The sequence below is a fragment of the Schistocerca nitens genome, chromosome 5 (genome assembly GCF_023898315.1).
Source record: "Schistocerca nitens isolate TAMUIC-IGC-003100 chromosome 5, iqSchNite1.1, whole genome shotgun sequence".
NCBI classification, from domain to species: domain Eukaryota; kingdom Metazoa; phylum Arthropoda; class Insecta; order Orthoptera; family Acrididae; genus Schistocerca; species Schistocerca nitens.
This window is the reverse complement of record NC_064618.1, coordinates 756,481,153-756,623,006: the sequence shown is the minus strand read 5'-3', so window position 1 is coordinate 756,623,006 and position 141,854 is coordinate 756,481,153. Positions and strand designations below refer to the sequence as shown.

The 141,854-nt window shown below is 42.6% G+C and overlaps 1 protein-coding gene across 1 annotated transcript; it reads right to left on the bottom strand.

The window, feature by feature from the left end:
* Positions 1–36,032: 36,032 nt before the first annotated feature.
* On the bottom strand, positions 36,033–100,309 carry LOC126260700 (uncharacterized). Its single transcript, XM_049958035.1, has 9 exons — positions 100,289–100,309; positions 94,791–95,168; positions 82,465–82,698; positions 71,771–71,941; positions 65,886–66,136; positions 62,633–62,735; positions 47,928–48,029; positions 44,938–45,093; positions 36,033–36,089 (listed from the first exon to the last, which is right to left on the bottom strand). Exons 1-9 carry the CDS (start codon positions 100,307–100,309, stop codon positions 36,033–36,035), a joined length of 1,473 nt encoding a protein of 490 aa, XP_049813992.1.
* Positions 100,310–141,854: the final 41,545 nt, after the last annotated feature.

Sequence of the window (141,854 nt, the reverse complement as noted above, 5' to 3'; positions counted from 1 at the left end):
AATTTTTAATTCTTTAAGCGCTTCTTGGCTAATTAGAAACTCCGCAATACAAACTGAAGACTTAATTTCAGCCGTCTGTAAAAGAAGAAAGCAGAGTTTCTTGGCAATACGACCTTGCGAGCAGGCGTTTAAAATCTCAAAGTACCGCCAGGGAAAGAATCTGTAAGAATATTCATTTGGTGGCCTGACAGGAAAAAGAAACCTAACGACACAAATTTAAGTAAAGGTTTTTAACTGACCAGTCAGTAACGAAGAATAATATTTGCTATGATGTACTTAGAGGAAAATTATTGTTTATTACAAGCCGACGTGGTAGCTTTCACCACAGTATTTCATAGTATTAGCTTTAAAATAATGTTGACTATGGTATATTATGGCACAAGATCCTGTTGGTGCTATATGAGAGGAGTAGGCTATGTACCGACAGCGGAAGTCATCTTCTCTCACCTTCTCCATCATCAACAACACGAAGAAAACACTGCATTACACTCGCACATATCATTTATACGAGTCCATTACAGTTATGACAATGGCACGCAAGATGCCCCTGTGTTGTCAGCTACCAAGGCTTCAACCATTACGTGAGACACATAGGTAAATAAGCATTGTTAAGAAGTACAGCTCTGTCATATAGGATGCCACAGTCCTTAAAGCGCTGGACTTGTTTTGCAGAGAAAATGCCTTGCCATTCACATTTCGATTTCTGACGATTTATGTCGCCTCAATTGAATGCCGTTATGTTCCCACAGAAAGCGATACTCTCGACGGAATATGTTCTTTAATTTTATTATGGGATCTCCAATACTGTAATAAATCTTCTAAATTTAGATTTCAGCAATATGTTGTATATGATGGACTATTAATGTAAATTTTTGTGTACATGCTGGTGGTCAAAATGTAAGACTCCAGATAAAACAGAGTTCACTACACTGTTGAGTGATTGTACGTTATAAGATACAGAAGACTACATTCCAGTGCCAACAAAAATGAATCAGAACATGTTAACATTGGTTATAAACTAGTGTCACTTTTCTGAAAGTATTTATTTAGTGTGCAGCCTTTTATGGAATTTAAAAGTGGACGAGAAACATTGCACATAAGACGAGAATGTTGTTCTATAGAAAGATGCAGAAGAAGGATCGAGTAACTAATAAAGAGATACTCAACAAATCTCAGGATAAAATAGCTTTATGGCACAACTTGACTAAAGGAAGGCATAGGATTTGTGACATAATCGAGATGTCAAAGAGTAGCTCATTTTGTAATAGGTGGAAGTTTCGGGAGGGGGTCGTAGAGAGCGTGTAGGGTTTGAATACAGTAAGCAGGTTCAAATGAATGTAGGGACCAGTAGTAGTTACTTTCAGAACATATACTGTTGAGGAGAGATACATGACACCAGTATTATTGCTGATCACAACAATAACAACAATACATTCCCGTGACAAAAATAATGTTTCCTCAATCTAAGTGTTGTTTCATTTACCTAAACTATTCCCCGGCGGTTTATTCCATCCCATGTAAAACTCAGGTTTGATCTCCCTTACGCGAATTCGTGTCGTGTAAGGACCTACCACCACGTAAAAACTGAACCACTTATAGAACTCAGTAACCTCCAAACTCAAGCACTGGCAGAAGTTGTTTCAGGAAAACCTAGGAAGCTCTGGTTTTATACAAACAAATATAACCTTTTATCCACGTCATGGAACAGCATAACAATGGTGTTGAAAAACAAAACAAAGCTAAGTATTCGCAGAGTCGTATTAGCCTGTTTCCTACATTTTCTCGATCTATATGCAAGGCTTTACGTGTTAATGGGATAAATTTGGGGCATTGACGTTCCACTGATGTCTTGTGATGCACATAATTTCACAATTGATTATCGACTCACAGTCGATCACGACACCTAGTAACGTGTTCTTTAACCATACCCCAAATTTGTATCAAGTGACTTAATTTTGTTCCCCATACATAACACAATTTAAAACAACAGCAAAACATTGCTGATTGCCTGCTGATTCAATGGATGTCGTACCATACAATTCTTCTGAAGCTGTATTACAGGATTCCTGCAAGAAATCTAAATTTCAAATGTTGAAGTCAGTTTAATCCTCCACCGCGCATTTTGCTACCATGGATTAAGGATCATAACTAACGACTATAATAGGTTTCATTCGGTACCTACTAATTTGGCTAATGCCAAAATGACATGTATAAATAAAGGAAGCTATTGTGCAATACTGAAATTCAATGAAACGATTGTTTGCAAAAGTAACATTTGTTCAGCAGCTCGTAGAGTACGAAAGATCATGTTTTACACATTCAATTGAAACCCAAACACATCAGCTTAATTAATACTGCAAAAAGGAAAATATATTACATTTCCGTTACTTCAAAAATATGCATATTTGAAAAATCTATGTCGAGTTTTGGAATCTACACAAAATTTGTTTCCAACTTTATACCAGGTGTCTCTGTTATGGGTTCTCAAGAGCATTTGCTCTGGTGTTTCGGCAGATATTTGCAATTCCGTTTCTGCAAACGTGTAGCTGGAGTAAACTCAAGCAAGTTCTGCTGATCAAGTCTTGCGTACGATGCCCAACATCGACGGAAAGCTTTGACTTCTGAAGCTGAATTTTACGTGCCCATTCGACAGAGGTGTCCAAAATTAGTCTAGTGCGTTATTCGTTTTGTTGATATGAATTAACGGCAACAGTAAAATAAAATAATAATCAGTACACAAGAAGCGCTCCTGCATGGCGGTAGCAGTCAGCAAAGGCCAGGGCGCTCTGTCGCTGCCGGAATATTGGTTATTCTTCGTGTTTCACTGTCCCTGTTGTCCGCTCCCGGTAGTTGAGCGGTCAGCGCGACAGAATGTCAATCCTAAGGGCTCGGGTTCGATTCACGGCTGGGTCGGAGATTTTCTCCGCCCAGGGACTGGGTGTTGTGTTGTCCTAATCATCATGATTTCATCCCCATCGACGCGTAAGTCGCCGAAGTGCCATCAAATCGAAAGACTACACGACGGGAGGCCCTAGTCACACGACTGTCCCTGTTAATACAGCCGATAAAAAAAATTCGAACTAGACTAATTTGGGACTACTCTGTCTAATGGGCACGTAAAATTCTGCTTGTAGTTTGTAATGGGAAACAAACCGATGCTTTCCTTCGATGCTGAGCGTCGTATGAAAGACGTGATAAACAGGATTTGTTTGAGCTGACTCTAGCTACATTTGCGAAAACGAAACTGCATATATCTGCTGAAACACTGGAGGGAATGCGCCCGACGACTCTCAGGAGAGACAACCTGCATACCGATTCTCAGTCGTTTTAAATTTCGTAATTACTACTTTTGTCCGCCCCTCGTGGTCTCGCGGTAGCGTTCTCGCTTCCCGAGCACGGGGTCCCGGGTTCGATTCCCGGCGGGGTCAGGGATTATTCCTGCCTCGAGATGACTGGGTGTTGTTGTGTCGTCTTCATCATCATCATTCATCCCCATTACGGTCGGAGGAAGGCAACGGCAAACCACCTCCATTAGGACCTTGCTTAGTAAGGCGGTGCGGGTCTCCCGCATCGTTCCCCTACGCTCTGTAAAGAAGCATGGGACTTCATTTCCATTTCAAATACTACTTTTATTTTATTTTGCTAAGATGGGAGACAGAGTTTTGGGAATAACAGTGGACTCCAGTAATTTTCGTACAACATACACTAAAAACTTAATATACTACACAAAATCTCTTTTCAGTTGTGTTGAGGATATCCAACCCACTTTTCAATCGTGTGGTTATTGCCACAACATGTTTCAGGACAATATTTCCCAATTTTAAGGAGGGGGCATACGGGACTGGGTTTTAATAATTGATATAGGGAGCATAATAATAGAGAGAACGGCTCGTCACTTGTAGCAAAGCATCTCAAGAATAAGCAGCATTCGTTGGGGGATATAAAGGAAAGCATGAGGGTGGTTGCTATCATATTTAGAATAGGTAGAGATTTATTGTGTCTTGAAAGAGGAGTGCGTCGGCGTTTTAAATGAGAGGACGAAAGAGTCTAAAGAGCATTTCTGGGCACAATTTAGCGATATCCTCTTTAAGAAGCAGCCACCAACATATTTTACCTAGTGACGTAGGATTTACGCATGCTAATTCCGTTCAGATTGCTGCTGAGATGTAGTTTTAAGTTAGAATGGGCTAGGACCAGACAAAAGTCATTTCTCAAACATTTTATGACAGACAGTAGTATCGTTGGTACTGAGCATGAGGCTTCAAGTAAATATCGTAGTTGGTAGGTGATGGCAGCGGCTCTCAGTTTGCAACTGTACCTCGAGAACGGTGGATGCACAGGCGTTTGATGTTTTATGGTTTTAGTTGACAATTCACGTGTGCAGCTTCTTTTTTGTGACGAGGCCTAATGCCATAAAACATTTTAAGGTAGTTTGTAACTAAGGACATCTGTAATCCTTACATTTCTATCGCTATAAGGAGGATTGTTTTATCTGGTTTTCTTGTTTTTGACACTTGAAAATCGGATGATGTTGGCCCGAAACATGCTGTGTCAATAATCACATGATTTAAAATTGGGCTGAATATCCTCAATATTGATTGAATAAAAGTTGTATGATGGCTTCACATAAATTATCTTTTAAGTTAATATTAATGTAAATTAAAATTGAACTAGCCTTCAGGCAGCCTAAATCTGGTGTTAAATAAACGTTTATACTTTGTTTCGTGACCTCACATCCGTTAAACATGTTGAGAGACATACGTCCTTAAATAATGCAGAGAGTCGCCAACGCCACTTCAGAGTGAATTGATTTGTGGTAGGTTGTGTAAACCTGCCATACTTTTTATTTCCCAGAATACTATCCAAGAAAATATTGGCAACAGTATACACACAAACGTCCGATATTCGCTGTTACTGTCCGTACCTGTTGCAAGTTTTTATAAAAAAAAATATTTTGCTATGACGAAATTTTTTGGCTTACAATTATTTAGTCTTGAAACCCGAGGTTCTTAACATGGCACTGAAGACTTCCACAGGTTGAATTTTTAGCGTGTTTGAACGGAGGCTCAGGTTTTATTTTCATCGAACCCAAGCACAGTTAACGCCACAGTCTCTAATGTGGCAAAAGTAAAAGAAATAAATAGAATAAAAGTGATATATAGGAGTTTGGCAAGCTATGTAGTGTTATCAGTACTAAGTAATCAGTATGCCTGAAATGACTTTACAAGTTTACAATCAGTTTGTATTGCCAAGTATGGCTTACGGCAGTGCAACGTGGACATTTAAAATGGAAACTATTCGAAAACAGTTTTGATCAGAGACCAGTGTACAGATGTATGCTGATAACATCTACGGGAGAGAGGAAAATAAACAGATGGACCGCGGACCAGACAGAGTGTGACTGTAATGAAGGTCTGCTAGACGTATAGCGAGGCGAATCGATGACAGATACATCGAGGAAGTCCTTCGTTGAATTATAAAAGCTAAGGGGACACCAAACCACGACTGCTGGAAGGCGCGTTGATGAAATAAGAAAACAAGCAGAAGTAATATGGATTTATTCCGTAAGGTGGGGAAAGGCCTTGGAGATACCTTCATTTGGAAGTGTGTGTCAAGTCCCTGATAATGGTTATCATGGTTTTACGGAAGGCATAGCCCGAGAGTGTTGAATAATAGTCCCTCCACCAAGTACAGTACGACGGCTTGCAATGAATGTACATAGACTTAACATTAAAACTGTTCCGATTTTAGAAGCCCTTCATTGCACTGATAAATAAAATTTTAGGTTTTTAATACTAAAAGAAGTATAATTGTGATTTTTACTGAGTATTTTGTCCTGAAAGTCTAACAGAACTTTTGCATCACACACAGTGAATAATCGTACGTTTCAGTAGATGTAAACTCTTAGAATAATTTTTAACTACCTAAAATGTACAATATATGAAATGTAGTTTCGACTGTCGTTTGGTTAAGGAACAGCTCTCTTGAGTATCCAGCAGCAGTCTGCCAACTTACTTGGAGTCTATTTTCCCGGGTAGCGTTTTTCCATTTCAGCGATGTCGTTGTGGAAGAGTTCGCCATGTTCGTCGCTGACAGCACGGAGGACCTCACGGAAGAAATGAATGTTGGAGGTCTACATGCGTATTTTCAACGATATTTTACAGCCCATGACCTTGTAGTTCTCAGTCCATTCGCTGAGTCGTTCTCTTTAATGCTCAGATCTGTAGTTTCCTAGAACGTTTATGACAACTTTTTGAAAGGGAACCATATTTAACATATATTAACATATTTAACAGGCTTTCAGATTGTGAATCTTTTATAATTTTCCTAATTTGTGGTTCAACAAATACTCCCTCTTTTAGTTTCGCTTAGCTAAATTTTGGGAACGTGGTTTTTAGGAAGAGAAATACACTCCTGTTACGATCCATTAATTTCACAACAATTTTAGTCAAACATAGAATGAACGCAGTAAGACTTTTTCAGGACTTACAAATGATCGATGAACAATATTTGTCTTTCTGGATTGAACGAGTCCCTCTTTGGCCAGCTTTTCGTACTTGCTTCTATCTCTGCTATCCCACATGCACAAGAGGCAGCAAAATTTTGTATAGTCATGCTGTAATCGAAGCAGAAGAGCTATCACTTTAAAATCCGCACATATCTACCATGAATAGCCTATACATCGAATAGTGGCTAGCAAGAGATGCGTGTTCGTGTAGCTCTCCTTCGTGTCTACATCGTGAGCTACAGGAATGAATAAAACTTATTTCCATCATGTTGCAACACACCTTTCAAGCTGGTTTTCAACGAGTCAATGAAAAAATGCCGATCTTGGTCCTATTTAGAAAATAAATGCTTGAATTCCTTTTGGCTTTGATGGGACGAACTTAGTTTGGTCCCATCCTATGAATGTGCCAGCCTGTCAATGTTGAAGCAAGTAATCCTGCTTTACTTTTAGGTAAACCAAGATCACGAACCAAGTCGTTTAGATCCTTCTATGCTGCAAATTGAGGCTTCGTTTGTGGTAACTCATTGCAAAAAACTGGGGCCACTCTGCTGCGGGAATTCACTAATGTCATCAACGGTTTCAAAATCTGCAGTCATATTTTTGCCGTCTGGTGGAGATGGTAGGGGAAGACCTCATCCATGAGGAAACGGTCGAATTGATAATTCTAAACACGGATATTTAACAGAATAAATGAGCTTAAAACGAATTCCAGATTTATTTGTCAAGCAGAAGCAGCATTCAGATTTTCGTCAGGCTCCCGCCATATTATAGGAACTGTAAAAGACACATGACAGACTCCTTTTAAGCAGCCAGTTAATTATGTTACACGTTTCAAATATATTTTTAGATGACAATCAACAGCACAAATATACTGCAGGCCATGCATGACAGTAGTCAAATTTTGCCTTTTCTCTTTTAAAGTGAATTCGCCACAAACGTAACTAAAATTATTTTTATCGTTTGAACGTTTGCAAGACACGTTCCTCTCCTAAAAAAACGCCTGAGAAAATATACTATTAGCCGACATTATACTTGTCAGTTCACAGTTGAAGAATACACAGGATTAGCTTCTTTCATTAAACAAAGCTTCTACTCCTCTGGCAGCTATGCACGACACTATCTGCAACAGATCTTTCACTTTATCCGTTATTGGAGCAAACCTTTGTAATAGGGAGAAAGCCATTACCAAGACGAAAAGTTCATTGTTCAACTGTGTTGTGATTCCTGAAGTCATAAACAACAAACGTTTGAAGCAAATATATCAACTGTTGACCCATTCAAATAAAATTATATTCTTTTAATCACATTAAGAAATAAGAAAGTAGATTTTTTTATATTACAAAAAAAATTGTGGTTATTGGAACACGTGTGACTTCATTTTTGGATTTGGCCGATACAAACGCATGGGAAACAGCTGAAATTATTTATTTAACATTGTAATTGTTGACCAGTGTTGTCAGCTGTGTACGAGATAACCTTCTTGATATTTAGTGACACATGTTTCATTTATATTCCGAGTCTATTCTCTGATGCCAGGGATTTTCAAGGGGTCGACAAAATAAGCAGTCTTCAGGTTTCGTTAACAGATTTCCGACGTTCTGAGGAACTGAAAATGCTGCGATGAGCATCTGTATTTTCAACTTTAAACTTATTTTTTCCATTGCTTTACATCAAACGAATGAGATTACACCAATTTCCCCTTCACCATTCGACTTCCCTCCTTTAGGCTATAGCTTTGGTTTAAGCCTATACTATAATTAAGTGGTAAATAATAGTGATACTTTTATTATAACGATGTTGTTGTTGACGCAAAGGTGACAGCGGACTACCTTTGGACTCTGTCAGGACACACCTTCTACCATGACGTACTCCTGAAATATTCTAGTTTGCATAGAGCGATTTTCGGCGCAGGTAGTTTCAAATGATATAAGATATTTTTGTTTAAGTTTCAAGTTAAAATATTATTCAGAATACAACACTGCTCCACATTATTAGCATACAAAATATTACGTTGACGTCATGTTAGCCAGCTACCAGTACATTCAGTGTGGTTAATTGCCACAAAACAAGAAATTACTAAGACTCGTTTACCGATTTTGTTTCCATAATGATGCACAGTTAAATAATTTTTTAGGAGACCAACCATGATATCTCTTGCATGACACGAAATTTTTAAGGAAGTACTGGTTAGGAGTACGTCATTACCGGAAGATGAAATGTTTTACCTTGTTTTCGTGATGCTGCTGAACGAAAATCGCAGAAGTGGAGCAAATAACTGCAAATAAAGGTGCAAAAAGTTACATAACGAATGAATTACATGAACAGGATAACCAGGAGTAGCGTTCTCAGATCCCTTCTAATACTCAGGTCACGAACGCACTTCAGGAAGATGGCTACACAATACAAATGCTCTTACCCTGATCGTGAAGTTATACATCATAGCAAACTCATGGCGATTAGGATTACTGGACTCCCGGGAAAGGTTCCAACACAGACTGTTTGAAGCGTTACTCCCCCTAGACAGAAGTCGACATTGTGCCTTTTACTATTCAGTCCCGATGCAATTCCTGTGTTTAATCGTCAATGTGGAGGTCCAAGGGTTACAGTAAACCTGCAGTGGTGCAACGGAATCTACTACTGGTCTCCCAGGAAAGGTTCAAAGCACAGACTGTTTGAAGCGTTACTCCACCTGGACAGAAGTCGGCATTGTGCCTTTTGTATTCAGTCCCGATGCAATTTCTGTGTTTCATCGTCAATGTGAAGGTCCAAGTGTTGCAGTAAACCTGCAGTGGTGCATCGGAATCTACTACTGGACTCCCAGGAAAGGTTGGTTGGCCTTTGTATGCAACAGCCAATATGTAATCAGATTAAACTGGTTGAAAATACGAAGATCACATCATTATTCATATAAATAATAACTGGGTCGAAATAATTGTAAATAACCCAATAAAAACATGCGATTAGTCAAATCTTTGTTCATTTATTGATTCCTTGTTCATCTGCTCGCATCATCTTATTATAACATCAGAGAAGCACTATTAATTTCATCGAGTTTAACATGTTTCTGATAACAGCTTATAAAATAAATAAAATAAAATATTAATTTATTGTATAATGTATGATAGTGATTGGATGTAATTAATATTTGCTTATCTGGAACGTGGACGTTTAATTATTCGGTATCAGACGCTTGACAATGGCTTTTTCGTAAATGTAATGTTATTCGTAGTTGACCGTGAAATAAGACTCAAATAATCGGACTTCGTATTTAAATCGTTTCCAAAGACTGCTGCGGTAGGTGCGGACTCAAATCTAAATCTCAATATTAGAATAATTTGCCAGCCATGTCAATACGTCGTACAGAGGTGACTGTCTACTAAACATAAAAAGTTTACACAGTTAGTTAAATCAGATATATTCAACGAATAAGCCTACAGTTAAATAATTTTACTTACTTTCATAAATATAAATTCTTTACAGAATCGAGTGCCTAGTAAGATTGCAACTCGCAGTGTCCTTATATAACATCAAATATGGCGGTGTGCCAGTTAATAAAATATACGTGCTTCCAGCCTCAGCTGTTGTCCTCGACCTCTCTTTCTTAATGAAACATAAGAGTGTCGTAATTGTGTTTTGTTTTATCAGCGACACAGCGCTGCAGTTCTGTGCCATAGGCTTTATTTATTTGTCACAGATTAATTATTTAATTAAGATTTAGCGTTTCCGAGGAAACTCACGCACGGCATGCAAATGTGCCTTTATAAGCTCATTGTGTTCTTTGTCAGAATGCACACTAATATTTACAACTGCAATTGCAAAGAAACTGAGGTTAATCTTTGCGGGCAGAATCGACTTTCAGCACCGTTTCCAGTGACCATGACAGCATACTAATCTGTCTTTCATTTCCAACTGTTGCCCATCAAGCCTTCAAGTGGACTGAAAGCCACTGAGTCTTCATGAGCGACGAATCCTCTAAGTGTCTGCGGGAAATGAACACTGCTACACGTCCACAAAAAATGGGATGATCGTAGGGAGAGGATAACTTACCTGGTAGATAAGCACTTGGTGAGAAACGCCGACCCATCACCGTCTGGCAATATCCGTTAACATTTGATATTACATTCCATTTGTTTCTCACAGTTAATTCCTTTTATATCAGTCAGTCTGGTTTAGACCTTAGCTGCTACATCTCTCTTACAAAACATAAATTCTAATGGTCTATGTATAAGTAATCATTCCCGTTTCCTGTCTTTGTGGGACAGTATGTACGCAGCGAACAGTATCAGCAAGTTGCCTTCTGGCGCACCTTTAGATGACTTTGGCCGGTAATTTCCCACTGGCCTCAAGAGGTGGGTTCTGTAAGACCATGTGAGGATGAGTACTATTAAATTCCCTCTTGGGTTGATCTGCTCATGTCTCGAGCATCACCCAACCCACAGAAAATACAGACTACGTAAGACATAAATACCACTTATTTTAATCGAAGGCGTCAGCGGATGGAAGTGCTAACTCATGAGAACATACTTTTGAATTAATGCATGTTATTTGTTTGGCTAAATCTGTAAATCGTAAATCATAATGGAGTTATGAGTAAATTTTTCTACGAACTGTCACACTATTTTTTTTGCTACGTAATCTGTCGTATTGGTAAAACTATTATTAGTAATCATTAGTAACAAAAACTGCGACATAGCCGCGAATCGAACAGTGATCCGGAGAAATCAGAGCAAACTTCTTTATTCCTGTCTATGCCAAGTTTCACAGCTAAACGTTTGGCCGAAAACGACATATGTAAAGAATTCACCATTTTAAAGCAAACTGCCATAGATATTGCTTTTTCTGTAAATGTCGTAACGCACCCTTACAATAGGCTAAAGAAAGTATAATAAACAGCAGACAGACGAACCTTACACAGAGAACAGAACCAATAAAGAACGAATTAAAATCATTCCAATGAAATTTCACGCCAAATGGCCCAGAAAATAGAGAAATGTTGCAGAAAATCTAATGTTAGATGCGGTTTTCAAGTTAACAACAACCTAAAATTGCGAGCAAAGCGTAAACTGGAAAGGGTGTAAGACAAATTTGATGGCTCTGGAGTATAAGGATTGATTGTAATAACTGTGATAAATATTATATCGTCTGCTCTGGGATTGCATTTATCAAAAAATGGTCATTGTATAGGGAGCATTGTTAGTATTCATCCATTTTCTCCACAGGATGGAAAAAGGTCATGTGGTCACCTTGTTTGAAGAGTTTGAAATTTATGATGCGGAAAAACGAGATTCAGCAAAAGAGCTGAGTGGCAGAACGATTTTGTACCCAAGTCTCCTTTGCTTTGTTTTCCAGTGTTCTGCTATAATCACTGAACGCCTCTGTTATGTGTACATCTTGTCTTTGTCTTTACCTATCATAGAGTGCTTTACATATTTATTTCGTTTACTTACGTTGAGCGTATTACTATCTTGTTTTGTTGTTCTTTCTTTGCTTATATATTTCATTAACTAGACAATCTTGTTAAATAACTGGTACTGTGTTTTATCTTTCTTTTTTAGGAACGCCAGTCGCAGGGTAGGAGGGGTCCTCTGCCTTTTACGTTTCTCTGACCACTTCTCGTATATGCGGCATTCTGGCGCTCACGCCAACAGAGGGTACTGAGTACCTGCAACTGTCTGTTTTCATTTATTTGGCTTCTTTCCCTACTTGTTTTATCATTTCCGTATTATTCTGTGAACTACGTAAGATTGTTCTTATGTATTTAATTATACTTTATATAAAATTCGCCACAGGTGCGTATCAGAGTTATTGTCATTTATCTATTTTTTTAACCAACTAACTTCGGTAGCGTTTTAAGTTATTGCATTTAATTACTGATATGACTTATTCACCTCCTAAGCTTACTACAGACTTTATCGATTGAAATTTTCTTTTTATTCTATATCATCTGAGCTGATTTCATTTTTATCCTTTGACGATTATTTTTGGACATTCTTTTAATATATGCTCCGCCATATTTAAACCTCATAATTTTCACATGTACGTCAGTAATATTTTTCTTTGTGGCCTATTTTATTGTTTTAAGTTGTAGACAATCCATTAGTTGTACTTGCGTTTTTCACATGTCTTGCTGCAGAGCTGAAGATGGTCATGGATGACCGAAACCTGAAGTCTGAGGACCTAACAAGTTTGTGATCTTAGACGGAAATAAAGAAATTTATTCTATTATTAGTAAGTCCTATAAAATAGTTTAAAATATTATTAGTAAGTCCTAGAAAACTGTTTACTTGTAAGAACGCCCCTGCTACGGTGAGTTAGTACAGTCTTCATTAAAGAATACCTGGTAACGTTTTCAGAGCAATTATATGAGTTTTACTGTCTTACATCGGAGAGTAGTTTACCAGAGGTGCTAAACATTAAAAAGAAAGAAACTGTTATAGTAGCATTCACAGAGTAATATTAGGGAAATAAAAAGAAGGTCCACAGGAAGGTTTTGGTGTGAGTAACGTTTGATGCTGGTCGATAAAACTGTGTGTATGTTTTTGGGATTTTCCTTAGGTGCAGTAATCAATTTTGGAAATTCCGTCCTCTGTGTATAAGCGTTTCTCAAGTACAGCCCTTTTGCTTCAAGGGCCTTGTTACTCTCGTCACCAATACTTCTTGAATTGCTGAACATAACATACAGCGTATTACAAGTTCTGTAAGTATTTGCTTCTGGTAGTTGAAATCTAATATTATACAACTGACAACTTAGCAGCGGTATAGAAACAGTTATATTCAAATTATTATTAAATATTCTAGGTGGGTTTGTCGTTCAGCTATAATGTACTCGTATCTCATATAGGAATATTCTTTCGATACGTTCATGGACTCTTTCTTCAGGTACACGATTTGGATGGTTTTCGTGTCTTCGTTCATTTCTGGGAGCTGTTACCATCGACTACCACGAAGGACTTTCTGCACATTCACTGGAATTGCCCATCTACATTGATTATAGAGTGATAGGACTTATGCTTGTAAGAAGACTGTGGTGAGGACTGACCTTTCCTCCTTTTATTAAGACGTGTTCCTATAAGACCAAACAAATACACTCCTGGAAATGGAAAAAAGAACACATTGACACCGGTGTGTCAGACCCACCATACTTGCTCCGGACACTGCGAGAGGGCTGTACAAGCAATGATCACACGCACGGCACAGCGGACACACCAGGAACCGCGGTGTTGGCCGTCGAATGGCGCTAGCTGCGCAGCATTTGTGCACCGCCGCCGTCAGTGTCAGCCAGTTTGCCGTGGCATACGGAGCTCCATCGCAGTCTTTAACACTGGTAGCATGCCGCGACAGCGTGGACGTGAACCGTATGTGCAGTTGACGGACTTTGAGCGAGGGCGTATAGTGGGCATGCGGGAGGCCGGGTGGACGTACCGCCGAATTGCTCAACACGTGGGGCGTGAGGTCTCCACAGTACATCGATGTTGTCGCCAGTGGTCGGCGGAAGGTGCACGTGCCCGTCGACCTGGGACCGGACCGCAGCGACGCACGGATGCACGCCAAGACCGTAGGATCCTACGCAGTGCCGTAGGGGACCGCACCGCCACTTCCCAGCAAATTAGGGACACTGTTGCTCCTGGGGTATCGGCGAGGACCATTCGCAACCGTCTCCATGAAGCTGGGCTACGGTCCCGCACACCGTTAGGCCGTCTTCCGCTCACGCCCCAACATCGTGCAGCCCGCCTCCAGTGGTGTCGCGACAGGCGTGAAAGGAGGGACAAATGGAGACGTGTCGTCTTCAGCGATGAGAGTCGCTTCTGCCTTGGTGCCAATGATGGTCGTATGCGTGTTTGGCGCCGTGCAGGTGAGCGCCACAATCAGGACTGCATACAGGGCCAACACCCTGCACACAGGGCCAACACCCGGCATCATGGTGTGGGGAGCGATCTCCTACACTGGCCGTACACCACTGGTGATCGTCGAGGGGACACTGAATAGTGCACGGTACATCCAAACCGTCATCGAACCCATCGTTCTACCATTCCTAGACCGGCAAGGGAACTTGCTGTTCCAACAGGACAATGCACGTCCGCATGTATCCCGTGCCACCCAACGTGCTCTAGAAGGTGTAAGTCAACTACCCTGGCCAGCAAGATCTCCGGATCTGTCCCCCATTGAGCATGTTTGGGACCGGATGAAGCGTTGTCTCACGCGGTCTGCACGTCCAGCACGAACGCTGGTCCAACTGAGGCGCCAGGTGGAAATGGCATGGCAAGCCGTTCCACAGGACTACATCCAGCATCTCTACGATCGTCTCCATGGGAGAATAGCAGCCTGCATTGCTGCGAAAGGTGGATATACAGTGTACTAGTGCCGACATTGTGCATGCTCTGTTGCCTGTGTCTATGTGCCTGGGTTCTGTCAGTGTGATCATGTGATGTATCTGACCCCAGGAATGTGTCAATAAAGTTTCCCCTTCCTGGGACAATGAATTCACGGTGTTCTTATTTCAATTTCCAGGAGTGTAAATACGAATTTTAGTTGTCTGATTCCAGAGGCCATCAAAATATCGTTCTACAAATATGAAACTCTTCCGACTACAATGCATTACCCTTTTTCTTGACTGTGTCTCTATGACCCACATTTCCATTATTGCATTCATATGGTATGTCTCCATATCTACTATGCTTGTTTACTGCCTTCTTAAAGATATTTATTTTCCTGTTTCAGAAGTTTTGTGGTCTTAGTAGTGTAGTAGATACTTACCCGCATCCTGCTTTTATTTCATAGTGTGTACATTCTGCTTCTTCCTAAAAGTAATTATATACAGATGTTTCCAGATAAATAAAACGGGACACGAAATAGTGCTAAAACGCAGTGTTTAACATTCGTTTCAAAACAACCAGAACCCTCAAACACGTTCACTATAGAATTTTCTGTTGCTACAAGGTAAAACGAAAGAATTATTGTAACAACAACTCAGGTCTTAATTGACTATATTATATGAAATCTATATACTGCCAACATCAAATAATTCCTCGAAACATTAACAAATCCTATGTCTAAACATTTTAACGTTAGACTCTTTCAGTATAATATTAAACCCCACTTGTATTTCTTGGTGCGTTACCAGGAGCTGCATAACTGCTAGCAACCAATCGATCGCTGTCGCCAGTAACATCTTCGCCAAATATATACCTCTTTACACGATTAAAAGATTTCGACGTCAGTCTCATGTTGATACTGTGGCATAGTACTGTTTTCATCCAAAAACACGTACTAATAAACCGAAGAGCCAAAGAAACTGGTACACCTGCCTAATATCGTGTAGGACCCCGCGAGCACGCTGAAGCGCCGTTACAAGACGTGTCATGGATTCGAATAATGTCTAACGTAGTGCTGGAGGGAAGTGACACCGTGAATACTGCAGGGCTGTCATAAATCCTTAAGACCATGAGGGGGTGGAGATCTCTTTTAAACAGCACGTTGCAAGGCATCCTAGATATGCTCAATATTGTTCATGACTGGGGAGTTCGGTGGCCAGCAGACGTGTTTAAACTCATAATCGTATTCCTGGAACCATTCTGTAGCAATTCTAGACGTGTGGGGTGTCGCATTGTCCTTCTGGAATTGTCCAAGTCTGTCGGAATTCACAATGGACATCAAAGGATGCAAGTGATCCAGACAGGATGCTTACATACGTATCATCTGTCAAACTTGTATCTTGACTTATCATGGGTCCCATATCATTCCAATTTCACGCGCTCCGCACCATTACAGAGCTTCCACCAGGTTGAACAGTCCCCCGCTGACACGCAGGGTCCATAGATTCGTGATGTTGTCTCTTTACCCGTACACGTCCACCCGCTCGATGCAATTTGAAACGAGACTGGTCTGAGCAGGCAATATGTTTCCAGTCATCAACAGTCAAATGTTTACAGGCTCAGGTGAGGCGTAAAGCTTTGTGTTGTGTAGTCATCAAGGATATACGAGTGGGTCTCCGGCTCGGAAAGCTCATATCTGTGTTGTTCGGTTGAATGGTTCGCGTTCTGACACTTGTTGATGGCCCAGCATTGAAATCTGCAGCAATTTTCGGAAGGTTTACACTTTCGTTACGCTGAACGATTCTTTTCAGTCGTCGTTGGTCCCGCTCTTGCAGGATCTTTTTCGGGCCGCAGCGATGTCGCAGATTTGATGTTTTAAGAATTCCTGATATTCACGGTACACTCATGAAATGGACGTACAGGAAAATCCCCACTTCATCGCTACCTTGGGGATGCTGTGTCCCATAGCCGATCTAACAAATGCCCCAGAGACCTGCTGTCTTAGATAGCCATTGCCGACCTCAGCGCCTGATTCTGCCTGTTTACAAATCTCTGTATTTGAAACCCATGCCTACACCAGCTTCTTTGTCGCTTCATTGTATGTTAAGGCGAAAATATATAGCCATCTTGCCAGCATGTAGTCCAGATGAAACCACAGACAAATTCCCACTGCGCTGAGGGTTACGAATTTTTCTGCCCACCCCTTCAGTCATACATATTACGTAATACGAGGGAAAGAGACTTCTACCATTACAGTATGTATACCTTCTGTACGGCGGATGTCGCCAAGCTACTAAATTGCTGGTTATACTGTAGGGCTATTCATGAGAGCATTATTTGCGAAATTTTCCCCACCTCAGATTTCTTTTTTGTAAAATGAAGAAATCGCACAACAGTTGCTTCATCTACAATTTCTTATTCTATACACGACCTGTTTTGGAATACTTAAAGTTTCATCATCTTGTGTAAAATACAATAGTCAAAATATTGTGTGATACGACAATGAGAGGTGATTTTAAAGTCTGAAACGTCAGATTAGAAACTACGCGTCTAAAATTTCTAGAATGGATTAAATAAAATAAAAGAGAGAACGGGACGTTACTTATAAATAAAATCACTTAACCACCTGAGGCCATCCTCAGTCCATAGTTGTCATGGAACCAAAGGTTCCGTGCCGAGTAGAAAAATCCGAAGAAACGGACATCATGACCAGACACCAAAACTCACCAAACTCTAAAAACATATCAAATTTAATAAAAATGGGGGGAGGGGGCGAAGAGAAATCACATATTGCGTGGAATTGGTAATATAAATTCCATAAAAACCGTTCCCCCTAGATGCACGACCAGGTATACAAACATGAGAACTGTGTAATGTATCTGTTCGCGGTCGCTCCAGTCGAAATCACTGTGTGTCGATCAGTGAGTCAGTCCGTGATATTTTGTAATTTGTGTAAACCTGACGTTATTGTGCTCAACATTAATTTGTACCAAAACATTTACAATGCATATGATAAGCGACATGCCGATAAGTTGAAACTCAAGTGCGAGCAAGAAGTTAATCGTTTCTGAAAGTAAACTAAAGTGAAGTTCACAGACAAGAATTCTCTTAGTTACCATATCCAGCGAGAGATTGATAAGCAATATAATCATGTGGTTCAAAGGAAAGTACGAATATTGTAGTCTTTCATCTGCAAACTAAGTAGAGATTCAATGAAATTTTAAGTATATAATGTACTAACGTAAGGCTCACTTTTTGGGGATCCGTCAAAACGGTTAATACTCTCTCCGTGCAGCCTTTGGGTCCATCTATCTCAGTGTGTCTGTTCGTCCGCAAACTATTAAGTTTTGGCATGATTGAAATGTTTTTAATCATGTATTAAGAATACTATTAAATATGTTTTATAAATAAAACATGGTTTAAGCAATGTTTAAAACAAACAAAAAAGAATTCGTTTTTAACCGACTACGGACTAAGCCTTACGCGAGGCGGACATGGGAGCGGGGGTGGGGAGGGGGTGGAAGGTCTCACCACATCTCTCCAAATGTCAAAATGTCATCAAGGTTGGGGGGGGGGGGGGGTGGATATAAATTTTGAAGAAAATCCCTTACGTAATGAATAGACGTACCCTAACTGTTTCTCGCAGCCCGCACAGGGCGCAATTTCGTGACTGGTCGGTTAAGTCCACCGATCTTTCGTAACAATACAGTAGTTCTTCTGTTAATCTCTCCATGTCAGTTTCTAATACGCGAAATTGTAATTATATAGAATGAGACTGGGCAGAGTCCTCAGCATTTTGAGACTGAAATTGTAACGAGTCAAATACTAAATATTAATACTAGAAATTGTGCATCTTGGCGCCAAATCTTATACGGTATGTACCGCTATCTGTGATCGCTCAAGGCCTTTGCTTTCCCATGTTCTCGATCCATATGACGTGACGATCTATCACTTGTGGAGTGGGTAACAAATATTTCCTGCCAGCACGCAGAGGCACTCCAGCGTATACTGTTAGACACGATATAGTAAACCACGCCCTATAACGTGCCACAAGCGCCACACATGACATTAGCCAACTATATCAAATTTCCGTTAACATGAGGTGGGATGTTTAACATTCTCAGAGACTAAGGGACTTCCACATCTTTTGATGAGTATGCTGTGGTCACTCCCGTCTTTCATGATAAGAACAGCCACGTTTACACGGCTTCACACAAAGAAAGGCAATTTGAAATACCGGTAGAAACGTAATAATCAACTCTTGGGGGAAATGTAGTAATCAAGTGTCCTTCATTTCGAAGCTCTATGGGATCTATTCAACAATTAGTGGCTTCAGCTGAAAATGGTATATCTAAAGTAACTTGTGGACTCTCTTGCTCGCAGAAATGAAGCTGTTATCAGAGCTAGAGGTGATTTCACACAGTATTAGTGTGACGTCTTGGGTATATAATTTTTCTGTGCTAAATTAAGGAAGTTGTGGAGTATCAAAAAACCTGTCTCGCAAAGAAAAAGAATGGTTCCCAATATCTTTTGTCAAATATGTATGATATGCCGAATTCAAGACTAAATTATCAGTCACGCTCTGGGATATCGTAGCGAAGTAAAAAATGTGGATATTCGGCAAGTATTCGACAAATTCCTGTACTATCGATGGTGGTGTATACCGAAAATTTGGCTGTCTTGGCTTCATATCAGGACGGAAAAATGAACAAGACACTAAGATGTAGCAACTTTCTGACATATTTTCCTTTGCAAGTGCAAAGAATCATCGGTCGTAAAATAACAAGTGGAGTTTATTGAGACTCTCCATTCTCTTGATGTAATTGAATGCATGAGGAAGTTACTTACAGGCGACGTAGACGCGCTTCGTAATCGAGTTGACGGACCAACGTGATTTATGACTGGAGTCGCGAGAGAACAGGATGTTCGAAGTGGCGCAATAATCAGCCGCGAAGATGATTGCAAGATTCAGCAATGTCAAATTGGTACTGAAGCAGTAAGCATTTCTCTCACTTTAGCCGGGGCAGTGTGTATTCCACAATTGCTTCTCTCTGAACTGCACCATAGCTAGTCAGAAAGATGCTCATTGTCTGAGTTAATAGAGTGGATTATGCGAGTGTGGAGCCTGAGGCCAAGATATGTACACGATGAGTGTAGTCACGTTAAAGGCTTTAAAGTGGATATCATACAGTTAATACGAGAACGAGAAAATTCTGTCACGAGTTATTTATGTACAACATATTTTACATCGAATATTACAGATAAATGGAGAAATTATTGCTTATAATGGACATCCGCGTATGAAAGGTAAAACTGTGATTACAACAGTGAATGCGTAAGAGCTATAAATCATAATAACTGATATTTGTTAACATATTCCGAGAGTGTTGATTAACTTCACTTGAACTGTTGTTAGTCATTGTATGAATATATTATTAACATGTTCATATTGGTCAGGGTGCTGGTTCGCAACCTGGGGCTAATTACCCACTGAGGGGTAAAATGAAATTTTCTGATGGTAAAAACCTAAAGGATTCGATTGTGTTCAGTCATAAATATAAATTACTTTCAAAATATTATTACTATTATCACAATTTTGTAAGGGCCTACGGTCGTCTACCGTTGTCCGCTGCCTTATTGCCGCCTGCTGTACCCGACGCAAGCCATATCGAACGCCCAATTAAAAGTTAAGTGAGATTGTACTTAGGGCATGTATGTGAAGGTGTTGAGGGCTGCTACCTCACTTCCGGTAACTGTAAGAGCATGGGTGTTACCATGGAAGTAAAGCTGTGCCTATGAAGAGTTCATGGTGTTTAAGACAGATGTTAAATATTAATATAATGCACGAGCGTGCCTCTTCCAACTCGTGGGAAATTGTTTTTTGATGCAATACGTAACCAGCTGCAAGGCCGTAATCTGTTCATCAAATATACTGCATTCGATTGTTGGTAGCCTTAGCGCTGTGATCCCCAGTAAAGCTAATAATGGAATTTTCAGAATAGTGCTCGTTACGGTTTTCACTGAATAGTGGGGCATAATAGTTCACGTAATTTAACTGTGACTAAGATTGGAGTGCCCGCTGGCCTTGCTAGTAATTGTAAGTTTTTTTATATCTTAATAGCAGGCAATTTCCCTTAAAGTTAAGATTTGCGCTGTTGGCTTACCTTGTCTGTGTAGCTCAGTCGTGGTGGGGCAAAGGCAGTGTGCCGTTTTATTAGTGAATAATTTAACCTGTTATTTAATATCTTTTGGTGGTTGTTTACATTGTCCCTGCGGAACTGTTCTGTGCGCTTGTTAAATGTTACAGCTGGCTGGTTGGTGTTTCAGGGTAAGCGCTACTTTTCCACCTATGGGTACTGGGGCTGTGAAATCCTGGGTAGCGGGAGGTGACTCCGGGTCGAAGCTCTAGAAGTGGTTTTTGTACCAACTGCTGCCTTCCGCCTTTCGCCTTGGCTTCTCCAAGTTAAGTTTTAGTTCTGCCTTCGAGCGACCTGGTGTCACTCCTCGCTAATTAATTCTGGCGCTAATTATATTTTCTCTTGGGTAGACTTTGTTTCATAAAAAAGACATTGGTAGCAGATTCACCTAATTCTTGTGACTTACTATTTTTATTATCTAAAGTAATTATGATTAAGATATTGTTGTTTTAGAGGAATTTGTTGATATAATTGTTAAATAAAACAAGTGATAATAAAAGGGGTCCAGTCCTTTCTATTGTTTTCCTATTCCCTATTAGAAGAACGTTTCAGATTTCTCACATAGTCCAACCACTAATAATGTATGTTGTGATTTGTTCCACACATCACCGATGATAAAAATGAGACATACACAAAACAAATGCTAAATGTCGTAAGAAAATGTCTTCTCCTAGTTGTAGATAGTACCTGCAGTCATCTAGAAATTGCTTTCTCGCGAAGTGTAGGTTACGGAGTAAAGAAGGAGTGTTGTCACTTAATAAAATTACAACAGCGGATGCTTCCTCAAAGCAACAAATTTTAAATGCCATGAAGTCAGACAAAACAGTGAAGCGGACGTCATAAGATAAAGAAAGCAGCGAACGCCGCAAGCAGTAGCAAGCCCAGAAAAAGGAATGAAATCCTGTGGAATAAGAAAGACAAAAGGAGAAGGCCAGTTCCTTTTCAGGAACGTCAAAAACGTTGCCATAAGAGAAGTAACATGTACTGTACTTTACGGACTGAAAATAAATGGTAGGTAGAGGAAAAAGGAAGACCAATTAACAAATCCAGCACCACAATTGAACAATTAAAGTAAAGCGTGTGAAGGAAATATGAGGATGCCGAGTTTCCAATGTTGATTTCCAATGTTGACAACTTAGGCATGCAGCAATGTCAATTTAGTTTTGCAAAAATAGACAAATATCGAAAGTTGTCTCTGTGAAGTGAAATACACTCCTGGAAATGGAAAAAAGAACACATTGACACCGGTGTGTCAGACCCACCATACTTGCTCCGGACACTGCGAGAGGGCTGTACAAGCAATGATTACACGCACGGCACAGCGGACACACCAGGAACCGCGGTGTTGGCCGTCGAATGGCGCTAGCTGCGCAGCATTTGTGCACCGCCGCTGTCAGTGTCAGCCAGTTTGCCGTGGCATACGGAGCTCCATCGCAGTCTTTAACACTGGTAGCATGCCGTGACAGCGTGGACGTGAACCGTATGTGCAGTTGACGGACTTTGAGCGAGGGCGTATAGTGGGCATGCGGGAGGCCGGGTGGACGTACCGCCGAATTGCTCAACACGTGGGGCGTGAGGTCTCCACAGTACATCGATGTTGTCGCCAGTGGTCGGCGGAAGGTGCACGTGCCCGTCGACCTGGGACCGGACCGCAGCGACGCACGGATGCATGCCAAGACCGTAGGATCCTACGCAGTGCCGTAGGGGACCGCACCGCCACTTCCCAGCAAATTAGGGACACTGTTGCTCCTGGGGTATCGGCGAGGACCATTCGCAACCGTCTCCATGAAGCTGGGCTACGGTCCCGCACACCGTTAGGCCGTCTTCCGCTCACGCCCCAACATCGTGCAGCCCGCCTCCAGTGGTGCCGCGACAGGCGTGAATGGAGGGACGAATGGAGACGTGTCGTCTTCAGCGATGAGAGTCGCTTCTGCCTTGGTGCCAATGATGGTCGTATGCGTGTTTGGCGCCGTGCAGGTGAGCGCCACAATCAGGACTGCATACGACCGAGGCACACAGGGCCAACACCCGGCATCATGGTGTGGGGAGCGATCTCCTACACTGGCCGTACACCACTGGTGATCGTCGAGGGGACACTGAATAGTGCACGGTACATCCAAACCGTCATCGAACCCATCGTTCTACCATTCCTAGACCGGCAAGGGAACTTGCTGTTCCAACAGGACAATGCACGTCCGCATGTATCCCGTGCCACCCAACGTGCTCTAGAAGGTGTAAGTCAACTACCCTGGCCAGCAAGATCTCCGGATCTGTCCCCCATTGAGCATGTTTGGGACTGGATGAAGCGTCGTCTCACGCGGTCTGCACGTCCAGCACGAACGCTGGTCCAACTGAGGCGCCAGGTGGAAATGGCATGGCAAGCCGTTCCACAGGACTACATCCAGCATCTCTACGATCGTCTCCATGGGAGAATAGCAGCCTGCATTGCTGCGAAAGGTGGATATACACTGTATTAGTGCCGACATTGTGCATGCTCTGTTGCCTGTGTCTATGTGCCTGTGGTTCTGTCAGTGTGATCATGTGATGTATCTGACCCCATGAATGTGTCAATAAAGTTTCCCCTTCCTGGGACAATGAATTCACGGTGTTCTTATTTCAATTTCCAGGAGTGTAGAAAGTGTTGTGCTACACAATATATTTATATGATTGATGAGTGGAGTGCTAGGTTTTTGTGACAGAGTTTGCTGTGATGAAACAGTGTTTTTTTATTCAGTTCTTCAATTTCAAATTTCATAAGCACGAAAGCTGTTGGGATTTTCGACTATTCATCTCTTCAGATGACGTTGTCGGTGCCTGCAGCAAGAATCAAACATTAAACTACAGCTGGCAGAGTATGGCCAATGCTAGATGGTGCTTTCGTAGTTCGTATGTGAGTTACCAAGCCGTCGGATAACTGAGAGAAATGACTGAAAAACACTTCCACTTCCAGGAGAATACTGAGCCGTCTGGGACACCGCTCTCCTGCATATGACGGCCCGAAGGGAATCTATCAGATCAACATCTACGTACGACACCTCTCAGGCCGGCCGTTGTGGCCGAGCGGTTCTAGGCGCTTCAGTCCGGAACCACGCTGCTGCTACGGTCGCAGGTTCGACTCCTGCCTCGGGTATCGATGTGTGTGATGTCCTTAGGTTAGTTAGGTTTAAGTAGTTCTAAGTCTTCTATTTAGAGAGTAAAATAGCTGATGATGGTCGAAGTAGAGAGGATATAAAATGTAGACTGGCAATGGCAAGGAAAGCGTTTCTCAAGAAGAGAAATTTGTTAACATCGAGTATAGATTTAAGTGTCAGGAAGTCGTTTCTGAAAGTATTTGTATGGAGTGTAGCCATGTATGGAAGTGAAACATGGACGATAACCAGTTTGGACAAGAAGAGAATAGAAGCTTTCGAAATGTGGTGCTACAGAAGAATGCTGAAGATAAGGTGGGTAGATCACGTAACTAATGAGGAGGTATTGAATAGGATTGGGGAGAAGAGACGTTTGTGGCACAACTTGACTAGAAGAAGGGATCGGTTGGTAGGACATGTCCTGAGACATCAACGGATCACAAATTTAGCATTGGAGGGCAGCGTGGAGGGTAAAAATCGTAGAAGGAGACCAAGAGATGAATACACTAAGCAGATTCAGAACGATGTAGGTTGCAGTAGGTACTGGGAGATAAAGAAGCTTGCACAGGATAGAGTAGCATGGAGAGCTGCATCATACCAGTCTCAGGACTGAAGACCACAACAACAACAACAAGTCTTGGGGACTGATGACCTCAAATGTTAAGTCCCATAGTGCTTAGAGCCATTTGAACCATTTGAACACTTCTCACATCAGCGATTCAAGCAGGAAAACATCTGACGAGTTTCGCTCCACTGCATGCCACGAGAGGGAAGACCACGTCTCCGGCCGCTGCAAGTATCATGTGGCGGAAGCGGCCGCCAGGCAGTGACACTTCGAAAGAGTGGGATGCGCACTGTAGGCGGCATAAATGTGAATCCTCAAATCTAGAACCAGGTGGTTCAGTGCTAAGAGCCAAGACTAACTTGGTGAAATGCTGCTGTGAGGAGGACAAGGAATATCAACGAAACTTGTAAAATAACTGTAATCTGTGTAAAATATGAAGCACATTAACAAAAGGGAGGGATCTTGGAAGCGATGCGAGTGTGTAAAAGGTGCACAGATGCTACCTGATAGTGCCTACATTCCAGGTGTAAAGAGCTTTTTCCTGCAAAGAAGGTAAAATTAACACATCACTAAAATTTAAATTAACTTTAGGTTCAGTCCCGACCATGGAAGGTATTGACTTCTTTCGGGTTCATGGCCGAGTAGGAACGACATGCTACTAGATATGTGCCCAGGTAGGGGGAGCAATAGAACTTAAGTCAATGAACAGAACAACAACAGTCTTTAGGAACGCAACATAGCGCAAATTCAAAGTCCTTCACAATACACTTGAAAGTCCTAGTAATGGTTGTAGGTGGCCAGAGGGTGGACGGCTTGGAGACACTGATTGAGGGGATGTCCCACGAATCAGCGCGAATGAAACACCCACTTTGGCTCATAATTTGACGTCACGGCCTGCGACATGTCCTCAGTCTTCCGTTGTGTGTGAAGTCCGTACCGGGTGGTGTCTCACGAGATGACAGCTCGCAGATGATGTTGGAGGTGACGTCCCGCTAAGCGATGCAGAGTAGGCAGTCGAAGTGACCCTCGATCTTCAGTGGAGGACTCCCACTGGAGGGACAGCGAATTGCCGTCGGCGTTGATCCCGTGAGACTGGTTCGCTTAGTGGGCGGAGCTCAATATTGAGCGACAGCAGAAGGTTGGCGTTAAACCACGAAGTGATTGCTGGACGGCCGTAGATCGGACGAGTGGCAGCCTATATAGCCGTGTTGCGGATGGTTACAGGGACCAGCGCTTGGAGGCACATGATTGGCGACATAGTACCAGCACTAGCAGCACCACTTGTGGCGAGGCTTGCACACCAGGAACCGTGGCGACTGCCTGAGACTCAAAGGGAAAACAATCCAGCATGTTTATGTGTACGGCGGATTCTTTCCCTGTGGTTTCCAGAGCCCATATAGCGAGGGGACGAAAATGGCGGCCACCCGCGATACACCGCTGTATGAGTGGTGGTTGGAGCGCAGGCGCTAGTCGTAGGATTGAGTAACTTCATTGTTAGCTATATATATGGTTAGTTATAGATGGTCCCTGAGTATTTAGGAGACATAGGAATGTGGACGGACGTTCCAACTCTAATTTAAAAAGCTTAAAGATCCTAGAAGAGATATATTTTCATAAGAGAAAGTCACAATCCTGAGCACGCCAGAAACATCCTACACTGGCGACTGCACAATGCAATGAAGCAGAGGTTAAAGGTAGAAAGAAATGTTAACCAGTAGTTAATACAGCAACGTAAATGGCTGCAAAAATTTAAGCAAGACCACTAATGTGCTAGGAGAGAGTGCATGAGGAAATGTTATCATCTTAGATAGAGAGAGAGTACTGAACCCATGAGATAGCGATAGAGGTAACAAACAGAGTGGTTGCGGTGATTGCTGGCGATTAATTTTCGGCCGAAGCATTACGCAGTCATGAACACAGAGCAAAAATGGGGGCACACGTACATGAACAATATTACGAAGCTCTGCTGAAAGTAATGAATAAGTAAACTGTGGCTAGCATTCAGGCAGCAAGTGCCTAGAGCAGAGTGCATTCGCGTCGTCATCTGTTGGGAGTCGTTTGTTCGTATAAAGCGAACAGACTGGGGCTGTGGTGACTGAGCTCCGAACTTCTTGTGCCTCTGATTGACTTCTCTCTAGTGAGCTTCCGATTGCAAGAAATAGAAGCGTTGCAGGCACCAACGGCTGTCTGCTGTGACTTAAGGAACTGATTGTACCTTTTTGCGACAGAGGATTCACATCTTGCCTCAGTTCCAACCATTGGAAGGCGGTCGTCACTTTATCCCTGTGCTTCCACGAAGAAGAGAAAGGAACCATTTTCATGTTTGACCATTTTTAGCGGTTACCACAGTCTTGGTCATTGACTCTTCTCAAAAGAGCCTCAACCAAAATTGGATTCCGAATTTCTGTTCCTCAATACTTTAGGAATTTTTCTACAAGGTGCGTCTGAAAAGTTTGATTAATAGATCTGTACGTTAAAAATCGCCCTTGTTAGGATGAGATAATCACGCATATGGATTTGGTGACGTGTCAAAGAGCGCCCCTTATCGAGAAATCGCAAAGTTTCCGTTCTCTCTCACTTTTCTATCAACTTTCTGCACCAAATTGTCAGTAATGACTGAAGATCGCCCACTTCGTTCCCCATCATCCACGTTCGCAGGGCTATTTTTAAAAGCTCTCAGCCATTTCCGAGCCACCCCGTCAAGAGTCAAGATGTGTGCTTCATGGAATTTTTACAGAACGTCTAAGTTATCGAAAATTATGCTCAGGCGGCAGATGTCTATGAGGCCGGCATTCAAAGCTGCAGACTATTAACGAAGGTACAAACAAATGGAATACGTTTCCAGATACGTGAGTGGCTCGAGGACTTCTTAAGTAACAGAACCCAGAGCGTTGTCCTCGATGGCGAGACTTCATCAGACAAGGGGCTATCGTCAGGAGCGCCACAGGAAAACGTGACAGTACCGCTATTATTTTCTATATACATAAATGATTTGGGAGACAGGGTGCACAGCAATCTTCGGTTTTTTCCTGATAATGCTGTGGTGTACGGGAAGATGTCGAAGATGAGTGACTGTATAATGATACAAGAAAATGTAGACAAAATTTGTAAATCTAGAAAAATGTAAGTTAATATGGATGAATAGGAAAACCCAACCCGTAATGTTCGGATACAGCATCCGTGGTGTCCTGCTTGATACAATCACGTCGTTTAAATATCTGGGTGTAACGTTGCAAAGTGACAATAAATAGAACGAACATGTGAGTATTGTGGTAGCGAAGGTGGATGTTTGGCTTCTGTTTCTTGGGAAAATTTTAAGAAAGCGTGGTTCAACTGCAAAGGAGACCGCATATACGACACAAGTGCAAAGTATCGCTCTAGTGTTTCGGATTCGCACCCGGTCTGACTGAAGGAAGACACCGAAGCAGTTCAGAGGCGGGCTGCTGGATTTGTTGTCGGTACCGAACAACATTCAAGTGTTACGGAAATGCTTCGGGAACTCAAATGGGAATTCCCAGAGGGAAAGCGACTTCCTTTCCGAGGAACGCAATTGAGAAAATTTACAGAACCGGCATTTGAAGCTGATTGCAGAACTATCCGACTCCCAGCAACATACATTTCGCGAAAGGACCACGAAGGTAACATACGAGAGATTAGCGCTCACGCGGAGGCATGTAAAGAGTCATTTTTCCCTCGCTTTATCTGCGAGTGGAAGAGGAAAGGAACAACGAAGAGTGGTACAGGGTATCCTCCGCCACGAACCATACGGTACCTTGAAGAGTATGAATGTGGATGCAGACATAGATGTAGAGCAGAAAATTATTTTCTCTTAAATACTAGCATTAGAAGTACATACACATCGCAAGAACTTAAGCAAAACATTCAGCGTGGCGCAGTTTAAAGTATCCCGCCTCCCCTTCAAATGCGAATGCAATATTTAGACTTCTGAAATAAAGTAAACAACTAGACCAAGGGACAGTTTTATGCAGTAATCGATTATTATCATTTTTCTGTCAGCATTTCAATTTATTTCACCTGTGAAGTTAGACGTTTCTCCTTGCGGTCTGCAAAATGACTTTCTCGGTAGGAGAAAGTATTGAAATTATGGAAGCATATGTGTAAACAGGTTCGATTTAGGAAACTCTCAATGCTTTCGGGGTCAAGTATCCCGATAGAGAACTACCAGCAAAGAGAGCATTGAAGAGTCTGTATGAATATTGGCGCACCTACGGATCTGCGCAAAATGTAAAGCGACAAAGAATTCATTCAGTTCACAAACAAGTAGTTATTGCAGACATTCGCCGAAGAATTATTCAGAGCCTAAACAAGGCTACACGTTAAATGGCTCAACAGGCGCTTGTGTGGTGGAGGAGTTGCCAGCGGATATTGAAAAGTCTTAATCTGAAGCCATGTAGTGTGACGATTATGTAGCAATTACGGGAGCATGACAGTCAGAAAAGTGTAGATCACTGCATGTGGCTTTTGAATAACATCAACGATGGTTTGTCAGACCTTTTCCATTAAATCATGATTGATGAATCATTGTTTCATCTTTCCAATCATGTGAATTTACAGAACACAAGGTAATGGGCAACGGAAAACCCTAACAGTGTGTGTCAGCAACCATTCCATGATGAAAAAATCGGCGTTTGGTGCTGTGTAACAGGAACGCACTTCATTGGACAGATATTTTTTGACACAACCCTCAACCCTCAACACGGTTGTTTGTATGGAAATTTTGTGGTCAACTCACTGATTATGAAAGACAATATTCCTTCTTCCAGCGAGATGGAGCAACATGCCACAGTCTGGAGCGGGTCCATGATTTCTTTACTGAGGAACGAACTGTTAGCAAAATTTTTCCCACCACATTATCCGTATCTGACAAAATGTGATTTTTTTCGTGTGGAAATACTTGAAGAGTAAGGTCTATGAAACAAATCCACACAACCGAACTTTACGCTGGGTGTATCTGAATATGCTTAGACGTGCAGAGTTGTGGGCTGATGTAGCAGGGGGCCAGTTTCATCATGTGCTGTAAATATATTTTTCACTGTATTTTTCATAGTAAATAAATGATAATTCCAGTTCAGCTCTTCGTTTCTGTAATTTCATTGCATTTCCTTTACGCTTGTATGGGCTAGTTTTATCTGCGTCACGCTGTACAGGTGGGCTTTGCATCCCTTTCTGCACTGGCTATAGCCCCCAGTAGGTGCCTTCCTCTTCCTGCAAAGATCGTTTGACGTTTCCGTTCCGTTAATAGGCTGGTCTCATCCGTATATAAAATTTTCCAAATCTTCAAACCATGTTTGTCCATTAAATCACTTTCGATGAACCCAAACACTTAAGCTGTCGTTGCAGCTACTGGTTGGCGCAGAGATAATTCAGGATGGTGAGACATGAAGCTATAATACCATTATTTACTTGCCATCCCATTTTTAAATCTATTTGTTTTCACATTTTCATCTGCCACATCAAAGGTCAGGTCATCAAAACACGTGGTATTCAAGTAGCAGAGTGTGACCCACCAGTTCGTCCGTAAGATACACAGGTAGTTCTGTACCATGTCCAAATTTCCTCAACACATACAGAAGTTCAATTATTAGACCATTTGTTAGATCAAAACAACTGTCAAAACGTGTACAGTTAACAATATTTTAAGATGAATAGGTATAATACACAAGAAAACAGAAGGTTCAGCTTACAAGATACCGCCATACTTTTGAACTTACATTTTACTGCACACAGGGTAGAGCGATTTTAAATGTTTATACGTTACGTTATCACTGAATGAGTATGTTTATATGATGTACAAATTATAAGTAGACTTACAATACCTGTAAGAGCACTGATGCGTAGCTTCACAAATATTTACTTCCTCGGAATACAAAATAAATTTGAATCACTCCATGCGAGAATTCTCAACGGCTGTCGAACTGGTCAAGTACAACAGTATAGATGCAACCTAATACACATTCCTCCAACAGGTAGCATCATCAAGCAAATGGTTTTCTAAATATGTTATTGGCACAATTTCAAAGGGGGTACAATTTGTAAAACTTTCTCCTGTACCTTAGGGATTCACGAACAAATAATGGAAGTGTGGAGAAAAATGTTGTGCAAAGCTCACTGCGGTGCAAAAATAAGGTTTCTCTTTAATTTTATCATCATGATGGTGACTGTAAATTTTTATTACATTGTGTGATGTTTCTTTCAGATTATTCTGTTTACTTTACAGCACATTCTGAATAGTTTTGATTTAGTGTGTCATACCATACTAAACGACTATTCTGACAAATAACACACATGCCTCCATATGAAGAATATGTTTCAGACAGCCATATATGAGTTATTACAATCCTTTCGACAACATTATTTACAAACACATACTAACGATAGGCACACTTGTGGTACCACTACATGATTTTACATTCTGGGTGGCTTGTTCACTTGACATATCAAAACTTGTTTTCGTACTTCCTCTTTTCTTAATTCAGACTGGAACATAAATGGTATTTCTCTACTATATAAGTATTATCAATTAATATTTGTTTCTTTTATGTATTTTAAGCGTAATTACTTTTGTACTCTATTCTTGTGAGATTGATTATGTTATCATGCTACATTCAAATGTTCTGTTTATATATTTCTTATTCTGCTGTTCCATGTTACCTTGTTTGTCAAAATGTGTTAAGGCCTTCTTAGAAAAAACAACTGTTGATGTGTTGTAAACGAGCCTCTGTTAATTTAACACCACGGAAGGATGGATACGGAATAAAGTGTCTCTTTCATTTCATTAGTTGTCAGCTAAATTTGTGCGACGGGTTGTCCATTACCAGAGATTTTAGCTTTTGGGCGTTATTTTTTTGTTCTGGATATTTCTTTGTATTTTAGACATTTTCTCTGAATTATTTCGTAAACAAGTAGTGTGGGATTCGCTTCAGCCAGGGTGGTTTTCTCCGTCCCTCCGCCGGTGGTTCCATTTCAACCGCAGCACGGCTAGTGAGAACGACAGGCACTGATTTAATAGGGTGGGGTCTGTCGATTGTGGTGTCAGAGTACGTACGAGAGGCACGTGGTCGCGTTGAATCCATGAAAGTGGATATAACAATGTTAGTTGGCAGGGGAGATACGAAATGATTTCGTGAGTTTTTTACTCGTAGCGCATGTTACGTTAGTTGTTATAAATAACTCGATGAATTATCACTTAGTTGTATGAAAGGTAAAATTGTAATTTGCACAGTTTGCTTGTAAGAGCTATGAATCAAAGCGACTGATTTGTTAATAAATTCCGGTAGTGTAATGAAAGTTTATTCAATTTTTTCCCAGTTTCAACACTACGTAATTAAAATACAGACTTTAACTGTGCTTGTATTGGTCAGGATGCGTGGTAATTTTTAAAATCGAATACTGTCAAAGGATACGAGGTCTGTTATTAATTAGTCAGACTGCCAAGTATTAAGTAAATTATTATAATAAATTACCGGCAAATAGCTTAAAAGGCGAAGACATGTGTTGATACCGTGTCTCAACTGATGGCGCTATACTATACTACGAATTTTACGATAAACTGACTCCTGGCAAGCAAAGTGAAAGCAATTCCAGTTGAGGGAATAGGTCCCTACAACTGGCGCAAACAGAAAAAATATAGACAGACTGGATCTCTTTCAAGTAATTAATAGAAGAAAAAACACTTCTCGTCAATTGGATGAGTATGGTTCCCATAATGTCACTTTAATTTGTGCGTCACGCTTTCATTATCCACCGCAACATTTTGGGATAGCCGAAACGGAGGGAAGTCGAGTCACTTTGGAACAAACTAAATATATTCAACACCACGAAATTCGTAGTTCACAATGAGTTCAACTTAATGTAACATGTTGGTACATAATATTGAATCACCAGCCGGAACGCTCCACGGCTGATTCAATACTACTACCACAGAGCCTGAGGATCTTTCAAAATTTCACGGTCGAATAATTCTCGACTCCGTTGGACACAACACCACACATCGTATTAACCACCTTAATTTCTTCCAGTCTTTAGATAGGATGGGATGCTCAATTCCGCATCAAGTGCAGTTCTCTGGTTTTCGCCATTTCTAAAAGCTTTTCAGTGAGAAAAGAAGACCCAAAAGCTGCTGATAAAGCGGGAACATGAACGTGCTGTAGTGAAGTTAGCTGTCAGAAAGCTCGCCAAACGAATGTCCATCGGTGGTGAATGTGCTGAAAAGTAACAGATCTCGTGTTTTAAAACCGCCTCATATTGTATTAATAAACTCTGTGCTGTGCCTTCGTTTTTCGGATCACCTACATAGTCCTTGATTCTTTTCCTCAATATCTCTTTTGGTCATCAGTCTACTGACTGGTTTGATGCGGCCCGCCACGAATTCCTTTCCTGTGCTAACCTCTTCATCTCAGAGTAGCACTTGCAACCTACGTCCTCAATTATTTGCTTGCCGTATTCCAATCTCTGTCTTCTACAGTTTTTGCCCTCTACAGCTCCCTCTAGTACCATGGAAGTCATTCCCTCATGTCTTAGCAGATGTCCTATTATCCTGTCCCTTCTCCTTATCAGTGTTTTCCACATATTCCTTTCCTCTCCGATTGTGCGTAGAACCACCTCATTCCTTACCCTATCAGTCCACCTAATTTTCTACATTCGTCTATAGCACCACATCTCAAATGCTTCGATTCTCTTCTGTTCCGGTTTTCCCACAGTCCATGTTTCACTACCATACAATGCTGTACTCCAGACGTACAGTCTCAGAAATTTCTTCCTCAAATTAAGGCCGGTATTTGATACTAGTAGACTTCTCTTGGCCAGAAATGCCCTTTTTGCCATAGCGAGTCTGTTTTTGATGTCCTCCTTGCTCCGTCCGTCATTGGTTATTTTACTGCCTAGGTAGCAGAATTCCCTAACTTCACTGACTTCGTGACCATCAATCCTGATGTTAAGTTTCTCGCTGTTCTCCTTTCTACTACTTCTCATTACCTTCGTCTTTCTCCGATTTACTCTCAAACCATACTGTGTACTCATTAGACTGTTCATTCCGTTCAGCAGATCATTTAATTCTTCTTCACTTTCACTCAGGATAGCAATGTCATCAGCGAACCGTATCATTGATATCCTTTCACCTTGTATTTTAATTCCACTCCTGAACCTTTCTTTTATTTCCATCATTGCTTCCTCGATGTACAGATTGAAGAGTAGGGGCGAAAGGCTACAGCCTTGTCTTACACCCTTCTTAATACGAGCACTTCGTTCTTGATCGTCCACTCTTATTATTCCCTCTTGGTTGTTGTACACATTGTATATGACCCGCCTCTCCCTATAGCTTACCCTAACTTTTTTCAGAATCTCGAACAGCTTGCATCATTTTACATTGTCGAACGCTTTTTCCAGGTCGACGAATCCTATGAAAGTGTCTTGATTTTTCTTTAGCCTTGCTTCCATTGTTAGCCGTAACGTCAGAATTGCCTCTCTCGTCCCTTTACTTTTCCTAAAGCCAAACTGATCGTCAACTAGCGCATTCTCAATTTTCTTTTCCATTCTTCTGTATATTATTCTTGTAAGCAGCTTCGATGCGTGAGCTGTTAAGCTGATTGTGCGATAATTTTCGCACTTGTCAGCTCTTGCCGTCTTCGGAATTGTGTGGATGATACTTTTCCGAAAGTCAGATGGTATATCGCCAGACTCACATATTCTACACACCAACGTGAATAGTCGTTTTGTTGCCACTTCCCCAATGATTTTAGAAATTCTGATGGAATGTTATCTATCCCTTCCGCCTTATTTGACCGTAAGTCCTCCGAAGCTCTTTTAAATTCCGATTCTAATACTGGATCCCCTATCTCTTCTAAATCGACTCCCGTTTCTTCTTCTATCACATCAGACAAATCTTCACCCTCATAGAGGCTTTCAATGTATTCTTTCCACCTATCTGCTCTCTCCTCTGCATTTAACAGTGGAATTCCCGTTGCACTCTTAATGTTACCACCGTTGCTTTTTTTAATGTCACCAAAGGTTGTTTTGACTTTCATGTATGCTGAGTCTGTCCTTCCGACAATCATATCTTTTTCGATGTCTTCACATTTTTCCTGCGGCCATTTCGTCTTAGCTTCCCTGCACTTCCTTTTTATTTCATTCCTCAGCGACTTGTATTTCTGTATTCCTGATTTTCCCGGAACATGTTTGTACTTCCTCCTTTCATCAATCAACTGAAGTATTTCTTCTGTTACCCGTGGTTTCTTCGCAGCTACATTCTTTGTACCAATGTTTTCCATCCCAACTTCTGTAATGGCCCTTTTTAGAGAGGTCCATTCCTCTTCAACTGTACTGCCTACTGCGCTATTCCTTATTGCTGTATCTATAGCGTTAGAGAACTTCAAACGTATCTCGTCATTCCTTAGTACTTCCGTATCCCATTTCTTTGCGTATTGATTCTTCCTGACTAATGTCTTGAACTTCAGCCTACTCTTCATCACTACCATATTGTGATCTGAGACTATATCTGCTCCTGGGTACGCCTTACAATCCAGTATCTGATTTCGGAATCTCTGTCTGCCCATGATGTAATCTAATTGAAATCTTCCCGTATCTCCCGGCCTTTTCCAAGTATACCTCCTCCTCTTGTGATTCTTGAACAGGGTAGTCGCTATTACTAGCTGAAACTTGTTACAGAATTCAATTAGTCTTTCTCCTCTTTCATTCCTTGTCCCAAGCCCATATTCTCCTGTAACCTTTTCTTCTACTCCTTCCCCTACAACTGTATTCCAGTCGGCCATGACTATTAGATTTTCGTCCCCCTTTACATACTGCATTACCCTTTCAATATCCTCATACACTTTCTCTATCTGTTCATCTTCAGCTTGCGACGTCGGCATGTATACCTGAACTATCGTTGTCGGTGTTGGTCTGCTGTCGATTCTGATTAGAACAACCCCGGTTCCTCAATATATCGGGCTTAAAAGTAATTTTTATTCTGTCCCGTATGACTGTAATTGATACGACAGAGTTTTATTTCAGATTCAAAAAGCATATTTTTTCGGAGATTAATATTCTGCCCTGTGCACCTTTTTGCTGTGAGGAGATGCAGGAAAGACACTTGATGCCATCATATCTGACAGGATTTATGATTATCATATTTGTGGGTTTCGTTCGAAAGCTCTTATCATAGTAATAGGGCAGGTTAGTAAAGACAGATGTTCATTGTAGTTGTTCTGATTCATATTTTTATTGCGTAACTACAACAGCTAACAGTGGGTTATAGTGCATTATAGGCACGGCTGGCACCGTAGATTCTGCGTCAGCTGCGACTGGTCAATCGGAGTTCAGTTGCCTCAGCACTGCATAATAGGAGAAAGAGGCATTCATCAGCTGAAACAGACAACCATACTGTTAATCAAAATACGCTGGAGACGATGTAATACGCAACAGGCAGCATTAACTTCTCAAAACGTTTACGACGCTACAGGAATACCGTTAAATAGTTAGGCTGTAAAAACAACATGACGAAATTAAGATGATGATGATGATATGGTAGTGTGAGCACAAACAAAATTATGAAATTAGGAAACAACATAAAGCTAAATTTCGTCGATTAACCGTCGGGACCTGTCGTCTTGCATCTTCCTCTGATGGAGAACTTCAGAGGGATTCGTACGAAGCTGCAGAAAGAAAGACCTAAACAATATATACGGCCCGTTCATATTAACGTGACGATCGCCTACGTTACACATCAATGTGCAGACGGCAGGCAGCACTAGCAATGGCGGGTGTATAAAGCATGTCGAGGGTCAAGTAGAAAACAGTGCAGCGATTGTCGTAATGCGGGAAGTGAGCGATTTATCTGAAGTCTAAAATGGCGTTATCATTGGTTTTGAGGCCAAAGGTGGAAGCATTTCGTTTGCCGCCATAGTTAAACTATACTATGCATGGTAAAATGGCGCTATCCAAAACCGGTGGCGAAACAACTGCAATGCACCACAGGCCATGGACGACAGGGGTGAACAACGGTTGCGGGGTTATGTACGGGCGAATAGACGTACAAATGTTGAACAGCTAATCGCCCAGATGAACCAAGGGCCTACCAACTGTATTTCCTGAAAGAACGATGAGTGAATGTTCCAGCGTGTGGATCTCCACATCAGGCACCTGGTACATGCTCCCACGTTGACTGCTGTTCATCGCATCTGGACGTCCACTGCGGCAGGTGGTCTTTCCAGACGAATCACTTTTTATACTCTTTGGGACAGACGGTGGTTGCATTATACGGCGTGAAACGTTTGAAAGCAAACACCTTGCAACAATCGTCGGGAGAGCTGAAGCCGGAAGAGGGAGCTTTATGGTCTGGGGAATGTTTTCGTGGCATTTTCCGGGTGATATTTTCATTCTGAAGGGCGCAGTGGATCAAAACAAGTATGTATCCATCGTCGGGGAGCATTTCAACCCATACATAGTGTTTGTTTTCGTCGCCATTATGGTATCTACCAACGGGACATTGCAACGTATCATTCATCTCGTAGTGTGCGTGCTTGGTTCGAAAAGCTCCACACTTCTTGTAAGTAGGCTGTTTAGGTTTTTTTATTGGTAACGTCACCTCTGTATGAAAATCACTGGCTGTGCTGTGTGCAGTCTGTGGCTGCTTTGCATTGTTGTAATACTCGCCATTGTAGTGTTAGGCAGCTGGCTGTGAACAGCGCGTAGCGTTGCGCAGTTGGAGGTGAGCCGCCAGCAGTGGTGGATGTGGGGAGAGAGATGGCGGAGTTTTGAAATTTGTCATGAACTGCTATATTTATAAATGATGATATCAAGGTAAATACAATGTTTGTTCTCTATTAATATCTTTCATTTGCTAACTATCCCTATCAGTAGTTAGTGCCTTCCATAGTTTGAATCTTTTATTTAGCTGGCAGTAGTGGCGCTTGCTGTATTGCAGTAGTGGGAGAAACGAAGATTATTGTGAGGTAAGTGATTTAGTGATTTGTGAAAGGTATAGTTTAATGTTAGCCAGGGCTATTCTTTTGTAGAGATTTTTGAAAGTCAGATTGCGTTGCGCTAAAAAAAAAAATATTGTGTGTCAGTTTAAGCACAGTCGTGTATAAATTTTTCTAAAGGGGAAGTTTCATTCTTTGTCCGTCAAGTCCCCCGGATTTAAAATCAGTCGAGAGTCTGTGGGACCATCACGACGGAGCTGTCCGGACCAAGGATCCTGAACCGAGAAACTACGCGCAGCTGACAACGGCACTGGCGTAAGCATGGATCTAAATCCCTGTCCGTGCTTTCCAACACCCCACTGACTGTCTTCCTTCTCGTTCAGGCTTTTGACAGGTGGTTACATTAACGTGAGTGGACAGTGTAATAGTACTATTAGTGGTAGTAGTAGTAGTAGTAGTAATCAATTCACAGATTATGCCAGTGTTATATACAAATGTAACATTATTCGTATCACACAGTTCTACACTGCTGATCATCTCAACACTATGCTGGGAGCATGCAGCAAACATCAAACGGACATTTCAGTGCAATCGCACGGAGTACGTAGGAGTAATGCCGTCTATGTTCTGTACACCAGGAAACCTTCCGCGCCGGCCGCTGTGGCCGAGCGGTTCTAGGCGCTTCAGTCTGGAACCGCGCTGCCTCTACGGTCGCAGGTTCGAATCCTGCCTCGGGCATGGATGTACGTGATATCCTTAGGTTAGTTAGGTTTAAGTAGTTCTAAGTTCTAGAGGACTGATGACCTCAGAAGTTAAGTCCCATAGTGCTCAAAGCCATTTGAACCATTTGGAAACTTACGCATTATGTTTATCATTCAAAAATGGCATTTTAGTGTTGGTTGCTTCGTTTCGGAATTCGTCAGCACGCAGTAGCGTGGCCTTCCGAATCTTTGTTTTATTGTGCCGTGAATTTGCTGATCGCATTTTGGTTGCGAATATAGAATCAGTGGGTCAAGGGTGGCCACACAGTATCTCAGTAGCCACGCACGACTAGGACCGTGATGTCGGACATACTGCTAGCTCGGCAGGCAGGACCGTACAGCCACGTCACGTACCTCGTGTCACAACGTGGTATCGTTTATAACAAGGTAATTATCACTGATTAGGCTTCCGCGACCAGAGTCTGTAGACATAAAAGTTTTCTGTGTATCGTACAGCGTCATAATGTAAAAAACTGTGCTGGAGAAACCAAAGTTTCACCCACGGTTACAGTACGCCAGAAGACCCAGAAGAAGGCCACTTCAAACGTGATCGAAGTGTTCATTTTTCCCAGTATAGTCTTTTACCTCGTGACGCGTACGATTCTCAGAAAACTCTTATGTCCAGTATACACGCGAGGAACATCACAGACTGTCAAGACGGTGACCATTCTTTTGGCTTCCCTTGGCGCGGCAGCAGAGAGAGGAGCTCCCGACAGTGGTGTGCCTAGCGACAGCTGACACCTGAATGCCACCACGGCGTCCTTCTGAACGAGCCCAAGCATTCACATGGGAGTGTCCTTGTGTGGAGGCTGCGAGGTGGACAGTCGTTGCCAGTCTGCATTCGCCATTGTCCTACAGAGCCAGCATCCGGCGAGAAGGTATGGGTTGCCATCGGGTTCACATCATCACCTCTGGTTCGCTTAGCCTGTAATTTAGACAACAGCCGTTTAATTTCTTTTAATTTTAAAACTACGGCAGCCACAGCAAATTATACATAATCGATTGGCATTTCATATAGTATAACACGGGTGTTTGCATACGGGTCTTAAAACTGTTAAAATATAAAACTGAATGCAAAGTGCAATTGTCCGCAACAGCTGTTATTTATTTCGATTTCCTAAACCATGAGTGGACAGCAGCCACTGCAGATCCTCAGGCAACACGCAGGACACCTTGTACCTTCTATTGTCAGCCCCTACGATTTCTATTGCGATGATACAAACACACATAAGCGTGTCAGCTACTGGATAGCTATCTGGATAGCATTTATGAGGGGCGTGCTTGACACAGGTCTATTATGAGGGGCGTGCTCGACACACGTCCACAGTAAAAATATTTTAATCGGTCAGGTGACGAACAGTTCATCGTGATCCTAGCGTACACTGGACATTCATCATAGATGATGGTTTTACCAGTAGAAGAAGGCTGCGGACTTCGCCTAGCCACGCCAACTGTTACTGTACAACACTCTGTTATAGCTCCCTATACCACACGACAATGCATTATATACACCAGAAGAGGCAACTTAAAACTTGCGAAGATGGTTTTGTGAGTCTCTAATCGACTTAAATAAATACAGAAATAGTAGACTATTGGACTTTTCATTCAGTTTTCTATTCAAAAAGTGTTAACACCTACACATAAACAACTGCATTATCCGGTACGAATGGTCAGTCAGTTATATTTGATTTCTAACATGTGAAGGCCGGCAGCTGTCCGCTATATTTGTTACCTCCTTGAGGTTATGTTTCAAAAAGATAACACATTTTGGCTGGTGCTGTCCTGATGTACTCAATATAGTGTGTGCTCGACCTTAGTCCTGGTCGGCCCATTTCCCCAGAGCTCGACTCATCGAAACGTCTCGTAATGTGTTGGTGAGAGACTGGTATGACACCGCTCACCAGCCACTCTTCCTGGTGGTCTCTGGAATGTAACTGAAGCAACGTGGGGTGAGGTATCCGCAGCTGCCGTCCAGGTTCAGTTCGATTCAATGGCCAGAGCTAGAGCAATGGGTTAGAGTTATACACTACTGGCCATTAAAATTGCTACACCACGAAGATGACGTGCAACAAACGCGAAATTTAACCACATGAAGAAGATGCTGTGATATGCAAATGATTAACTTTTCAGAGCATTCACTTGCGGACATGAGGCAAGTTTCCAACCGATTTCTCATACACAAACAGCAGTTGACCGGCGTTGCCTGGTGAAAGGTTGTTGTGATACCTCGTGTAAGGAGGAGATATGCGTACCATCACGTTTCCGACTTTGATAAAGGTCGGATTGTAGCCTATCGCGATTGCGGTTTATCGTATCGCGACAATGCTGCTCGCGTTGGTCGAGATCCACTGACTGTTAACAGAATATGCAATCGGTGGGTTCAGGAGGGTAATACGGAACGCCGTGCTGGATCCCAACGGCCTCGTATCACTAGCAGTCGAGATGGCAGGCATCTTATCCTTGTGGCTGTAACGGACCGTGCAGCCACGTCTCGATCCCTCAGTCAACAGATTGGGACGTTTGCAACACAACAACCATTTGCACGAACAGTTAGACGTTTGCAGCAGCATGGACTATCAGCTCGGAGACCGTGGCTACGGTTACCCTTGACGCTGCATCACAGACAGGAGCGCCTGCGACGGTGTACTCAACGACGAACCTGGGTGCACGAATGGCAAAACGTCATTTTTTCGAGGAATCCATGTTCTGTTTACAGCATCATGATGGTCACATCCGTGTTTGGCGACATAGCGGTGAACACACATTGGAAGTGAGTATTCGGCATCGTTATACTGGCGTATCACCCGGCGTGATGGTATGGGGTGCCATTGGTTACAGGTCTCGGTCACCCCTTGTTCGCATTGACGGCACTTTGGACAGTGGACGTTACATTTCAGATGTGTTACGACCCGTGGCTCTACCCTTCATTCTATCCCTGCGAAACCCTACATTTCAGCAGGATAATGCACGACCGCATGTTGCAGGTCCTGTACGGGCCATTCTGCATACAGAAAATGTTCGACTTCTGCCCTGGCCACCAGATTCTCCAGATCTCTCAGCAATCGAAAAGATATAGTCAATGGTGGCCGAGCAACTGGCTCGTCACATTACCCCATCACTACTCCTGATGAACTGTGGTATCGTGTTGAAGCTGCATGGACAGGTGTACCTGTACACGCCATCCAAGCTCTGTTTGACTCAATGCCCAGGCGTATCAAGGCCGTTATTACGGCCAGGGATGGTTGTTCTGGGTACTGATTTCTCAGGATCTACGCACCCAAATTGCTCGAAAATGTAATCACATGTCAGTTCTAGTATAATATATTTGTCCAATGAATACCCGTTTATCATCTGCATTTCTTCTTGGTGTAGCAATTTTAATGGCCAGTAGTGTAGTTAATGTCGGAATTGGAAACTTCTTGTAGTAAAATTCGCACTCTCTGTATTCCCAAATCCCAAAAAAAATTAACAATATTTTAGTTCTCCTATACTGTAAACGCACTATCCTACCAAGCTGCCTGTGTCGATGATATTTTATGTCAAGCGCTCACGGCGCGCCGCCCAAGTCTTAACAGAGGACACAGCTGACACCAAAGCGAGTCACCCTAGCTTCCCCATACGAGAACACCTAGACCACCAAAATAAACATGCTCAACAGTGGTTTAGATGCATTACGTGGTCCCACCGCTCGACACATGAAGGCACTAGCTAACTCGTCTTATTCCTACGGGTGAGGTTACGGACACCTTCGGTTTCACTCGCTGCGTTCCAGTGTATCCGTCCGCGTGTATTCTGAAGACGCCGCTCCCCGGGTTCCGCCACTCAGATCCCAGTAGACTCACAATGAAACACAGCGAACAGTTCGCGACGCTACTGATCTTCAGACTATGTTCAAATCCACCATTCACTGATGTACGACTGATGGACATTACTGGATTTGACTCAGAACTTGTATATTTTATTTTTTGTACATATTGTAAATAAAAGTGATAATATTTTATTGATTTATGTACTAAACATTTGCAGTGTTCGTAGTTAGCCAGGACATGCCGTACCAACTACGGACACAGCACCGGTGATGTAGTTTTAATGTCCAGAAGTATACGTATCTCGAAATGCCACTGATATACAGAATGACCATAATTAAAGTTCCAGTTTAAAAACGCTGTATAAAGAGAACCGCCGCTCAGAGTGACGTCAAATTTGAACAATATTATTAACACAGGGGGGAAAAGTCATGAAAAAAAATAACGGACATTTTACCAATAGACGCAAATATAATCGTCTTAACGTAAATGAATTTGGCTACAAATGACAGACGAATTGCAATACGGCGGCTATTGTTTGCGTTAAACATTACACCGTCCATACCGTTAAACGTACTTGGCTGCAAAAGTTTGACAGTCAATAGTTGCGGCACCGTTACTTAGGTCATTCACCACGGCAAGGTCGTACCACAACGAATGGGAATTTGTAAGCCACCTCCTTTGTTGATGGACTATACTTTCTAAGGACTCTCCCAATGAATCTCAACCTGGCACCCGCCTTACCAACAATTAGTTTTATATGATCATTCCACTTCAAATCGTTCCGTACGCATACTCCAGATATTTTACAGAAGTAACTGCTACCAGTGTTTGTTCCGCTATCATATAATCATACAATAAAAGATCCTTCTTTCTATGTATTCGCAATACATTACATTTGTCTATGTTAAGGGTCAGTTGCCACTCCCTGCACCAAGTGCCTATCCGCAGCAGATCTTCCTGCATTTCGCTGCAATTTTTTAATGCTGCAACTTCTCTGTGTACTACAGCATCATCCGCGAAAAGTCGCGTGGAACTTCCGACACTATCTACTAGGTCATTTATATATATTGTGGAAAGAAGTGGTTCCATAACACTCTCCTGTGTCACGCCAGAGGTTACTTTAACGTCTGTAGACGTCTCCCCATTGAGAACAACATGCTGTGTTCTGTTTGTTAAAAACTCTTCAATCCAGCCACACAGCTGGTCTGATATTCTGTAGGCTCTTACTTTGTTTATCGGGCGACAGTGCGGAACTGTATCGAACGCCTTCCGGAAGTCAGGAAAGTAGCATCTACCTGGGAGCCTGTATCAAATATTTTCTGGGTCTTTCCGGAATCCATGTTGATTCCTACAGAGTAGATTCGTAGATTCTGGCTTTACGGAAATGACATGATACGCGAGAAAAAAAACATGTCCTAAAATTCTACAACAGATCGATGTCAGAGATATAGGCCTATAGTTTTGCGCATCTGCTCGACGACCCTTCTTGAAACCTGGAACTACCTGTGCTCTTTTCCAATGATTTGGAACCTTCCGTTCCTCTAGAGACTTGCGGTACACGGCTGTTAGAATGGGGGCAAGTTCTCTCGCGTACCTGTGGTACCGTACTAAGTGGTACGGTAGCCCGTATTCAGTTCTCCGTATGGCATATCCTTGGTGGTGGAAATAGTTTCGTCTGTCCACAGAATGTTCTATGGCCATTTATTGTCCACTTCCATGCGACGAAGAAATTCCAAAGAGAACGTTCATCTTGCTAATAGGTCGCCGGAAGAAACTCCTGAGCATGGGGGACTCTAAAAGAATAACAATGCAGGATGTTTCGCAGAATTTTATGCACCGTGCTCGCAGGCTTGTTCAGCGCTCAAGCAATTCACAGTGATCGCAAGTTTGCACACTACTGCTCGACTTCTCCTGAAATGCTCCGGCCACATCTTCGCCAGATGTCCGATCAACTGCTTTCCCCGTGTGCATGACTCATGCGTTTTGGTTTTTCTATTTTGAGAACTTTTGTAAACATCATTGTCTTTATATGTTGCAGACAAGTTAGATTCTGCACCATTTAATGAATGGAGTGAAATTCACCTGTAATTTAGCTGAGCTTGAAATACTATACAGCGTGGCGGTGTATACGTTAAATTGCTTGCCTGTACTTGCCTTTTACTGGCGAGAAATTTTTTTTATAATAATTTAATAATTTAAAAGTCCTTTCCTATCGTAAATTGTGACTTGTGTGTTAAATGATTGTTGTTTTTTTTTTAAATATCGTAAAGTCTTGCACCAAATTTTAATAAAGAGTGTTACTCAAAGTTGTGTGTAATTTCGCCAGTTATTCCTTGGCACCTACTTCCACTTAACATTTTGTGTACTGATTGAGATTAATAACCCTTGGTGAACCAGTAGTAATTTTACGGTTTAACGTCAATAAAACGTTGTTCAAATTTGACGTCATTCTGAGTAGCGACTCTCTTTCTACAGCATTTTGAAACTGGAACCTTTATTATGGACACTCCATATATCAGGAGCTCAATAATATGGACCCAACTGTTTTGTTTAACGTGCGAAGCGCGATGTCGACAAAATTAATAGAAAGTTAATAGAAGTCTGAAGGTAATGACATCATGCTTCGTGGGTGTTTCGCCAGTTCAGCAATGTGAGTGACGGAGGGGATGGGATGTGAGGATCTGGAGGTGCAACAATCAAGCAATGCATCCCGACCTACCAGTAGGAAGGTCTCCCTGGAGATGGTGTAGAACTTGCTGGCCGTCAGTCGCAGCGGGCTGTGGGCGCGGCACAGGAAGAGGCGCAGCTCCTTGCGGCAGCGAGGCGAGGCCCCCACCCACTGGCTGCTGTAGGCCGACAGCTGCAGGCGCTCGCTCTGCGCAGCGCGTCAGCAACCAATGTGAACGGCGAGAAAAGCCACAAGGGCGAGTGATAGCTTGAAATATTTGTAAGATATGTAGCCTAAACTCTATAATCGCAATATAGCATAGAACAGTGTATTCATTTTCATCAATAAGGACGGAGGTAACCGCTGCTGTGTCAATGCAGGTGTGAAAGCATGGCCACAGATGCTGGGCACCATCGTCAATTCCTTCTCGTGATTTTCCGCCGACTGATCGCCTGGCACAATCTTCCTTTAACGTTAGAGTATTCTTTGTAACGTGCTCCTTGTAAATATTCCTAATAATATTGCTCTGCTCATAAGAAGTAAGTTTAGTAGCACGTAATATGAAATTATGGGACGAAAGAATAGTAATTAAAATACAGTACTGGCCATTAAAATTGCTACACCAAGAAGAAATGTAGATGATAAACGGGTATTCATTGGACAAATATATTATACTAGAACTGACATGTGATTACATTTTCACGCAATTTTGGTGCATAGATCCTAAGAAATCAGTACCCAGAACAACCACCACTGGCCGTAATAACGACCTTGATACTCCTGGGCATTGAGTCAAACAGATCTTGGATGGCGTGTACAGGTACAGCTGCCCATGCAGCTTCAACACGATACCACTATTCGTCAAGAGTAGTGACTGGCGTATTGTGATGAGCCAGTTGCTCGGCCACCATTGACCAGAAGTTTTCAATCGGTGAAAGATCTGAAGAATATGCAGGCCAGGGCAGCAGTCGAACATTTTCTGTATCCAGAAAGGCCCGTACAGGACCTGCAACATGCGGTCGTGCATCATCCTGCTGAAACGTAGGGTTGAGCAGGGATCGAATGCAGGGTAGAGCCATGGGTCGTAACGCATCCGAATTTTAGCGTCCACTGTTCAAAGTGCCGTCAATGCGATCAAGAGGTGACCAGTGACCGAGGCGTGTAACTAATGGCACCCCATACCATCACGCCGGGTGATACGCCAGTATGATGATGACGAATACACGCTTCCAATGTGCGTTCACCGCGATGTCGCCAAACACGGATGCGACCATCATGATGCTGTAAACAGAACCTGTGTTCATCCGAAATATGACGTTTTGCCATTCGTGCACCCAGGTTCGCCGTTGAGTACACCATCGCAGGCGCTCCTGTCTGTGATGCAGCGTCAGGGGTAACCGCAGCCATGGTCTCCGACCTGATAGTCCATGCTGCTGCAAACGTCGTCGAACTGTTCGTGCAGATGGTTTTTGTCTTGCAAACGTCCCCATCTGTTGGCTCAGGGATCGAGACGTGGCTGCACGATCCGTTACAGCCTTGCGGATAAGATGCCTGTTATCTCTACTGATAGTGATACGAGGCCGTTGGGATCCAGCACGGCGTTCCGTATCACCCTCCTGAACCCACCGATTCCATATTCTGCTAACAGTCATTTGATCTCGACCAACGCGAGCAGCAATGTCGCGATACGATAAACCGCAATCGCGATATGCTACAATTCGTCCCTTATCCGACGTGATGGTACGCATTTCTCCTCCTTACACAAGTCATCAAAATAACGTTTCATCAGGCAATGCCGGTCAACTGCTGTTTGTGTATGAGAAATCGGTTCCTTATGTCATCACGTTCTAGGTGTCGCCACCGGCGCCAACCTTGTGTGAATGCTCTGAAAAGCTAATAATTTGCATATCACAGCATCTTCTTCCTGTCGGCTAAATTTCGCGCCTGTAGCACATCATCTTCGTAGTGTAGCAATTTAATGGCCAGTAGTGTAGTTGACTCACGGTGCTTCTGTTGTTAATCAGCCAACAGGTGCGCGGAATTCAAGTGATACTACAAATTATCGCGCAGTCGCGCCTTCTGAATATGGTTTACGTATTTGGAAGGACAGGGGTGGGGGGATGGTGTTACATACGCTAGATAGTTGTTATCCTTAAGCAAATGTTGTAAACATTCAATAATAATTTATCTTTAAAAAAGTGTTGTACTGCAGAAAGTGCGACTGTAGATGACGATGCAAACAAAGTTTGAGGGAGACTGAATTTCTAACCTAGACGCGTATTGTTCGTGACAATGTACTGCCAATTGATCTGTATGAATTATCTCCGATTCTGATGCAAAGATTCTCTTCCATTCCACCTATACTTCAAGTCTTTACAACGATATTGTTCTGACATAAGTGTGTTTAAGTGGCATGATTGGTAAAACAGTCACCATGGAAAATAGATGTCCCATTTGGAGTTAGTCCGTCTGTTGCAACTTCTAGTCTACAAAATAAGGGAAAAACAGTTCCAATCAACATAAATTGTATTTAATATAAACTGTACCTCGATGAGAGTATATTATAAAACAAAAGTTTGTAACTGGTCTGTAATACCTCGTGACAGACGCTAGACTCTTTAATGGCCCGAAGAACTATTTACTTTTACTATGTGGGGAATACAGAGGCACGTGATGGAAAACATCTTATGTTCCTGATACTACTTATAAATTCTATAAGAATATTCTGCACGCTCCCTTTATCAGCTTATACGATTAACCAACATGTTTACAGTTCAGTGTGAGTCAGTGACCAGCATGTCCACAGACAAAAAGTAGGGGAGAAAATGATACCGGTACACCACGTACCTTCACCCATAAATCGTAAGGTGCAGATGACACACCTAGAAGCAGTGAGACGGATATTAGTGATATTCTACGTGTAATAACATTTCTTAAGTGACGTAACGTCTTGAATTGTACAGATATCTTTTTTCTCAGGGCGTTAGGGAAGTAACGCCAGTAACTTGTCCTCGACACTGGATATACGTTGGAGAACTTACCTCTGTCAGGACATCGTTCCCAAACCAGCAGTAGAGCAGTAGCTGCTCTGCTATGGCTGCCAGGTATGAGCCGTACTTGAAGACCCAGCCAGAGTCTGTCTTCTGTATGTACATGGAACGACACAAGTTACACACGCTTGTGTTAATTCTGATTCAATATGCACATGCAATTACTATAAATTGATCTTCAAGATGCTATGATAGTTCTACAGATACATACAAATGTGTTATAAATGTACAAGTAATGACCATCGAAATTTATTTTCAAATATATAAGTATATGGTATGAATAACGATAAAACTGCATTCGTAGTCAGTTTGCGGTAAACAGTTTCGCTGGCATACGCTGAATTCGAGACTTCAAACTGCTGTCTTGCATCATGTAACGATTATTGCAATAAATGTATTGATTATGTGACGTTGTAGTCTAGAAATTAGTCTGTGCTAGTGAAACTGTTCAGAAGCAAATGGGTATGCCTAATTTACGTCAAATTAAAATTAATTTTCTTAGCGAGGTGGTGCGTTTAAATACACTTTTGTTGAAACAAACTTACTCCATTGGTATGAAATTATCTTAATTAATGTCTATTTTCCCGGATATCCCTTAAAAATGATTTTTGAAGATAAAAAACCTTCTATAATGACAACTGTTGAGTCATCTGATAGAGTACAAACTCAAAGATGTAGCCTGAGTGAAAAGGACGAACTGATTTGCATAAATAGAATCATAAATTAAAATGACAGATTAAATTAGAACTATGGAACTTGCTGTATTAGACTCTTTCCATTCTTCCCATCCATAATAGACAAAAATTTGTTTCAGTTCCCGTCTGGAATCCATTTACGCTACTCACATCGACCGAACATTTTATAGCTCATATTTTTTCAAGTATTGTTTACTTATGCGCAAATGAAACAAGTCTATATTTCATTTTTTCCTTAATCGTGAGAGGGTCTTTTCATATTCCTGCTAAGTAACATGCCTTTGACCATTTTGAGGTCTGTTTCTTCTGAAATGTGAAAATTGCCTTAACCATTGGTAATGGGAAGTTCATCCACAAAATCGGTGAAAGTTTAATTGTTGACACGACTGGAATGTGGAAACAATGCGCGGCTTCTATGAATTATGTTATTAATGTTGAACTACCTGCTAAGTATGTAAAAATTTAATATTAGCACTGGTTCCTCTCATCTCAACTGTTTCTACTGTTCGATGTTCTTGTAGTAATATAACTTGCATCAGAACTGGTGGTAAGTTTAAATATATCTGCTACACGTGAAACTTACGCAGCAGCTGTTACTTGTTGAGTAAGGAACAGGAATCAGGCTGACATAGCGTCCACGTCGAGGTCACTAGGGCCGTGTGTTGATAACGACTGCCGCAGGGAGAGGCGGTAATGGACACACGACTTAATGCGGAACGAAGAACTGCTCTCGCTCGCTGTTAAAATTTTGCTTGTGCAACTGTTTGTTCTAGCTGAGAGCGCTCTCACGGTAGCCTTCAGGTGAGCTGAGTAGTTCTTATATTCTGGAAAATGACGTCATTTGAGTGGAAAAGTTGTCTTCACACTAGCCGAGGTTTCGAAATGTGTCTAATTCTTCGTTTACAGTCATATCACACGTATATGCCTTGGCACTATTTTCTTGTGATTTCTTGGGATACACGCCACTAATACAGTAAGTTTCGAGTATTAATAAAGCAAACTACCTCAATTATTTGAAATAGTCATCTTTCTTGATAGATGCTACATTGCTAAAGCAACTATTAAACTTTGCCTTCAGTCCGTTAATTACTAAATGAGGTCATTTCATAACAAACGTGGTTTCAGCCAGAAGAGCAAGCGATAATACATATTATCACTGGTATGACTTTAGATTCGAAGATCGTAACTTCACCAGTTCCTCACTATTTCGTTCAATCTGTTCCACCTTCAGGCAAAGTTTGACTCCAGACTCATCATTCCTTGTCATTTCCTTTAAAAAATGAAGCACCTGAATAATCCTGATAAAATAGGAAGTCATTTAAAGACATTAAATTCCTAGGAAGAGTAGGAACCATATTGCTTTGCGATGCATTGAAATAAATGTTATTGATTTATAACTCAATTAAATTCATTGAAATGAGGTGATTGACACCGATGACGATGAAATTAGTCTAATGCAAAACCCATTTCCCAGTATCGTAAAACATATCTCACGAACATAGACATTCTTTGGCAACGCAATTTACATAGACTTGTTCAGTAGAATTTTTTTTTTTTTCAGCATGAGATTTTCACTCTGCAGCGGAGTGTGCGCTGATATGAAACTTCCTGGCAGATTAAAACTGTGTGCCCGACCGAGACTCGAACTCGGGACCTTTGCCTTTCGCGGGCACCAAAGGTCCCGAGTTCGAGTCTCGGTCGGGCACACAGTTTTAATCTGCCAGGAAGTTTCATTTTTTTTTTTTTTCCTGTAGGGAAAAGTAATGTACCTTGGAAAACTTTTCAGACTTCCGCCTCTATCCAGCACTACAAAAGAAGTTTGTTACATTTTCTTATTCCGTTTTGAAATGGTAGCATTCACTTTATGTGTGCAGCAGTCACTTTATTAAATTAAGAAAAAGTATGCTCTGGTAAAGTAAGGTTTCCCACTTCCTAGGATAAAATGTCCACTTCAAATTTAAAAGTGTCGCAGTCGAGGAAATCTTGTCAACACTGCATTTAATAGTCTATGTGATACACTATTGCTCTAGTACAATTATAGAAGTATAGTTGGTGGTGCCTTTAATTTACACCCCATATGTTGGCGAAAATACATGTTTAAATTAGGAGGTATGCGTAAAACATCGTCCGAAATTGTGATGAACGTATTCTCTGAAAATTATTTCGAGCAGTTAGTTCAAGAGCTCATTCGAATAGTAAACGATTGTGGGAACACACTTGACCTCTTAGGAACAAATAATTCTGAGCTTATAACGAGTATCAAACGGATTCAAGGATTAGTGAACACAGGGCTGTTGTATCGAGACTGAAAACCGTAATTCCCAAATGCTCCAAAAAGTAACGAAAAATATGCCGATTCTACGAAGTTGATAGAAAGTAACTTGATTCCTTACTGAAAGTCCCCTTCCAAATTAACAATGTATCGGTATGTGTAGGCCTGATGTGGCTTGAATTCAGAAAAATAGTATCGATAGCAATTGAGAGATTTATACCAAATACATTAACAAACGACGGAGCTGATACCCCTTGGTACACAAAACGGGTCGGAACACGGTTGCAGAAACAACGAAAAAAGTATGCCACATTTAAACGGACGCAAAATCTCCAAGATTGGAGACCTTTTACTGAAGCTCGTAATTTAGCGTGGACTTCAACGAGAGATGCTTACAACAGTTTACAAAAGAAAACTTTGTCTAGAAACCTGGCAGAAAATCCAGAGAGATTCTCATCGTATGTAAAGTATGCAACTGGCAAGACACAATCAATGCCTTCTCTCAAAGACAGCGATGGAAATCGTGTCGATGACAATGGTGCTAAAGCAGAGTTACTAAACACAGTCTTCCGAAATTACTTCACCAAAGAAGACGAAGTAAATATTACAGAATTCGAATCAAGAACAGCTGCCAACATAACTTAGAAGCATACCCTTGTAGAAGTGAGCAACTGACGTCACTAACAAAAGCTAGTCTTCCTGTCCAGACTGTATACCAATTAGGTTCCTTTTAGGGTATGCTGATGCATAGCTCCATAAGTAACAATCATCTCATCAATATTGAAGAAAGGCAGTAGGAGTTAACCACTAAATTACCGGCCTATATCATTACTGTCGATATGTAACAGTGTTTCGGAACATGTATTGTGTTCGAATATTATGAATTGACTCGAAGGGAACGGTCTGTTGACGCAGTCAACAGTGATTTTGAAAACATCGTTCTTGTGAAACACACTCACACAAAGTGCTGAGTGCTATTGACAAGGGATTTCAAATTGAGTCCATATTTCACAAGAGTTTGTAGTCAAATTGCGTGCTTATGGAATATCGTCTCAGTTAGGTTGTAACTCGATTCGTAATTTCCTGTCGCGAGATCACAATTCGTAGAAATTCTTGGAAAGTCATCCATTAAAAGAGAAGTTCCCCAAGGTAGTGTTATAGGCACTCTGCTGTTATTTATCTATACAAACGATTTAGGAGAATCTGAGCTGACGTCTTAGATTGTTTGGAGACGATACTGTCGTTTATCGTCTAGTAAAGTCATCACGAGATCGAAAAAACTTGCAAAATTATTAGAAAAGATATCTGTGTGGTGCGAAAATTGCCAATTGACCCTAAATAATGAAACGTGTGAGCTCATGCACATGTGCCATAAATCAGTCAAATCTCAAGGCCTTAAATTCAACTAAATACCTAATAATTACAATTGGAACAACTTAAATTGGAAGGATCATATAGAAAATGTTGTGGGGAAAGAGAATCAAATACTGCGTTTATTGAGAGAACACTTAGAATATGCATCAGATCTAGTGAAGAGACTGCCTACACTACCCTTGTCCGTCCTCTTTTGGAGTATTGCTACGTGGTATGAGATTCTTCTCATACATGATTAACGTAGTACATCGAGAAACTTCAAAGAAGAGCAGCACGTTTTGTATTATCGACAAGTAGGGGAGAGAGTGTCATGGACATGATACAGGATTTGGGGTGGACATCATTAAAATAAAAGAGTTTCTCCTTGCGGAGGCATCTTATCACGAAATATCAATCACCAACTTTCTCCTCCAAATGCGAAAATGTTTTGTTGACGCCGACATACCTAGGGAGAAACGATCATCATAATAAAATAGGGGAAGTCAGAGCGCTGTTCGAGGTTTGAAAAATAGAGAATTATTGTAAAGGTGGTTCGATGTACCCCCTGGCAGGCACTAAAGTGTGATTTGCAGAGTATCCACGTAGATGAAGACGTAAATGTAGATATACACTCTTATTCAGTAGGCGATATCAAATTAAGAGGAAGTACATCAAAAACTAATTACTACACTGCGGAACACGATTATTTTTTTATACACTACTGGCCATTAAAATTGCTACGCGAAGAAGAAATGCAGGTGATAAACGGGTATTCACTGGACAAATATATTGTACTAGAACTGATATGTGATTACATTTTCACGCAATTTGTGTGGATAGATCCTGAGAAATCAGTACCCAGAACAACCGCCTCTGGCCGTAATAACGGCCTTGATACGCCTGGGCATTGAGTCAAACAGATCTTGGATGGCGTGTACAGGTACAGCTGCCCATGCAGCTTCAACACGACACCACAGTTCATCAAGAGTAGTGACTGGCGTATTGTGATGAGCCAGTTGCTCGGCCATCATTAACCAGACGTTTTCAGTTGGTGAGAGATCTGGAAAATGTGCTGGCCAGAGAAGCAGTCGAACATTTTCTGTATCCAGAAAGGTCCGTACAGGGCCTCAAACATGCGGTCGTGCATGAAATGCTGAAATGTACGGTTTCGCAGGGATCGAAAGAAGCGTAGAGCCACGGGTCGTAACACATCTGGAATGTAACGTCCACTGTTCAAAGTGTCGTCAATGCGAACAAGAGGTGACCGAGACGTGTAACTAATGGCACCCCGTACCATCACGCCCGGTGATACGCCGGTATGGCGATGACGAATACACGATTCCAATGTGCGTTCACCGCGATGTCACCAAACACAGATGCGACCATCATGATGCTGTAAACAGAACCTGGATTCATCCGCAAAACTGACGTTTTGCCATTCGTGCACCCAGGTTCGTCATTGAGTACACCATCGCAGGCGCTCCTGTCTGTGATGCAGCGTCAAGGGTAACCGCAGCCATGGTCTCCGACCTGATAGTCCATGCTGCTGCAAACGTCGTCGAAATGTTCGTACAGATGGTTGTTGTCTTGCAAACGTCCCCATCTGTTGACTCCGGGCAACTCCCTCGTGGCAACCTGCTCACTATTTTTGAGCACTTGAAAAACGTACAGAGAGCTCGACATCCATTGACCCGAGTGGCACTCCGTTGTTGCTCTAGCTGAGGGAAGGCAGCCCCTTCGTCTGTTTTTCGAAAGGGGTATCGAAGGGGTGTTGAAGGGCTGCCTGTCCGCAGGCATGAGAGCAGCAGGTGAACGGATGTCGAAGTCTCTGCCCAAGAACGTTTTTAAAGTACATAAGTGTGGAGGTGGTACCGAGGGTGTTGCCGATCTGGGTGGTCTTAGACGAACACTTTGCGTGTTACACACCCAGGTGTCAATTTTGCGCCCCGCCATGATCGTGCCCACTGGAGGGTGTGAAACAGAAGGGCTCTAAATAGATAAACACCTTTTGCTGCTTCATATCACGTTCAAATTTCGCGGAATCTCTCTATACCAGAGCAAAATCTGTAATCGCCCTGCACTCCAAACTGCTGCGATCATGTTTAATGGGCTGCAGCCCAACGGTGTCCCCTTACAGAGGTTGTAATAGTCCAGAGAGTGTCGTATATGTCAAACGTTGTCAAGAATGTCGTCCTGTTGCCAATCTAAAGGCGAACTGTAGTCTTCTACAGCAAAAAGTATGGGAATCAACGCCCCAATGAAATACGTGTCTTCATTGACGTCCTTTATGCCACCTCTTCGGCCTTTTAGTGTTGGTTCTGGGTAGCGGTGTGTCTCAAATTTGCCGGCCGAAGTGGCCGTGCGGTTAAAGGCGCTGCAGTCTGGAACCGCAAGACCGCTACGGTCGCAGGTTCGAATCCTGCCTCGGGCATGGATGTTTGTGATGTCCTTAGGTTAGGTTTAAGTAGTTCTAAGTTCTAGGGGACTAATGACCTCAGCAGTTGAGTCCCATAGTGCTCAGAGCCATTTGAACCATTTTTTGTCTCAAATTTTTTCATGTGCGACCCATAAGAAACCAGGATGATTTCAACACTTGATGTCGCGGTTCTGACTTTAATCTCAGAGAAGTGAAAAGCATTGGGTGACATGAGGGAAAGAGTAGGTGCGACGACACGTTCACGGTGGCATTGGGCATAATTATGGTGAAATGTAGTGCCTATGTAACATCACCCACCATACACTTCACGTGAACTTCTGAGCTTTGAACATTTTTCGCATGTGTCGACACCTTCGCAAGGCACTATAAATTTGCACCACCACAGAGGAAGATTTTAGGCATCTTTGAGAGAAATTTCAAATTTATGTGTCGCAATGATAGACAATTAAGGGGTTTCGAAAAAGTGATTCTCTGGTAGTGTCGCTCAGTATAGTTAAAAACACTTTGCAGCAGAAGCTATTGTAAGGCAGATGTTCCTTTTGGAGAGAGGGAAGAAAGTTAAGACATTCAAGAAATTCTTTTCCTTAGAAAATATCGCATGTTACTAAGATAAAAGACCTTCTTCTGTTTCAAGGTAGAAAATGTGCAAGGTGTATTCCTTAATCGTTCACACGTTATGTAAGTAGTTTTAAACACGTACAGAATTTTGCTCACAATAAAATTCTGTAACTAAAGAAATAAAAGATCTTTCAAATAACTTTAATGTACTGTATTACACAGCTCTTAAATACGTAGGAACCGTAATTTGCTGACGCCGCTCAAAACACAACCTCTTGTCTCACAAGAACAAAAAAAAAAGTAAAAAACTCCGAAATTTCTTATGTCGATTTCTAGTGTGCACTCCTTTATGCTGGAACGCCAACCAGGAAGCCGGTCGGGTTGGCCGAGCGGTTCTAGGCGCTACAGTCTGGAACCGCGCGACCGCTACGGTCGCAGGTTCGAATCCTGCCTCGGGCATGGATGTGTGTGATGTCCTTAGGTTAGTTAGGTTTAAGTAGTTCTAAGTTCTAGGGGACTGATGACTTCAGAAGTTAAGTCCCATAGTGCTCAGAGCCATTTTTGAGCCAACCAGGAAGCATCATATGTTTGCAGAAGCACTATCCGTCAGGTACAGCCCTCTGGCTCACCTCTTCATCTGCAGTTTTTTTTTTTTTCATCTAATACGAAGTACCCACGTGTAGCGCTACATTTCACATTCTTCCAAATTCCTCTTCTCCACATTTCCTACGAGACACATTTACACGTTTCGTTTTCACGATATTTCGTGTTAGAGAAATACTGCTTCAGAAACTTCTTCCCTAGTACGGTGTCGATCTTTGTGAAGGAAATCTTTCCCGTACAAAGCTTTATCCTCCTATGCCAATACCTTTCTTGCTTGAGTTCCACTGTGTAATTTTACTTCGGCAGTATCAAAATTCTCGCAATTATTCTATAGGGACTTTCCCAGTTCTGCTGTTTAATTATTTACTGGTTTTCTTATTTTACCTTCTACTACTCTTCGTCACCATCTTAGGAGCATTTCTCCTTAATCCATATTTTGAGCTATGTACGCAATACATTCAGTTTAACAGAGCCTACACCGATTATCTACCGTCAGCCAGAGTATCTGCTACTCCTGAACTTTCCTTCCGAAATTTTCTCTACCTTCAGAGTTTCATAAGGATAAAAGTTAAACGACGCTACATGTTGTATGCTATTCGTATAATACATATATCAATAGAAGCAAATATTACTTGATTTTTGTTTTCGTAGTCCATGTTTAGTGTTTTAGATGCCTCATATCTGTGGGTATTACCGCCTTTTCTTAATGAATTTCGTACATCTCATACAACCGTATTTCTTACCAAAAAAAAAAAAAAATGTTCAAATGTGTGCGAAATCTTATGGGACTTAACTGCTAATGTCATCAGTCCCTAAGCTTACACACTACTTAGCCTAAATTATCCTAAGGACAAACACACCCACCCATGCCCGAGGTAGGACTCGAACCTCCGCGGGACCAGCCGCACAGTCCATGACTGCAGCGCCTAATACAGCTCGGCTAATCCCGCGCGTATTTCTTACAGTGTCAAAGGTTTTATTCATGTCCAAAAATGAAAAATGAAAAGAAGGTATTCTGGCCTTTCTCTTTTCTTCTTCCACTAATAAGCGTCATGTAGGAATAGGTTTTCTGGATCCATACTTGTAATATGTGTAGTAGTTCTTGGATATGTTTTTCCTGTTTGTATTAGTTTAGTCAACCAGTTACAACCACAAGTTTTCAGACTAAATAGTCCCACAATGCATTTACTCTCTGTTCCATGTTTATATTATTTTCGAGGAAACTAGTGAATCATATCCTGTCTGAATAATTTGGGCATCAGATAGTTCCCGTTATATTACATTGATTTGGTGTCATCGACCTCCACTATTTCTCTTCTTCTCATTCAGTGCTCTGCTCAAGTCCTCCAACTATCCTGGGTATCCTGATTTATCACCTTTGTCTATTTTTTCTATCAGAAAAGAAAGCTTCCTTTTCGATTGAGTGCAAGGAAAGTAGCTGTCCCAAAAATAATTCCAGTAGCCAAACGTTTGCATTTGTGGAACTGAAAAGACCAGCGGAGTTGAATGTGACACTCAGTTTGTAGGAAGCTAAGTACGAGTTTAATAAAATATGAGCTCATTGAAACGTCAATAGATCTTTATTAATAAAGGAAAAATCGTACCGGAATGAATCCACAATCAATGTGCTTTACGTTGCATAGTAGCAAACTTTACAAGCTGCTGTAACATGCTGTTTTATATATTCGGCTTATATATTCAAAAACCTTTTTCTTGCTGCAACATTAAACGCAGTAACGGTGGATTTTTTCTGAAATAGTACAGTTTTTTGGCGCTTAACATTTACTGATTCGTAACAGTTCTCAGACGATTATTTAGATGAATAAAATATTCCCGTTAGGTTTCTTTCCTCTCATCTTATCACATGTTAGATGGCGCATTTCAGCTTCACTTACGAAAGTTCTGAATGTATTCACTTCAAGGCCTTTTGGTTTCTAGTTTTCATTCTTAATTCTTCGTTAGCTAAATTACGTTAAACAACTCATTACTGATCTGATAAAAATTTCACATTTATCTTACAAGAAGTGAGAACGATTTTTATAACACTATTTCGTTATTATGTAAATTGAATGGGGAGAGGGGACAAAGGAAACGAAAAGAAGTATAGATATCAGCTGCATCGGAGCTTTCGCCTGGACGCAGCGTTTATCGCAAATGTGCGGACTGTCTCGGCACGCTTCCTGGGCAGCTCGCAGTCCCACAGTGCCACATATCCTCAGTCCCTGTCCATGTCTTCTTTGCTCGCTAATTTCAGATTGCCACTGGAGGTCGAACGTATAAGCGCATCCTCACTGAAGGTTGTCGACTTACAGTCTATCGAGGTGATTCCGCACAAAGTCCCGATGCAGCTAATATCATTAGTTCCTTCCATTTCCGTTCCTTTCTTCCTCCATCCCCTCGTCCTTCAATTTATACAATATATATCACAGCTGTGGATCCCACATGGTATCTGTTCCTCCTAACATGTCCAAAAGAATAGACACCACGCCTTCATATAACTATTTGGTTACTTGGCTGTTGTGGCGTTACCTACAACTTAATATCTAAAATCAGTTAAATTCTGAGCCACCATAAATTGCGCCACAAATCCATATATGGACGTCAGCGATAACGATGATGTATTAAAATGACTGTCATCCATTCCAAGAGACTGGTCCCAAAGTTCATTTGTGCTAAAAGTTCTGCGTTCCACATAAGAAAAAAGCAAAACATTTTTACAAAGTACTTGGTTTATTGGTAAACATAACTCACAGAGTTAAAAATCCACAGTATCAACCATCGGTCATGCTTTTCATTGTTGCCAACTTAATTTTGGCAGGTCTTCACAAAAATAAACTGCTGGAGGTCTTAACGACCTACTTCAAAATCGATTCAATTAGAACTGCCTATAGCATCCGATAAAAAACTCTGTCTTATGGACACGCCTCTCCCCATCATTTTAAGGGATGTGAGGACACAAAAGCGAAGTATAATCATGAACTTCATCCATACATATTATAAATGTATGTATGTATCTGTATATGTATGCAAGTTCCACATCTCCTCCTAAATCACTAAGTCGATTTCAACCAAACTTGGTACATGCATCGCCTACTGTCTGGAAACTACTGTGGTGTAGGAATCTCCTCCCTCTCATGGGTTGGGAATGGGGGTGAAAAAATATTGCAATTCAAAAAATATGGTCTGAGCACTATGGGACAACATCTAGAACCGCTCGGCCACACCGGCCGGCTATTGCAATTCATTACGCGCAAATAGCTACACTGCAGTCGTCCAGTATTTGATGAGAGCACTTGGTGAAGTGACCTGCTACAAACTTTACACACAACTGCAAACGTTTACTAGACTTTTTCTCTCTGACACTCCATACAAAACGATTAAAGGAAAAATGTTTATCGCTTGCTAAATTTCGCTGTGCCTGCAGTAGAATTGTCGCATCAGGCATGCCGTTTCAGTTTTTAATTTCTTTGCTACTAACCCTATTCGCAGCATAGTTTGTAGACAGTATTCACATGTGCCACTGAATGTACTTGATCGGTTTCAGCCAATCTTGGTACACATATTTCTTACTATCTGTCGTGATAAGAACCAGCAAACTCATATTGGGGTGTGGCTGATAGTATGAAAAACATTCAAATAGCTCCAAGCACTATGGGACTTAACATCTGAGGTCATCAGTCCACTAGACGTAGAACTTCTTAAACCTAAATAACCTAAAGATATCACACACATCCATTCCCGAGGCAGGATTCGAGCCTGCGGCCGTAGCAGCAGCGCGGTTACGGACTGAAGCGCCTAGAACCGCTCGGCCACAGCGGCCGGCGATAATATGGGGACAGAAGGGGATGGAAGAGATGGACAGACAGAGGAGTGGGAAAAGGAGATGTATACAGATAGGGGAGGGGTAGATAAATGGCGAGGGAGAAATGGAGAGAAAATGCTAATGGACTGAGAGAAGTGGAGTGGATGATGGATAGGGAGAGGGGAGTAGAAAATGAACAGGAAGAGGGAGAGAGGGGAAGGAGGAGATGTACAGGCAGAGAGGGAAAGAAGAAATGGACAGAGAAATGAAGAAGGAGCAGATGGGATAAGAGGGATTGATGAGGTCATGAGGATGGTTCAAATGGCTCTGAGCACTATGGGACTTAACATCTATGGTCATCAGTCCCCTAGAACTTAGAACTACTTAAACCTAACTAACCTAAGGACGTCACACAACACCCAGTTATCACGAGGCAGAGAAAATCCCTGACCCCGCCGGGAATCGAACCCGGGAACCCGGACGTGGGAAGCGACAACGCTACCGCACGACCACGAGCTGTGGACTCATGAGGATGGAGAAGGAGATGGAGAAGGGGAGGATGAGGTAGAGGGGGAAGGGGAAGATGGATGGGGGGGGGGGGGAGAACTGATGGAATGAGAGAGGGAAAGAAGCAGATGGACAGATAGGCAGGAGATAGCGGGTGTGGAGGAGTTTGATCTGCCAGGAAGTTTCATATCAACGCGCACTCCGCTGCAGAGTGAAATCTCATTCTGGAAACATCCCCCAGGCTGTGACTAAGCAATGTCTCCGCAATATCCTTTCTTTCAGGAGTGCTAGTTCTGCATGGTTCGCAGGAGAGCTTCTGTAAAGTTTGGAAGGTAGGAGACGAGGTACTGGCAGAAGTAAAGCTGTGAGGACGGACCGTGAGTCGTGCTTGGGTAGCTCAGTCGGTAGAACACTTGCCCGCGAAAGGCAAAAGTCCCGAGTTCGAGTCTCGGTCCGGCACACAGTTTTAATCTGCCAGGAAGTTTCATATCAGCGCACACTCCGCTGCAGAGTCAAAATCTCATTCTGAATATATGAGTTAGTTACTTCTTCCATAACTGGGTCTGTCATCTTAGGAAAATAAAATACGTTTAGTTTTTGCAGCCTCTGGAATGACTCTGAAATTACGAGCGAATTATCTCATCTTATAGGAACTCTTGAGCTGATTCAACAACTGTTCTTAGATTTTTCGAGTCAGAAATATTTCCAGAGTTAGTGCGAATTTAATATTGTGATTAATATTTATTAATATTAATTCACTTGACGCATTTGGCATTCAGTTGTATATGTAAAACATATTTTGTCCTCCAAGATTAGCTGAAAAGAATTTACTTTACAAAACATCATTTAATTGAATTTCGATATTTCATAACATATTGCTTTGCCAATAAGTGATAGAATTTTGTAATTTACCAATAGACTAGGTGTCATAGATCCTCAATCAATTATTGCAGAATTTGGAGTAATGAATTCATCTGGTTTGAACATTTGAAATAGGAATGTTCTTACAGGCTTCCTAAACAATTTCAGAAGGACTGTATTGTATTTGTGGAATCAGCACGCACTCAGTAATGTCGTGCTGTTGCTAAAAGCAATCTTATGAATAACAAAAATAGAATTCTCGAAAAACAGTTTACATTAGTATCAAAGAGTTCGTTGCAAGGTGTCGCGCCGGCCGGTGTGGCCGAGCGGTTCTAGGCACTTCAGTCTGGAATCGCGCGACCGCTACGGTCGCAGGTTCGAATCGTGCCTCGGGCATGGATGTGTGTGATGTCCTTAGTTAGGTTGAAGTAGTTCTAAGTTCTAGGGGACTGATGACCTCAGATGTTAAGTCTCATAGTGCTCAGAGCCATTTGAACCAAGGTGTCGCGATCGGCCGGCCGCGGTGGCCGTGCGGTTCTAGGCGCTGCAGTCCGGAACCGCGGGAATGCTACGGTCGCAGGTTTGAATCGTGCCTCGAGCATGGATGTGTGTGGTGTCCTTAGGTTAGTTATGTTTAAGTAGTTCTAAGTTCTAGGGGACTGATGACCTCAGATGTTAAGTCTCATAGTGCTCAGATCCATTTGAACCAAGGTGTCGCGATCGGCCGGCCGCGGTGGCCGTGCGGTTCTAGGCGCTGCAGACCGGAACCGCGGGACTGCTACGGTCGCAGGTTCGAATCCTGCCTCGGGCATGGATGTGTGTGATGTCCTTAGGTTAGTTAGGTTTAAGTAGTTCTAAGTTCTAGTGGACTGATGACCTAAGATGTTAAGTCCCATAGTGCTCAGAGCCATTTTGTCGCGATCGAGTTTTCTTCGGTAATCGGTAATCAATTACTTGCATTATATCTCGCGGTCTTTTGTCTTGTTTGAGTACAAAAATGTGTCCTACCTGATGTATATTCTTTACTCTTCTCTCTGTGTATGCATGTAGTACAGTGAGCGTGTTTATTTTTTTAATGTAATGGAGCGTAGTGTGATGCATGGTTATTTTTAATTTAAGACATTCGGAAATCGAAGTTTTGGTTGTTGGAGGAGCGGTATTGGAAAAATGTTGAATGTGGCTAGTACACTTGTCATGGAGTGTGTAAAGTGTGGGTGCCTAGGTATTCAGATTAGATTCTTGGAGGGGATGAGCGCAGAGTAAGGGGGAAGAGGAAGGGGACTGAATGGCGTTATTATGAAGATCTTTTATTGGGCTCTTGCTCTACTATTTCCTCAAGCAGTAAGAAGTAGATTATTTGTTAAGTTTACTTGAAAATTTGTGACTTACCTTTCTAATTTTTTTTTTGTGAATACTATAATTTTCTTGTAATGTCGCTATATGTTTTAATTGTTTATTCTGATTATCTTAGTGTTCTTCTCCAGAGATTGACTTATCGTTGTATCCTATTAGTCCTATATATGGAGACTCTCATGCGTTCTTTGTATTGGATATCGAACGATCTATCAGGCACTGAAATTGTGAGCGTTGTTTTTGCTGCGTACTTACACCAGTGGTGGTGACGAATGCGGTGGCGCTGATGGTGACCACATCAGCCAGCACCTGTCCCAGCAGGATGGGTCCCAGCAACGTGCTCAGCTGCTGTACGCATCTGGAACAGCGCGCGAAACGTTTCGGTCCCCTGACAGGAATCACAAAGTTTAAAAGACTCGTGTTACAACATTTACAAGAAACATGAAATCGTATGTAGTGTAATTTGCACTTTCGAATATTCTATGACTATCTGAAATCTCGTCCACAGAACTAGACAGTAACTAACAAGTATTATGATCTAGGAAAGTATAATTGTAGGATGCACTGCTCCATGAACTTAAGCTCATAGAGAATTCTTTGATATCTCAAGCATGGAATTAGTTTGCTCGCCCCGGAAAGAAAAGGAAATCCTACAAGTTATACGACGTCGCAAAGCATAATTTGAGAATGAGTGCTTCTTCGAAGTAAGTTTTTTAAATAAATACCCCTAAACACATCTGATGCCTTTCGAGCTATTTGTAGTGATCAGTGTTAGCAGTACCTTCCGTTTTTTGAAGTTTTCGCTTATGTATCAGATACACGCAGTGTTCCCAGTACACCATATTTTTTCATGTTTTTCATTCCCTGTGCGCTTTTCTTTCCTTTTGAGTGACCGAAATTGGTGCAGCATTTCTGCCATTAATCTTTAGCGTCCTCTAATATGGAAATACCACCGATTTTAATAGCTTTTAATCTATTATATGCCATGTTTTATATGCTGAAATTGTGAAGACAAATATGGATAGTACAGCAAAAGGTGGACATCACCTTCCTCTACAAGAAAAATGATCCAACCGTCAGCAAAAAGTTGTGACATTTGCAATGCTTACAGTGAAAAGTAGCAGACGCCCTCTCCAGTCTATTTTTATAATGTTGCGAATAACAACTGCTATGTGCTTCACAGTTCTTCCCAGTGTGTAGATGTAGATGAGGGTGCAGATGCAGATGTACCTCTCTCTCTCTCTCTATCTCTCTTTCTCTCTCTCTATCTCTCTCTCGCTCTCTCTCTCTCTCTGTAAGTACCTTTTATACATTGTCTAACAGGTGTAAGTGCATATATTTTTATATGTGGTACTTTAATATGTATATACAGCAGTGTGTTGGTTGTCTTTTTCTCTATGTCAGACAGTCTTTCCGAAAACATCACATAATTTACTACCCGATATTTTGTGCATGATCGTAACTGCAGCATAAGTGGACTGCGCCTGCACTATAGCCTAACCGTTTTGAGTCCACGCATAAACATTTCAACACCTGACATGCTGCCCAAAGAAAAATAAGCAAAACTGGCTTGTACTTGCCACGTGTACATGGAGGTACTAACCAATCTATAAACGTGCTACACCTAACAGCTGTAATTGTTAGTCCGTAAATGAAGTAAACACTGATAATTTTGTTGGGGGAGGGGGGGATAATGTAGTGGAGTTTCAGTCTTGAAAGAGCAGTCGTTATACCACATTGCTAGGATAAAATGGCTATCCTGACACTGTCTCTTGCAATTGGAGGTTACTGTACTTATCCGATTTTTGTACGCTCAGAAGCAATGTCCATCAGAGGTCCATCACCAATTGTGCCACTTGCATGGACATGACATTATGAGCGACAGTATTGTCAGACGGTTGTCAGGGTCATTCGCTGAAGTTGTTAAACTTCATGGTGAAACCTTCAGCTGTCATTTATTTTGCACAATTCGCTACTAGTTTCGGTAACTGAAAATTATCAAACTCAGCTGGTATAAACGGCAGGGAAGTTAAACCATAATATGAACAAAAGTAAATTGCTCTTTTAAGCTCACCATAGTACTCAAAAAATTTCTCACAATAATAATGTATAAGATAATTTTCGTCAACAAGCAAGTTCACATCGACAGCTAGTAACTACAGGAACCTCGCAATTCACAGTAGACAGTATCAGAGCAGCCACATCGACAGTGTGTTACTACCTGTCAATGTGGATTCACTTCTTGACGAAAATTATCGTATACAGTTATTGTATGAGAAATTTTTTGCGTACTATGGTGGGCTTAAAAGAGCAATTTACTTTTGTGTTGCTGCCTATCGATGTGGACTTGCTTCTTGACGAAAATTATCGTATACAGTCATTACTGGGAGATGGGTTTATAAGAGCAAATTACTTTTGTTCAAATTACGGTTTCACTTTCTTGCCGTTTGTGCCAGCTAAGCTTGATAGCGGTCGTTGACCGAAACTAGTGGCGAACTGTGCAAAATAAATGACAGCCGAAGGTTGCACCATGAATTTTAACAATTATTTGGAGGCTTAATATTCCCACCTACAAACATACAAAAATTCGCTGAAGGATGATTCAAAATTCAGTACGAAGACCGTAGTGGCTGACTGTCCCTGGTGAGACCGCAAGTGGTGGAAAATGTGCAGCAAACAATTTTTCAAAATCAGAATAGGAGATGTGGGATGATAACAAGACGCGTTACGCTTGTGCATGGCAATGCAAAATCCCATACAGCCAACGCCACGCGAAACGTGTTGAATCAGTTTGGATGGGAGTTTCTCGACCATCCACCCTACAGATTCGGCCCCGTCCCAAGTGACTTTCATCTCACCCGTCTCATAAAGCGTTTTCTGGCAGGTAAATCTTTCCCTAACGACGCTGAGATGCATACTGAAGTGACTTGGTGGCTCCGGACATTGGCAGAAGACTTTTACGACATGGGCATACGACTATTTATGCACCATGTTGAGATATGACTATGTTGAGATGTATCCAGTGAATTTATGTAAATAAATAAATATTTCTTATTTAATGACTTTTTTATCGGTCATCGGAACTTACTTTTTTGATGCATCTGAATATGTTACAATTAGCACGCAAAATACTTGTTCTGCTCTTCACGTCCCCTCCTTAAAATGATGTTATTCAGTGCTTCATGCCACTAGCCCCCTCCTCCATCTCCTCAATTTCCCTCTTTCCTAATGATTGCCGCGCCATGCGGGGACCCAGGTTTTTAATGATTTGTCAGATTTATTTCATTTTAACTTTGTGTCTTGAAGTTCGATTCCGGTCTGTCTCTCATCCCTGTCTTGCAAGCTAATGCGCTGCGCATTAAGTGTCAATTTCACGGGTATGTACTTGCCAACACGGCATTAAATGCCTTAGAAAGCGGCGGCCGTTAGTCAGCGTACCATACCACCTCCCTGACCAGTGAACTGCTGTCTACGAGCCACCTACAAACTCTTATGGAAGCGGCCGCACCTGTCGACGTCGGTGTGGTAGCGCACGCACTGCGCCAGCCTGCGTCGCACGCACTCCTCTGAGGTATCTGCTGGAGCGGCCACGTCCCTGCGGCTGTGTGCAGGCTGCACAGAGCACATGCTCTCTGCCATCAGGTTGAGCAGCCGCAATTGGCCAGACAGGTAGATGATGAGCGTCACGAAGAAGCCGTCCAGCGTCGTGGACAGGATGTAGCCGTAGAAGAAGCCCAGAGACACCCCGGCGAACATCAGCTGCACGACACAAAATGGTAGAGAGAACAAATGCAAAGACTAATAAGAGACATTGGTACAGGCTTGTGACTGGAACGTCGCGTGGTAAAAGGACCGCTTCGTATGCGTGGGGAGCCATTCTTCCCGTTGTGTCACAATGGTGTTGCTCTCTCTCCCAAGCATTGTGGCTTCGAGGTTCGATGGGATAGCGTCTTGACAGTGGCCCAGTGTTTATTTGTATGTGTGTGAGAGAGAGAGAGAGAGAGAAAGAAAGAGAGAGAGAGAGAAAGAGACAGAAAGTGAGTGAGTGAATGTGTGTCTGTTTTCAAATTGTTCAAATGGCTCTGAGCACTACGGGACATATGAGGTCATCAGTCCCCTAGAACTTAGAACTACTTAAACCTAACTAACCTAAGGACATCACACACATCCATGCCCGAGGCATGATTCGAGCCTGCGACCGTAGCTGTCTGTTTTCATAAATATCTAATTTATGATATATAATCCAATGTTTTACAATGCCTCGTGAAATTGACCGGTGCCACGCTGCTAGCTGAAGGAAAGAAATATACTCCTGAAAACAACTTGTCCTGCAGTCCTTAAATATTAAGCTCACTGTTACACTAAGAGCGTTATTCTGTTATTAACTAACTTGTTGTGCCTCCCATATCTTTTCCTTGCTCAGTTTGTATCTTTGCTTAATAGGAACGAATAGCTTTGCGTTGTGGATGCTCTTTAGAGATACGATTGCATCATATACAAAATCACCAGGTGTGAAGCATATGTGTCAAGCTCGAAGTGACTGAAGAATATTGCCGCGCGGGATTAGCCGAGCGGTCTTGGGCGCTGCAGTCACGGACTGTGCGGCTGGTCCCGGCGGAGGTTCGAGTCCTCCCTCGGGCATGGGTGTGTGTGTTTGTCCTTAGGATAATTTAGGTCAAGTAGTGTATAAGCTTAGGGACTGATGACCTTAGCAGTTAAGTCCCATAAGATTTCACAAACGTTTTTGAACGTGAAGAATATTATGAAGTGTTTCTCTGACACGGTGATTTATTTACAATATGTGTGTTGCTTGCACTGCAACAGGTTATACTCTGTCCTGGAAAATCGTTAAAAACCATATCACGATACAGTGCCGTCCACTGGAACGTATAGAAGTGTACGTAACTTTCATCTCTTATTTGAATGAAATACAATGTTTTAATATCGAAAAAAAATATAAAGTGGCACTATATATACCGATATTCTTGTCAAGTGTAGGAGAGGACGACAAGCTGCTGATGCAAACATTAACGTAATCGAAAACGTTAGCCATCTGAAGGTGGGCAAGATAGCACGAAACCGGTTATAGCACTGAAGTAAGACAGTTCAAAATTATTTGTGGCTGGTAGCGTTTTGGTTACCCGCTGAAAAGTTAAAGAAAATAAATCTGCCAAATCCTGATTATAGCAGACCCGTGCAAGACGGGACTGAGGCTAAGTAAAAGAAGAAGATGCTGTGCAGAGACGGTGTTCAGACTGCCATGTAATGAATATTGTTTTAGGTAAGTTCCTGAGCTCCTATCGATTTCTTTGTGTGTGTGTGAATGGAGGACGGGAGGGGGAGGGGGCACATCAAGCGTTTCGTGTATGTAATACCGACAGAAAATATTCAAGATTTAGAATTGCGCTGAAGGCTGAATCTGGAACCATTTGGTTGTTTTCAGCTTGACAGATAATCATTACCATGCAGATTCCTGTTGAACATTAATGTAAATGGACAACCTTTTCAGCAACTTGGCAGTTTGAACACCGTCTCTAAACACGGCCAGCGTCAAAACCTCCATGGACCCATAGCGGGGAAACTGTGCACCAGTGACATGTTTCTCACATGGAAAAACTTTTTTATCGCCTCTGATCACTTTAAGTTCTTTATACGTAGTTTTTTCACTCGAAGACTGAGAAATCTAGTGAAGCACATCACTGAAGGCATTGATCTATTTCACCCATTCATATATGCATGTGCTTTTGAGTGAGACTGCATCTGCTAACACTATGCAAATATTTGTAATTAGAAAATAAACGATCTACATCAATATAAACGAGAGGTCCATCTCTTGTTTTTAAATGGTAATAAGAATTCTTATTCTTTGTACATCCTCCACAACAGGGTTTTTGTCTAAGCTATAAACTGTCTTTTGTTTTTCAATAACTTAAATCGCAACGTTCACTTCTGTCAAAATGGTCCAATGTCCTTCTTCCTCTTAATCAAGCTCTGTAGTGCTGTTGTCAGCATGGAGTGTCCGTGTACAACACAGAGTACATCTTGCTGTTCCTGATATCTGACGGTTCTTCAGTCTTTCATTCAAATGAAGAATCATCTGGTAAAAGTCCATAAATCTGTATAGAGCCTGAAAATCATAACATGTAAACATTACATCTTCCAACCAAGTACCCTATCTAGTGTTGACAGGGGAACGTAGTAAGGAAAGCCCTGTACTTTGTATTTACTTTTTTCTTCTGGCAGTAGCATTTTCCTACATTTTCTTAATGCAAGACACAAATTCGTTTATGATTGTTCCTTTTAATGGTCATATTTAGTCCTTAAGGTCACAATAGCAAACAAACGCTGTTGAAACGTTGCGTCACGGTTGCATCGTCTGCCTCCATCTACACTCCTGGAAATGGAAAAAAGAACACATTGACACCGGTGTGTCAGACCCACCATACTTGTTCCGGACACTGCGAGAGGGCTGTACAAGCAATGATCACACGCACGGCACAGCGGACACACCAGGGACCGCGGTGTTGGCCGTCGAATGGCGCTAGCTGCGCAGCATTTGTGCACCGCCGCCGTCAGTGTCAGCCAGTTTGCCGTGGCATACGGAGCTCCATCGCAGTCTTTAACACTGGCAGCATGCCGCGACAGCGTGGACGTGAACCGTATGTGCAGTTGACGGACTTTGAGCGAGGGCGTATAGTGGGCATGCGGGAGGCCGGGTGGACGTACCGCCGAATTGCTCAACACGTGGGGCGTGAGGTCTCCACAGTACATCGATGTTGTCGCCAGTGGTCGGCGGAAGGTGCACGTGCCCGTCGACCTGGGACCGGACCGCAGCGACGCACGGATGCACGCCAAGACCGTAGGATCCTACGCAGTGCCGTAGGGGACCGCACCGCCACTTCCCAGCAAATTAGGGACACTGTTGCTCCTGGGGTATCGGCGAGGACCATTCGCAACCGTCTCCATGAAGCTGGGCTACGGTCCCGCACACCGTTAGGCCGTCTTCCGCTCACGCCCCAACATCGTGCAGCCCGCCTCCAGTGGTGTCGCGACAGGCGTGAATGGAGGGACGAATGGAGACGTGTCGTCTTCAGCGATGAGAGTCGCTTCTGCCTTGGTGCCAATGATGGTCGTATGCGTGTTTGGCGCCGTGCAGGTGAGCGCCACAATCAGGACTGCATACGACCGAGGCACACAGGGCCAACACCCGGCATCATGGTGTGGGGAGCGATCTCCTACACTGGCCGTACACCACTGGTGATCGTCGAGGGGACACTGAATAGTGCACGGTACATCCAAACCGTCATCGAACCCATCGTTCTACCATTCCTAGACCGGCAAGGGAACTTGCTGTTCCAACAGGACAATGCACGTCCGCATGTATCCCGTGCCACCCAACGTGCTCTAGAAGGTGTAAGTCAACTACCCTGGCCAGCAAGATCTCCGGATCTGTCCCCCATTGAGCATGTTTGGGACTGTATGAAGCGTCGTCTCACGCGGTCTGCACGTCCAGCACGAACGCTGGTCCAACTGAGGCGCCAGGTGGAAATGGCATGGCAAGCCGTTCCACAGGACTACATCCAGCATCTCTACGATCGTCTCCATGGGAGAATAGCAGCCTGCATTGATGCGAAAGGTGGATATACACTGTACTAGTGCCGACATTGTGCATGCTCTGTTGCCTGTGTCTATGTGCCTGTGGTTCTGTCAGTGTGATCATGTGATGTATCTGACCCCAGGAATGTGTCAATAAAGTTTCCCCTTCCTGGGACAATGAATTCACGGTGTTCTTATTTCAATTTCCAGGAGTGTATAATACATTACACTACGTCTAATTTTTTTCATATAGGGCATGAAAGGAAAACTTCTTGTAAGCATCCTCATCGGGAATACATAACGGCTTTATCGAGTTTGGAAAGGGGAATGTCAAATGCTAACAACACTGCCACTGAGTAATAAAGAGTATACTATATTTACGAGTGTAAAAAATATTTCTTATTCTTGCAGTTCTTTGTGCTTTCACCATGCTGCTGAAGACTACTTGGTTAACACTTTTCATCAGCTGTGATTGAGACTTTAAAATGCTGCACCTTACCGCAAATTCGTTACGCTGAATACGGCACCACTGAAATGTTTAACGATCTGAAATATTCTCCCAGAGCTAACTATAGATTTTAAGATCCGGGATGCAGATAACATAAAGGCGGAGGAACACGACAAATCGCACGAGCTACACTCGCTAATATGTGTGACGCCCTGAGTCCAAACTGCTTTGTTCGTGGAGTGCTCCCAAGATAGTCAACCAGCAAATAGCGTGGTAGCCGTTGCCAGGACTCACGTGCTTAGATAGTCTGCCTTGTCAAAAATTTTCGTAATTTGGGGTATGTATTCCCGTGAATATCAGAGTTGGTCACTCCTAGTTGTTTCTCTTGATTGTTTTGTGTGTGTGTGTGTGTGTGTGTGTTTGTGTTGTGTGTGTGTGTGTGTGTGTGTGTGTGTGTGTGAGTGTGTGTGTGTATGGGTGTGTGTGTGTGTGTGTGTGTGTGTGTGTGTGTGTTTGTGTGTGTGTGATTGATTGATTAATTGATTTCACACTTTGTTCTAGTGCTTCGTTCATTTTCTCTCGTGTTTAGATTTTATTTTTTGTGACGATGGGACAATAGGGTGTTGCATTACCACATGACGTTCCTTTCTTTAATTTATGTCACATGTCAAAACATTTCTACAGAACGTGTTATTGCACCTTTTCTATCTCCGTTGAATCAACGGCTGATGTGTAAACAGTTATCCAACAGAAATAAATCGCTAGAAAACGACTATTCCCGAATAGTCTGGGAATGAGAGTGAGTTAGCAGGAGAGGGTGACGAGGAGAGCAGCAGACGTGATTCTGCATTCATCAGTATCAAATAGGGCACACAATACGGCTAAAGATCCGCTATAGGTATGTGAGCATTTCAGAGGAAAGAGGTAAAAGCTAGTTCTAACCTCAATAATGCAAGAAACCAACACAGCATGGAGACATGGTGTCACCTCGAGGGTACAATCAAGACTGAAAGTACTTCATTTTCCAGTACCAAACGCAAATTTTCAGAGGAGATTGAGATCCAGCGGGATGCATCTGTAGGCACAATGATCGTGTGAAACCCAGCTCGCTCTGTTCGTCCACGAGACCCAGAAAGAAATAGATACCGGCGCCCAGGTTGATTCCGTGTTCCTTGACTTCCGGAAGGCGTTAGTTACAGCTCCACACTGTCAACCAACGAGCAAAATACGAACGTACAGAACATCAAAAGAGCTGTATGATTGGACTGAAGAGTTTCTAACAAACAATGCACAGCATGTAATTCTCAGCTGAGAGAAATCTTCCAATGGTAAAGTAACTTCGGGAGTACCCCATGAGCCATGGCGGGGCCCCTCTTTGAATATCCATCCACCGCCTGGCGTTTGTCACTTCCCGCAGCTCGAAGCTTGTAGCGCCAGATGGTGTGATTGAGCCGCTGCTGGGCGGATCGCACGCGCTGTCTGTGTTTTGAAGCCGGTACGGGGGGTGAGCCGTCCAGAGCCTATGGGCAGTATGTCCCATTTGGCCGAACTTGACGTGCCATGAAGTCTTTTAAAAGTTTTGTTTTATTTAATAGTTGTGAGCACGGGTGTTATCAAAAGCCGGTATGTTAGTGTAGTCTTGGCTATTTGAATTTGCTATTTGTTCTTCTCGGTGGAAGTCATGTTTTGCAAGGAGCTTTCTGATACGAGTTGCGAGACTTAATACCTTGTGGCGTTGCCTTGGAAGGGGTTAGAGTCGCGTGAACAATCGGAGATACTTGTTCTTCCAATTCAATTTCATACTTTTAACAGTGGTTTGGATGATTTGATAATCCTGCACATTGTTTCAAGTGCGACCATGTTTAGCCTTAGACCAAGTTTTTGAAGAGGATCACCTGAAGTGTCCGTTGATCTGCACAAGCACTGTGGTCGCGGAGTTGTATTAAATGAGAGCGACAGTGGAATTTAGACGCCCCCTTAGTCTGTTGCAGTTTTCTGCTGTTGTGGTACGCATTGGCTGTCTTGGACCTGGACTTAGTATGTGCTCATCTTATTGTGGCTGTTAAAGGCGCTTCTGTACGTCGGCTTCATTGTACGCACAAACGCCAGCTACCCTTGGCCTGCCTTCACTCACGTTATGTTGAAAATTGAAATTTGTATTAAAATTGTGTATATTTTGATGTTCGTGACTTCGTTGAGTCAAGTGCTCTTGTTGGACAGTGTCGAGCTCAGTTAGGATGGCCACATGTTGGTCGGTTGTAGATGAATCGCACGTGTCATATTGAGATGTCGTCCAGATTTGTGACAATATAGCTCGTTGATAGTTCAAATGGCTCTGAGCACTATGCGACTTAACTTCTGAGGTCATCCGTCGCCTAGAACTTAGAACTAATTAAACCTAACTAACCTAAGGACATTACACACATCCATGCCCGAGGCAGGATTCGAACCTGCGACCGTAGCGGTCGCTCGGTTCCAGACTGTAGCGCCTAGAACTGCACGGCCGCTCCGGCCGGCCCCGTTGATAGTAACTGGCGCATTTGAGGTTCACGGGGTATAAAAGACAAAGGGTGTAAAACTATAAGTTTTACTAAGCTCTGAAGGTTTCTTATCCGTCCGTTACTAGCCATTTGTGAAATGAAGAGTAGAAGAAATTTATTGCCTGTCTCAAGGCTACTTACAGCTTACTAGATTTAAATGTTCAACTATCTGTTATTGTTTTCATGGGGGTGAACTTTTGTGATGATTTATTTATTTATATATTTACCTTTTGCTACAAGTCGGTTCTAAGTAGCAATTATTGGTTCTCCTCCTTTTTAAATGGCGTTCTTGAGCTGCTATGCATTCAAGTTCACTTACAGAATCATTTAAGTGTTTTCTCGGATATACCTTAAGATAATTTTCACTGTCTGTCTAAAGGCAGATATCAATCTGTGCGCACTCGTTCTCTTACTATTACTTAACTGCTCATTGGGACGAGATTTAAGGTAACTTTCTCTGACTTTCTGAAGGCAGTTGTGTAAAATTGTGCACCTTTGTGCATTATTAGATTATCTACATGCACTTGGAGGCGTTTTTTAAGAATTTCCTTATCCTAATTGTCTCTAGGCAGCTGTAAGTTTCTCTTTCTACCGGTGTAGCTACTAAGTTTTTAACCTCTGAGATGAGTTATGCTTCTATGTTGTCTTAAACAGCCATCCGTTTCTAAATATTAATTGTTTGTTCATTTGTTGAAGCGTTTTCTGAGTTGTGGTTTGTAAAAGGGAAACTTTTGAGTCTGTCAGACACGGCTTTTATTTTTAAATATTGCACTATTTAAATTGTCACTAAACTAAAGTGTGTAATTTCTTACATTTGCAAAGTTCAGACTATTGTTTGTATTCCTGTTAATCTATCTGACTTATGTCATGTTTCTTAAATAAATATATTTTAATAAACAATGGTGAACGACGTGAATCCCAAACCCTCCAGTTGTTCCACTTGATTTCCTGTTTGCCTGCTGGTGGTTTGAACCCCTGGAAGAGTTACAGGATTACTACTTTCTACAGTATATACGAAATACACTCCTGGAAATTGAAATAAGAACACCGTGAATTCATTGTCCCAGGAAGGGGAAACTTTATTGACACATTCCTGGGGTCAGATACATCACATGATCACACTGACAGAACCACAGGCACATAGACACAGGCAACAGAGCATGCACAATGTCGGCACTAGTACAGTGTATATCCACCTTTCGCAGCAATGCAGGCTGCTATTCTCCCATGGAGACGATCGTAGAGATGCTGGATGTAGTCCTGTGGAACGGCTTGCCATGCCATTTCCACCTGGCGCCTCAGTTGGACCAGCGTTCGTGCTGGACGTGCAGACCGCGTGAGACGACGCTTCATCCAGTCCCAAACATGCTCAATGGGGGACAGATCCGGAGATCTTGCTGGCCAGGGCAGTTGACTTACACCTTCTAGAGCACGTTGGGTGGCACGGGATACATGCGGACGTGCATTGTCCTGTTGGAACAGCAAGTTTCCTTGCCGGTCTAGGAATGGTAGAACGATGGGTTCGATGACGGTTTGGATGTACCGTGCACTATTCAGTGTCCCCTCGACGATCACCGGTGGTGTACGGCCAGTGTAGGAGATCGCTCCCCACACCATGATGCCGGGTGTTGGCCCTGTGTGCCTCGGTCGTATGCAGTCCTGATTGTGGCGCTCACCTGCACGGCGCCAAACACGCATACGACCATCATTGGCACCAAGGCAGAAGCGACTCTCATCGCTGAAGACGACACGTCTCCATTCGTCCCTCCATTCACGCCTGTCGCGACACCACTGGAGGCGGGCTGCACGATGTTGGGGCGTGAGCGGAAGACGGCCTAACGGTGTGCGGGACCGTAGCCCAGCTTCATGGAGACGGTTGTGAATGGTCCCCGCCGATACCCCAGGAGCAACAGTGTCCCTAATTTGCTGGGAAGTGGCAGTGCGGTCCCCTACGGCACTGCGTAGGATCCTACGGTCTTGGCGTGCATCCGTGCGTCGCTGCGGTCCGGTCCCAGGTCGACGGGCACGTGCACCTTCCGCCGACCACTGGCGACAACATCGATGTACTGTGGAGACCTCACGCCCCACGTGTTGAGCAATTCGGCGGTACGTCCACCCGGCCTCCCGCATGCCCACTATACGCCCTCGCTCAAAGTCCGTCAACTGCACATACGGTTCACGTCCACGCTGTCGCGGCATGCTACCAGTGTTAAAGACTGCGATGGAGCTCCGTATGCCACGGCAAACTGGCTGACACTGACGGCGGCGGTGCACAAATGCTGCGCAGCTAGCGCCATTCGACGGCCAACACCGCGGTTCCTGGTGTGTCCGCTGTGCCGTGCGTGTGATCATTGCTTGTACAGCCCTCTCGCAGTGTCCGGAGCAAGTATGGTGGGTCTGACACACCGGTGTCAATGTGTTCTTTTTTCCATTTCCAGGAGTGTACATCGAGCATAATGTCGGAACTCACATGAGGCTTTCGGTTTATGTTCTTGGCTAGAGAGAAGCCGCAACATTAAAAAACCTGCACTGAAATAGCCTACATGAAGACTCGAAGAAGATCGCTGCTTGATGCAGAGATTGGCAATTGACGCTCAACATAAACAAATGTAACGTACTGCGCACAAATACGCAGAAAGGCCCCATAGTGTATGATTACATGATTGATAAACGTTCACAGGAAGAAGTCACATGCACAAAATACCCTGCCGGAAAAATATGCTACACGCACAATGGCAAAGTTATTTCATTAACCGGTGATGTGACAGGTAATTTATCATTGTAGGAATATGATAACAGTTTCAGATCAATTGAAACACACTTGTCACAGTAAAGGATGCCCAAACAGTGGTGGAAGAGCACATTGCTAGTCAGCAGCCTTATGTAGACGTGCAGCGCCCTGCTGAAAATGCACTTCAACTTCCTGTCACAGAAATAGCAGTAGCTTGGGGATGGCAAATTGAGCAATGAGCGCGCACTGGTTACGTTACCCTGCAGAGAAGCCAAATCTGACCTCTAATTGTAACTGATGGCTGTCCACACAATGAGGACTGGGGCGGGCGCTGTACGTCATCGCTGCATGCATTCCGGAAGTGGCCACTCACTGTCCATCAGTTATCTACAGAAAGAACTTATCATCACTGAAGACGAGCGCCATTAAATTCTCGAGTCAGTTCCTTCACAACACCAGAGGAGTCGCGATTGGTGGCATCGTGGTGTCACCAGCTGTCTTGCCACAGGTATAAGTGCTGCTGCAAGGAGGTGGTTCCCAGTGGTCCTCAGTGACACAGAAGGTGCAGCATATTCCTCAGTTTCCTTCCTGGATGATGTTCGGACGGCCACCGTTGCTCTCACAGTTGAAGTGCGCCTGTAATACATAGTCGTCAAGAACCTCACCTGCAAGTGTGGGAATGTTCCCCAGAATAGTAATTAAGGTAGCGACTCATCACCGATACAATGTCTCCAACACGTTCAGCGATCATCAATGCGTCCGCCCAACTTCCTACAGCCCCATAGTGGAACCCGTTAAAACCGCTATAGTCGTTCAATGGGAATACCCCTCGTTGGTCGGGCGTGGGCCTCATGATGAATGTTAGAATCACAGTTCATCCCTAAACTCAATACAGTTACGATCTGCAGGAGGAAAATCAGAGTGCACAGAAACAAGCCTCCTGAGTGCCATCAGATGGCTGATAACCGTGAGAGATGAATCACTATCCTTACAACCGCACAGTATGCAGTTATTATGTCCTGGTGCCACTGAACGCAGTCCGTGAGGACGATACATTTTTCATGGGAGTATCTTTATGAGTATATCTAGTGGAATGAGGACTTAAAACAAATTGCAGGTAAGGTTGGCGCTCGAGTGAGATTCATTGGAAGGATCTTCAGGTTGTGTAGTCGATCCAAAAAGGAGGTCGCTTACAAACACCTCGTTTGATCAGTACTTGAATATTGTACATCAGTCTCATATCCAAACAATATTGGATTGAGGGAAGGTATTGAGAATATCCGAAGAAGAGCAGAGTATTTTGTTACAGGTTCATTTAGTTAGCGCGAAAGCGTCACAGAGATCCTCAGCCAACTCCAGTGCATCTTCCTATCTATATCTCCAGAAAAGACCGTGAATGTAAAATTAGAAAAAATGCTCAAATGTGTGTGAATTCCTAAGGGAGCAAACTGCTGAGCTCATCGGTCCCTAGACTTACACAGTACTTAAACTAACTTATGCTAAGAACAACAAACACACCCATGCCCGAGGGAGGACTCGAACCTCCGGCGACAGTAAAATTAGAGAGAGTCAAGCTCGCAGGGAGACTTGATAACAATATTTCTTCCTGCGAACCATTTGTGACAGGTGCAGGAAAGGGGCTAGTAACAGTGGTACAAACACTGACGTGACAAATGGAATACCTTCTCATACCGTGTCACACTTCCTTTTGCCCGGCATATGGCGGCAGCTCGACATGGCACGGGCTCAAGAAGGCACTGGAAGTTCCTCGCATAAATACTGAGGCAAGCTGCGTCTACAGCCGCTCGTAATTGCAAAAATGTTGCTGGTGCACAATTTTGTGCATGAGCTGACCACTCCATTATGTCCACCAACTTTCGATGGGATTCGTGTCGGGCCGTCTGCATGACCTAATCATTCGCTCGAACTGTCCAGAATGTTCGTCAAACCAATCACGAACAACTATAGCCCAGTGACATGGCGCATTCCAGCCACAAAAATATCATCGTTTTCTGGGAACGTGGAGGCCATGAATGGCTGAAAATGGTCTCCACATAGCCGAACATGACCGGTTCCAGTTAATGATCGGTTGGACCAGAGGATCCAGTTCGGTCCTTGTAAACACAGCCCACATCATTATGAAGCCATCACAAGCTTGCGCAGTGCTTTGTTGATAACTTGGGTCCATTGCTTCGTGTGTCTGCGGTACTCGAACCCTACCATCAGCCCGTAGCGTCCAACCGATATGGTCACGAGTCCAGGAGAGCGAAGGCACTCGCGTCGGTCTTCTGCTGCCATAGCCCATTAATGGCTCTGTGCTAACGGACACATTCGTCGTGAGTCCCACATCGATTTTTTGCTATTGTTTCACTCAGTGTTTCTTGTCTGTTAGCGCTGACAAATCTACGCAAAGGCCTCTGCTGTCGGTCGTTAAGTGAAGCCCGTCGGCAACTGTGTTGTCCATGGTGAGAGGTAATGCCTGAATTTTGGTGTTCTCGGCACTGTGACCTCAGAATGATGAATTCCCTAGCAATTTCCGAAATCGTGTGTCCTATGATTCCAACTCTAATTACCATTGCAAGTTCAAATAGTTAATTCCCGACGCGCAGCCATAGTCGTGTCACCTTCTCACACGAATCACCAGAGTACAAATGACAACCCCGCCAATGCAGTACCCTTTTATACCCTGTGTACGCGATACTATGGCCATCTGTGTATATGCGTATCGCTATCCCATTATTTTAGTCATCTCAGTGTACAGTACCCTGTTCCACACACTAAAAGATGTCTTGCGGAGAACAGATTTAGAAGTACATGTAGATATTACTATTTTTCAAAAACCAATGAAACGCCCGCTAAAACCGCTGGGCAATACAGGTAATAGGATTGTGGAAAGGGCTACGGGTTGAGGTCAGTTACTGCTTCTAATTGTCATTTATTGTTTTTTAGCAACTCTTTCACGGCTGAAGGCCTCCAACAAGAAATCTTAACAAGATAAAAATCCAATTAAGACAGCAATAAAATAATTCAAAAACAACATACGCAAAGTGCAATACAAAAGGCTGAGGGCCACAATTAATTTCCAAATTTTTTAAATATATTACCATAGACCATTAAAAGCAGAAGGCCAACAGGAAATCTTAAAAAAATCAAATTCAATTAAGATAGCAATAAAATAATTAAAAACCCAAAAGGCAACATATGCAAGATGCAACACAAATGGCTGAGGGCCACAATTAAATTTCAAAACTTCCGAATATATTACCATAGTCCTTTAAAAGCAGAAGGCCAGCAGTGTTTAAGCTTGAAAGGTAAATTTAAAATTAAATTTCCAAAATTTTAGGAAACAAGCAATAACCATAAGCCCAAAATTTAAAATAGCTGATAACAGATAATTAAACACCGGTGGCACTCAGAAGATCTCCAGGGAACTCGGGCTGCCCTCGTTCACTTTTTTTTTTTAGACTCATTTTGTTCGTAATTGATCGTTGTATTTGTTCGGGGCGGACGTTTTATGAAACCTGTTGAAGATCATCATTCATACATTAACTCAGTTTTTTTTGTTACAGAGGGCTGCTAACCCTCTGACCGAACACGATGAGCTACCGTGCCGGCAGAACTAGGTGAGACAGGTGGTGAGCCCAAGTATACTTGATCCGTCGGAACCCTGCCAGGGGACAGACACGGACCGACCGACCGACCGACCGACCGACCAACCGCTTGCTTGCCTCGAAAGAGTGCATGAGAATTCAGACCGAAAGTTACGAGCGTCACTATCCAGAATCAAATACATGTGTGCACTAAGCTGCCAAAACTACACACCATTTTGGACAGCAGCAATAGGTGAGGAAAGGACACTGCCAAAAATTACGTTAGCGGCCAGGGCAGGTAACCAGAACACTAACGGCCACAAGGCAGGAAAAAATCCCCTTGATGCACTTGAACAATACTAAACTAATTTGATTAATTCCACCTGACGGCGGCTATTTCGACCACTTCAAACACTCGTGCCGGCAGCGGTGGTCTAGCGGTTCTAGGCGCTCAGTCCGGAACCGCGCGACTGCTACGGTCGCAGGTTGGAATCCTGCCTCGGGCATGGATGTGTGTGATGTCCTTAGGTTAGTTAGGATTAAGTAGTTCTAAGTTCTAGGGGACTGATGACCACAGATGTTAAGTCCCATAGTGCTCAGAGCCATTGAACCATTTTTTTTTCAAACACTCGTTGTTGCTCACAGGAAAACTCCGCAGCAACCGACCAACTAGCCGCAGAATGCCGACAACATCTAAAATAGTTGTCAGTAGAAATAAGGACAACTACACACACAACCTGTCAAACACTTGCACGAAGACCTGAACGATACTCAACAGTAACTAAACACACACCAAAACAAATCCGGAGGCGATGCACGCACACACAGCCGACTCATGAACGATCGGCGAGCCAAAACGCGTCGTCAGGTAGGGCGACCGACCGACGATCCACCAAGACCGTTGCCCGGCTCAAGTAATGCAAGGCGGCGATGGTCGGGAAAGACATGTCGTTGCAGACCACACTACTGCTGCAACCCGACTGCCCTAGTACCACCTCGCCACTCCGACTGGCAGGTTCGGACTGCACTCCAGACGCGCTCCAACTGATTGGCAGACCCGAACTCGCCACGAACTCCCGACGCGAAATGCCAATCCAAACTGCTTACGACAGACAACGAACCGGAAGTCATAGCAGCCTAGCAAAGATACTACAAGAGTGGACACATCGATACGCGCTGCTAACGCCGCTCACGATCAAGCAAAGCAGCAACTCAGTGACACCAGTAATTTAAATTAACGTAGTGAGGTGGAAGTACGTTACAAACAGGGTATAAAATACACGATGGCGGGCACATGAGCCACGCGCGGCTCAACCAAGATGCTGTGTAAACTCGTCCAACATGTCTTTCATGGGAAACTCTTTGGTCAAAAACTATATTTCAACAGTGGGTCTCAAAAATACGGTAAACAGTATTTGTCGTGAAAGAGTTAGATGTGAGGAAGAGCCATTGTTGCAAAGGGAGCTGGCCGGCTGCTGTGGCCGAGCGGTTCTAGCTGCTTCAGTCTGGAACCGCGCGACCGCTACGGTCGCAGGTTCGAATCCTGCCTCGGGCATGGATGTGTGTGGTGTCCTAGGTTAGTTAGGTTTAAGTAGTTCTAAGTTCTAGGGGACTGATGACGTCAGATGTTACGTGCCATAGTACTCAGAGCCATATGAATTATTTTACAAAGGCCTGTGGCTCAAAAAGGTACAAAAAGTGATTGAGCCGTGGAAAAAATTGCTGTTTTGAAGAGCGCGCCGCAGCGCGTTGTGTGAAGCAGTCGCCCTCCGTTTCTGGCGGTGGCGCCGCTGGGGCAATCGCAGCTTTGGTGTCTCCATTTGGTGGGAAATGGGGAAGGTTGCCTGTTCACGTGTGTTTAAGGGGCGCGATAAGCTCGCCAGTCGCGGTTGGTCAGTCGGAGTGAGTCTGGATCAGTCTCGCGTCAATAGTTGCTGGTCTGTCTCTCCTTCGGATTTGTGCGGTAGTTAGTGTCTGTCTGTCGTCGGAGTGCTAGTATGTCTGTCGTTTGGATCAAACTTTAAAGCCGGCAAATGAGAGTCTTGCCACTCCGCCAGTAACAGAACTCAGCTAGTGGTCGCCCAGTCGGGGCTGAGTTCCTGCATCTGAGTCTGCGCGTTAGGCCGCCAGTCTGCTCGAGTTGCTCGGGCAACGGTCATTGGCGGTTGGATCTATCGGTTGGTCGGTCGCGCACTGAGACACAAGATGACTTGTCCGCCTTGAGCGTCGGCGTATGTGACGTCGCCACGTGAGTCCACAGGGCCGCGCTGTATAGCGAGAGATAGTGGCTTCGCGGACGACACGAGAGCAACAGGAGTGAACCCACGACATCGGGCTGGCCTGTGCGAGCTACGACGCCGTGTGACGGGAGATCGGCACGCCTTCCTGTGTCCGTTGAAGCGGCTGGCAGCGGACGGTTCGGGAGAGAGTTGGGGGTGCTGCACCAGGTCTCCGCCAGAAATCAAAGTTCATTAGAAGTTAAATGAATGGAAATATGTTGTTTCATTTACTTGTTGAATTCTACTTGTTGTCTTGGTGAGGTCACCAGCTGCTTTGCTTTTTCAATGTTAGAGTTTTGTACCATTTCCATCCCTCCTACGGGGTGCATAGATTATATGCTTCTGTGAGTTGTTAAAATTTTTAGTTTAAAGTAATCTGGTGTGTTGCAGATTTGCACCAGTTTAGTCTTTCAGAGGTTGTTGTGAGCGGTCGTGACTATGGCCGTGTCAAAAGGCAGCGGCAAGGTTCTCAGCCCGAAAGCTCATACTGTCAATATTTGTTATTTCTGTCTTTGAATAAAATTGTAACTTGATATTTTGAGGGTGCTTTCTGATTATAATTTTGAATCTGTTTGAAAAACAAAAAAAGGGATTTTAGGAATAAAATTTCCATTTGTTGAAAGAAATTTAATTTGTTTTGATCAGTTACCCACTGGCAACTTCTTCTACGCTCACGTAGTGTGATTAAATGTGTTAATGTTTTTGATGAATCGCTTGTAAATAAAGCAAATTCTTAAGAAAAGGTTTTGAAAGTAAATTCACGGAGTGGTGAAGATGAAAAAAAGACTGAAGAGTGGCAACTATACGACAGGAGTGTTCATGTCATTTCTTTTTATTAACGAAAATATAAGTAGCAGGAAAATGTAAGCTGCAGCAGCTCAGAAACGTCGATGTGGCGATTACCTCGTACGCGGGCGACACGGTGAAGGGGAAGGGGTACCAGACGAGCACGGGGAAGCCGTCCCTGGCCCTGCAGCTGGCGGCGGGGCAGACGCGGCCGCGCACGGCGGGCAGCGCGACGCCGCACACGTACGCCACGGCGCCGATGGCCACGTGGCCCACCACGACGCGGCGCGCCCGCCGGCCGCAGCGCGCGAACACCGACGCCTTCTCGCCGGCCAGCTCCCGGCCGTACTCCTGCGGGAACAGCGCCGCCGCTCTCCGTTACGGTCGCTTCACTCTGCACGTCATCGGGACGTCACGGAAGGGTGCACAATGTCACCACAGTACTACCAATGCTTACCTCCAAAAGTCGATTACCGCGGGATACAAACATACACTACTGGCCATTAAAATTGCTACACCAAGAAGAAATGCAGATGATGAACGGGTATTCATTGGACAAATATATTATACTAGAACTGACATGTCACTACAGTTTCACGCAGTTTCGGTGCGTAGATCCTGAGAAATCAGTACCCAGAACAACCACCTCTGGCCGTAATAACGGCCTTGATACGCTTGGGAATTTAGTCAAACAGAGCTTGAATGGCGTGTACAGGTATAGCTACCCATGAAGCTTCAACACGATTCCACAGTTCATCAACAGTAGTGACTGGCGTGTTGTGACGAGCCAGCTGCTCGGCCACCATTGACCAGACGTTTTCAATTGGTGAGAGATCTGGAGAATGTACTAGCCTGGGCAGCAGTCGAACATTTTCTGTATCCAGAAAAGCCCGTACACGACCTGCAACATGCGGTCGTGCATTATCCTGCTGAAATGTACGGTCTCGCAGCGATCGAATGAAGGGTAGAGCCACGGGTCGTAACACATCTGAAATGTAATGTCCAGAGTGCTGTCAATGCAAACAAGAGGTGACCGAGACGTGTAACCAATGGCACCCCATACTATCACGCCAGTAGGGCGATGACGAATACACGCTTCCAATGTGTGTTCACCGCGATGTCGCCAAACACATCATGAGGCTGTAAACAGAACCTGGATTCATCCGAAAAAATGACGTTTTGCCATTCGTGCACCCAGGTTCGTCGTTGAGTACACCATCGCATGCTCACCTGTCTGTGATGCAGCGTCAAGGGTAACCGCAGCTACGGTCTCCGAGCTGATAGTCCGTGCTGCTACAAACGTCGTCGAACTGTTCGTGCAGATGGTTGTTGTCTTGCAAACGTCCCCATCTGTTGACTCAGGGATCGAGACGTGGCTGCACGATCTGTTACAGCCATGCGGATAAGATGCCTGTCATCTCGACTGCTAGTGGTACGAGGCCGTTGGGATCCAGCACTGCGTTCCGTATTACTCTCCTGAACCCACCAACCCACCGATTCCATATTCCGCTACCAGTCATCGGATCTCGACCAACGCGAACAGCAATGCCGCGATACGATAAACCGCAATCGCGATAAGCTACAAACCGACCATTATCAAAATGAGAAACGTGATGGTATGCATTTCTTCTCCTTACACGAGGCATCACATCAACGTTTCACCAGGCAACGCCGGTCAACTGCTGTTTGTGTATTAGAAATCGGGTGGAAACTTTCCTCATGTCAGCACGTTGTAGGTGTGAATGCTCTGAAAAGCTTATCATTTGCATATCACAACATCTTCTTCTTGTCGGTCTGTAGCACGTCATCTTCGTGGTGTAGCAATTTTAATGGCCAGTAGTGTACATATTAGCACGAATCAAAATCTTAGATTTTCGATATTAAGGTTGTTTTTTACTCTAACTATGACTTCATGACGTAGCAATGTTAGCAAAATTACGTATAGGATGGTAAAATATTGATATTCGGTGTTCACACCTGTGAAGCGAAATTCCTAACTATTGTAAGGTTCTTTAATGGTAAGATGGTTGATGACCATGTCAGGGTGTCGGCAGAAATACAAACAAATTAAATACAATTGGGGCCAGAGATATTAATTACGCTATAATGCAGAATGAAAATACCCGAAATTGAATCGAGGTCAGTAAAGAGCAATCAGAAACAATCGCACAATTAAAACAAATCATAACTCTACAGTGGCTGATCAGTCCTCTTTGTCAGATCGGACATCTTGCGTTTTTGCTTCATTTAGGACTGCCAGTCGTGAATATGTTCAATTACAGCTCATGGTTGAGTGTATAAAAAATTAGGAGAGACGGAGACGACCGCAGTTCTGAGTGTCAGCTGAATATCACTTGTTGGCGTGGCGCGGTCGTGCATATGTTTAACTTGCTTCGACGGAGCAAGTGGCGGCTGTCGGCGAGAGCTGTGAACCTGAGAATCTATTTTAAATCTCTCTCGACAGTTAAACACCAGTCAGGTCCATTTCCTACGTCTTCAGTGTATCTGAGACTCCCAAGTTATTCCCTAGCTAAGTTAATTGGCATGGTACACGCTACTTGGCTGGAATAGCGCGTACGTTGTTGCCGTTAAGTCGCTCACACTTGTTAACGGTCAGTGCTCGGTGCAATTCCCTGTTCTAGGAGACTTTGCAGTTTAGCTCCTTACGAGTAAAGACGAGCCTATGAACAGGTGTTCACATAATGACTCTCGCAATCGTCTCAGCGCGGCGCTAGTCACCTTGCTAGAACACTCGACGATTTCTGCAAGACAAGAGCCAATTACACTGTCCGCAATTTGCCTTTATCAAAGCTGGTGGCCACGCGTTTTCTTTCTGACCAATCAGAGCGTTCGTCCTTTGTTACAACTCCACGCACTAGAGTTTTGTAGCCTATCACAGGCGTCGTTTCCTTTGTGGGGCAGAGCTTAACTTTTGCTACGTAATACTCAAACAGCTTTTGCTTTCATGCGAGTTTTTACTGCAGGTGGCTACAACGAGTCACCTATGATTTGATTTGTGTTTCTCAGGACGTTTTATCTCCGGACGTTTTATCTGGCATCTCCCGCCGTGTTCCTGTAGAAATGCTTTCCGAAGGGTCATCGTTAAAAGCAGGGACAAGGGGCGGCTCTTGCCGACAGCCTATGCAGTGGCGGCGGGCGTCTCATTGTGTCCGGTAGATGCCCCGTGGCGAAAGGTGTCAGCATACATGGGACGGGCATTGCCATCATAGAATTCTCTTCCCCTGAGAACTGGGTCTCGTAGCTCGTGTCGGGGAAATTGCTAGAGTGAGTGTTAGTGGCTTATATTCATGAAATGCTGACCGCGTACCACAACCATTGCAGAGGATGACATGGTGGTCGGTCACTCTGGATTGGCCCACTAGGGCCAGAACGCTGAGCTATGCTTTGTGACTCGAAAAGCTATCTCGATGAATGCTGCTCTAAAGAAATGTTGCAATCGATTAAACATAGCAATATACAGGGTGGTCCCGAATTCATGGTACAAACTTTAATGGTAGGTACAGGACATTGTAACAAGGATTTATTGTATAGGAATGTATAGTCGCAGGTGACGCGGTGAGGCGTAAACAGGGGAAAGAGAAATGGAGTGATCGGTTGGTGTCACTGCCGGTAGAGGGCAGTAGATGAACATGATGTATCGCAGTAGGGACAAGCGCCATTCACAATTGTGCTGCCGTAGACGATGGGTGACTTTACGTATGCAGAAAAAGCAGACATGCATTACATGTACGGCCGTGCAAATGGTAACGCCAGAGCTGCGTTACGAATGTATCGCGCGGGGTATCCTAATCGACGAATGCCGGATCATAGAATTTTTCAACGGTTACATCGTCAACTTTGTGAAACAGGTACGTTCGACGTCAACAGACATGACGCTGGTCGATTAAGAGCTGTACGCACTCCAAGACTGGAAGAACGCATCTTGAACATAGTGGCTGATAGACCCGAGTCAAGCACAAGAACTGTTGCGCGTGACGTACATGTGAGTCATCAGACTGTATGCAGAGTGTTAAATGAAAATCGCTTACACCCCTTCCATTTTCAAAAAGTACAAGCATTGAATCCGGCAGATTATCCTCTTCGCGTGAACTTCTGCCAGTGGTTGTTGCAGCAATGTGCGTTGCAGCCGGATTTCGTAGGTCATGTGCTATTTACAGATGAAGCGACATTTTCACGCGAGGGTGTCTTTAATGCGCACAATTCCCATGTGTGGGCAACAGATAATCCACATGCAACGCGTCCACATGCGTATCAACAACGTTTCGGTATTAATGTGTGGGCTGGTATTGTGAACGACTTTTTGATTGGGCCATACTTACTACCCACGCGACTCTGTGGCGAAAGCTATCTTATTTTTCTGCAAGAAGTGTTACCAGAACTGCTGCAAGATGTTCCGCTCGCCATTCGTAACCGCATGTGGTTTCAGCACGATGGAGCGCCAGCACACTTCAGCACTGCTGTACGGAATTACCTGAATGCCACGTTTGGTGCTAGATGGATTGGGCGTGGTGGACCAGTCCCTTGGCCACCCCGATCTCCTGATTTCTCTTGCCTCGATTACTTTTTATGGGGACATCTTAAGAGCCTTGTTTATGAGACTCCAGTTGACTCAGATGAGGATCTCGTTGCTCGCATATCTGTAGCTGCTGCAGGTGTGCGTGAAATACCAGGCATCTTTGAACGTGTACGCCAATCGCTGCACCGACGCTGTCAAGCATGTATCGCTCATGGTGGACGCAATTTTGAACACTTACTGTAAACATGACACTTGTCAACAACGATTTCAATAAAATCTTTCGTTTTCCTTTCGGCCGTTATTTCCCCTGTTTACGCCTCACCGCGTCACCTGGGACTATACATTCCTATACAATATATCCTTGTTACAATGTCCTGCACCTACCATTAAAGTTTGTACCATGAATTCGGGACCACCCTGTATGTCCTCAACATTTTCGGGAAGACGACACAGATCAGGTATCAGTTTTGTCAGTCAATGTGGAGGAAAACCCTGGTTTTCAAAAACAGCCTTTCCATATCACTTAGTTGTCTCCTTGGTTATATGAAATGTACAACAAAAATTTGTTACATTAGCGAAGGAAAATGCGTCGCATTACTGAAACAAATATGCATTTAAGGCCCTAAAAACGTCTGATAGTGCCTTCCTGACGTTTCCTTATTCAGTTACTCAGTAAAGCACTGTAACGTATTCTGTTTAAAACATCTATGACGCACACGCGCGAGAAATTAAGAAAAAGAACCACTTGAAACAGGAATCTGCTACTTTTTTGTTGCATCTAAATGTGCGGCGGCGCCTTCGAAGCAACCTACAGTGTACATTTGTAGAGTCAGCTCTCCTTTTTATACCTCTATGCCGCGCGGGATTAGCCGAGCGGTCTTGGGCGTTGCAGTCATGGACTGTGCGGCTGGTCCCGGCGGAGGTTCGAGTCCTCCCTCGGGCATGGGTGTGTGTGTGTTTGTCCCTAGGAAAATTTAGGTTAAGTAGTGTGTAAGATTAGGGACTGAAAACCTTAGCAGTTAAGTCCCATAAGATTTTACACACACATATACTTCCATGTGAAAGAGTCGAGTGCTGACAGTCTACTGCTGGTAGTGTGAGTGTCAGTATAGGCCTGCTTTGAACACAGCTGCGTGCTCTTGTGGTGCACACAGCACTTCCTTCTATGCTCTGTGTTGCGGTGCCCTGAATAAAAGCTCTGGCTTGGTATATGTAAGGTGGCGATGTACTGAGATGACGGAAGAAGATGTATGCCATAGATTATTTAACATAAAATCGTCATGCAGATGCTGAGAGAAAGAAGCTAGTCTGCTACCACAGTCATGACACCCACGTCAACAGAGTTTGCAAAGTGTAGCTCTCAAGACATTCTCTTTGAACTTTTTTGACTGTCAGTTGCCTTAATCATTTTCGTTATCCATCACAATAAAAAAATATCAGTTGCTCTATCGAAACATGTCATGTTATTTGGCTCTAAAGTTTATTTCATTTCGCTTCACAAATTCTTCCTGACATTACATAATGTTTCAAGCCATTTCAGTCAAGTTACATAATTTTATTATCTGTACAATATGTTTGAGATCACTGTGTCACTTTTCTGTGTAGTTAATCATCTGAATAATGAAAAGTGTGAAGTCATCCACATGAGTACTAAATGGAATCCGCTAAATCTCGGTTACACGATAAGTAATACAAATATAACGGGTGTAAATACTGAAACTAAAACTAAATACTTAGGGTCTACATTTACGAATAACTGAAATTGGAACGATCACATAGGTAACGTTGTGGGGAAAGCAAATTGAAGACTGCGATTTGTTGGGAGAAAGACAATCCAACAGTCCTATTAAGGATATTGTTTACATTACGCTTGTCAGCCCTCTCCTGCAGTATTAATATGTGGTGTGGGCTCCGCATCAGACGGGATTGACGGAGGACATCGAATAAGTTCAGAGAAAGGCAGCTCGGTATCTATTACCGCGAAATAGGGGAGAGAGAGCTATCATAGTTACGGCAAGATCATTTCATGAAACTTCAATCACTAACTTTCTCCTCAGAGTAAGAAAATACTGTGCTAGTGCCCACTTACGTAGGGATAAATGAACTTTATAATAAAATAAGAAAAATTAGAGGTCGCAGTGAAAGATGTAAGCGTTTGTTTTCCATGCGGACTATTCGAGAGTGAAAAATCGAGAAATAGCTTGAACGTTGTTATATGAAACCTCAGCCACGAACTTAAGTGAACTACTGAATAATCCTATAGATGAATAACGTAGTTCGTATGAATGTTTGTATCTGTGTGTGTGTGTGTGTGTGAACATTTTCCTATAGATATTAAAACTGTTCTTACGTAAATATAGTGTTAGACGATACTAAACTATTAACCATATCTACGTCAGCCTTTCAGTTATCGTACGAACAAAATTGTTTTTTCCACAAATTTCGATTTCAGAAGTGTGTACACAAAAGTAAAGCAGTCTATGTGAGCTTATAAAATTTTGTTTGTAACACGACATTGGAAGTCCAGCATGCCTACTGTTGTAATTCCTAGTTGGACACGGTATTTAAGTAGTAAATCCCGACGGCTGCATTACAGACTTTCTGCAAGGATCAGTGTGTGGTCAAGAGTTTTTGTATGTAGTGCTGGAGCCCATGGCAGAACTAACGGAAGCGAACTGGTAGCGTGTAGGTAATGTGTTGTTCGTCGTAACCGGTGATTCGAGAAGCCTTGTACAAGACAAGTGCAAACTTGGCCTCATGAACTTTGGTGTCGAAATGTCATATTTTCACTAACACCAAAAAAACTGCATATCTGGTGCTGCAATGGAACGTAGCAAGAAAAATAAAATTAAAGGATGTAACAATTACAAGAGTAGTAACGAAATATCTAGAGACGCCCCCTAAGAAAGAAGTAATTGCATACATCATTTAGCGGAAGCAGGCCGGAAACCTGCTGCACAAAACTATTAACAAAGCATATAGGCAGTTTTAATTTCTCCTGCAAATAATCTGAGCATACCAAAACATATTACCATTAGTTGTATGTCTGGTGCGAGCATTTGTGCCGATAGCTTACAGCTCGTAAAGGTGGCTTCATTATAATGTGCTGTGAGCAGTGCTACTGAGACTAACGGCCTACTGTAAGACCCCACATGATGCGTAGTTCATAATTCTACAAATACGCACGTTGGAAATTAGGAAAATAAGGGCATCGCTTAAGGAAAACGTATCAAATGGAAGTATGGCATTTGAAGATGAGGCTAATACGAAAATATTAAAGCATAATTGTAGTTTACAACTACAGCAAAATGAATGAGATACTTCAGGCACAGGCATGAGAAAATCTGAATTTCGCCCTGAAAACAAAGTGAGGGTAAACACGAAGAAAAGAGATTTCTGCACCCGTCGACTGGGTTGGGACATTACCTGACACGTCACGATCCGTATGCTACTTACCTGTACTAAACGATAGTTGCGCTTGAGGCAATGTGGGCACTCCGCACACATTGTGGGATTTGCGCTCTACGAAGATGCAGCGGGTAATGACGTTAAACACACTGTGTCCCGAAGCAACGTGACCAACGAGTCGACCTGGCTCACCTTGGATACTACTACAGTCACACCATCCAGAGAAGTCGAAGAGGACTTCAACTAGCGTTCAGCTGCACAAGAGCATGTTTCCATTAAGGGAAGTCTACATTCTGTACAGATGGAGGGAACGTGACTGAGGTCGCCGAACACTGAAAGAAATGTTGTTCAAAGGAATTACATTGAATTTTGGATTGGCACAATGTATGTGCTGCTAATAGGCCACCATTGCCCAAGGAATCCCGCAGACAATGTCTGTTGACTCGGGTTATTTGAGGAGGTGCGGTAACAACCTTCATTAGTGTAGAAGTGATAGTTGCGCAAGGAAACGACGACCACAAGGTATGAATAAACAGGGAAGAAAAACGATTTTAGTTTAGGAGCAGTAGTATCGTCAGTAGTACTAAAAGTTTAGTTACTGATTAAAGGATCAATAGCAGTTTTGTAGCGGTGGAAAGTATTTCTTTTTTTTCGGTTTCTTTGCTGTACTATTACTTTTTTGTAGTATTTCTAAGTACCAAGGTGTAATAATTATTGTAAACACTTCTTAGTAACACCAAATTGTGCGTTGTATGGCCTATTTTAGTTCTCTTTGGCGAAAACTAATTACTCTCTACTTGTATTTTGTTTTTTCACCTTTTCTTTCTCTTTTGTTGTTTAAAAAAAGAGGGTTGGACCACCCCTTTTAATTTTTATACTTCCAGTTAAGTTTCATCGAAAACCTTACGACGATGAATCCGGCGCAGGCACACATAATAGAAAATGTTAGCTTTCAGGTGATCATCCCACTGATACACAAACTATTCATCATCGAAGCCATTTGTGTTAATTTCTTTTAGTACCACTCTCATTAGAGCTATAAACCTAAGGAGTGGTAAGACCCCAGAAACAGACGTCAATGGAGCTATAAATCTAAGAATTCATACGTACATATTTGTACGAGGTATGGATTTTATCTACGGTTGGTATCATGTCAAGAGCCTTTACCTATAAGTATTGTACATACGTGGATACTGTAAAATAATGTTAAATCATTGTTCAAACACTGTATAGATATTTTTCATTAATACGAAGCTATTGGTAGTGTGCTTCAATAAACCAAAGACAAACACATAAGAGCTAGAAGAAAGAATAGTCACAGTCAAACGCCGGCGTGGCCATACAAGAAGTGACTTGACAAAACTGCACGACATTTAGCCCAGTACTATACAGGTTATGAAATACCGTCCATCATAACAAGTGAGAATATTCGGAACTACAGAGATGATGGCTGTAAATAAATCGTCGAGGAGGTTAGTAAAGGAACTAGCAATGATGCCTCAGTTAATAAAAAGCGAAAGCAAAATTGATAGTGGATAGTCTCGACAAAGTCATATAAATTTTCCACACCGGTGAGATGAACAGGAAAAAGCGTCGTTCAAACATTTCAAAACACCTACATTTCTTTTTTCGGGAAAATATGTTCGTACAAACACAGGAAATAATATTTAGAGGGCAACACATAGTGCTTGGCCGCTGCATCCTTTGTGTTTTGATTGCTTTCTCTGATATACCTCAGATAATAATTTTTTCTCCTTTAATAAATCTTTTTTACTGTTATAATGGATTCTTTAAAGAAAATTGTTTCATTTATTTATCTAGAAACTCGCACACTGTAGGCTTTCTCTTTTCTATTTGTTGTGGTCTTATTTTTTGATTCAAGATATCTTGTTTGTTTTGTGGAAGAATACTCGTAGAAAAAATATCTAAGTCCTCATGTAGTCTTCTCAATGTGCCACGAAAACAATGCAAGCAATTAACTTCCTGCATATTGAAACTGACCGCCGGAACAGGACTCGAACTCCAGCACACAACTTTAATCTTCCAGAAAGTTTCAGATTGGCGTACACGTCACTTCAGATTCAAAGATTAACTCCGTAAATAAAATACAAATTAAGAAGACAAGAAAGCTCAAAATCCAATACCATAACATATATGAGGTAACTTCGCAGAGATGCCGCTGCGCCGCAGCGAATGTCAACGTCAACACTTTCCTCCAGAGAAACCTTGACATTTGGATTCTGTTCAGCCACCCCACGTTCCGTGCTGTTCTGCTGACGGGGTCTGCTTGAATGGCTCCATTCGACAGGCATTGTGCGATGTTATGACATTGCGTTCCGAGACGTCCATTGTAAACGGTTTCTACTGGCAAGTGGACTGTGTCGCGTATGTCTGTTGTGGTTGTTATTGGAATGAAAATTGTTGCCTGACGCAGCTCTCTCTTTCCCTCCTGAAGGATTAAATGCTGAGAACATAATTTTCGATTTAGACTCTACTGAAATCTGACTATATTTAGAAGTCTTTCGTAACTTTCAGGGATTCTTCCGAGTATTCTAGAAATTATAGAAACATTTCTTAATATTGTGGATTCAGGAATGCAATGTTTTGTAGTGCCGAACGTTCGTGAATTATGTCCTATTTTCTAAAACGTGTAAACTCGTTACCGTGTTCTAGAACAATAGATCTGTGGGAAAATATAAGACAAAAGTCGGCCCGATTATGTCATCAGCCCGATTATGTCATCAGCCCGATTATGTCATTTTTAAACAAGGCAGAAATTCCAAGTCAGAAGATGATAAAAAGAAAAATGCTATTTTCTATGCTTTGCAGTCTATGATACTATGTAAAGCGAGGTTTGGCTCGATTTCGTTAGTAAAAAAGGAAAAAATGAAAGTGAAACCTGTAAACATGATATTTTGTGATTTGGTGATTTTCAGCTTTCACTGCCTGAACGTATGAGTGAAAGCGATCTTTAACGAAAGCACAGAAAGATATGGTGGCACGAAGAAGTGGAACAGATGTAAGAGATCGATGACTCACTTCTGACCTGTAACATAGTCACAGAATCACAGCTTTTCTGTTATTAAGCGTAAAGTTATTAACATATCTTTTCCAGTATTGAAGGATAGTATACTAGAATTAAAAAATGCTTTCTATCTGTACATGAAACAAACTAATTTCGAATGGCACCAGTCTCTTGCTTCTCACAAAATCCAGAGTAGACACTTGACAAAATTTTCTGAATCAGTTATACAGGGTGGTGAACGAAAAAACAGCCCTGGCTACAGACTTTTCGTCAATTACGCACGAATTGTTGTCCACCACGAGCAGATACAACAATAAATAGATAAACATGTAGTAATTAGATAATAAAAAATACTGACAAAAATACTGACAATACAAAACTTCGTCGCAATAGCTTCGAAACAATAGATGACAATTGGCGGTTATTCGTGCTCCACCCTGTACTAAGAACATACAGTTACCGCTTCGTCTCGGATACATAGATTACAAGAAAGCTTGTGATTCCGTTTCAAACTAATCGAACAGTCTTTCACAAACGGCCCTTTGGTTGGGTTTAGTGTACTGACCAATAAATTCGACACTGATAGAGCTTCGGCTGGACCTCGAGGAAATTAAGAATTTCCAAACTGAAAGAGGAGTCTGGTAAGATTTATAGCTGTTTTTTTTTTCTTTCTTACGTTACAGTTTTCAAAACATCTGACGATGAGAAATTTAGCTTAATGTGTTGAAGCACATGTAAAATTTTGATACCAATTTGCTTAAATTATTAGCTATGCCATTTTTTTCTCCAGCTCTACGCAGTAAATGTTGAAATGGTTGATGCTTTCGTGGCCGCTTTTTCATCTGATGTATTTTGGCTTTCTTCTTGAGTACTTCGACCTATGGTTTTTTGTTTTTGTTTTTTTAATGCCTACAATTGCAGCGGTGGATGAATGTTGTACATGTTAAGCCATCTTGATGGCAAAATGTGAGATAATAATCAAAAACTTTGACCAACAAGCTGCACGTCGAAATGAGACATGTCAGGCTAACTTCCACCACAAGCTTAACAAGTGATAACATGATTTAGCCTTCAATCCTTTTTGCCGCCAAGTTATATTTTATACGTGCGTCTTCATTTGGTGTTCAAGTATTGTATTAATACCATTCTGATTAGAGTAGCTCATATTTATTTGACTGAAACTGCATAATGTCTGTACTAGGGGATATTCCTTTCAGTTAGTTTGGGCTGTTTCTATGGGTAGTATTTTGGCTCTCAGAGCTAATCTACTTGTATCAACAACAAAAATGATATATTTGAAATATTTTTAATCTTTTAAAAGCTTTTTTTTTATAGATCAAGAGCAACAGTGGATCCAGCTTTGGACCCTATGAAACAGCACGAATTTCCTTAAGCATTTTCCCTAAGACTTGAACTTAATTTGTGGAGGTGGAGAGGGGATATAGGAGAACAAAGTATATATTTTGCCTGTACCTGCATGCATCTGTTCAGCTCGTTGATGAGGTGTTCCGCAGACCGTCGCATCGTGAGGACGACAAGGAGCTTGAAGATGGCCATGGTGTAGGTGAAGGTGACGCAGGCGTTGGTGGTGACGCTGAGAATATCCCCCCAGAAGTGCAGCATGGCGGACACCTGGCTGCCCACGAACGCCAGCAGCAGCAGGATGACACCGGCCGAGTAGGCGTCGTACAGCAGCGACGACGCAGACGTGGACGGCCCGCGATGCGGCGCCCAGGCGCCAGCTGCGCGCAGCAGGCCCAGCTGAAGACGCAGGTCCGTGCGTGGAGCACCGCCAGGGCCGGAATTGTCCGCACCTAGGCACGTTACGTCACTCACTGGTAGCTTCAGACGCTGAATGTACGAAGCGTATCCTAATGTGAAATATCGCTTAATTGTCTTTATTCGTGGATCCTGTAACTAACGTAGCATATGACACCTAGGCGGGAGGTGAGTAAACTTGGATTTCATGGTCGAGCTGCTGCTCATAAGCCACACATCACGCCAGTAAATGCCAAACGACGTCTCGCTTGGTGTAAGAAGCGTAAACGTTGGACGATTGAAGAGTGGAAAAACGTTGTGTGGAGTGACGGATCACGGTACATAATGTGGTGATCCGATGGCAGCGTGTGGGTACGGCGAATGCCCCGTGAACGTCATCTGCAAGCGTAAAATTCGGAGTCGGTGATGTTATGCTGTGGTCGTGTTTTTCGTGGAGGGGGCTGTCCACCCACAGCACAGGCCTACATTGATGTTTTAAGCACCTTCTTGCTTCCCAGTGTTGAAGAGCAATTCGGCAATGGCGATTGCATCTTTCAACATGAACGAGCATCTGTTCATAATGCACGGCCTGTGACGGAGTGGTTACACGAGAATATCACCCCTTGTAACATCTCGGTTCAGTTTACAGTGATAAAAGCTGTAGAAAGAATAATTTAAAATTAAGAATAAAATTTTTAGAGGGGAAAATAGTGTAGAATCAGAGTTCGGTAATTGCAGATCAAAATTATTGTATATCAGCAAGTAGTTTAACGTCTAAGTACAGCAAAGCCACGGAAGCTCCGTCATGGAGAAGGCAGTGACGTTAAACTCTTGTGATGAAAAACCGCCTTTTTTTCCTTGATTGTTTCGTTAAAGGGCGGGGAACCCGTGTCAGTCAGCGAGACAATAATTAGATTGGACTTTATCGTGTTGAGATTCACGATAAACTGTTAGAATATTACGGAGATTAAAAGTGATGTAGTGTGCGATCTCTGACTGTTGGTAGGAACGGAGTATTAAGGGGATTTTAGGACTTTAGTGCTAGATTGGAACTTTACGGACACATAGACGACAGAAACTCAAATTATCTGCTGATACGAGTGAATTCAGAGGTACCGATATTTAGATATTAACGTGTGGAATTTTGAAAGTGTCGTGTGCCGTTAGTCCCGAATCTGGACGTAGAGCGCGTGCATATCGGCATTTGCGGACTATTTACATTCCTCCAGGCTAGGAACCTTTTAAATAGACCGTCATCCATCACCATCTTAATCTTTGAATATAGAGTGAAGGTGAAATACAAGAGTGTTGTGCTTATTTCATTTGCCTAGTATTAATCAGTGAAGGTTTTACGGAACCAAAGCTATTCAGCAGTAAGTCAGCACCATATAGCGGAAAGCGTAGGCATTAACTAACACGCTAACTGAAGTGAACGTTTACGTGTTTTACGGACTGCTTAATATGAACTTTTGTGACTCTTTGACGTCCCCACTCCCTCCGAAAGGTGGCGCAGGCTGTCTTGATCATAAAAGGGGAGAGTTTTAGCCGAGAAAATTACTAAATAAAAGCGATATTTACAAGACTCGCAGTAATAGCAAAACACAAGGCCCGCACCTCATCGGAGAATCGTCGCTGTCACGTCGTGAAGTAAAGCCGACGATATGTATCTACGAGCAGACGTCGACGTGGAGTACCTAAAAAGGGAACCACAAGAGAGTTGGGGATGCTTCACCCTGTAATGGACTGGCCTGCACAGAGTCCTAATCTGAATCCTTCAGAACACCTTTGGGATGTTTTGGAACGCCGACCTCGTGCCAGGCCTCACCAACCGACATCGATCCCTCTCCTCAGTACAGCACTCCGTGAAGAGTGGGCTGCCTTTCCCCAAGAAACCTTGCGAGAGTGGAAGCTGTCATCAAGGCTACGGGCGGGCCAACATCATACTGGATTCCGCCATTACTGAGGAAGGGCGCCACGAACTTGCAAGTCATTTTCAGACAGGTGTCCGGATACTTTTGATCACATAGTGTAATATCACCTCCTTAGAAGAGCACACTGGTAATTTCGGAACTGATTCCAGACGATCCTGTGACACTCCGCCGGTGAGTCACGGAACTTGAAGTAGTGTGTATGTGTCCGCCGGTGTTATGGAATCGTCGCAGATGACTTGGCAGAAAGTAGACATCATGTTAGGACGTTCCCATGACCACACCACGAATGAACCTGCCAGATTTATTGGTGTAGCAATGCCGACTGTCGAATGAGTCTACAAAGAATGCTATATTACTGGCAGTCATGTGAAATGGAATAATAACAGTGATAGTTAACATCATCTAATCCACAGGGACCGATACCAGTTTCACGCATAGTCAATGATGATTGGTTTCTACGTCGACAGGAATCGCTGTCAATCAGTTTTCGAGTGGACATCGCAAAAATGGCTGCGTGCAATGCACATCTGGAGGCGGGTACCGCGCAGAATGCCAATCCTCACGGTGACACATAAAGCTGCACGTCTTTAACGGGGCAAACCGCGGGGAAACTGGAGAACAGCTGCCTGCAGTTAGCTTGAAGGAGTCGCAATTTTACCTCTTTTCAAATGATGCAAAATGTCGGGTGTAGCGACGGCCTATTGTAGATTCGACGTTCGTCCTACAGTCTGTGGAAGCTTGAGTTCAGTCTGAGGTGGTTCTGTGATATTTTTACCATATCATAAACATGAATCAGGAATTCATTCAAAACGACCGTTAACGAAGTGTTACTCGTTCACTTCTTCGTGATGAGTTACTGTGAGCCAGCCGCTGTGGCCGAGCGGTTCTAGGCGCTTCAGTTCGGAACCGCGCTACTGCTACGGTCGCAGTTTCGAATCCTGCCTCGGGCATGGATGTTTGTGATGTCCTTAGGTTAGTTAGGTTTAAGTAGTTCCAAGTCTATGGGACTGATGACCTCAGATATTAAGTCCCATAGTGCTCAGAGCCATCTGAATTTTTAGTTACCGTGATATTCGCGTTTTGCAAGATGAGAACAGCCATGTTAACAGAGAGCTATACATTCCCAGGCACTGTATCACTCCTTTACCTCCCCGTAAAATCATCCGATCTCAATCCCACAGAAAACGTGTGGGAATGTGTACAACAGCGGGGCAACGTAACACAAAACCGCCATGCAAACTGGTAACTCAGCTAGGTGTGACGTGTCTACAGACACTTTCTTAATAACAGATTGAGGCTATTATCAAGGTTGTAGGCGACGTTTTACGGATTAGTGTGATGTCTTCTGCCGTTAATTACGTTTATCTGTGTTCTTACAATTCTGGTTTCAAACTTAATCAACAGTTATCCAGTGCTGCAACATAGGAAGCCTTGTAAAACTGAGACGTATGCGTTGTTACAACAGTCTGTGTGTATGTATGTGTGTGTGTGTGTGTGTGTGTGTGTGTGAAGTGTTTCCTTCATATCTTCTCATCGATATACAAGACATTCGATCCATTGGGTTAGGTCCGCACTTTTTGGGATGGTTTTATGCTGCCGTATATCTTTCCCTTTCTTCCTCCCCGCTGCTACACCCAACACCCACAGTAAGCTCCCTTGTACATACTAGTTTCTCTGTAGTGATTTCTCTAGCGCCATGTTAACTATATCTCAAGCCGCATAAAAAATACAATGAACATAAACATAAAACGAAAACGGAAAGGCTGACATCAACCTGAAACGGAGTTTGTGAAATTTTATACTTGCGGATCACTGAAGTGGAAAGTACGTGCTCTTTCGACACAAATTGTTTTACAAGAAGAACGCCATCTTGGAAGCTGAATTTAGAAAATACAATTCTTTTACAATATGAACGTAACAGTCGGTTCACCTTCAAGTACTTGATAAAACAAAAACAGGAAAGACTGACGAGAGTAAATCAGTTCTGAGAACAAGGAGGCTGCACTGTAATAAATAAAATTTCGCTGAGATGAAGAGTAGATGCGTGAAAAAGTGACTGATTGAAAACGACATTGACGCACACTGCACGATTTGAGCGTTTAGCTGAACTTTCCTGGAGGGAACTTCTGACAATCGAGTCACAAAACTTAGAGAAAAAGATATTCGTAATTATTTAACAGACGTGAAATACTCTGCAGAAGGTGCAGTAATTCGACATAATTTCTTGAGAAGCTCGAATGTTGTTCCAGGGAAACAAAGTTGGATATCACCAGAGAATATCGTAAGCTTCTTCAGAGAGCCCAGAATGTTTGCACAGACGTTTCCGAGAATCAGACGCACACGTTGGACTTTTTGTGAATACGAATACAGGATTATTTTTCAGAGAGAGTGATACATTGTCCTGAGTAATTGATCTACCATAGAAACCCTAACTAAGATAACAACATTGCGAAGTAGAGACGGAACAATCATAGACAAAGTTTCGACAAAACGAGCAAGATATCAGTGCTACGCAACAGAAGCGACAAAAGTTGCAGTCCTGTGTGTTAACAGTGGATACTTTGTTTCTTTTTATAACGAAACTCTCGCTTTGCAAACAAAACATTTATTTTATTTCCTCCTTACCCGTTTCGGCACTTCGCAGTTGTCAAAGAAACAGAACACTAATGATGCACAGTATCACATTTAACTTACTCTAAGAATAAGTGCAAACTGTATTTTGCTTGGAAAACGGCGAAATGCCGAAACGCACAAGGAATAAATAAGTATTTTGTGGCCAAGTTGAGAGTTCTATTATAAGTGCAGAACGTAACAACCTGGTCTCATACAGCTCTTATGCAGTATGTGTCCATTATTTTTCTTCGTTTTCATCGTAGTCAGAGCATTACTTCTTTTATTTTCTAACAACAACAAATCCCATTTAATGGAACTGATGTTTCGTCAGAAAATATTAGTTACTCTCATGTCAGGGAACTCCTTCCCTTCCTACTATATACCTCGAGGACGTTAACCTGAAAACTATTTCAGTGTCATTCTTGTTACGCTATCCATGCTGTTTAAGTGGACATGTTTTGGCCGATTTAAACAAATGGAGGAAGTGCGACTGCCTATGGATTACGGTTGGTGCTAAGCTGCAGCACTGAGGAGACGATATACTGGAAATCTTTACGTTACAAATGTGCACACTGCGAATGTTGCCATCGTACTACGGTGTTCAATGAAATTTGGAAGTTGTGGGAGTGGCTTTCGGTTTCGAACACTACTCAGCACAGTACTACTTACCTTGTGTGTAGTTTCTGTCATGTAGGTATCTAGCGGAGTCAGGTGTACAACTGATCACCACATGGGTGCTTAGGAGCTTATATGCCAACGATTCAGGTTCCAAGAGATGTGATATCAATTTGTATCCTTTTGCTTCATTTCATGTCTTATCCAATATGCAATTGCACCCCACCCTTATCATTACGCCAGATAAAACTAAAAAGAAAGAAATTCCTGTTATGTCTGGAGCAAAGCAATGTATCACAAAAACGTGTCCACTAAAGATACGAATTAGACGTGGGCCAATGAAAGGAAGATCATGTGTAATAAAGTGTCGATATCTAGTGCGGTGGACGAACGTTGACTACATTGTCGGTGACATGCAGAGTGTATGGTCCCACAAGTACGGATGAAATTCACTCTGGTACGAAAGCAATGTTTTCTAACGACTGTTTTGCCTGTCATAAGCATCGGACAATATTTAAGAAGAAACGTGTCGCTTCTCCGCGATAATTTGCAGGGAAGTACGTAGAGCATGCTTGAAACTAGTTTTAAAACTTGTTTAAGCTAACTCTCAAAGCTAATAATACAATTCGTTTCATAAGGCTTGCTGATCTCTGAAAATATAAATCTCTTACTTTACATGTTTTTGTAGGCCAATTCTTATTAGTACAAATGTTAGTGTACATGCCACAAGAAATTGATACGTACGTGTCTCGTTACATTGTGTCAATACTGCTTCAACAAATTCATGTAAGTGTGTGCACATTATCTCGAGGATTTTCAGTCAGTCTTGGATCAAAAATATTATTGGCTGAATAAACTTAATTAGCTTAATTAAGAAGGAAAGTAGAAGATGTGACTTAAGTTGTGCGCGATCAGAATAAATGTGCGAGGGAAGAGGTGCAATACGTAACGTTTAATTCATAGTTGAATAGATACAACTTAACTAGGTACTTAACATAGAATTTGTAAATCAGGCAGGGTAGAAAGATTTCATTTTGTCACCGGCGAACGTAGGAGAAGATAAGTTGCTGGAGTGAAAGAAAAGGGGGAAAGAATCAACGTGACTTTCAAAGTAGCCAGCCAAGCTTTCCTTCCAATTATTTGGAGGACTCAGCGTCAACGTGGAGAACACATATCATAAGATGCAAATTAATTATTTTATATAAAGGGCAATACGATATATGGTGGCTGAAGCGTGGACGACTTGAGAACAGAGGTTCAGAGACATAAATACTTCTAACGAATCAAAAACCCCAAAATTGGAGAAGTTTTACAGGAGATCGAAACTGAGTACGAACTTCAATGCGAGATGCTTTTAGCAGGTTCCACACAACGAAACTCCGTCTCGAAATCTGGCAGAAAAAACAAAGAGATTCTAACAATACGTAAAGTTCCTCAGCGCCGTGACGCAGTCAATACCCTTCTCTGCACAATAACAACGCAGATTTCACTGATCTTAGTACCACTAAAGCAGAGTTACTAAACATGGTTTTCCGGAACTCTTCGCCTAAGACGACGAAGTATATGTTCCAGAATTCGAATCAAGAGCAACAGCCAACATGAGTAACTTGGACGTAGAAACCGTCCGTGTAGCGAAGTAGCTTAAGTCACAGAATGAAGGCAACGGCTCCGGCGCAGTTTTTACATCTTTCAGGCTTCTTTCAGAGTGTGCTGATATAATAGCTCCATACACCAGAGCTCGCTCGTTGAAATAAACATAACTAAAGACTAGAAATTAGCACATGATACTGCAACACGCAAGAAAGATAATGGGAGTAATCCGCTGAGTTACAGACCCACATCCCTAACGTTGATTTGCAGCAGGATTTTGAAACATATACTGTGTCCGAACATCATGAATTACCTGAAAAAAATGATTTATTGACAAATAGCCACCACGGATTCAAAAATTTCTTTCTTTTGGAACACAATTAGCTCTTTATTCACACGAAGTAATGAGTACCAACGACACCGTATGTCAAATTGATTCCATATTTCAAATTGATTCCATATTTTCACATTTCCAGAAGACTTTTGACATCGTTTCTCATTAATCACTTCTAATCATATTGCGTTTCTATGGAACTTCGCCTCAGTTGTGTGACTGGATTTGGAATTCCTATCAGAAAGATCACAGTTCGCAGTAACTGAAGGAAAGTTATCGAGTAAAATAGAAGTAATATCTCACGTTTCCCAAGAAAGTGTTACAGGCTCTCTGCTCTTCATGACCTACATAAACCACAAAGGAGACGATATGAGAAGTCCTATTAGATTTTTTGCAGATGAAGCTGTCATTCACCGTCTCTTAAAGTCATCAGATGATCAAAACCATTAGCAAAATGATTTAGACAAGATGTCTGCATGGTACGAAAAGTGGCAATTGTTTCTAAATAATGAGAAGCGTGGGATCATCCACATGAGTACTAAAAGAAATCCACTAAATTTCGGCTACATGATTAACCGTACAAATCTAAAGGCTGTATATTCAACTGAATACTTAGGGATTACAATTACTTAAACTGCAACTATCACATAGATAATGTTGTGGGGAAAGCAAACCAATGACTGCGGTTTATTGGTAGAACGTTCAGAAAGTGCAACGCCTTTACTAAAGAGACTAGTTACCGCCCTCTTCTGGAGTATTTCTGTGCGGTGTGGGATCCGCATCGGATGAGACTGACGCAGAACATCGAAAAAGTTCAAAGACGGGCACCAAGTTATGTGCTAAACCGAAATAGGATAGAGAGTACCATGGACATGAGACATGAATTAGGGTGTCAATCACTAAAACAAAGGAGATTTTCGTTGCGGCAGGATCTTGTCATGAAATTTCAATCACAACATTTCTCCTCCGATAGTGCAAATACATAGAAAAAAATTACCATCATTATAAAATAGGAGAAATCAGAGCTCGCCTGGAAAGATTTAAATGCTCGTTTTTCCTGCGTGCCGTTCGAGAATGGAACGGCAGAGAAATAGCTTGAACGTGGCTCGATAAAGCCTCGGCCGGGCCCTTAATGTGAACTGCAAAGTAATCATATAGATTTAGATAAAGATGAAATAGGCACAAGTGTGAAGCATTTGTCTAGTTATGCATAAGAAAATTCTACAAAATTATTATTTTTAAGCACATGATGTATGAAAAAGATAGAGCGTGTTTCTAGGCTACCGAAATGTACTTTCCGTCTAGACAGTAAAATAAATGAATTAATGTTCATTACAAGTTTCGGTTCATATCTTGCTGCAGTCCTTTCAGATCAAACATATGGAATTCACAAACAATGCCAATGCACAATTCAGAATGTATAAGGTGAATCATAAACTTTAGAATAAGGAAAGAACATGAATAACACAACCGAGGGAGATGGCTCAGAAATTAAGAAACTGGATATGCATTCAGGAAAATGGGATTAAAATCCTAACAACAAAACCTAAATTTAGTTTTTCATTAGTTTCCTAAATATCGATAGCGGCCTTAGAAAAGGGGCACGACCAATTTGCTTGTCTACTCTCCATCCCTGTAAATTTAAGCTTCCACTGCTTCTCTCGTGACTTTGTTGTCGACAGAACTTTAAACCGAATTTTCCTCTCTTCTGTTGAAATAAGTTGAAAAATGCCTTTACAGCAGAATGCTAAAACCAGGGAACAAAGAAAGAACAAGGTGCTTTAGAACGCAGCAAAGAAGTAAGTTATCTGTGGAGGATACGCTAGAATCAGGGACAGCTTATGCTGCAAGTCACAGGTTACACGCTTACACGCAGCAAAAAATATATGACAGAGACAATGTAAATAAGTTGATTCGAGAGACTGATGATTACCATGAAATGCTGGAAGACTTCCGCTCGCAAAGATTTGTCCTGAGTCGTAATAATTGGTCATCTGAAAGAACAGTTTATTTTATCTGCTTCATATTGAGTTACGTTAATTCAAGAGAATGTGATATCCGTAACTGTATAAGGAGGTAGCTAACGCAACTCCATTTCGTCGAAACTACATTCTGCGGCGCTGGAATTTACCGTATGTTCACATCTCCAGTCTGTAACGAAGAAGAGATGACAGAGTACAAATATTAGCTGAAGTAGCTACTAATTGCAGAAAATTTTATTTCGATTATAGAAGAATACTTCACCGAGCAGATTCAGCGTAGCAAGTATGGTAGTTGCCCTGTAAGCCAAACACGAAATGTCCAAAATAATGCGGGAACCAAACAGTGAAGACACCCAATAACTCTGTTGCCTTACCAGACAAATTTATATGCTCTGAAAAACTGGAAACGATAAATGGATACACAGTGGTTTTGTTCTAATAAATATTGAAATTAATTTGAGAATATAATGCCATAGTAGAAGCTAATTCCAAAACTAGCAGAGCTGAGAAGTCTATAATCATTGAATGCTTCCAGTTGTGCCTTACGACAACGATATACGGACCTTACATTCGCATACATTGATAAAATGAGAGCTGTAAAATGGGCACTAAAAGAAAAATCGTGACATTGACATCGAGAGTGGACTAGAGAACAAATTAATGTGGAAGGGAAAAGAAAACGTCACAGTGACTGCTGTGGAATTGGAACTGAAGTAGGCTGACAATATGGTCGTCTCATTCAACATGAAATAAAGCAGATAACTTCCTTGCGGGATATCACATAATAAGAGGAACTCCATATACATGACGATGGGTAGGCAATATCCGCAAATAGGTTCGGAGAATCACGAATGCGTGGAACTTAAAAACAGTTTATAGACAAGTCTCTAAGAGGATATACCGTAGATGATATTCTTGCAGAACTGTCTACTTTAGTCTCAACTTTACTCATTATCAACACAATTCTTTCTCTTTTATCTGTTACATTTTTATCATCACATCTCATTTTGCTATGGGGTTACCAGGCATTCTATCATCTGGCTAACAGCTATGCCTCCAGAATATATGCGTTGCAGTGTATGCATGTCGCAAGTGTACAATTATAGTATACAGGTAATTCTCACTAATTCAATGTATGAACGCAATAAATGCTCACTAAAAATACTTGCTACCTCACCTCTAACTGAATACTTGACCATATTGGACAGAAACTCTCAGACCAGAAAGACGACAGAGGATGTACTGCGGGAGATTTAAGAATCCATTCAACTCCGGAAATATATGAGTCTCTTTGCCCCTCTGTATTCTGCCGAACTGTCAATAGAATCATAAAAATTGAGACGCCGTTAACCTCCGCCGGATTATTTTGTCGTGGCGCGGATAAGATATTGACACCTGTGTGCACGAAATCCACCATGTAAATAATCTGTTCCTCGCCGTGAAGATCGCCTTGTCGACACTTTGCTTTCCTTACTTTGCATTCACTTTGACGGAGAAAAGGAGAACAAGAAGAGATGTTTTTAATTTTTTAAGTCTCGGGAGACTAATTAGAAACTGTAGGTTGGTAACTTTCAGGAAACCGCTCCAGCTTGTTTACCCCGGAAAGGAAATTCTACACTCTGCTTTTTCTTATTTGGAGGTGATGGTAGAACAATTCCTCTCATTTCAGCCACAAAGAATTCATTAGCTTATATTGTACCAGTAAAGAAACATAGACTGGTTGAAAGATACTATTCAATTAACCGATAATAAGAGAACGTACTACTTTCATCAGCTGGTGGCAGAAGACGTTATATTACTTTCGCTGATGCTCAAGTACATATTTAAAACATGAGAATCTATGCTATACCTTTAAATGTTCACCGAAACACGTTTAATGGAGGAGGAGGAAGAGATTTGTGTTTAACGTCCCGTCAACAACGAGGTCATTAGAGACGGAGCACAAGCTCGGATTAGGGAAGGATTGGGAAGGAAATCGGCCGTGCCCTTTCAAAGGAACCATCCCGACATTTGCCCGAAACGATTTAGGGAAATGACAGAAAACCAAAATGAGGATGGCCGGAGAGGGGTTTGAACCGTCGTCCTCCCGAATACGAGCCCAGTGTGCTAACCTCTGCGCCACCTCGCCCGGTCACATTTAATGTGAGGATTTGAGAGCAAGGAATTATCTCTCCCTGTTTTTTTAATAAACTACATTGCACCTAGCAAATAGCCTCTTTTCCGGAAATGTCTTGTCTGACATGCCATTCCGTTGAAAGCTTGACGCCGTTGTTGAAACCAATGCCAACTAGAAAAAAAATTAGATCTCGTACATAATTTTAATAAGATTTCAGTCTGTTCACACTTCGTAACTTGGAATGCTGTTGATCAGAATGTTCCTCGCATTCACAAAAGGAAAGAATGTAAGACTAATATCATGGCTGCAAAGCGTATAAGTCAATAACCTGAATTGTGAGAGAAGAGCTACCTTTGTTTTAACAATGACAAGTGAGAAATTTTAAAACAATAGTATCGTCACCTCTTAATGATGCCAGCAAGGAGCGTTTGTGAAAACTTAACAGGCGAGCTTCGTCTCAAGAATTTACTTAAGTTAGTCTGGGGAAGCAACAGACAACGCCGTTGCTGGGATTAGTGGTGGTCGTGGTGGTGGTGGTAGAGAGGGTTGTATGGGCTCACGACGGCAAGGTCTTCAGCGCCCGCTCAGTAACAGATAGAGACGGGTGTCAAGAAAATACTCAGAACAGTAAGATAAAACAGAACGTCAAACACAGGTAACAAGGTTGGAAAAATATGTGCCTACCCACACATGGGTGGGACGAAGCATGCCGTCAGCAGTAAAACACGGACAACACAGGAAGGGGGACCTAAAACAATATAGCAGATTGAAGTGGCCGGCTGACAGCATGGAAAAGAGGGAGGAGCCAGCCACTGTCCAATGCGCTAAAACCTCCAGCCTAAATGTTTGGGTCAGAGTCCAGACACATCACAAAACTTTAAAACCATAGACACACAAGTCTCATCATTAGCTCAAACACAGGGCAGATCCCCATCAACTTGTGCTTCTGCCCTCGCTTCACGGTATAAAGTGCAGTACGTTAAAATGTGCCGGACAGAGATGTGCACACCACAAGCATCACAAAACGTGGGATCCCCCCGCCGTAATAGAATGCTATGTGTGAGAGGACAGTGCCCAATCCGAAGACGCGTGAGGCTCACTTTTTCCTCCTGAGCAATCGGCAGGAGGAACGCCACGGCCGAGTTGTTGACTTCACCAACCGCAGTTTATTGGCCGTCACCGCCAGCCATTCTTCCTCCCACAACTCCACGCGCTTCTTGTGGAGTGCAGAGATGACAGACTACAAGAGAATATGTCACTGGACCACATCCTGCTTTCTGCAGGCCTCCTTGGCAGCCCGATCGGCCTGTTCATTGGCCCATATTCCGACACGACCAGGCACCCAGCAGAAGGATACCTCTTTACCCCGCCGCTGGAGCAAGTACAGTTGGTCATATACAAGCTGGACCATCTCCTCAGTTGGGTACAGATTCTGGTATGATTGTCAGGCTCTAAGAGAATCGGAGCAGAGGAGAAATCGATTGCCCCGAACACGATTCATCCGCTCCAGTGCCTTCAGGATCGCGTGGAGCTCCGCTGCGAAAACGGTATATTCTATATTCATCATGGAGGCGAATCCGGGTAACATGATCAGGGAACGCTACAGTACAGCCAAGGAAATTCTCTTGTTGGGAGCCGTCAGTGTAAACGACCGGTAAAACCGCGATGCACATCTAAAATGTTAAAAAACAGAGATTGGAATGTAAATTCTGGTATACTATCATAACCGGCAACGAGCGACGCGGCCCTATGGGATTCGCGCACAGGATTGCCTCTCTGCGATGGATGTGGCTGGTCTTCATGTTTTCCGTCGCGGCTGGAGCAGATTTCCACCTGGCTCCTCTGGAGACCCAGACTTATTTTAGATTTGACTAATCTTAAGAAAGATAGTTGGGATTAGTCGTGCCGCCTTTTCAAATACCAGCACAGTCATTTTACAGCTGTACAACCTCGCTGGCTACATCAATGTGGTACACTCACGTCCGTCAGTACCACCAAACAACATGAGGCACGACAACATCACGCACATTAAAACGTGCCCTTTCCGCATCGAGACACGTGATACAATAACATGAACACAAAGTACGGCGGATAGGGGTTTCTGGTGAAGACCTCGACGACAGCAACGACGATCAACCGTGGAACAGTAGACTTGACGGAGGGTCGTCCTAAGCCCTGCCTTGCCGAGAACAGGGATCTTCAAAGGCTACCGGAATAAATCGTGACAGAAAAATCACGCCAGCCTGAAGCCATAGAGACGGCGGCCGCACCACGGAGCTTAATCGCGCAGAGACCGTAACGCTGCCATGGGATGTTTCACCCGCTGACAGTCCTCACACTGAAACCTCGGAGTACAGGACCGTGAAAACGATGACTACCGGAAACAGAAGAAAGACATGAGTATTAATATAAAATATCGACTTAAAATTGTGACGTGGAATCTAAGAACTATAACAAATAAGACTGAAATTTACTAAGAATACTAAATTAGAGGAGGATTTTGTATTGATGAGAGAGACAAAAGAGAAACTGAAGTAATCTAAAGACCGAAAAAAATATTCGGTCTTATACAGTGGTGTCCCACGAGAAGCTACATTCTCGGAAGAGTACGTATTCTCGATAAATTTGAAAAGTATGATGCATTTTGACACATGGGCGAATGAATTATCCACAAGAGTCAAAATAGGAAGAGGATATCGAAGGTGATATGCACCTGTTACAAGTAATAAGGAAGGAAAAAGATAAAGAAATTTTTATGATATGTCGCAAGAAACTTAAAACGGTATAAACTAAAACGATGATAGCATCATCTGTGGTGACATGAATGGATGAGTGGGAAATTTCCCAACAGATAACATTATGGAAAATAATGGAGAAGAGTTATAAATAACAATGGTATACTTCTGAGTGATTTTGCATAACTTAATAACTTCCGAATTATAATGACATATTTCAGGTTTAAAGAGACACACAAAGTAACCTGGGCAGAAACAGGTTGACATTCAATAATAGACTACTTTCTAATTTGAAAACAGCCTTGACATTTACAAATGTAAGAGTATACAGAGGCGCAGAAATAAATACAGATCACTATATATTAATGGAAATTGTGAACATTAAAGCCAGATTCGCTAAAATAAGCCTGATAAAAGTAGTCAAAAACAGCACTGAAAAAGCCACCAACTCAAGGAAATCCTATCAGAAAATTATACCATGAGCCACTGAGTCAGTATAATGACGAAATTAAGTAGAGAATAGATTTCCAACAAGAAGCGGAGAACATCAAAACCATAACAGGAAATTCCACCACAGAAGCTACTTGATACAGAAGTCAAAGAAAGAAATCAGGCAAACTAAAATACTGGAATAATGATGTAGAGAGAGAAAGAGGCACAAGACAGAAAAGTTGCATATAATAAATGGCTACAAAATAAGACAACAGAAAGCAAAGATGAATACAAGAGAGTAAACAAGTGCATGAAGCCACTCCGTGGATCATTTAAACAGGAGAGCCGTGATCGGTTCATTTCAGAAGCAGGAAGCGATATTCATGGAAGACAAGAATTCGTATGTAAAATAATGTAGTATTTGAATAACAGTGCAAAGATAATATGAAGATCGAAGTGCTAAGTAAGTTACATCGGTTACATTACTATAAGAAGCTTTGAGCAAAACACTATGATGCAAATGGAAACTCAGATGAACAAGTTGTAACTTCTGAAGGAAAGAAAGAAGTGGACAAAATATAACTGGTAGTAAGTAAGAAAGTTACATCGGTTACATTACTATAAGAAGCTTTGAGCAAAACACTATGATGCAAATGGAAACTCAGATTAACAAGTTGTAACTTCTGAAGGAAAGAAAGAAGTGGACAAAATATAACTGGTAGAATTTGAGGATGTACATACAGGAGTACATAGAGGGTCTATACAAGGGCGATGTACCTGAGGGGAATGTTATGGAAATCTAAGAGGACGTAGACGAAAATGAAATGGGAGATATGATACTGCTTGAAGACTTTGATAGAGCACTGGAAGACTTAAGTCGAAACAAGACCCCGGGAGTAGACAACATTCCAGTAGACCTACTGATAGCCTTAGGAGAGCCAGCCATGACAAAACTCTTCCACCTGGTGAGCAAGATGTATGAGAGAGGCGAAATACCCTCAGACTTCAAGAGTAATATAATAATTCCAACCCTAAAGAAAGCAGGCATTGATAGGTCTGAAAATTACCGAACTATCAGTTTAATAAGTCATGGCTGCAAAATACTAACACGACTTCCTTACAAACGAATGGAAAAACTGGTAGAAGCCGACCTTGGGGAAGAGCAATTTGGATTCCGTAGAAATGTTGGAACACATGAGGCAATACTGACTCTACGACGTATCTTAGCACACAGATTAAGGAAAAGCAAACCTACGTTTATAGCATTTGTTGACTTAAAGAAAGCTTTTGACAATGACTGGAATAGTCTCTTTCAAATTCTGAAGGTGGCAGGCATCAAATACAGGGAGCGAAAGGCTATTTACAATTTGTACAGATACCAGGCGGCAGTTATAAGAGTCCAGGGGCATGAATGGGAAGCAGTGGTTGGGAAGAGAGTGAACTGGGTTGTAGCCTATGTGGTGTCACCGCCAGACACCACACTTGCTAGGTGGTAGCCTTTAAATCGGCCGCGGTCCGTTAGTATACGTCGGACCCGCGTGTCGCGACTATCAGTGATTGCAGACCGAGCGCTGCCACACGGCGGATCTAGTCTAGAGAGACTCACTAGCACTCGCCCCAGTTGTACAGTCGACTTTGCTAGCTATGGTTTACTGACTACATCCGCTCTCATTTGCAGAGACGACAGTTTAGCATAGCCTTCAGCTACGTCATTTGCTACGACCTAGCAAGGCGCCATATTCAGTTACTATGTCTTCTGAACCGATAATATTGTGACTCATATACCGTCAAGAGCGACGTTCATCATTAATGGATTAAAGTTAATTATCAAACTAGCTACGTCCGCTTTCTGAATTCTCATTCCTTGTCATGTTCCAGACCTCACGTCAGTATAGTCCTTCCCTCCTCACGCCAGCCTGCGTGAGCTAAACGCGTGCACTTCGGCCTCCTCTAGTAACACGGTGTTGGCTCTCCTGCCAACACAACAGCCTATCCCCGATGTTATTCTATCTCTAAATTGAGCCATCAGTAAAGAAAAAAACAAAAGACAAATTCGGAGTAGGAATTAAAATCCATGGAGAAGAAATAAAAATTTTGAGGTTCACCGATGACATTGTAATTCTGGTAGAGACAGCAAATGACCTGGAAGAGCAGTTGAACGGAATGGACAGTGTCTTGAGAGGACGATATAAATGAACATCAACAAAAGCAAAATAAGGATAATGGAATGCACTCGAATTAAATCAGGTGATGCTGAGGGATCTAGATTAGCAAATGAGACACTTAAGGTAGTAGATGAGTTTTGCTATTTGGGGAGCAAAATAACTGATAATGGTAGAAGTAGAGAGGATATAAAATGCAGGCTGGTAATGGCAAGGAAAGCGTTTCTCAAGAAGAGAGATTTGTTGACATGGAATTAGATTTTTCTGTCAGGAAGTCTTTTTCGAAAGTATTTGTATGGAGTGTAGCCATGTAAGGAAGTGAAACATGGACGATAAATATTTTAGACAAGAAGAGAATGTGGTGCTATAGAAGAATGCTGAAGGTTAGGTGGGTAGAATTTGTCTAGGTAACATGTTGAAATGATTAACATCACTAGATCACAGGTTAATGCAAGCGCCAGATAAGCCATTGCAACTGGGAAATGTTGGTATATTAATAACCGGAGTAACGGCCAGAATGTTGAATGCAAGCATGCAAATGTGCGTGCATTGTGTTGCCCAGGTGTCGGGTTTCAGTTTGTGGAGTTCCTTGCCTGTTGCATTTGGTGGCTAAATGCAGGGCCGGCTATTGCTTTTTGTGGATGACGTCCCATATGTGCTCGACTGGAGACAAATCTGACGATCGAGCAGGCCGGAGCAACATGTCGACACTCTGGAGACAATGCTGGGTTACAACAGCGGTTTGTGGGCGAGTGTTAATCTGTTCGAAAACACTTTCGTGAAAAGCTATTCATAAGTGGTAGCACAACAGATCGAATCACCAGCCTGACGTAGAAATTTTCATGCAGGGTGCATGGGGTAACCACGAGAGTGCTCCTGCTGTCGTACTAAATCTCAGCCCAGACCATAGCTCTAGGTGTAGGTCCCACGTGTCTTTCAGTCTTTCCTCTCGTCAGGGCCACACGGCGTCTCTGAGCCCAGCCTTCTGGCGACCGTACATTCTAGTGACCAACGCTGCCAGCATTCGTGCACAGTGGCTGCATTCCTGACAAGCTTTTCTGCAGTGTCGCAGAAGAAATATACAGTTCCTCGTAGCCCTATTTCACGACATCTTGTTGATTATGGTGTCTTTTTCACGTTGAAGCCATTCTTGACTAACATCAACTCACCACGTCCAGTCTCAAAGGTAACTAACGCTCACGACCACTACATCGATCATTTAAACCAAAGTTGATTTGTATCGTCATATTGGAGCTTCTAGTGCCCTTCTTACACGATTGGCGCGAAATTTGAATAGACATATCCTTCAGATATGGTAACACCCCTACCAGCTTCAGTTTATGTTGCACAACTCCTTTTGCTTCCCCCATGAACCATGGACCTTGCCGTTGGTGGGGAGGCTTGCGTGCCTCAGCGATACAGATGGCCGTACCGTAGGTGCAACCACAACGGAGGGGTATCTGTTGAGAGGCCAGACAAACATGTGGTTCCTGAAGAGGGGCAGCAGCCTTTTCAGTAGTTGCAGGGGCAACAGTCTGGATGATTGACTGATCTGGCCTTGTAACATTAACCAAAACGGCCTTGCTGTGCTGGTACTGCGAACGGCTGAAAGCAAGGGGAAACTACAGCCATAATTTTCCCCGAGGACATGCAGCTTTACTGTATGATTAAATGATGATGGCGTCCTCTTGGGTAAAATATTCCGGAGGTAAAATAGTCCCCCATTCGGATCTCCGGGCGGGGACTACTCAAGAGGATGTCGTTATCAGGAGAAAGAAAACTGGCATTCTACGGATCGGAGCGTGGAATGTCAGATCCCTTAATCGGGCAGGTAGGTTAGAAAATTTAAAAAGGGAAATGGATAGGTTAAAGTTAGATATAGTGGGAATTAGTGAAGTTCGGTGGCAGGAGGAACAAGACTTTTGGTCAGATGATTACAGGGTTATAAATACAAAATCAAATAGGGGTAATGCAGGAGTAGGTTTAATAATGAATAAAAAAATAGGAGTGCGGGTTAGCTACTACAAACAGCATAGTGAACGCATTATTGTGGCCAAGATAGACACAAAGCCCATGCCTACTACAGTAGTACAAGTTTATATGCCAACTAGCTCTGCAGATGATGAAGAAATTGATGAAATGTATGACGAGATAAAAGAAATTATTCAGGTAGTGAAGGGAGACGAAAATTTAATAGTCATGGGTGACTGGAATTCGTCAGTAGGAAAAGGGAGAGAAGGAAACATAGTAGGTGAATATGGATTGGGGGGAAGAAATGAAAGAGGAAGCCGCCTTGTAGAATTTTGCACAGAGCATAACTTAATCATAGCTAACACTTGGTTCAAGAATCATAAAAGAAGGTTGTATACCTGAAAGAATCCTGGAGATACTAATACGTATCAGATAGATTATATAATGGTAAGACAGAGATTTAGGAACCAGGTTTTAAATTGTAAGACATTTCCAGGGGCAGATGTGGTTTCTGACCACAATCTATTGGTTATGAACTGCAGATTGAAACTGAAGAAACTGCAAAAAGGTGGGAATTTAAGGAGATGGGACCTGGATAAACTGAAAGAACCAGAGGTTGTACAGAGTTTCAGGGAGAGCATAAGGGAACAATTGACAGGAATGGGGGAAAGAAATACAGTAGAAGAAGAATGGGTAGCTCTGAGGGATGAAGTAGTGAAGGCAGCGGACGATCAAGTAGGTAAAAAGACGAGGGCTAATAGAAATCCTTGGGTAACAGAAGAAATATTGAATTTAATTGATGAAAGGAGAAAATATAAAAATGCAGTACATGAAGCAGGCAAAAGGGAATACAAACGTCTCAAAAATGAGATCGACAGAAAGTGCAAAATGGCTAAGCAGGGATGGCTAGAGGACAAATGTAAGGATGTAGAGGCTTGTCTCACTAGGGGTAAGATAGATACTGCCTACAGGAAAATTAAAGAGACCTTTGGAGAGAAGAGAACCACTTGTATGAATATCAAGAGCTCAGATGGAAACCCAGTTCTAAGCAAATAAGGGAAGGCAGAAAGGTGGAAGGAGTATATAGAGGGTTTATACAAGGGCGATGTACTTGAGGACAGTATTATGGAAATGGAAGAGGATGTAGATGAAGATGAAATGGGAGATAAGATACTGCGTGAAAAGTTTGACAGAGCACTGAAAGACCTGAGTCGAAACAAGGCCCCGGGAGTAGACAACATTCCATTAGAACTACTGATGGCCTTGGGAGAGCCAGTCATGACAAAACTCTACCATCTGGTGAGCAAGATGTATGAGACAGGCGAAATACCCACAGACTTCAAGAAGAATATAATAATTCCAATCCCAAAGAAAGCAGGTGTTGACAGATGTGAAAATTACCGAACTATCAGTTTAATAAGTCACAGCTGCAAAATACTAACGCGAATTCTTTACAGACGAATGGAAAAACTGGTAGAAGCGGACCTCGTGGAAGATCAGTTTGGATTCCGTAGAAATGTTGGAACACGTGAGGCAATACTAACCTTACGACTTATCTTAGAAGAAAGGTTACGAAAAGGCAAACCTACGTTTCTAGCATTTGTAGACTTAGAGAAAGCTTTTGACAACGTTAAGTGGAATACTCTCTTTCAAATTCTGAAGGTGGCAGGGGTAAAATACAGGGAGCGAAAGGCTATTTACAATTTGTACAGAAACCAGATGGCAGTTATAAGAGTCGAGGGGCATGAAAGGGAAGCAGTGGTTGGGAAAGGAGTGAGACAGGGTTGTAGCCTCTCCCCGATGTTATTCAATCTGTATATTGAGCAAGCAGTAAAGGAAACAAAAGAAAAATTCGGAGTAGGTATTAAAATTCATGGAGAAGAAGTAAAAACTTTGAGGTTCGCCGATGACATTGTAATTCTGTTAGAGACAGCAAAGGACTTGGAAGAGCAGTTGAACGGAATGGACAGTGTCTTGAAAGGAGGATATAAGATGAACATCAACAAAAGCAAAACGAGGATAATGGAATGTAGTCAAATTAAATCGGGTGATGCTGAGGGGATGAGATTAGGAAATGAGACACTTAAAGTAGTAAAGGAGTTTTGCTATTTAGGGAGTAAAATAACTGATGATGGTCGAAGTGGAGAGGATATAAAATGTAGACTGGTAATGGCAAGGAAATCGTTTCTGAAGAAGAGAAATTTGTTAACATCGAGTATAGATTTAAGTGTCAGGAAGTCGTTTCTGAAAGTATTTGTATGGAGTGTAGCCATGTATGGAAGTGAAAAATGGACGATAACCAGTTTGGACAAGAAGAGAATAGAAGCTTTCGAAATGTGGTGCTACAGAAGAATGCTGAAGATAAGGTGGGTAGATCACGTAACTAATGAGGAGGTATTGAATAGGGTTGGGGAGAAGAGAAGTTTGTGGCACAACTTGACTAGAAGAAGGGATCGGTTGGTAGGACATGTTTTGAGGCATCAAGGGATCACAAATTTAGCGTTGGAGGGCAGCGTGGAGGGTAAAAATCGTAGAGGGAGACCAAGAGATCAATACACTAAGCAGATTCAGAAGGATGTAGGTTGCAGTAGGTACTGGGAGATGAAGAAGCTTGCACAGGATAGAGTAGTATGGAGAGCTGCATCAAACCAGTCTCAGGACTGAAGACCACAACAACAACAACAACTCCTTTTGTCGTTGCGATTTTTTTCCATCAGTGTAACTGAAAAACATGCTGACTCCAATTGAGTAACACGTTATTTACTGACTACATGAAAGCCTGCACTCTTCAGATGGTGTCCAAGTGATCGGCACTACCGGAGCACTTGAATACACTGTCAAATGAAGAATTCAGCTGTACTCGTGGACAGGACGGGGGAGGGGAGCGAGGGGGCAATGATGGTGGCTTACGGACTGGAGAAACACTGTCGGCAGCAGGCCCGTGACAGTCCGGCAGCTTCTGGGACCAGCATTGTTGTTTTTAGTGGTATCCTACTTCCTCGGCGGCTCCTCAACAGCTCGCGCAACTTCCGTGGCGATGCATGGAAACGGCTGTGCAGGATTTGACTCCCTACGTTCTGGCGGGGGTTGGACTACGACTAAGAACCCAGTGTTGGTGGCAACAGGCATGGACGGCAGGTCAGCAGTGTTGTGGCACCAAGACCGATGAAGAAATTAGTGCTGATGGCGGTTGCACAGCCCAGTCGCGAACCTGGTTCTACTGGCAGTGCCCTATCCTCTCGCTGTCCAGCGTAGCCCTGGCGTTGTGGTGATGCTGCTGGACTCCAGCTGCCTCGAGATACAGACTTATACACGTGCATCTGGGTCGCTTTTGTTTCACTGAAACACACCACCTAGACACGTCACTTAAAACAAGAGACTTGCCTCGGTCTGATGACATCCACCTACGTTCTTTACCGCTGTGCACTGCGGTTTTCCATTGAGTGTGGCTAGCCTCCTCTCGCAATAGCCTTACGTGTATGTTATCCTGATTCATATGTCGCCACACTGCAACTACCTGCCTGTGGCTGGTAATGCAATACCTCACGGCTTCATGGCGGCCTCTCATTACTTCTTATTACTTGTGCTAAAGACTCATGACTTTCGCTCAAAGACTGGGTAGCGACATTACAGTTTATGAAGAACATTGTGGCAAGTATTAGAGAGAAGAGGGATACCACACCGCTTACTAAAAGTAATGCAACAAACGTACCAGAACAAAACTTCCATTGTCAGAAAAGAGAATAAAATAACTAAAAGTTTATGCTGACGACAACGTCGCATTTTGCCTCTTAGGCGATGGTTGAAACGATTTGTTTTACACCCATAACTTTAACCAGCGAAACTATCTGATGACAACACCCGTTTCTGACGACCGACTTCTTATAGCTGAGAGCGAGAACACCCTTCAAAATGCAATTTATAAATTAAATATTACGGTGTTAATTTCACAGTCTCGATCGAGAAAATGTCGTTTTAAGATCAAAATGGTAATAATCGAGAGAGAAATAGAAAGAGCAAATGAATTTTTCTTCGATAGTACCATCTCCTTCACAAACGAAAGAGAATTGAAAGACTGAGTTATACTAATGGGACCATATGTGGAACGCTAAATCAAAACGTGAGTAAAGACTTAAGAACATAAATGAATAGATCATTAAGTACAGAAATTAATCGAAAGATCATCACACATGGATGAATGAAACTAGAACGCCCAAAATCGTAATGAATTATCAAAAAATGGCTCTGAGCACTATGGGACTTAACATCTATGGTCATCAGTCCCCTAGAACTTAGAACTACTTAAACGTAACTAACCTAAGGACAGCACACAACACCCAGCCATCACGAGGCAGAGAAAATCCCTGACCCCGCCGGGAATCGAACCCGGGAACCCGGGCGTGGGAAGCGAGAACGCTACCGCACGACCACGAGGCCATTGTACAGTTAGGAAATGTACGTAACGGCATACACGCAACCCGAGACAAGAACAATGGTGCCGCCGTATTACTATGAACAAGGTGATCCTTTAGTTTGGTTGAATCATCAGATCTGTATATAACACTGCAAGGAATCCAAAAATTTTCAGCTATTTTTTACTCAAACAAATGTTTACAGATCTTTCGTCACTTTTTTGTAGATCGCAAACAATTGGAAGAACATAAATTAACATTGTTGTTGTTGTTGTGGTCTTCAGTCCAGAGACTGGTTTGATGCAGCTCTCCATGCTACTCTATCCTGTGCAAGCTTCTTCATCTCCCAGTACCTACTGCAACCTACATCCTTCTGAATCTGCTTAGTGTATTCATCTCTTGGTCTCCCTCTACGAGTATCTTCGACATAACGTGGCATCTTCTCGTTGTACGTAATCGCCACGTGTCAACATGACTGCTTGCTCACGACATCTCCGTGTTGTTCCCTGTTACGACCACATGCAGTGTTTCAAATTCGTTCCTATAAAAACTTTGACGTTAATTAATGTCTGAACTGTAGATCAAAGAAAACATTTGAAAAACGGAATTTTTATCTGTAAATTATCTGTAATGTATGCAATCGATGTTTGTGTGCGTTGAAAAGGTTGAAAAGACGCTCTGTACACCAATGACAAGGGTGTAACGCAGGGCTTCACAACATACGTGCTCGCGGAGCAAGCTGTGAGCAGCAAGGCGCGAGCACGGAGCAGCACGAGCACGCTACCCCCACTACCGAACCAGAGCGGAGAGTGGGGAAAGTCACGTGGGGCACACAACAGCTGCCGCCAGTCAATGTAAATCCACGGCCACCTGCAGGGATATCACTCACGAATTATTACTGCGACAAATGAAACAAATATAGGAGAATGTACACGTGCCACATAATTTTATTAGCTTAGTGTATGCCTCTATCATCTGTAGACACTGAAACTAAAGAATTCCTCGACAATCCTATATTTTCAACACTTTCTTCAAAACTACTTAAAATATCACCTCCGGTTGTAGTGTTCTTCATGGCTACTACATCGAGGAGCTCCTCCCTCACATGAAGATCTCTATTAACACCTCTAATAAATATGGCGAGCTGAGCTGTTCCAGTGATATCAACACTTTCGTCCAGAGCTAGAGAAACGCCATAAAATCGTTACAGATATTTGCAAGCTGGCTCTGGACGCCGTCTGCCATGTCCTGTATGCGACGCATAATGGTCATGTTAGATAATGGCACAATCCGAAACTGTTCAATTTGAGATGGACACAAATGTTCCGCTGCAACTACCAAACATTCTTTTATTAAATCGCCATCAGTTAAGGGGCGCAGGGATTTTGCTAAAAGCAAAGCAATTTTGTAACCCACTCTGAGAGCTGCATCAGTTGATTTTTCTTCTTCGTCCAGATCTTCTTCGGATAGCTTCCTTTTAAGTTTAATAACTTCCTGTGCACGATCTGGTCAATCAGATTTTCCACGTCCGTAGTCTTTCGCGTGGTACGACATATAATGTTGCTGCAAATTAAATTTCGTAAAAGAATTCAGCGTTTTGTGACATACTAGACATTTTGCAACACCATCTTTTTCTGTAAACAGATACAATTTCTCCCAATGGGGGTTGAACTGCGAAAGCGTGGTTGCGGTTACACAACGGCGACTTCACATGATTCTTAACCAGCGAAGTGACTGTTAAGAGCTGATTGTAGTACTTTAAATGTTACACAGTCGGCGCGAATTCAATAGGCACGCTGCGGCGCAATTCAAACGTAGCGCGCATTTCCCCTCCCTCCCCTCCCTCCCTCCTCCGTGACCTTGCAGTTGCTCGCGAGCACGTGCCTGAGCAGACGCGAGTACTCGCGCTCAAAACCGGCCAGTTGTTAAGCCCTGGTGTAACGTGTCCCATGGGTGCGCCTAACAAGCATATGGCGAGAACCATTCTCCAGTGAAGAAATCTCTTCCTCTTTGCTCCTGCGCCCAGTCATGACGACAGTACACCAAATTCTTTTATGTGGCGCACATACAGCATGCGCCTCATCGAGTGTGTATAGTAAATCAGTATTTAGTTTCTTTTAGTGATGGAGAGTCATCGAGTAAAGCGGATGTGATATCTGGCGTTACCAATGAATTGTTATGGGCCCACTGCTGATTTTTTTGTAGATGATGCTGTCGTTTACCATCAGTAAAGTCATCAGAGGATCAAATTCAGTTGCAAAATGATTTAGACAAGCTATCTGGTGCGAAAAGTGACACTTGACCAATCAATAAAAAGTGTGATGTAATCAGCATGATTACTAATACGAATCCGTTAAATTTCGAGTAAACAATAAATCGCTCAAATTTAAATGCTGTCAATGCAATGACGATCACCCTAATGAGGAACAATGACACAGATAATACTGTCGACAAGGGAAACCAAAGAATACGTTTTACTGGCAGATCACTTAGAAGACGCAACAAGTCTGCTAAAGAGACTGCCTATATTACGCTAGTCCTTACCTTGTCTGTCCTTACCAGTTAGGATTGACAGAGAACGTCGTAAAAATTCAGAATAGGGATGCTCCTTTTGCATTATCGTGAAATGGGTTAGAGGTTGTCTCGGGTATGAGAAGCGAGTTGGTGAGGTTCTCATTTCAAAAAGGCGTTTTTCATTGTGACTAGATCATGCCACGAAATTTCAATCATCAGCTTTCTCCTCCGATTCCCAAAATATTTTGTTGAAGCCCATCTTCACAGGGAGAAGTGACCGTTGTGATAAAATAAAAGAAACCAGAGCTGGCACGGAAAGATTTACGTTTGCGTTCTTCTAGCGTGCTATTCGAGAGTGGAAAGGTAGAAGGAAGATTGGGGTTTTACCGTCCCGTCGACATCTAGGTCATTAGAGACGGAGCACATCTCAGATTGTTTCAGTGAGGAAACCGGCAGTGTCTTTTCAAAGAAACCAACCCGACATTTTATCTGTAGTGACTTAGGGAAGTCACAGAATATCTAAATCTGGACAGCCGGACGCGGATTTGAACCATTGTCCTCCCGGATGCGAGTCCAGTGCGCTAACCATTGCGTCACCTTTCTCGTTGTGGAACGGTAGAGAAATAGTCTGAAAGTGGTTCGATGAGCCCTCTGCCTAGCACTTACATGTGAATTTCAGGGTCCTTTAGAGTTTTTCACGCATTAGTAGCGAAGTCCGAAACCACGCCTCCGTGTTTAGCTGTTACCCCTTCCGAAGGTGGAGGCCTAAGGCGGCAACAGCAGAAGGGACGGTCGTGACACGGGAAACGTCCTTCATCGACACTGTAGTGTTTCCATTTTCATAAATGAAAAACTGTCGATCTTCACCGCAAGAGCGTCATCAGGTAAGCTGAAGTATCCATATTTAAGTAGTCTATGGTATTGTGAATGTAGTATTGCAACATTGTGTCTCTTTCTGTCTCTGACGTGTACAGAGCATGAATTCCTGACAAGATTGTCCATAGATGATGCCGACGCGGCAAAAGGCAGAGTATGTCACTACACGAAGTTAGCCAACAGCCAATGCCCAGAAGAGATACTGGAAGACATCGTCATGACTCTCTGAAGACCATGGGAAGGACACTGTAAAATAAAACTAAACGAAAGAATTTTCATTTTGTAGCACTTCCGTATTGTATTTCCTTGAGTGAATATTGTGAATATTGGTTCAAATGGCTCTGAGCACAATGGGACTTAACTGCTGTGGTCATCAGTCCCCTAGAACGTAGAACTACTTAAACCTAACTAACCTAAGGACATCACACACATCCATACCCGTGGCGGTCGCTAGGTTCCAGATTGTAGCGCCTAGAATCGCTCGGCCACTCTGGCCGGCTTGAGTGAATCTTAAAAATATGCTAAGAAGAATATGAATTTTAATCATTGATGGCAGTAATATTCGGAAGTCAAGTTATTATTCGCGTCGATTTGTTGGATGAGAATAAAGTGTGACAGTAGTGACGATTGTCTTCCGTGCTAATATCAAGCAATGACTGATATTAACAGCATTCAGAAACAGGTAACGAAAATATTGTGAAGAATGGTGAATAGTATTGTCTCTGAAAATTTAGTCAAAATACAGAACGAATTTTTGCTATTGGAGTCAAATGGTTGTCCTGTTTTTGTGATGTTAACTGAATTTGCTTCGGACTATTAGGAAATTAGCTACTACTCACGTAAACAGCGAATCAAGAGATAAATGAAGACCTTGGCTGTAAAAAAAAATTGCAAGCGACACTGGGTAGGAAACTAAATTATTGCCTGCAAAATATTGTAAGTGATGTGCTATAGTCCCGTTGATTGAAGGTTCCACCATAATCCGTGGGATAGCAGCTATAACTCGAAATTTAGATTCTAGCTAATGGCGAATTTGGCAATATGTTTGCATGAAAACAGAGGAAAGTGCCCTTAGGCCTGAAATATGTACTGATCATGCCAAGAAAATGCTTTCCAGGAACGAGTTGTACGAATCAGAGGGTGATCTGGACACATACGACTCCGATAAAGATTATGCCTACGTTCCCAAACGGAAAAAGCACATCAAAATCTGTTACTAATCAGATAAATGTACGTATTTCGTTAAACAAGTAAACAACTTTAACTTGTGACGCTAACCGTAGTTTACGTGAATTTTATTTGACAGCCCATGTCAGGCATGTTTAGCGCCATCCTCAACATTGTTGATGTGCTGCAGTAAGGTCCTTGCATTGGTTTCCTATCAAGAATTACGTACGGCTATATCCATACCTTAAAAACAATGCGAACAAACGTTAAATATGTATTTACCTAAGGCCTGTGTTGCGTCTGTATATACATTTGTCATATATATGAGGGTTTTAACAAGTGTATACTACAAACTATCGATGCATTTATTTTACTTTTGTGCATGAAATTATTCTGAGATTTGCGGAGGATATTAACACATAGCTCTGAATTTTTATAAGTTCACAGGATCATCAAAGAAATTCATCCCTCCGAAGATGTTACAGGTCCTGTCATTCTCTAAGCAGATACAGTTGATGTAAACGATCAGCAGAGAAGACAGAGAGATCGGATCAAAGAAATGCATCCCTCCGAAGATGTTACAGGTTCTGACATTCTCTAAGCAGATGCAGTTGATGTAAAATCAGCAGAGCCGACAGAGAGATCGGAAGACGGTGTAATATGAAGGTATCCAGGGACAGATGAGGAAAAAGAGCGAGATGAAAAAGCATATATAGAACATACAGGACGGAATAGAGTGTTGTGCGTAAACATGTAGGCCCTTCATGTAAATGCTCAAATGTATGAGTGAAGAAGACAAGCATCGCATATTCAGGAATTTCTGGCAGCTAAATTGCTATGACACGCAAAATGCGCGCCTACAAGGTTGTTTATGTCAAAAAGTGTTATCCATAAAACGATGGATTCACAGTAATGTTTCTCTAACTAGCCCAGCGAGTAAACAGTGATAACCCAATAGTACCTGTTGTTAAGTGCAGTCGGTTTGTAAGAAAGCAATTTTAAGTAGACAATAACAAAATTTTAAGAATAGAATGTTGGGTAGAATTTACGATTTTAAAAATATGCCATTATGGTGGACATATGCAAAAACCATGACGTATTTAGATAAAAAATATCACACTGGATTTATGCACAGTAACTTATTTATGAGAATTCATTGGAAATTTATTGTGCAATTTCCCGAAACAACGAAAATGTATCATAGAATTGTTTACAGCTGCGGTTTTCAGTTACTGAACCTTGCGCATAAGAGAAAGTTAGGAAGTAATCGATATAGAAGCCGATCTTGATTGTTTCACAGTTCCTCTAAGATTTGACTGATTAGTTTTAAAAAAATACTGAATGGTCTTCTGGTCTGTTTTCAATTGGTAAAACGAATATGATACTGAGTTATAATTTATTTCAAGTATAATAACCGAATTCTGATACACAGAAAGAGATTCACGAAGCTAAGAAACATCTAGTGCATGCGATTTTGCAACGTGACGACACTCGGTCATCCAGTTTACAAAACCACCTCAATCCACAGTCTTATCCAACAGATTTGAAGGCTTTAATTTCGTCGTGAACACCGCAACACTCAGCATCGCTGTTTTCCTTGTTCGTTTGTGGCTGCTTCCATAGTCTATTTCAGCCAACAATGAGTTCGTAATCATTTTCACGTCGTATTTTTCTACATTTAATAACGTATCGAAAATCCACCCCTAGAATTGAAGTGGTATTTAATTTTCCAAACGGCAATAGAAATAGGGGTAGCCGCGTGGTCTAAGGCCCCTTGTCACCGTCCGTGCGCTTCCCCCCGTCGGAGTTTCGAGTTGTCCCTCGGGCATGGAGGTGTGTGTTGTCCTTAGCAAAAGTTAGTAAGTTAGTTTAAGTAGTGTGTACGCTTACGGGCCGATGACCTCAGCAGTTTGGTCCTATAATACCTTTAAAAAAAAAAAAAAAAAAAAGCTTGAAAATTTCTCGGGTATTCAGCCAGGTAGCGTCGTCCAAAAGGCGCGATATTTCGGCAAGCCAACTTCTTGTCATCTTAAGACAGAAAATAAGTCATACTTACGGAAATCATTACAATCATCGTTCAGTACTGTGTAATTCCGCCACTGGACTTGATAACCACCTGCATTCGGTTAGGAAGTGAGTCCATAAGGTTATGCAGGCACGTGGCATCCAGGTTAAGCTGCTCGCTGATGATTTGATAGCGTAATTCCGCCAAATTGCGGTGTTGCTGATGTATGGATTTTACTCCCTGTTCCATCCCACACAGGTTTCCTATGAGATTCAAGTTAGGTGTTTTGCAGGGCGATCGAGATGTAATAGGGTGGGGGAGTGTTCAGGAAACCACTCACATACTCTCCCAGCTCTGTTGCTGTTGTCGTCTTTATGTGTCTATGCGACCAATGGCCTCTCCAAATGTTCACTGCATGCAGTTCTCGTTGCAATGTTCTCTCGCTAATAGGTAGTGATGGACCCTCATTCACTGCCTGCAGCAATGCCACTCACGTGTGGAAGAGATTATGATTCACAAGCCGTGAAACGCGCCTCGGTCCCTCTTACTCAGTATCTTTTTACGACCACAATTCTAACATAGTGTTTAGTGACCATGTGTATTACCCAACTGCTCGTACACACGTTGAAAAGACTGCCGCAAAAAAAAAAAAATCTAGGAACTTCATATGTCGCGTGGCCGTAAGCACGTCCAAACATGATAGCCCCTTTTTGCCACCCTGTCACTACATTTACTAATATTTATGTACAATGTACCCTTGAAACATCTATGTCTCACTAATCACTACTGCCCTATGCTCAAACGAAGGCAGTGAGAGCGGTTGAGGACATGCCTCGATCGCTGTAGTATCCGTAAAAGCTTTACATATTCCATATTCATCTGCGCGTGCACACACTGTGACTTTTTTTTTTCTGGTGAGCCTAAATAGTACTGCTCTTGTGCACAGAATATGATCATCCTGTCTGCAGGGGGTCATGGTAGACGAACCACTCACCATCTTTTACTCCACCGTGTACTACTGTTCAGGAAAGGACGCAGGAAACCACAGACTGTCTTGAAATCACCTTCTTTGCCATTTGTTTACTCGGCCTACCTCACTTTATTGAACAATGAAAGTTACTAATTTTGCTCTCTATGTTGTTCTTTTCACGATGATACCAATCAAGATATACAATTGGCTCTTTACTTTATTTATCGAATATGGGTTTTAGATGAGGGAGTAACTAGGCAAACGCTTCTTTTTAAGTTGGCCAGCTGTTACGTTGTTGCTTCAGCAACATTAACAGCTCTGAAGCAGTTAAGCACAGCAGCTACTTTAAAAGTTGAACCACTGTCTGCATCTGGCTGTCACAGAAGGCTCTACAGCATGGTTCAAATACATTCATCCGGTTCCTGAACAAGAAGAAACTTGAGGTATTTTCCACTGGCGCATCACCCCTTCATGTGGTTACCGGTAGAGGGTTCCCTATTGCAGCTTGTTCGGTCATTCATTACCCAATGTGCGTCGAGTAGGGACGCTGATAACACAGCAAGATGAGGAGTTTTGCGTTCTCCGTTTGAGCAGGTGCCACTCAGTTACTAATTTTCCGCGTTATTTTCGTCTAGAATATGGGACTGCTCTCCCAACAGCATAAAGGCCGCACTGATCTCGCACAGTGTCTCTGGCCTGCATAGTCGTCTCATCTCAGGGCATGTGATTTTATCTGTAGGATATTGTGAAGGCTTCTGGATGCACACCGCTCTCCCGGTAGTCGTGCTCGGAGCCGCTACTTCTTACTGACGTAGCTCCTCAATTGAACTCATAAGTGCTGAGAGCACCCCATCTACCCAACAGCGCTCGGCAGACCCGCACGGTCACTCATCCAAGCACTAGCCAAGCCAGACAGCGCTGAACTTCGGTGGCCGCTGGCTTGCAAAAGAAATAGTTTTGTGAAACCATATTAATCTTTCAGTCTGTAGACTGGAACTTTTGAAAATTTCCAATATAGATCATCTGTACTTGTGAGAAGCCAAGATGAATTATTTGACTTGGTTGCTAATAAGCTGAAGGTTAGTTGTCAACCCTGAATCAGAGTGTAGGAGCGTAAGTGCAATTCTCGTTGTAAAGCAAATCTCTGATCATAAAAGAGAAACAAGTGCAATGCTCGTTCTTTTCTTTGAATTCTTAATACGACTGATAGTTGAGTTTGATAACTGAGCACAAATAACGCGGTTACAGAGTCACAATGAGAACAACATTCTTAGATGTGCACCAGGTTATATGCGTTATTAGTGGTTCGCCTAACCATGGGAAAGTTGAAGGCCAATCGAACGGATCTTAGAATCAAAGGCAAGACAGATTAAGAGATATTTATTTGCTCTAATGACTGATAAAAATCATAATGTAAATTAATGAAAGGTCAAATTCTAAAAAACTCAAACAAAATACAGGGTTATTACAAATGATTGAAGCGATTTCACAGCTCTACAATAACTTTATTATTTGAGATATTTTCACAATGCTTTGCACACACATACAAAAACTCAAAAAGTTTTTCTAGGCATTCACAAATGTTCGATATGTGCCCCTTTAGTGATTCGGCAGACATCAAGCCGATAATCAAGTTCCTCCCACACTCGGCGCAGCATGTCCCCATCAATGAGTTCGAAAGCATCGTTGATGCGAGCTCGCAGTTCTGGCACGTTTCTTGGTAGAGGAGGTTTAAACACTGAATCTTTCACATAACCCCACAGAAAGAAATCGCATGGGGTTAAGTCGGGAGAGCGTGGAGGCCATGACATGAATTGCTGATCATGATCTCCACCACGACCGATCCATCGGTTTTCCAATCTCCTGTTTAACAAATGCCGAACATCATGATGGAAGTGGGGTGGAGCACCATCCTGTTGAAAGATGAAGTCGGCGCTGTCGGTCTCCAGTTGTGGCATGAGCCAATTTTCCAGCATGTCCAGATACACGTGTCCTGTAACGTTTTTTACGCAGAAGAAAAAGGGGCCATAAACTTTAAACCGTGAGGTTGCACAAAACACGTTAACTTTTGGTGAATTGCGAATTTTCTGCACGAATGCGTGAGGATTCTCTACCGCCCAGATTCGCACATTGTGTCTGTTCACTTCACGATTAAGAAAAAATGTTGCTTCATCACTGAAAACAAGTTTCGCACTGAACGCATCCTCTTCCATGAGCTGTTGCAACCGCGCCGAAAATTCAAAGCGTTTGACTTTGTCATCGGGTGTCAGGGCTTGTAGCAATTGTAAACGGTAAGGCTTCTGCTTTAGCCTTTTCCGTAAGATTTTCCAAACCGTCGGCTGTGGTACGTTTAGCTCCCTGCTTGCTTTATTCGTCGACTTCCGCGGGCTGCGCGTGAAACTTGCCCGCACTTGTTCAACCGTTTCTTCGCTCACTGCAGGCCGACCCGTTGATTTCCCCTTAGAGAGGCATCCAGAAGCTTTAAACTGCGCATACCATCGTCGAATGGAGTTAGCAGTTGGTGGATCTTTGTTGAACTTCGTCCTGAAGTGTCGTTGCACTGTTATGACTGACTGATGTGAGTGCATTTCAAGCACGACATACGCTTTCTCGGCTCCTGTCGCCATTTTGTCTCTGCGCTCTCGAGCGCTCTGGCGGTAGAAACATGAAGTGCGGCTTCAGCCGAACAAAACTTTATGAGTTTTTCTACGTATCTGTAGTGTGTCGTGACCATATGTCAATGAATGGAGCTACAGTGAATTTATGAAATCGCTTCAATCATTTGTAATAGCCCTGTACAAAATGACGATACCACTCTGAGGAGGTACTGAAAAGTGCAGAAGACTGTATGCCGAAAGCGCAACGAGATCTACCCATCTGGGCGGCTCACGAAATGAAAGTTTACGATATAAAATGGAGCCACAAATTATAAACAAATTAAGCAACGCAAGTTGGTGGCAAAGTAAGCGAGTAACGAGCTGCTCAGAATACGGATTGCACTACGACTATTATGACGCTTACATTCCCCAAAAATCAGCACCCAAAAATCAGCGGCTGGGTACAGACCCTCCTCACTGCAGGCACTGCACGAAGCAAAGAACTCCCTCCACAACAGCGATACGCCGCAGAAACTTCCCACTCTTGGCGTACGAAACTCACCTTGACAAATAAGTAATTTGTACTGGATCTGAGCACTATCCCATGAATTGGTGACTTCTTCGCGTCAAGCACAGTGTTGGAACCACTCAATTTGTTTTACTACACCAAATTTTGCAGCTAAAGCAGCGGATCTTAGCACACTGATTGGGCGACATCTCGGTGTTTCGCCTTTTGATGTCCAAACAATATAGGCAAAAACATCATGGCCAATTACTGTCTGGGCGTGACAGTGGCGACTCGGCATCTACATCTACATCTACATCCATACTCAGCAAGCCACCTGACGGTGTGTGGTGGAGGGTACCTTGAGTACCTCTATCGGTTCTCCCTTCTATTCCAGTCTCGTATTGTTCGTGGAAAGAAAGATTGTCGGTATGCCTCTGTGTGGACTCTAATCTCTCTGATTTTATCCTCATGGTCTCTTCGCGAGATATACGTAGAAGGAAGCAATATACTGCTTGACTGTTCGGTGAAGGTATGTTCTCGAAACTTCAACAAAAGCCCGTACCGAGCTACTGAGCGTCTCCATTTATCTGTCATCTCCGTAACGCTTTCGCGATTACTAAATGATCCTGTAACGAAGCACGCTGCTCTCCGTTGGATCTTCTCTGTCTCTTCTATCAACCCCATCTGGTACGGGTCCCACACCGGTAAGGAGTATTCAAGCAGTGAGCGAACAAGTGTACTGTAACCTACTTCCTTTGTTTTCGGACTGCATTTCCTTAGGATTTTTCCAATGAATCTCAGTTTGGCATCTTCTTTATCGACGATTAATTTTATATGGTCATTCCATTTTAAATCACTCCTAATGCCTACTCTCAGATAATTTATGGAATTAACTGCTTGCAGTTGCTGACCTGCTATATCGTAGCTAAATGATAAAGGATCTTTCAGCACATTACACTTGTCTACATTGAGATTCAATTGCCATTCCCTGCACCATGTGTCAATTCCTTGCAGATCCTCCTGCATTTCAGTACAATTTTCCATTGTTACACCCTCTCGTTATACTACAGCATCATCCGCAAAAAGCCTCAGTGAACTTACGATGTTATCCACAAGGTCATTTATGTATATTGTGAATAGTAACGGTCCTACGACACTCCCCTGCGGCACACCTGAAATCACTCTTACTTCGGAAGACTTCTCTCCATTGAGAATGACATGCTGCGTTCTGTTATCTAGGAACTCTTCAATCCAATCAAATAATTGTTCTGATAGTCCATATGCTCATACTTTGTTCATTAAACTACTGTGGGGTACTGTATCAAACGGCTTGCGGAAGCCAAGAAACACGACATTTACCTGGGAACCCGTGTCTATGGCCCACTGAGTTTCGTGGACGAATAGCGCGAGCCGGGTTTCACATGATCGTCTTTTTCGAAACCCATGCTGTTTCCAACCTTCTGCTAGGGGGTTAGAGAGATGCGGGCTCTAGCGACAAAAGCCCGAAGCTGGCCGCAGCCTTACTTTCGTGAAAACTGAACAGCTCCCAGTAGGCTTTCGCCTTTCTTTGAGAGATTCACTAATCCCCTCCTCCATATGAAGAGCACCCAGAAGCCACACTGGGAGAACACCATCCCAGTGATGAAAAGTCAAAGCTTTCCTCCTAGCAGTTATGCCCACTACGCTTTAAATAAAATTAAGCACGAAATGGTAGCGAATATGAATCAATATCACATGACGATAAGAGTCCGTAATGTCACAAAGTGTACATTCCCTAATTGATTCTGTTCGTTTGGAGGCTACAATTTTGATCTTTTTAGAGGAGATATTGTATTACTTCTGTTCTCATTATCACGAAAAGTACCCAGTCAGGTTATTCTGTAATTCATATAAAATTACTCGGATACCTCTAAACATATATTCTAGACAAACAACATAAAATAATCGCTTCATTTGCAGATATCTAGAATTCTGCAGTAAGTACATGACTGAATCACAAAAACCCACCCTGAGAAGTACCTACTATCTACATAGCAACGGCAACTCTGATTTCTTTCTCTTTTTCTTTTTTAAGAGATTCCCCTTCACGAACAGAGTGTGATATTTTTGTCGACGACCACGCATCATTTGCGTAATTCCCGAACGACGAGATGGAATTACGCAGTGGAGCCGGTATGGGCGCGTTTGTGTTTGCACAAAGCTGCGGAGAGCGGCGTGACGCTGCGGATTTGCTCCGACGTCACCGCCTCTGAGTGCGGTGTCCGAGAGCCGCATCAGCAACGTGCATCAAAGCTGGCGCTGACCACTGGAGAGCTGGGGATTTCTGGCTGCGCCAAGGCCCGGCTGACCGGCGCGTCGTGTCCACTCGTATTTTAAGGAACGTCTAGAGCCGCGAGTGTGATCCGGCCAAAGCACAGCGTTGGGAAATTCCTCATCACCTCACAAACAGTCTTCAAGGCTAGTTTTGAACCCTTTCAAATTGCTAAAGCAGCAAAATAGCAGATGAGGCAATATTATTAACCGAATGTTTAATATAGTAGAAAGAATTAATGATTAATTTCTAGACCGTTTTAAATATTGTTGTCTGTTGTTGTGGTCCTCAGTCCGAAGACTGTTTTGATGCAGCTGTGCATGCTATTCTGTCCTTTGCAAGCCTCTTCAAGACGGAATAAATAATGCAACCTACATCTTTCAGAAGCTGCTTACTGTACTCATCTTTTGGTATCCCTCTACGATTACCCCCCCCCCCCCCCCCCCCCCGCACCACACTTCTCTCCAAGAGTAAATTGGTGATCCCTTGATGTCTCATAATGCGACCTATCAACCAATCCCTTCTCCTTCTCCTAGTCAGGTTGTGTCACAAATTTCTCTTCTCCCTAGTTCCATTCAATATCTCCTCATTAGTTACGTGATGTACCCATCTAATTTCAGCTTTCTTCTGTAGCGCCACATTTCAAGAGCTTCTATTCTCTTCTTGTCTATACTACGTATCATCCGTATTTCACTTCCATACATGGTTATACACCAGAAACTTCAGAAAAAAACTTCATAACACCTAAATTTGTATTCGATGTTAACAAATTTCTCTTCTTCACAAACGCTTTTCTTGTTTTTTTTTTTTTTTTTTTTTTTTTTTTTTAGCTTTACATCCTCTTCACTTCGGCCATCATCAACTATTAGCTGCCCAAATAGCAAAAGTTATTTCCTGTTTTCAGAGTCTCATTTTCTAATCCAATTCCCTCAGCATTACCTAATTTCATTCGACTACATTCGATTATACTCTTTCTGCTTTTGTTGATGTTCATCTTATATTCTCCTTTCAAGACACTGTCCATTCGCCGGCCGCGGTGGCCGAGCGGTTCTAGGCGCTTCAGTTCGGAACTGCGTGACTGCTACGGTCGCAGGTTCGAATCCTGCCTCGGGCATGGATGTGTGTGATGTCCTTAGGTCAGTTAGGTTTCATTCCATGTAGGCTTTCACGGCCGGCGTCTTCATCAATAAACACTTCCGGGCTAAGTTGCCGTGGTCGATCTGTAAAACTTCTTCTCCCTGACGTTTCGGTCTCAACTACGGAGAACATCTTCGGAGGTGAGTCAGTTAGGTTTAATTAGTTGACTGATGACCTCAGATGTTAAGTCCCATAGTGCTCAGAGGCACTTGAACCACTGTCCATTCCATTCAGCCGATGTTTCCAAGTTATTTGCTATCTCCCACAGAATTACAATGTGATCGCCAGACCTCGTAGTTTTTATTTCTTCTCCCTGAACTTTGATTCCTACTCCAAATTTTCCTTTGATTTTCTTTACTTCTCACTCAATGTACAGATTGTATAAAGAGGGTATAAGTTACAACCCTCCCCCCACTCCCTTCTCAACCACTGCTTCCCTTTCATGCCCCTCGACACTTACAACTGCCGTCTGGTTTCTCTACAAATTGTAAATAGCCTTTCGCACCCTGTATTTTACCTTGCCATCCTCAGAATTTCAAAGAGGGTATTCCAGTCAGCATTGTCAAAACTTTCATTTATGTCTATGAATGCTATAAACGTAGGTTTGCTTTTCCTTGACCTATCCTCTATGAGAAGTCGTAGGGTCAATATCTCCTCGCATGTTCCTACATTTTTCTGGAATCCCAATAGGCCTTCTACCACTCGGCTTCTACTACTTTTTCCATCCTTCTGTAAAGAATTCGTTTTAATATTTTGCAACCATGATTTATTAAACTAATAGTTCGATAATATTCACACCTGTCGGCATCTGTTTTCCTTGGAATTGGAATTATTATATTGTCCTTGATGTCTTGCTCGCCAGATGAGAGGACTTTGTCATGGCTGGCTCTCCCAAAGCCATCAGCAGTTTTAACGTAATGTTGTCTACTCCCGGGTCCTTGTTTCGACTTGGGTCTTTCAGTGCTTTGTCAAATTCTTCTCACAGTATCGTATCTCCCATCTCATCTTCATCTAGGTCCTCTTCCATTTCTATAATATTACCCTGAAGTACATATCCCTTGTGCAGGCCCTTCAAATACTCCTTCCACCTTTCAGCAATTTCTTTTTTGCTTAAGACTGGTTTTCCATCTGAGCTCTTGGTATTCATAAAGCTGCTTAAATTTTTTCCGAAGGCCTTTTTAATTTTCCTGTAGGAAGTATCTGTCTTTCCCCTAGCAAACCATACTTCTAAATCCTTATGTTTGTCCTAAAGCCATTCCTACTTAGCCATTTTGTACGTCCTGTCAATCTCATTATAGACGTTTGAGTTCTCATTCGCCTGCTTCATTTTCTGCATTTTTATATTTTCTCCTTTCATTTATTAAATCACATCTTATGCCATCCAAGGGTTTCTACTAGGCCTCTTCTTTTTACCTATTTTGTGCTGTGTTGCTTCACTATTTCATCTCTCAAAAGCTACCCATTCTTCTTCTACTATATTTCTTTCCCCTGCTTTTGTCCATCGTTCCCTAATGCTCGCCCTGAAACTCTCAACAACTTCTGGTTCTTTCAGTTTATCCATGTCTCGTCTTTTTAATTACCTATCTTTTTACAATTTCTTCAGTTTTAATCTACAGTTCATAACTGGTAAAATGTGGTCAGAGCCAACATCTGCCCATGGAAATGTTTTACAATTAAAAATCTGGTTCTAAATCTCTGTCTTACCATTATATACTCAGTCTGAAACCTTACAGTGCCTCCCGGTCTATTCCACTTGTACAACTTTCTTTCATAATTCTTAAACCAAATATTAGCGATCTTTAAATTACGTTCTGTGTAAAATGTTACCAGGTGGCTTCCTCTTTCATTCCTTTCCCTAGTCCATATTCACCTACCATTTTTCCTTCTCTTGTTTTTCCTGCTATCGAATCCCTGTCCTCCTGACTATTATATTTTGGTCTCCTTTAACTATTTGAATAATATCTTTTACCTCATCATACATATCTTCAATCTTTTCATTGTGTTTGGAGCTAGTTGGCTCAAAATTGGGTCATATGGCTATGAGCACTATGGGACTTAACTGCTGAGGTCAGCAGTCCCCTAGAACTGAGTACTACTTAAACCTAATTAACCTAAGGACAACACACACATCCATGCCCGAGGCAGGATTCGAACCTGCGACCGTAGCGGTCGCGCGGTTCCAGACTGTAGCGCCTAGAACCGCTCGGCCACAACGGCTGGCAGCTAGTTGGCATATCAACTTGTACTACTATGATGGATGTGGGCTTCGTGTCTATCTTGGGTACAATAATGAGTTCACTAGGCACATGGTAGCTTAGCACTGTTCTCAAAAAATGGTTCAAATGGCTCTTAGCACTATGGGACTTAACATCTTAGGTCATTAGTCCCCTAGAACTTAGAACTACTTAAACCTAACTAACCTAAGGACATCACACACATCCATGTCCGAGGCAGGATTCGAACCTGCGACCGTAGCAGCCCTGTTCTTATAATTTTATTTATTATTGAAACTACTCCATCTATTTTAATTTGTTTTTATAAACCTGTATACACCTGATCAGAACTTCTGTTCACATCTACATCTACATATATGTAATTATTCTGCTGTTCACAATAAAGTGCTTGGCAGAGGGTTCAATGAACCACCTTCAAGCTGTCTCTCTACCGTTCCACACTCGAATGGCGCGTGGGAAAAAGAACATTTAAATTTTTCTGTGCGAGCCCTGATTTCACTTATTTTATTGTAACGATCATTTCTCCCTATGTAGGTGTGTGCCAACAGAATGTTTTCACAATCGGAGGAGAAAAATGGTGATTGAAATTTCATGAGAAGCTCCCGTCACAACAAAAGATGCCTTTGTTTTAATGATTGCCACTCCACTTCACGTATCATGTCTGTGGCACTATCTCCCCTATTTCACGATAATACAAAACGAGCTGCTCTTCTTTGTACTTTTTCGATCTCATCCGTCAGTCCTGCCTGATGCGGATCCCACACCGCACAGCAGTTCTCCAGAATAGGGCGGACAAGCGTGGTGCAAGCAGTCTCCTTAGTAGACCTGTTGCACCTTCTAATACCAATGAATCGCAGTCTTTGGTTTGCTCTACCCACAATATTATCTATCATTCCAATTTAGGTTATTTGTAACTGTAATCCCCAAGTATTTACTTGAATTTACAGCCTTCAGATTTGTGTGACTTATCGCGTAATCGAAATTTAGCGGATTTCTTTTAGTACTCATGTGAATAACTTCTCACTTTTGTTTATTCAGTGTCAATTGCCACTTTTCGCACCATACAGATATCTTACCTAAATCATTTTGCAATTCGTTTTGGCCATCTGATAACTTTACAAGACGGTAAATGACAGCAAACAATCTAAGACGGCTTCTCAGATTGTCTCCTATGTCATTAATATAGATCGGGAACAATAAAGGGCCTTGGGTAACGCCGGATATTACTTCTGTTTTACTCGATGACTTTCCGTCTATTACTACGAACTGCGGCCGTTCTGACAGGAAATGACGAATCCAATCTCATAACTGAGGCGATATTCCATAGGCACGCAGTTTGGTTAGAAGACGCTTGTGAGGAACGGTGTCGAAAGCCTTCTGGAAATGTAAAAATATGGAATCACTTTGACATTCCTTGTCGATAGCACTCATTACTTCATGAGTATAAAGAGCCAATTGTGTTTCGCAAGCAATCCGTGCTGACTACGTGTCAATAATTCGTTTTGGCTCTGAGCACTATGGGACTTAACATCTGTGGTCATCAGTCCCCTAGAACTTAGAACTACTTAAACTCAACTAACCTAAGGACATCACACACATCCATGCCCGAGGCAGGATTCGAACCTGCGACCGTAGCAGTCGCGCGGTTCCTGACTGAGCGCCTAGAACCGCTAGACCACCGCGGCCGGCAATAAATCGTTTTCTTCGAGGTACTTCATAATGTTCGAATACAGTATATGTTCCAAAACCCAACTGCAAATCAACGTTAGTGATATGGGCCTGTAATTCAGCGGATTACTCCTTCTTCCCTTTTTGGGTATTGGTGTGACTTGAGCAATTTTCCAGGCCTTCTGTGAGCGAGCGGTTGTATATAATTGCTAAATATGGTGCTATTGTATCAGCATACTCTGAAAGGAACCTGACCGGTATACAATCTGGACCGGAGGCCTTGGCTTTATTAAGTGACCTAGGCTGCTGTGTTACACCGAGCAAATACGTGAGGATGTAGGATCCAAGTGCTACACTGAGACGAATAGGTTGGCACAAGAGGAGAGTTCGCGGCAGGCAGCATCAAACCAGTCAATAGACTTAAGCGGATGATTTGATTTGTGACGGTACGCCGTAAGGATACCTCTGACGAAAAAGTATCAGAACCACAGATTTTGAGACATTATACGATAGACCTTCTACGGTGGTTGCAGATACGTGAAACAATCGTTATGTTGCCGTTTCTAAATTGCTCAGAAAAGCGTTAAAAAAACGTTTTAAGAAGTATAAATCTCAAAAACACCCCATGGAAGGGCACGCTACTGGTCTCAAGTGGTTCGTTACAGTGTATTAAAGTAGTTATGATTTATTCAGTTTGTTACCGCAGTTACGTTTGTTTGTAGCAACCTTCACAACGGCCTCCGTTAGAACATACAACACAAAGCGAAGTATTTGGTTTCTCGTAGGTGGCTATGCTCGTGTGACGTGGTTAGCGTCGGTGCAGGGTCAGCTCAACTTCGAGTCGCTGTGCCGCTCTTGCAATGCGTTCAGGGAACCCATACACGAACAGCTCATAGGCCAACTGTTCATCAGGAAACCATGTACGGCACAGTTGTGTATCCCTGTCAACGCCATCTAACACTGTCGGAAAAGAAAACCCTACAACCGAACAGTACTCAATGCTAACCTTAGGGCAACGCTTTACTGTCGCCAACGGAAGAAACCGTGAGCGAATGGAAACAAGACACACAGCGCATTCCTACGGCATTTGCACTTTTGTGCGTTATTTTCAGTGAAATACAGATAAAAAGCTAATTGAGGCAAGGAACCAAGCAAAATTCGATAACTCAGCAACATGTCGCCTGGAGTCCTTGGGTCCCTTACAACAAAATGCCTAGAAGGTTTCACTGAACAATCTTTGAAAATTTGTCGGTGTAGTTCTGGTTCACCCTATACGGTATATACAAGGGAAAAGAGAACTTCACCGTCAAACTTTTAGAGGTGGAAATATAGACCAAAACAAGAAGAAAGAGGAGTCTAATAAACTTCCTGGCAGATTAAAACTGTGTGCCCGAGCGAGACTCGAACTCGGGACCTTTGCCTTTCGCGGGCAAGTGCTCTACCATCTGAGCCACCGAAGGACGACTCACGCCCGGCACTCACAGCTCTACTTCTGCCAGTATCTCGTCTCCTAATAAACATGGGCTCTAAAATGCATACCTTAAGAGTTACGAGCACTTGTTCAGAAGAACAGACATGTTTCAAAGTGACAAAGATGAAAAATGCTCATAGCCCCTAAGTTACGCACTTTAGAGCCCATGTTTGCCAAGTATGTTTTTTTCCCCTTGTTTCGGCCCACACTACTACCTCTCAAAATACGGAAAGCAAAGACCTTTCAGCAGAAGAGATATGCCTTCACAGTAGCGAAGATGAAAAAGTGCTTGTAGGTCGTAAGGTATGGATTTTAGAGTCTATATTTATTAGAAATTTCTTGTTGTTTTGGACCATACCTCTGAAAGTTTGTCGATGGAGTTCTACTTAACCCCGTATATGGTGCTAGGTTGTTTGTCGTTCAGCCATCTTGCGCAGCCAATGAGCCATGTCCCTATTGTTATGTCAGTCCGCCGCAGCGCAACTTGCTCTTGCTGTTCTCTGGCATATATCACACATCATCCGCACACGTAGTTTCCCGCAGTGAAATACTGCGCAATACGAGTCATCGTCAGGTGTAACTTCACAGTCACATGCTTTACGCTCGCACGCGACGGACAGCACATTCTGTCACGATTCTAAGAACAGACGTTGGCGGTCAACGTTTGCCGTCAGATATGTTGGCAATTGGCCTCAGCAAACTGTTGAACGTTCTCGTATTAGCTAGTCAAACGTTTGCCCCAAATAACGTTCTCTATTTCTTATTACTGAGAGAAGACAGTTACCAAATAAAAGACGATTTTTCTTTCACTGTTTTATTTTATTCTACGCTATCCTGGTTCTGAACAAACACTTTCAGTTCTAATCGCAAGTACAAGCATTGCATAGAGGTACAGGTACAAAATATTTTTTTTTATTTTCCTAGGTTCACATGCCTCATGTTTACTAAGCCTACTTACCCCTACTTTCACGCATCACATACGTACGGCGCGGTCGCGCGCACATCTCAACACTGGCAGAAGTTCGGGCTTTAAGTTCTTCATTGTCACTGTAATTCAGTATCACATGAAATCGTTAAGTGTTATTTTAGCGGCCTCACTCATACCATACACGTCCGTACTTTTAATACACATCAACACCATCAGATCACAGACAGAGTTGCAGTTGGTGGTTGTTGTTCCTTGGAACTCTGTGTAACGCTACCACAGAACAGGTGAATATTCTCACATCATTCATGGCAGTCTAATCTACGACATTATAGGACGTAGACTTTGAAAAACGCTAGGATACTGTTACTACGAGTTACACACAGTGCTAAGTGTAAACATAAAGTAGTGAGGTATTTCACACTTCTTTAACTCGGTACAAAGTGATAACTCCCATTGCAGACACAGGGCGTCCTACACTGCGCTGATAATTGGGAGGCGGCAGGTGTGGCCGAGCAGTTCTACGCGCTTCAGTCCGGAATTGCGCAACCGCTACGGTCGCAGGTTCGAATCCTTCCTCGGGCATGGATGTGTGTGATGTCCTTATGTAAGTTAGCTTTAAGTAATTCTAAGTTCTAGGGGACTGATGACATATGTTAAGTCCCATAGTGCTCAGGGCCATACTAATTGGGCCGTGTCAGTCCACAGGTAATAGTGGAGATCAGTACAAAGTTGGCATTGCAGTACAGAGCTAGTACAAACGTTAACGAATTTAAATCCAAACGGCAATGAAAAACCTGAAGAAATATTTAATTTGCTTTACAAGAGATAAGGTGGGGAGAAAAAAGGATAATTTCATCTCGGCATAACAATTTTTCCGATTAACTTTTAACTAAGATGTCAATAAGAATACGTCTATAACTTTCAAAATTCATTTCCTTGGCAAAATTCGATTCCTGGTTCATACTGATCGTATAAATGTTATTTTTGGTAGTAATTTTTTTGTGTTTTAACCTTTCTGTCATTATGTCAGTCCGGATCACTCTTCATGGGCCTATTATAAACGCTATTTACACGCAGACTGAACTAGCACACTGTGAGTCACTGTCACTCCTATTATGTTGATGACTGGCCTTCAGCTTAACTTATAAATATAAAATGTAAACTTGACATGTTACTATAACGCATGGCTCAGTTGATGTCGTAATAATGAAGTCACAAGTACTGTTTCAAACAAGCTTCTTCTACTGAAGGTACTGTGTTGCTGACAGCCTCAAGAGTCAGTGTGTGTCAATAGACATGGCATTTTTTTATGGTGGTTCCATTAATGTTAGACGACTTGAAATTCGTACCTTTGGTGTATCTCACACATTTATTTATTTGAGCAACAAATGAAATTTAACGCTTATTAACGCTTTCATCAAAAAGAAGCCATGAACCTGTTCCTCTGGACAGAAACAACTGCATCAAAGAGATAAATATGTCTACTGGAATTGTCAATTAGGGACTCGACGTATACAGGGTGTTGCAAAAAGGTACGGCCAAACTTTCAGGAAACATTCCTCACACACAAATAAAGAAAAGATGTTATTTCCATGTCAGAGCTCATTTTAGTTTCGTCAGTATGTACTGTACATCCTCGATTCACCGCCAGTTTGCCCAATTAAAGGTGCTTGTGTTGACATGCGACTTATTTCTCTACAGTACTAGCATCAACAGGTTAGTGTTCATCACGAACGTGGTTTTGCAATCAGTGCAATGTTCACAAATAAGGAGTTGGCAGATGCCTTGTAACGCCGGAAATGCATATCCTCCTATTTCCATCTATTGTACTATAATTTTTCCTTATTTTTGTTACCTGAATATATGACATTTCTGTGTCTTTACATATTGTAATTGTTTTACTATTTGTATATATATATTTATGCATTTATGTCGATGTATAATTGGTTTGTTTCGTAAATATTATTTGTATTTTTACGCTGGGTCTTGCCTAGGGAAAACTGCTATCGAACGATTACATCGATAGGTCGTGTGAAGAATCAAAGTGTGTAGGATCTTTGGTAGTGTTAACTCTGCCGCGTGGAGCGCGGGCAGGGCAGTCGGGGTCCGGCTGGAGTAGCGAGTGGAGCAGGTGTGTTGTGTGACGCTCCCGCGAGTTGCCGCGCTTTCGGGGTTTGGCAGCATGTAATTGCGCTCGACTTGCGATGATAGTTTCTGACATGGTGACGGGAAGCATTAGCTGGCGCACATCAAGAGCCCGTTTCGCCTGGTGACCGTGTCGAGAAGAAGGCGCGCCAGCATCCAGCTTCTGCAACAGCGACGGCCGACAATGAGTGACTGTCGCCACCTCCTCGATCGACGGCTTCAAACCTTCAATCAACCAACAAGGAAGACTAAAAGCACGTAAAGTTTCAGAACTGTATGGCAGACCTCAGCTTTTCAAATTGTTCCATTTGCCTCGCAAAATTACAGCAACTTAGCATGAACCTTTGTTGCTCATTGTCCCAATTGCATTGCCAAGCAGGGTCCCTTCCTTTTCCGAAATGAACCCGAGTGTCGTTGAAATTCAAACGCCAGCATTAAAATAATATAATTAGATTTCACTGCTTTAATTTCAAAGTTCAGTTAAAGTATTCATAGCTGGCTACAATATTTAGATTACACGAGCACAAATTAAGAGTGCGAGTTTTGTTAGCATATTTTAGCTTTCCTGTGACTGCAGCTCAGCTTGGTACGTACTAAATTTTACTATTGTTAATTGTTCAGAATCATTTAATTCAAGTTCAAAGTTAAATCTCTTGTTTCTAAATTGCGTAGAGTCAAGTTGCTTTTGAAATGATTGTTGAGGTAGTCCAAGACTAACCGTAGTTTACTGGATTTCGATGTGCTTCAGAAAGAAAGCTCACTATTAACTTCAGTCACTAAATTAACTTTCCATTTTCCGGTTTTATTAATTCTTTTGCTAAATTCAGTCAGAGTGTAGCGAAATTTATTACTTCTGACAAACTTTCAGTTTTCACACTACACGTGTCAACCTTCAGTTGCCACGCTTCTAGTGCTAATTATATGTGTAATAACCTTTCTTTTTCAGTTACTATAGTAATTGTCCTTAGGACTGGCGACCGTGATTTCCCCCAAATCTCAAATATCTAATTACCGCTAGTTAATTGTTAACGTAACGGCCGCACATTTACTTTCTTTATTAACTTTATCCCTATTTCAAAATTAATTTCCGCCAGTTTCATTTGCATTTTTCCTTTCATTTAGATGTAACCCTTTCCTCCCTCTTTACCGACAGGTTAACTTCGGTGACGATTGATTTTCCAAAATTCCCATTAGGTACACGTGGTTTCATTTTTCACTGTCATTAAGGTCGATAAGTGAGGGGGAGGTTACACGTGGCGACCTGGTGACAGGACAATCTTCAGATTTGAGGTTGTTCTGGACACGAATTTTGCATTGTGCAAATCTCGTAACAAAGTACTGGTTACGAAATGGTC

Bases quoted from the DNA above. Each gene is read 5' to 3' on its own strand.
- LOC126260700 (XM_049958035.1), bottom strand. From the start codon at position 100,309: ATGACAGAAACTACACACAAG. The intron at 95,169-100,288 runs GTAAGTAGTACT...TCGTACATTCAG, and splicing joins TGACAGAAACTACACACAAG to CGTCTGAAGCTACCAGTGAG. The intron at 48,030-62,632 runs GTAAGTACGCAG...ATGTACATACAG, and splicing joins CATTCGTCACCACCACTGGT to AAGACAGACTCTGGCTGGGT.